This window comes from Pseudophryne corroboree, chromosome 5 (assembly GCF_028390025.1).
Source record: "Pseudophryne corroboree isolate aPseCor3 chromosome 5, aPseCor3.hap2, whole genome shotgun sequence".
Taxonomy (NCBI): domain Eukaryota; kingdom Metazoa; phylum Chordata; class Amphibia; order Anura; family Myobatrachidae; genus Pseudophryne; species Pseudophryne corroboree.
This window is the reverse complement of record NC_086448.1, coordinates 429918532-430062710: the sequence shown is the minus strand read 5'-3', so window position 1 is coordinate 430062710 and position 144179 is coordinate 429918532. Positions and strand designations below refer to the sequence as shown.

General features: G+C 42.4%; 1 long non-coding RNA gene across 2 annotated transcripts; it reads left to right on the top strand.

The window, feature by feature from the left end:
• The first annotated feature begins 60740 nt into the window (after positions 1 to 60740).
• On the top strand, positions 60741 to 136400 carry LOC134929100 (uncharacterized). Of its 2 annotated transcripts, none has more exons than XR_010178283.1 (2): positions 60741 to 61028; positions 136014 to 136400. It is a non-coding gene; the product is annotated as an uncharacterized LOC134929100 (long non-coding RNA). The 2 variants fall into 2 exon arrangements; XR_010178284.1 differs by lacking the exon at positions 60741 to 61028 and adding an exon at positions 61911 to 62116.
• Positions 136401 to 144179: the final 7779 nt, after the last annotated feature.

The window sequence follows — 144179 nt, the reverse complement described above, 5'->3', positions numbered from 1 at the left end:
TACCATCACTTCCCAGACCATCAATGACATTTCTCCAATCCTGCTACCCAACATTTTTGAGCAGTTTTGGAATACTTGCCCAGCACAGGGAACAAGGTTTTCCCCACTGCATGAGGGACCTGACCCTTACCTTAGGTATGTGGCGCAGACCTTGTGTGTGCAGTCGCATTAGTCTGCAATCTAAACTGTACTGATAGGGCTGTCCTACTTCCTATCAGCAATGATCATCACAGCTGTGTCCTGACTCTTATTCACAGACTGGTGTCAATTATTTCTGATTCACAGCTTACTGAGAATTAGAGGCAGCTAACGGCTAGTGTAACTGGCACTGTCAGGGTCTGTTGACCGTCGTACTGAATGCAAAACTGAGGAAACTGGGGCCCCTCTCACAGATAGAGCATAGGCCTCTGTGTTCCCACCCCCACAATGGTACATCCCACCTGCTCTTTATACGATGCATGGCTGTCTGCGGGATTGTGTGCTTGTGCCTCTGTCACGCACTGCCTCTCTCTGTTGCCCTCTAACATTCAATGTCCATCCTCCTCCTGTCACCACTTTCTCTCCCTGTCACTGTCTACTTCTCCTTGTCACCTTCTACTTCTCCCTTTCACACCCTGCCTCACCCTGTCACCCTCTACCTCTTCCTGTCACTTTCTCCCAATGTCCACTTCTACCTCTCTGTCACTCGCTAATATAAAATATTTGTCAGACCAGTCCTTGTGCTTCCACATAATGGCTTGAAGTGATTTTGTATCAGTCATAATTCACACACGTTCTCTTGGTTGGCGTTCAGGCTGAAATGCATAAGTTGCACAGGGTATGCTCCCCAGTTCTTGGTGGATCATGGACAGAACAATTTATGTGATTACTCAATGGGTTGTTTTCCTTCGATCTGAGCAATGTCATCATTGGCATCCCCTGCATTTTATACATTACATATGTCTGAAACAGTGATTACCATTTTGCCAAGTTATTGCGTTCTAATCAATGTTTAGCATATGCCTTGTTGCCTTGTTCATTGCATTCTTTAGCTTCTCTTTGACTACAATCTTGCCTTTATCTTCCATATCCACTACAGTGTGTCAGATCTCGGCTAGTCTTTTACTACAAACATACAAATTTAAGCTCCACTCATGAGTACTGTTCCAGTTATTATCCATCTCAGACAAAAGACTCCAGCCACTGGGATCTGTAACCTCAGGTATTGTCCTGTCATTGGTGTTGCCATTGCCTGTTTTGCGTACTTGTAATTGATCTTTATTTCTTACATTTAACAAAAGCGTATGTATATTATAGATGTGTATTCAATGTCAATAATAAATGTGTGTTATGATAACCATTGGCCTAATTCATGTTTGTGTGCAATGGCTGATGTTCATGCAATCGAGTGATTATCAGCAGACTACGTATGTGCTGAGATCACAATGTGGATGCGTCAAGCTGCCACTGCAGTCTCACTTGCAATGAGGATTTCATGAAGAAGTGATTGACAGTGAATGACTGTTTGGAGGCATTAACAGGGAGTGGTTGGAAAAACCTGCCCTACTTAAATCCAAGTGGAACATTGCCTGGCGAATATTTGGTGGGGATCCTGTGGGGACGCTTAATTTGTGTCTTTTTGTCTGGTGGTTGGAAAAATGCAGGTGTCTCATGCCCATTTTCTGGGCATGTATCTGCCATCAATACACATTTATTGGCAAGCTGTTCAATCAGATTGTGATGTCACTCAGGTGCTAAAAGGAGGGGTAATTCTGTGTAAGAAAAAAAACATTTTGCTATCACTAATGTAAACTGAGTGAAAAAGAATACTACATGATAATATCAGATAATACAGAGATCTTTGTTGCATACATCTGCAGATATAGGGATAAGCCCCCAGGTGAATGGCAAGGCACCTCTGTGTCACTAGGGGTCCCTAACACTAGGTATGGTTCCGGGGCATGGGACCCCATCATGCTGGCACACACTGGACACCACAGGGCAGCACAAAGGTGACAATTAATAAGGGTTAATTAAGATGCACATAGGTTCTATGTAAGTGATAGGTGTGATTAAAATAATACAAATATATAAAATGTGATTAGGAGAAACATAATATAGAAATCTTGGTTGCATACATCTGCAAATATAGGGTATCCTGCCAGCTTGTACATGCAAAAACATGCAAGTACGGTGACAGGGTCAGACAAGAGGACAGTAGTACCAGGCCCCAAGATTATGAGGGGCCCCACACCATCTTGAATCTCAGGAGTCCAGTTCCTGTGCCCCCTTGCATGTTTGCAGTGCGATTCATCAGAGAGGGAGCTCAGCCTCCAGTAAGTTGCACAATAAAGTTTGCTTTGTCTGATGGATCATGCATGACATCATGATGCCACAATGCTGGATAGCAGAGGAACAGAGTAACCTCACTTAGAAAAATAGAGTAGCAGATTTAACAATGCATACAGATGTAGGTAAGTGTCATCTTGGGAGACACGAGCTGGAGAAGGCTAAGAGACACAAAGAAAAGGCTAAGATACAGAAGTCTGAGAGGCACAAGGAGAAAGCTGAGAGATACAAGGCTGAGAGACATAATGAGAAGGTTAAGAGACAGAAGTCTAAGAGGCACAAGGAGAAGACTGAAGGCTGAGAGACACAAAGAGAAGGCTGAGAGACAGAAGATTGAGAGACATAAGGACATTGGTAAGTGACAGAATGGCTGAGAGATAGAGGTCTGAGAGGCACAAGGAGAAGGCTGAGGGACATAAGGGGAAGGTTGAGAGACAGAAGTATGAGAGGCACAATGAGAAGGCTTAGAGACAGAAGGCTGAGAGACACAAGCAGAAGTCTTAGAGACACAAGCAGAAGGCTTAGATGCAGAATTCTAAAAGACACAGTGGAAGCCTGAGAGACAGAAGTCTAAGAGGCATAAGGAGAAAGCTGAGAGACAGAAGGCTAAGAGACACAAGGATAAGGCTGAGAGACAGAAGACTGAGAGACAGAATGAGAAGGCTGAGGGACAGAATTCTAAAAGACACAGGGGAAGGCTGAGAGACAGAAGTCTAAGAGACACAGGAGAAGCCTGAGAGCCAGAAGGCTGAGGGACACAAGGGGAAGGCTGAGAGGCACAAGGAAAAGGCTAAGAAACACAAGGGGACACTGAGAAACACACAGGGAAGGCTGAGTGACACACAGGAAGGTTGAGACACAAGGGGAAGACTAAGACACAAGAGGATGGGTAGGCTAAGAGACACAGGGGGAGGGGGAGGCTGAGAGAGACTGGGGATGAGGAGACTGAGAGATGCAGGGTGGGGATTGAGGTTGAGAGACATGGTGGGTGAAGCTTAGAGACAAAGTTAATTAGTGGATAGCTGGAGATGGAGAGACACAGGGAGATAAGGCTGGAGACACAGGGATGGTGCTGGAGAGACACAGTCAAGGATGAGGCTGGAACAATACAGATATTTAGTGAGGTTGGGGAAAGACCGGGGTGGGGGGGTGAGTCAATGGCCAACCAGCCTGTACTTTAGGAGGCCCCAAAAAATATGAGTGTACCAAGCCCCAAGATTTCTGTTGCCAGCCCTGAAAGCTTGGGCCTACATTGCTATTGCCATGGTAAGTCTGTGTAGCTATAGGCCTACAGTTGACCTAGCTGTTTCTTGTCTATGCGTATAGGCTGCGAATGTGTATGCAATTGCGGATGAGTTTGCGATGGCTGCGGTTTGCTTCATTTTTCATTCATTCCTGGGTGGCAGCTTCACGTGCTAACATTAGCAGATCCATAGCTTAGAAATGTGCAATTGCATCTTCGTACAAACATGAATAAGGCCGATGTAAATTATGTAAAATCAGTTGTATAATAGAAAAAAAGTTGATCTGAATGAAAAATATTGATATAATTATTATTATTAATAATAATAATGATAACAAAGTCCAAGTTGTGGATGATTAATTAATTCAAGTCAGTGATTTGGACTGTGGGACTGATTTTGTTATATATATATATATATACAGTATACTGTAGATATATTGGCCCTCATTCCGAGTTGTTCGCTCGGTATTTTTCATCGCATCGCAGTGAAAATCCGCTTAGTACGCATGCGCAATGTTCGCACTGCGACTGCGCCAAGTAACTTTACTATGAAGAAAGTATTTTTACTCACGGCTTTTTCTTCGCTCCGGCGATCGTAATGTGATTGACAGGAAATGGGTGTTACTGGGCGGAAACACGGCGTTTCAGGGGCGTGTGGCTGAAAACGCTACAGTTTCCGGAAAAAACGCAGGAGTGGCCGGAGAAACGGTGGGAGTGCCTGGGCGAACGCTGGGTGTGTTTGTGACGTCAACCAGGAACGACAAGCACTGAAATGATCGCACAGGCAGAGTAAGTCTGGAGCTACTCTGAAACTGCTAAGTAGTTAGTAATCGCATTATTGCGAATACATCGGTCGCAATTTTAAGAAGCTAAGATTCACTCCCAGTAGGCGGCGGCTTAGCGTGTGTAACTCTGCTAAATTCGCCTTGCGACCGATCAACTCGGAATGAGGGCCATTGTCTTTTATGCTGAATTTGAAGCTTCTGGGCTACTTTAAGTGTGTGAATTGTAAAAGGATATTTTTTGCCATCTGTTCTTATTGGCAGTAACTTTTCTTTGTAAGTGGGATAAATCTTATATGAATCTCAGTAATCTTGTCATTGTTAATGACTTACTGGGGGTAACTGATTAGGAATGCAGGTCAATAGGGAAACAACATATATTAATTCTGCAAGCCTTGTTATCCGCCATTTTCTGTGGGTAACATTCTGAGGCACAAAATGTCAAAACACAAATCCATTTTTAATAAATTAAATGTGAAAGGAAATGAAACCAAAGAATTTCAATATTTCTTTTTCTAGAGAATTTCTACGAGTTTATGTATGTACTAAGTTTTACATTTTGTTTTATTTGCCAGTTTAAGGACGTATGATAGCTTATATGATAGCATATTAGTTTGTTTATAGGTTTATTTTATAAGTTTTTCATAGGTAAACAATGAGAGAAATGGGAAAAATACAATTCACCTAATTACTTTCTATTCCGTTCACAGTATTTTCACCAAAATGTAATAGCCTAGTTCTTCTGCTCTGAGTATAGCAGTATAACATTACTTTGCATAGCATCTGAAACACAGACATTATAGGCAACAGAAATAAGATATTTATCTTACTTAAAAATTTATTTTCCTGATGATACATTGTGCACATGTATTGGAAGAAATGTATTCTTTAATTAGATATTTATTTATTTATTTTTACTTTTGGGAAAGGGGGGGGGGTCTTAAGTATCTATGCAGCACATTAACATTAGATGGTGCTATCTGGACCTAGTTTGAGGAAATAGTCAATCTAATAATTATTTTGGATGCAAAGATGTGATCTAGATTTCTCTGTAGTTTACTTTGGGAAACAATCTCATAGTCTAACATTCCACAGAGACGGCGCTGACCAAAGTAGTAAACAATCTGGTCACTGCTAGATCTAAAGGCCATTACACACTTCTTATTCTTCTAGATCTCTCTGCTGCTTTTGGCACTGTTGACCACTCTCTTCTCATACAAACACTAAAATCTCTAGGTCTTCAGGACACAGCCCTTACTTGGTTCTCATCCTACCTCTCTATTCGCTCTTTCAGTGTTCACTTCTCTGATTCTACCTCTTCTCTACCTCTATCAGTTGGAGTACTGCAGGGCTCAGTCTTAGGTCCTCTGCTTTTCTCAATCTATACCTCATCTCTTAGTAAACTAATCAGCTCCTTTGGATTTCAATATCATTTGTACGCTGATAATACTCAAATCTACCTATCCTGCCCAGATTTATCACCATCTGTATTGGTCCGTGGTGCTGATTGCATGTCTGCTTTTTCATCTTGGATGTCATCTTGCCACCTCAAACTCAACATTTCCAAAACAGAAATAATTATTTTCCCGCCAGCCAAGAGTAGTTACCAACGTGATATCTCCATAACTGTTGACAATGTGACTATCCACCCTACCCTACAAGTTCGCTGCCTAGGTGTCATCCTTCACTCTGAAATGTCCTTTGTTCCACACATTCAATCTGTCTCCAAATCATGTTACATGCATCTAAAAAACATATCCAAAATACGTCCTTATCTTACACAAGACACTGCAAAAACTCTAATCCATGCACTCATCATCTCCCGCATTGATTATTGCAGTAGTCTCCTTACTGGTCTTCCCAAACATAGGCTCTCACCACTACAATCCATTTTGAATAGAGTTGCGAGGCTAATCTTCCTCACTAGACATTCATCATCTGCAGATCCGCTCGGTCAGTCCCTCCATTGGCTACCGGTATTCTACTGTATTCAATATAAAATACTTTTACTTACATACAAGGTTATTAACCAAACTGCACCAACATACATCTCTTCACCCATCTCAAAATATCTCCCTACCAGACCTCTCCACTCTGCACAAGAGCTCAAAATCGCGTCTCTCATCCACACGTATTACTTGTTCCCACTCAAAATTACAAGACTTTATCCGTGCTTCACCCACTCTGTGGAATGCCCTCCCACGCACAATAAGACTTACCTTTAGTCTCCAAACCTTTAAACGTTCCTTGAAAACTCACCTCTTCAGTCAAGCCTATCAAATTCCAGACCCACCCACATAACCTTCAGTGCTTCTCTTTCTAATCACATCCTCTCTGTAAAGTACACATAACCTCACATTTTGTCTTCCAACATTGCTGGGTGATCATACCATACAAACTATTAAGAACCTAGCAGTCTGGTGGATCATGATAATGTGTATCAATGCCTATTTCCCTATAGACAGTAAGCTTGTGAGCAGGGCCTTCCTACCACTATGTTTGTCTGTCTGTTTTTGCCATTTTGTTCTATTACTGTTGTTCTAATTGTAAATCGCAATGGAATATGCTGCGCTATATAAGAAACTGTTAAAAAATAATAAAAAATAATATTAGTCATTATAAGATTACCAGGTTACTCAAAATTCAATCAACACTAAGGGCATGACTCAGAGGTGTACTCACTACTGATGTCGGAGGCAATGGAGTCATTGTTTGCTACTGCACATGGATCTAATCACACTGTGCATGTGTCCCAATTATGTCCATGCAGATCTGCAATTCTAATTTCAGGCGCACACATGGAGAAGTATATTGAAAATGTAGTGAACAATCCTGGGCAGTGACAAGGAGGTATCTTAGCCCATGCACTGAGATGGTCTATCTTATGGGTGTATTATGTGATTGTTGTGGGTGTATCGGTGAAAGTGGTTATTTAAATGGTTGCTTGACCACTCACATAGGAGGCCAGAAACAGAGACACTGCACATTATCGTATTCAGTATGTTTTACCAGCAGGCGGGATGCCTTAGAGGCAGGCTATTGGAGTAGAGGATAGGGTTAGGCACTAGTGGCAGGGTTAGAGTTAGGTTATGGGAAGGGTAAGTTAGGGTTAGGCACTAAAGGTAGGGTTAGAGTTAAGTTATGGAAGTGGAAAGTTAGGGTTAGGCAGTATAGGGAGAGTTAGAGTTAGGCTATGGGAGTGGAAGTTAAGGTTAGGCACTACTGGGAGGGTTAGAGTTAGGGGTTAGAGGTTAGGATTAGTAACTCTCACCAATGGAATTCACACAGAATCCAAGGGAAATTATATTGATGACACTGCCAGACTTGAAAGACTTTCCTTTTGGCCTCTGGACCTGCCGTACCATGGTAAGCCACCACTAGACCATCAGGGATATTTTGATAACATTTAAATCATGTTGACATTTCTACATGAGTAATGTCAACTTGGTCAATGTCAGCATGTCAACATTGTGCATGTTGACATTACAACCATGTCAATATTAGGAATGTTGACATGATGAATGTCAACAAAATACGCCTTAATCTGTTATTATGTGCAACAAGTAAATTGTTAACGTTTTTTCAAAGCTATTAAAAAGAATAACTAATATCCTTTATAGGGGAAAATCACTTTAACAAAGTGCCTTGTCTTGTGGAAATATATCTGTCAGACACTTCACTAATTCATCTTCCAATATAATAATCTATGAATACATAACTTTATCCTCCACCTGTTTGTACCATTTTATGCTAAAACTAAAAACAATCCAAATCCTCTTTCACAATGACTTCTACTGTTCTAAAAGCCTATGAATTACATCCTTATATTGTTTAGAAGGATTATCTATTTATCTGTGCTACATCAAAGAAATAAGGATCTTCACTAACTTTTGATCACTGTTGATCAGATTAACTTTACTTCAAATGAAACAAAAGACATACTACAATGAAATATCTGTGACATTACTTCTTCTCTAACAATATTTAATTATTTATTTGCAACATAATCTTTATTAACAGTTCACATCCAGTTTTTAAAGTATGTATGCAGCAAAAAACCTAAGATGTAGATGGCCTGTTTATGCTCCAGAAGCTGCTAAACACGTGAGTGCATACTTGTAGAGAGACTCTACTCTCTCACCATAGCCCTTTAGGACATACTCAGATCAAGGCAAAGTTTTTCCCATAAATACTAAGGGTATCGTGGTCAGTTTTTCATTGTTGCAGCTTTGTGCAGTCTGATTGTTGAGCTAACAATTTAAAAAAAATAGGAGCTTAAATATTTCTTGGAAAAACCTGCGGAAAATGTAAAAATAAATTGGTAAATTAGTCTGTACCCCAAATAACTACAAAAATATTGGGTAACATTATAGATGTTTTTTACTGTTCCAAAGAAAAATATTTTGAGATTTTCAAATGTTTAAGATAGCTGATTATCGCATGTCAAAAAAAAAATAAGAAGGAATTTTTTGTTTAAATACATGCTTTAGTTACACTTGGAGTGCATAAAAATGGCAAAATGTTGATTTGGGGTAATTTGAAACCACTTTAATAAAAAAAAACACTTCTAACTCCCACCAGCAATTTGTAAAACACCTGTCTCATATATACAACAACCACATATACTTGCCCGACATCTTTTAACCAATTATTCTGCACTTTGCAGAATTTATCCCCAATAATGACATGTAATTATTGCCAATAAAACTCCCAATTGCCTCCTAAGTTATTATGGGGCCAAAAAATAAAAAAATATAGCCAAGCGCTCAGTCACTCCAAACCCATGTGCTGCCAGCAAGTTAAGGCTACTCAACCTTAGAAAATCAGATACAAAAAGCAAAAAATATTGCAGCTCTGTGCACTCTGTGAAATGCATCCCTATGCACAATAAGACTCTCCTCTAGTCCCCAAACCTTCAAGCGCTCCTTGAAAATGTCCCTCTTCAGGCAAGCTTATCTAATTTTGGAATCATCACCCACATAACATTCATAAACTTTTCATTCCAATTACATCCCCACTATACAATCCACACCTATCCTCACATATTTTTTCTTTCTTCACTTTCCCATCCACTAGACCTCAGGCCAACATTGCCATGTAACCATATCATACAGTCCAGCAAAAACTTTGCAATCAGGTAGACCTATATGTAATAGATAAAACCTATCCTTGTGTATTAATAAGGATTGTAAGCTTGCCAGCAGGATCTTCCTATCTCTATGACTGTTTCCAATTTTTAAAGCTCAACTGAATTTGCTGCACTATATAAAAAACTATAAATAAATAAATTAATAAGTCCCAATGGTTATATCTGTTGTGAAGCTGCAAGAAAAAAGGTGCCTTCGTTTCTATAGAAATTACCATAGCTAACATTTTTGCATCTGAAACTCAGCAGCTACCTGGGTTTTTGTGTGCCACAAGAGAAAAAATTAGTGCGTTCAATTAAATATGCTCCTTTGTGTCTGAATATACTTTTACATTTTAGTACTGAACTAGACTTACACGCAGAGCTGGCAGTACCCGCTCAACAAAGGGATGCAAAGCAGGGAGACGCCAACATGGAAAGGCGCTCTCCCTGCTCTGCATCCCTGCTGCTGTGCGCTGTTGCTGCCAGCTGCCACAGAGCCTCTCACACTGTACAAGCAGTGGCGTCGGCAGCATGATCACAGGTCTTCTAGCCCTGCCTCACCGCTGATGTGATCTCCTGTGGCGCTGGACGGAGGAAGAGTTGGGGGGAACGGACTGACTAGCAAAAGCTGGCTCTGGGAGAGAGGGAGAGCTGCCGTTACTGCTGACTGCAGTACTGCCAGGAGCCTCTAGATGCCCCCATCTCCATTGAGTCATCATCTCACCTGCCAGGGCCCTGATCATCAGAGAGACTGCCCGGGACCCTATAGAGGAACTAAGTGAGTTTTCTTTCTATGTGTGATTATCTATCTATCTATCTATCTATCTATCTATCTATCTATCTATATATCTATCTATCTATCTATCTATCTATCTATCTATCTTCCATCTGCATCTGTCTATAGACTCTAAACCAATCTATCTCTTTATATATATGAGGAAGTGGATTTCCATTATATATATATATATATATATATATATATATATATACATACATATACATATACAGTATATACAGATAGATAATGGTGAGTGGGCACCCAATGTTGTTGTAAATGAATGCCACGGTGCCCTCGTTATGGATAATGTAGTCATGCAATGGTCCCTAGGATGGGACTGGCATATCGCCTAGAGAGAAACGTCCTGCTTGGCATTGAAACATTGGCGCACTACGCCTTCTTTTGTATCATAATACGCAAAAAATGTATTTAATCAAGTCCGCTGAGTGCCGTCTGATTTCTTCTACAAGGATATGCTAGTCCCATCCTAGGGAACCATTGCATGCTCAAACTTCCACTTCAAGCACTGGCAGGCCACCTATAGCGGGAAGATTCTCTGTGGGGCCACTTGTCATCTGTGGCCCTATCCCCCTAAGCATGTTACCCATCACAGCATTCTTGCATTACAGGCAGCCCACTGGCACAGCTATTAGAGCGGTCCATCTATATTGTGAGAAGAGGCTCCAAACCCCTAAACAGCAGAAAGGTACCAGTGATGCCGCACACATCGGGGTACAAGACAAGACAACTGAGGAAGGTATTCTTTCCCCCGCAGTGCACACACACAGGACCCACTCTACACAGGTGGGGAGATGCGATCTCATCTCAGTTATGCGAATGCTTCTGCATGTTTGACAGGCTGAGGCATTTGCAGGTGGTACGAGGCAGCAATGTGGCGTTGCCGGGCATGTCATTGGTCTATTGTGGGAAAAGGAGGAAGGTTTGGGGCAACTCTGCACCTGCCTTCGCTGCCTAGCTGCAGAGGGCGTTCACAAATCTGCCCTGTGCTCGGCAGCACCCAGCATGCAATTTTATCATTAGCATTTTGCAATTGGTACTATTGTGCGGCATTGCCCCACCCATATGCAGTGTGCGACTTCGGCGCGAACTGTCCCTTTGTTGAGTATGGGAGTTAGGGCGCAAATTTATAGTTTGCAGGGTGGCGTTGAACACCCTTGCACCGGCCCTGCTTACACAGCTTTACAGTCATATTCAATTGTGTGCAGATTTTAGAAAACCCCATGGCGCAGGGTTGTTCCTTTTCAATTGAAGTAGAGAAAATGAGCTGCTGTGAGTTCTATAGAAATCACTGCATCTTCTTTCTCACAGCCCTAGAACAAGAACAATTTTTTCCTTAAATGTTTTAAGGAAAAATTGTTGGGACTTGCTTCGGAACCCCATGGACAACTCCCTTATGACTAATTAAGCAATTGGAAGTTCTTAATTACGCACCTTCTACCGTCTTCTTTTCTACATCCTGACAAGCTGGTCTACTTCAGCAGTAGTGTGTGTGTGAGTATGTTTGAGGGTGCATGAGACCCTTGATACCCCATGTCAAGTGAGTGTGTGTGACCGCCAGTGTGTGACACTGGGTGTGTTTGACCCCAGGTGTGCGTGTGAGACCCCCAGTGTGTGTTTGATCTCCTCCGCCGTTCAGTGGCACATGCAGGGGGAAGGGTTTATGAGCTCCCAGAAACCCCCCACACACACACACTCACACACACACACACACACACACACACCATAACTGACATTTTTTATTTTTTTTATTTTGCCTCGGCCTCTATGTAAAGCCCCGCGATTTGCAGGTCAATGGGGAGGGGGTGGGGTCAATAAGACATAATTCTAAAGGAATTCTGAAGGAATCATGTCTAATTGTCTCCTCCTCCTCCTGGAAGACCCACAAATCTCAGAATTTTTCAGTGTGCGTATATTATACACTTGAGTGTGTTTGTTTTATGGGATCGGCAGCATAGAGAACTACATCTCATAAATGCCACCCCCCTTACCAGCAGACTCCTCCCTCCCAGCGCCCTGAAAGGATTATTCAGCGTAAAAGGAAGCCAACAGGGAGCCTGAAGAAACCAGTGTTGCATCCAGAACACACAGGTAAGTACCAGGTGTTCTGTGGCTGCAATTTTTTTACCGTGCAGGATTCTGAATGCAAAAAAATCCACAGCCACCTTTTTTTATTGAATACCGCAGATTTCTGGAGGTTGTATATCCACAGTGATTCAAATGTGGCTGTGAGATTATTTTATTTTTTGCAAACAAAATCCCACAGTTTAATCCCTGTTAGTCTATGTCAGGGGTGGGGAACCTTTTTTCTACCAAGGGCCATTTGGATATTAATAAAATCCTTCGGGGGCCATACAAAAATTATCAACTTAAAAATCAGCCAGCCCCCAAGTAGTTATGCCCCTCAGTGGTACTGGATGCGCGCACTGAAAAATGGGTGTGGCCAATTAAAATGGGACGTGATACACATTTGCCCCCAATAGTGCAGTGCCAGATACACATATGCCAGTGCAGTGCCAGATACACATATGCCGTCACAGTGCCAGATACAGACATGCCCCACAGTGCCAGATACACATTGCCCCACAGTTCCAGATACATATTGCCCCCACAGTGCCAGATACACATTGCCCCACACATGCCCCTCCACCCCACTGTGCTGCTCACCCTGGCTGCTGTGTGTCAGGAAAGGAGAGCACAGCATGCGCCTCTCCTGCCCCTTAGTGCTCTGTCCGGCGGCGCTGTGTCTCAGCTGTCAGGGGTCAGGGCAGAGAGGAGAGCGCAGCTATGTCAAGCGGTGGCGTGTAGGACCTGAAACCAGCCGCCGGTTCGTGAGCCAATCAGAGCTTGCGGACCAGCAGCGGCAGCTCCTGATTCGCTGCCGGTCTGCGAACTCTGATTGGCTCACGATCCGGCAGCTGGTTTGAGATCATACCCGCCGCTGCCGCCGGACATAGATGCGCTCTCCTCCCTGCCCTGACAGCTAAGACATGCCACCGCTGGACTGAGGGGTGGCGTGTCTCACTGACACACAGCAGCAGGTGGGCCCACCCCTGGTCTATGTAGTCAGAAGGCTACCATACAAATTTGCACAAAAGAACAATACTATTGATCAAATTCAAGATAATAGAGATATACCATTATAAAAATGGGTAATTATAAAGGAATAAATAAGTGGTACAACAATGAAAACATGTGATTGCATAATACTGTAACTGTGATTATATAAGCAATATTAAGATATTTATTACCAAATCAAGTTATGAAATATGAGCCACTAATTTGTGAAATGAGTAATAAACCAATTATACAATAGACAGCCATTTGACAAGGAAGTTGCCACTAAATTATAGTAACCGTTAATACCTGTAGTCAGTGGTGTCGAGAGGGGGGGGGGGGGGGCGGTACAGGTTACCCGGGCCCAGACATGCCAGGGGGCCCAGGCCAGAGCACACCAGTAGCCATATTTAGAGTGGGATCATTTTTTTTCATTATTATTATTATTATTATTATTATTATTATTATATATATATATATATATATATATATATATATATATATATATACTTTACAAAAGCAAAAATGTGTCCTTCTGTCTTTCTATACAAATCCACAGTTTACAAGCGGAGATCATGAAATTTTACATACGAGCATATTAAAACACGGCGGAGGCAACTAAAACAATTTGAAATTCCTATCCCCCCTAGGGGGGAGACAGCAGCGCAGAGTATATCAGGAGACAGCATAACTCCAGAATTGCTGAAGCAATGTACTCAAAAATTGGTACACATATGCCTTACAATCTGGCAACAAACACTGTGGGGGGAAGACACCCCTAGCACCCCTAGGGGTGGGACAGCAGCACAGATTATTTCAGGAGACAGCATAACTCCTGAATGCCTGGACCAATTTACAACAAACTTGCTACACATATGACTTTCACTCTGGAAACAAACACTGTGGGGGTAAAACACCACTAGAACCCCTAGGGGTGGGCCAGCAACACACACTATATCAGGACATGCATGATATGTCAGTGATGACAGGGCTGCATGTGACAGGGCCAGTGACATGATGTGAGGAGGGAAATGCAGGTAGCACAAAGCCACACACTGAGAGTTATATAGTGGAAGTAGCACAGTCCCCCAGCAGCACAGAGTATGTCAGGAGATACATAATGTGCTGCGCTATATAAGAAATTGTAAAAAAATTGATAATTTCACAGAGGCACTGACATGATGTGAGGAGGGGAATGGAGGCAGCAGGAAGCCACAGACTGAGAGTTGTACAGTGGGGAGAGCAGGGTCCCTTGGGGGACCAAACAGGGGTCCGGCCACTACACAAAGTACGTCAGGGATGCAAGATATGCCTATATACTAGATCTCCAACCAACGTAAATTAACGAACAACTATCATTCTCATTTACCATCTTCATCCCATATTCAGCTATCTACAATGTTATTTATACTGTGTGTTTAATATTTACATTTATTTTTGTAAACAGACATTCTTAAAATTCTGGGCAACGCCGGGTACTCCAGCTAGTATATATATATATATATATATATATATATATACCTATACATTGAAATAGATAAATATACATACTGTGGCTACACCACTCCGGGGGGGGAGTTGTTGTACTGGGGCCCAGGATTCCTCTTGGCAGTCCTGCCTGTTGTAACGGAAAGTGAATGCCTGACCTTTGGATTTGCTGATCATTGCTGTGATTTTTTTCCACATTCTGTCTTTTATTATTTTTTGTTTTGGAACCCTTGTATTTCCTTGGCACACTCAGTATGTTGCTAGACATGTTTTCACTACAGCTCTGGGGATCAGTGCTGCAAATTGTTCTCAAAGGTCTAGTGCTGCCATAGTAAAGTGGGTTTATAAAATAATAAAGTTCAATACAGTTCTAGGGTTTACAAGAAAATATCATTTTTTTTCTGCAATCCCCAGAGCTACAGCTGCAGGATTTTTTTGTGAATTTGTAAGAAAACAATAGAAACATTTTTACTCACAAACAATAAAACAGACAAAAAGAAACATTTGTATATTTTTCACCATTTATGTAAGGATTATTAGAACATATTTCAGACGGTCTCTCTGTTGCCTCAGATGGAAAGTAATGCAGTTAAAATGCCTACACAAGGCCCTGGATATCAGCACTCCTCTGCTTGTCATCAAGAAATCTGTAGTTTACCCATATTTCCCCCTCCTAAATAGTTGCTGTTTTCCTAGTGCAATGCACCCAACAAACTTTTCAGTGTCCATCTCTGGGAATGGATACCCCTAGATATGTGTAGGAGATATCAGGACCAAGGGAATATATGGATTTTACAGCTCATCGTTGTTATGAATGACAGATATATTATTGTACTTATTGCATCTCAGTCCTTTTCATAAGCATTGAGAGCATTAGCTAACACATACCCCACCTCACCCATTTCTCATTTTTGCATTCTTTTAGAACTGCTATACCACATGATGCCAAGTCTCCTGAGTTTTCAGTAGAAGCTACATACAGTGGCACAGCATCGTACTGGAGCATGAAGGTCCTATCAGGGGAATGCAATTGTAGGAGCTCATTAAGTAGTTGGTGCATCACCTATTGTTGTACCAACTATACCAGACCAATTTTTACAGGTGTAAGAAATACAACTAAAGGAGAAATACACCAAAACATTGACAGAAACATAGATACATACATCATTTCACATGGTTTTCATGATTAGTGTTGAAATAATGCAAATACATAAAATACAGATTAAAGGGAAAACATAAAGGGGTATTTATTAAAGCTCGGAGAAAGATAAAATTGTACTAGCCAATCAGGTTCTGCCTTACTTTTTACAGGCTGTGTTTATAAAATCACAGGTAGGAGATGATTGTTTCTTACGTTAACTCTCACAATTTTATCTCTCTCCAAGCTTTGATAAATACCCCCCATAATAATTGAATTTGTCTGATTTTGTATTAGCTGACTGAAATAAACTTCCTTCCCTTGGAGTACATTAGATTAGAGTTTACGTTTCTTTTTGGTAACTATTACTCTGATCTTCTGTATATAAATAGGTTGTTAGGGTGTGTAGCCCGGGTACACAGCCATACCTATGCTGTCAGGGTAAGCCATTACCATCAGACTTTTCAGTGATTTGGATTATGGCACTTTGCTGCTTTGTGGAGAACCTAAAGAGGAAACTTCGAGGAATGTAAAGAGGAATCTGCCTGCACTACTTAAATTATGAGGCTTCACTGCATTTTCCCTTCATTATTTTATTGCCCTGGACATTTTAGGACCATTACCCAGCTATCCCTTATTCTTTGTATTGTTTACATGCTTACTAATTGCCTTAGCCAAGTCAGTATTTACTCCAATGGTTAAATATGTATTCCAAATAATGCCCTTATCCTGAGTGAATATGGACAAGCAGCACCTCTTAAACAGTTCCTTGTTAGCAAAAACCAGTGGGACAGATATAGCAATATAATGTACAGAGGGCACCCTCTGCACATTATATTGATATATATAATCCATCCAAGGTCCGGCACTCCCAGTGAAAGGGAATAACTGTGCTGGTGCCTTCACTGTCGAAAAAATTCACAAAGCGCTCCTGGTGTGGCACCCAAGCTAAATAATCACAATAAAACAGCAGCCTGCTATTTCAATGTTTCAATTTATCACATCAAATTGATGACAATTTGATGTGATAAATTGAAACATTGAAATAGCAGGCTGCTGTTTTATTGTGAGCATTTAGCTTGAGTGCCGCACCAGAGCACTTTGTAAATATATATATATATATATATATATATATGTGTGTGTGTAGAGGATAAGCCCGGCACTCCCAATGGGTACTGTAGGTTACTTGCTGTGGCGCCCTCCATAGGTCAAATGCATGGCCTCATTATAGTAGCAAAGAACAGGGGCACTCCACAGTCTGAAGTAGTTTAAAAAAAAATCCTTTATTCGTCCGAATTATAAAGATTCAACTACAACAATCCTTCTGGGGTTCTAGAATTCCAGAATAAATTAAACCATAGCCAAGGTGAATTCTTTTTGTGTGTAATCTAATATGTCACCATATTAATAGAAATAGATCGTAAAACAACAATGTTCAACAACACATCTGAGATTGTCTGTTGATTTTTTAGGTGTTCTGTAAACACCAATAAATGAATTCAACATGATCAAATTAGCTGTGTTCCATATTATATAAAATTTTTGTTAAATTCAATAGTCTCATAGACTGGACATAAAAAAAAATCCTTTCACTCTCACACTATTATACAATGCTGTACAATGTTTTTGGAACCCACATAGATGTGAAGTTGACATTGATTCACAACCTTTTACACTAAAGAGTATGAGTTCACAAACTATGTTTTTCTTTGCTGTTTACCGAACACGTTTCATCCCTCACCGAGATTTCATCAGGGGTGTATATACAAAAACAATAAATACCTTATTGGTGTAATACAATAAAATAAGAACCTCAGAACAGATGATTACAATTCTTTTGCAAAAAATAAAAAAGTAAAAAAGGAGAAAGCATAAGTGGCAGAAAATATCATGTATAAAACTTCAAATGTATATAGCCACTTGCAAACCATTTTTCTTAGATACCTTTATTGATGCATTAAAGTAAACCAAAAATAGTACAAGTGTGCCAGAAAAACATGATCCATTGAATGGATAGCACACGATAATGACCAATTAGAAACCTATCTGCTGCTGTTTTGTACACTTTGTTCATGATGTAACTTAAATAAATCTACTCTCTTTGCTGATAATCCTGAGTCCTGGTCCTGCATTCTTCTCTGAGGAGGGGGTGAATCAGTGGCGGACCTAGACTTTACTTTTGGGGGGGGGGGGCGGTTTAAGAATTAATATTGACTCCTTGACTCTCTAGACTTACTCCTCCCACTTACATTTCTGCCCCTCCCATTTTCTACAAATATTGATAAAAATAAACAAACAGAATAAATGTCCCTCCTCCACTGTTTCTAGCCCACCTTTGACCAATCAACCAGATTGGTATACTGATCAATAAGCAGCAATCCGTTATTACATCTGGGAAGTGTATTTAAAACTTTTACAGTATACTTGCATTATTTACTGTTTTATTCTTTATCAATTGTATTTACATGTATATATTTAAATAATAATGAAGACATATATAGAGACACACACACACACACACACACACACACACACACACACACACACACACCACTGTACATCCTTTACTGTCCCCCAAATCCACCTATTACCCCTCACTACCCTTTATGAAGCAGTGGTGGATCAAAACTTCACTGCTGAAACTGGCGCATGAATGTTTCTAGAACTCTCAGATTTAAGTGCCCTAGAACCTCTGACATCGCACCTCACATGCACATAAAGGAGGACAGGGCTCACGGAAGACACCAGAAACATAGACTTTTACGGCAGATAAGAACCAATGGTACATCCAGTCTGCCCCTTAGGGTTAGAGTATTAGGGTTGGTTTAGAGGTTTGGGTTAGGGTGTTAGGGTCAGTTTAGGGCCTGGAGTTAGGGTATTAGGGTTGGTTTAGTGGTATGGGTTTAGGGGATGGGGGTTAGGGTATTAGGGTTGGCTGGGGGTTTGTTTTAGGTGTTAGGTTATTAGAGATAGGATATTAGTGTTGGTTTAGCGGTTTGGGTTAAGATATTTGGGTTAGGGGTTATGGTAAGGGAGAGGTTTGGGATAAGTGTTGGGTTAGGGTTGTTAAGGTATTAGGACCAAGAATAGGCTGTTAGGGTTAATTTTTAGGGTAGTAGGGTATATAGTGACAGGAAAAAAGACTGACTAGAAACAGGTGGTAAGAACTATTCAGGCACTACTATGGGCGTCAATCCAATTAGCCACTATGATATCATAGATGCGAATCATCGTGACAGTGGCCACACTTTACGGCTGCCTGAACTCGCTCAAAAGTGCTCACTGCCCAATAGAGTAGTGGGCAATTTTGAGTGAATTCAGTCCAAATTCTGGCTGCGAATGGTACGAGCATGGGTGCCGTTTCCGTTGTTTAAATGCCGCAGCAATGGCACTTTGCACCCTTCACCGCTACCTGGATTGCCTCCCTATGTTTAAAGTTTTAACAGTGACCTGTAGGAGACAGCTACAGTTGGACACAGATACTGCTGTGTGCACAGGGATAATAGTGACATGTAGAGGGATAATAATGAGCTATAGAGGCAGCCAAACTGACATAGAGAGAATGTTGCAGACACTGCTATGTCAGTGTGGCTGCCTCTATAGCTCACTATTATCCCTCTACATGTCACTATTATCCCAGTACACACAGCAGTAACTGTGTCCAAGTGTAAAAGGTGCGGACACTGTGGTGTGTATAGGAATAACAGTGACATGTAGAGGGATAATAGTGAGCTATAGAGACTGACACAGAGAGCGGTGCAGGCGTATCTGTGTGCAGAGGGATAATGGTGACCTGAAGTGGCAGCCGCTCTAGGACAGGAGGGGTTCACAGAACTGTACCCATTACCCAGGCAGACCCAGGAGTCACACAGGGGTGGGGACTGGAGGTAACACCAAAGCCAGCTGCTGAGCACCAGGCCATGGCCTGTCAGAGGCCCCCCAACAATTTATGTCTCAGCAGCAGCAGTTTAGCGCGGCCTGTGATCTCAGCCCAGGACACAGATTCCCTCCCCCGGCCTCCGTAGTAAGCAGCCCCCTCCCATACAGCGGCTAGGCCGAGCACTAAGTAGGCGAGTACACGTCCACGATGGACAGATTACCTTGCAGGTGGGCTGTAACTTTCTCTATCCCAGAGAAGATAATCTGGACATGCAGATTGCAAAGAGAGGGGGAGCGGGAAAGGAGCTGATCCCCTCTCCTCCTCCACCCGGCCTGCCTGCTGAGATCCAGCAAAGAAATTTTGTTCAAGCTTCTTCGACCGAAAGAACCAGCCCTGTGCATCCGTCCATGCACTTCTGGAATGTTGAGCATCGGCTTCTCGTGCTGACGCATTAACACAGGCTGAGAAGGAAGGAGCTTTTGACTGTGGAGGAGTCCGGCTCTGCGCGTCGCTCCGGGCATCCTCCCACACAAAATTTTTGATTGCCAGGTCCCACCATGCAGGATCAGTGGTGGGTAGGGCGTGGAACTAAGATAGGGGGGGGCGTTTGGCCTTATCACCACCTGCTGTATCCGCCGCTGGGGTGAGTGTATATATATATAGAGAGTGCTTTTTCAATAGGTTATATAGAAAATAGTTGATGATGCTAGAGTGAGGGATATTTGTTTGGAGGAGATTCTATTCTCACTCCTACTTCAAACAAACACCTGGAATAGTCAACTTTATATATTCTAATACCAGCTTAATTGTGTAGAGCTGAGTTAGAGTTTAGAATTTATAAATGTGCCAGTTGCTGTGGGTGAGTCGACCAACAGGGCAGTCTTAACAACAGTGTAGGCCCATGGGCAGAGCAATGAACTGGGGGAGTGCTATCAGTGCAGCTTTGATGTCCCATGGGCAGTAGAGGGTGTTCTATCTTCTGCTCAGCATGTAAAGGAGAACACTGAACTGGGAAAAAGAACACTAAACTGCAGAAGGGGGCATTGGGCTGAATGAAAGTGTCCCAGTACATTACTTCCTGGGTGGTAGGGGGTGTTTAACATGCAGGGGAGGGGTGAATAGTGGAGTGGGCTTAATATTCAGCATTTTTTGGTTGGAGGGCAGCTTGCTTGACTGCAGATATCTACAGATCCTGTAAATAGATTTCTTAGCTTTTAATGTGACAAAAACTAATTTCAGGAGGTACTAGGGACTTGGGGATCAGAGTTCAGGAGCCAGAGCAATCTACCGGCAAAACTATAAAACTTCATACCAGTTGGAGCCAGGATCAGCTGCTGGAAAACTAATATCTATGGTTCTGGGCACAGTAGAGACAAGCTGCCAGTGTCCACTGAAATGTGAGCATCCCAGCTTTTGAAGTATATCCTCAGAAAAACTCTTAGTCAGACAGAACCCAGGAAGAGCAATTAACAGGCTTGAATGGGGACCACAGCTTTGAAGTCGGATGTCTTCGGTTCCCCAGGGTCAATTTTCAAAAATCTGGTACCTCTGGAAAAAGAGGATCCTCAGCTATCAGCCTAGGGCCCTTATACTCCTGGGGCCCTTGGGCAACTGCCCATTGAGCCCATATGGAAAGATGGCCCTGTGGATCAATGCTGACCAATATGACTAAATAGAGGAGAACTATGGGCCAAAGTCTCATTGGCAATAATGTAATAAAGTGAAAGTAACTGTGCACCTTGGGAAAACCATGTTTCCCTGCAGGGGGTGCAAATTGAAAGTGTATAGAGAGATTTTATATTGAGAGGAAAGTGTCCAAACTTTAATCTAAGTTGTAGTGTCAAAATAAAGCAAATGTAAACCAAATGGTGCTTGGTATATATCTATAGTTGGACTAAAAACTGCCTGTACCTGCAGCTGTGTGGAGGATTGTGTAACCTCCTGATTACACTCCTCTCCCCTTAGTAAGAACTATAGAAAACGGAAACAAATCAATTCTTGCAAGTGAAGCAGCCACCCAGAAAAGTATACAGAACCCCCTGGCTACGCAGACTGGCTGGGGCATTAGCGATGCTGGCGCCATGTTTCTCTGTGTACATGATCGCAGCTGAAAGCAGATACATGTCCAGAAATGGTGACACCTGCCTCTTTTACACCACTCCCCATTAACTCCACCCAATTGGTCACTTTCTGTCAATCACTCTGCATGAAAAATCTAACTGTGTGTGGTATCACAAAGGTACCTTTGCACATACGTAGTGCAGTTATGGCATATGCGCAGTCTGACAATAATTGCTCAGTAAACATTGACATTGCATTCAAACGTGTCTCACAGTTGTTTGTTCTTTCTTACTTTACTCCCAAATCAGAATCAGGCCCTACGTTAGACTAGATATAGGAATTGCCAAGAAACAATTATTTCTGTAGCTGGCCGCTTCCTGCTCCTTTGTGCATTGACTGTGTCGAAACATTATTAGCTTAAAACTTCAGTTAGACAGCTGCATTTTCTCTGCAGTAAGTGTCCCAGTTTCAACTGCCCAGGATAGGGAATGGAATTCTTGAGCAGCGGAGCCACCAGTCATTTCTCTGGTATCATAGTGGGCTGGTCTGTCCAGGCTCAGCATGGCTAATATCCTGGGGTAAATGTAAAGGGTGTTGATTGCTACATAACTTTGATATATTTAGAATTATTCCGAGAATGTGACTGCCGGTCACATAACCGACTGCTACATCCCGCCCCCCTCAAAAATTCTGACAGTCAGCATGCCAACTATCAGGGACTATTCCACGACACACGCAGAGAGGGAATAGAACCTGTGGCAAGCGCAGCGAGCATGCAAGGGGCTTGTTGCACTCGCCCCTCCCCCTCCGCTAGCATCCGGCACCGGGATCCCCAGCGGCGGTCATGCATACCACGCCCAAAATCTTGAAATAGCACTACAAAATGTTGTGTTCTCACATCTTCAATCTTTTGCATTATTACAGCATTACACGTTAATTGTTAAAGGCAATAGTTAAAGCAGATTACAATGAGGAGACTCAGAAAGGAATAGCATGCTTCAAGTTTAATTCATTCACAAGCAGGTTCTCAGAGTTATTAAGGAAGAGGTGTCTCATCATTCATATACTCAATGAGTAATTTGAATAAAAGGCTGAGGAAGAGCAGGATCTTATGAAAATACAAGAGTGGGAAATAGTAGAGAGGAGGTGGAGGTGGAAGACTATAGTTAGGGTAGTGACTAAAGTTCTGTACATCAACAAGGCACAATATTTATCTGCTGACATAATTTTTCTTACTATTAAGAGTTCTTGCTGGCCCCACTGGTTGTCCCCAGACTGTAGGGTATGACTTTTATACCAATGGTGATACATTTTACACTTCATGTAATACCATGGTAGTTCTTGACAAAAAAAAGTGTATTATGTGTCTAGAGAACATGCAACTAAATAAGTTTAATCTCGACAGGAGATATTTCTGAATATATATGGGTAACATTAAAGCCAGAGTCCATCATTATTTAATAAAAGGCTTGTACAGTGGGACGTACTCAATGACAGTGACAAAGAACATTAAAAAGTATATACTGGGAACTTTCCCACCTGAAGAATACCTATGTTAAATTTCTTCTACCTAACATATTGGGAAGTAAGAGAATTAGTGATCAGTCAGTCAGTCAGTCAGTCAGAGATACGGTAAAAAGTGACAGGACCATTTTTGTAGTTTATTAAAATCTACACACTGGAGGTACAATCCAAATTTTGATCCAATTGTCTGTTTGGGCGTTATTGTTTACACGATGCAATCCACACGTCGGCAATGATGTCATTATGTCAACCCCCTTTTCATCCCCTTAGGGGAGGTTTATTAAAATTCTAAGTAAAAATTTTTCCTATTCCCCACCTGAAGAATACCTATATTAAAATTTCAGCTTCCTAACATAATGGGAAGTAAGAGAGTGAGGGCTTTCGCACTTTTGCATAGATCTATGCAGTGCTTTCAGTTTGTATACAAAATACACAATTATGTAATTTTAAATTCTGCAATAAAACTCAGTTTAGTTAACCTAGCCAAAACAGTACTGCACTCTTAACACCTACAATTACTTATTTTATATTGCATCTGAACTCTTGGTATGCCAGGAGATATTCTTAGAATGTATTGAATATAGGCATTTATTATATCCACACCATATGTGCCTTTACTCAGTAACATCAAGATAGATACTGTAGATATTAACCAGTTGCACAAATACCTGTCAAGTTGCATTTGATAAGAAAGGCATTCCAAATACATTTCAGTCAGTACCAAGCATATGGAAATAATATACACCAATACAAATTTTTACGCAAATGTCCCATCAACTTGTGTAATCTATAATAAACATTGGCAAGACAGCAAGCTATAATTGAGCAGTGTACTTCAAAAAGTATAATGTTTCATTTTATTCTTAGTGCTATGTGATTTAGAAATATACGTAAATAAATGAGTGTTCAAATATAGCCAATAGTTAATTAATTCTGCCATAATCACATTAAACAGAACAAAACATGTTAAGAGATCAAACCAAATCATTAATTGTTAATACTGATGTTTTGCATTACAAATTAAATTAAAAAAATTATTTGCCCTCTAATGTAGGTAAATATAAATGTGCATGTAAGTATGAGTCCCACAAATATATCTTCTTTGTACCCTGGGCCTGATTCATGCTTGTATGTAAGGAAAAAACATCAAGTAACTTTGTGTATGGAACAAACCGTGTTGCCATGCAAGGAGGAGCAAATACATTTATATTTTTTCGGTGCATGACAAATACTGGCTGCTATTGCATGTAGCCCACAAATGTTAGACAGCTTTATTTTTACACTGCAATTTAGATTTCAGTTTAAACACACCCATCCCATATCTACTGTAAATCTCTCTGCACATTTTACATTTGCCCCACCTGCAGTGCAACATGGTTTTGCCCAGTTGCTAGCTTTTTTGCTTTGCTTACAAACATGAATCAGGCCCTCTCTGCCCTTCTTGTACGAAAAGGTTCCTAACATTTCTATTACTGCACGCTGCAAAAGATAAAATATATCTACACAAACCTATACAGTAAACATCTGCCTGAGGTTCAGGTTTGGCATTACAGAAGTATAAGCTCATGAGATTCAGATCATTAACAGAAACGATAACCTAATTTATCAGAAAACTTGTTATGCAGAAGGAATTTTGATCAGATGGTGTATAATCTTAATGGCTTGAAAGCATAAAGTGTGACCTCTTCAAACCAACAAAATATTCCATCCTAGGAATCATGAGTTATCCTTTTTCTTGCTTTCACAGAAAAAAACAGAGTTCACTGTGTAAAGAGAGTAAAATGAAAAATGGACTTCTTAATGAATGGTATTGCTTTTAATTTGTTCAGATTCAAAAGTAGGATGATGAGTGAGAGTGTAAGAAAAAGGTAAAAACAAATGAACTCTGCGAGAGGTGAATACCAAAAACATGTCAAAAACTGGACTTAACAAAACCACTCAAAACAAAATCCAACAAAAATCGAGAAATGGGCCTTATATAATGGCCATAACAAGCTGATTTCCATCAGCTCAAGGCTTTCATTTCAGAAACTGAAACACTGAAACACTAACCATGGTCACCGAAGTAGCAACACTAATTCAAAGTGTGTTCATACCTACAATCGCACAGTGAAAGGACAACTCAGGAAACACAGCGCTTCAACATGCAAATAAATTGCAATTTGGTTAAGGAAGTATGATTGGTGTGAATAAGCGAAGATCCTCACTAACATCATCATAAATATGAGCAGAAGTCTCTGGACATACTCAGATATCAAAACATGCCGCCAAAGAAACCCAGTGACCACTCCCTAACTGGTCAGTATTGGAGAACGAAATTCTACAAAGCACTGACCTCTAATGAGTACATCCGAATGAAGCATGGCCTCCAAAGCCAATTTAGACAAAGTAAACAGATCAAAAATTTGAAAGATCCCAGAAGAGTATACGGAAAAAGACAGTTGGAAAATGAAAGATTCAAAATGAAAAACTGCCATGTCCTGTTATAATACTGTGTTATTACCTGGAGTCTGATGGCCAGAGTAAATATACAAGTGACATATATAATGGTAGATGCTCAATCAGTTTAATGATATAATTCAGATGCTCAAAAGGGAGGGGTATTTCTAAGCAGGAAAGAAAGAGAGACATTGTTTCCCCCAGCACCCTGAATGATAACAGTAACCAGATATAAATCCCACATAATATTAGAATTCAGACATCTTGGTTACACATATTTGCACAAATGTGTGAATAAGCCCCAAAGCTGCATCAAGGCATCTCTGTATATTTGGGGTCCCTAGCGCTATATCTAGGTGCAGGGTGTGGCACCCCAAAATACCAGCATAAGCCAGAAAGCCAAGGGAAGGATACCAGTGAAAAAACAATATTGTTAATAAATTAGTATTTAGGAAGCCGAAGCTATAAAGGAGGTGATACAAAAATGAAATGTAATTAAAATAGAGAAATAGTGTTAAAAAATTAATAAGTGGAAAGTGTTAATAGAATGTAAAGGTATGCCACACTAAAGCCATCCAGCTCAGCCAGTCCAGAGGCACCACACCCCAAACCTCCATTACCCCAATCTGGGTCTATGATTAACCAGCAAGGAGCCACATGATAATGGATCCTTACTACAATATGTCTAAGCTAAGAGCTACCTACCTTGGAGCAACCCTATAATGCTCCATGTGGCATGTCAGGGCCTGCACCTCCTCCTAATGCAGGAACCTCTCTGCCTTTCACAACAGACATATGTAATGGTAGATGCTCAATCAGCTTAATGATATCATTCAGGTGCTCGAAAGGGAGGGGTATTTCTAAGCAAGAAAAAAAATAGAGAGATTGTTTCCCCCAGCACCCTGAATGATAACAGTAGCCAGATATAAATCCCACATAATATTAGAATTCAGAGAACTTGGTTACACATATTTGTGCAAATGTGTGAATAAGCCCCAAAGCCACATCAAGGCATCTCTGTATATTTGGGGTCCCTAGCGCTATATCTATGTGCAGGGTGTGGCACCCCAAAACACCAGCATAAGCCAGAAAGCCCATGGCAGCATACCAGTGAAAAAACTATAGTGTTAATAAATTAGTATTTAGGAAGCCGAAGCTATAAAGAAGGTGATACAAAAATTTAATGTAATTAAAATAGAGAAATGGTGTGAAAAAATTAATAAGTGAAAAGTGTTAATAGAATGTAAAGGTATGCCACACTAAAGCCATCCAGCTCAGCCAGTCCAGAGGCACCACACCTCCATTACCCCAATCTTGGTCTAATATTAACCAGCAAGGAGCCACATGATAATGGCTCCTTACTACAATATGTCTAATCTAAGAGCTACCTACCTTGGAGCAACCCCATAATGCCCCATGTGGCATGTCAGGGCCTGCACCTCCTCCTCACCCCAATATTGGTGCTATGTTTGTCATCTGTAAAAGAGGGGAACACTGGATCCACACAGAAACAGAGAAAGCACTAGCAGCTGTGGAATCTGCAGCCTGAACCCAAGAAGAGGGGATGACAGAAACTCTTCATCCATTACAGACTGTATAAATTGCTCCACCATAGGGGTAAATTTATGCACAGCCACAACTGGATTGGCCTCAGGGCTGATATGCCTTATTATGTACTAGGAGAGAAAGCGGCGATAAAAAGGGCAAACAGCTTGCAATAATGGACATGAAGCTCATAAATGGTCAAGGGTTGACAACAGGAAAGGCAGACATGGCAGGAGATGAACTTGAGCCCAATGCTGATATTCTCACTACTGCAGCTTGTAAACACCTTCTAACTGCCTTTACCCTCAAACCACCCCCACACTGCTGCAGGAGCTACTTCTGCCACAGGATGCACACTATGGACTGCATGCTTAAGTCTGTATGGCACTCCCACTAAGATGAATCCTCGTTCCATGAGAACCAGTGTGTAACATTGAGTATGGCTGTACTTGCTGTCTTTCAATAAACCTATATCACTGGTTAAGAAACTGGGCTGTTCACAGTTAGAGTCATCTGCTTATATAACTCTGCAATATCAACACTTGCTCATGCATAATTTCCAGCAGGTTGCCAGCAGGTTGTGGGCCCAGGCACCCAGACACACAAGCTACTAGGATGCCAAGAGTCAATACACAGAAATTGCATAGAATAAAGAGTAAGACAGTGCATGTTTCCAGCACAGTGTAGCAGTAAAGATGTTTCGTGTACAAAGGTTGCATAGTTATCTCTATAAGAAGCATTAATACAGGAACTGCACCCATAATTGGGGTTATCAAGCTAAAAGGTGCAGATAAATAAACAACCTGGCAGTTTGCTATGCAATTGAAGCATTAAATATGGTGAAAGGTTAAAATAAATCATGTTGCAGATACAAGCCCAGATGATGTAGAGAGGGTGGTGGGCACTGTTTGAGTGTGGAGCATCACGTCTACTCTATTATACATGCAAAGATGTCAGATAAAGGCATGTGGACAGCACTACAGGCAATATATCAAGATGGAGGTCTCATAAGGAGAAAAACTTTAATATGTATTGCATAACACAAAATTAAGTGAATGCAGCACTATGAAGGATTACACAGACAAATAATATCTGTTTCTCACCAATTAGCATCTGTTGAATTGCAAGTAGATGATGACAAGATTGCTACAGTAATGTTACAGAATGTCATGTCTGAGTTTGACTTCTTAGTTGAAAGCAAACACAGCAAAGTTAACCACAGACACAGTCAGAGTAAAGTTATCACTGTTCCAAGAATATGTACCATGTGGGTCCTATGCTGAAACTACTGCATTGCATGCAAAAAGTGAAATATTCAGAAAATTCAAGTTCAAGTGATACAATTGTCACAATATAAGTCACACAACAATTGAGTGCAGACAAAAAAGGGTGAGTCCTATGCAAAGCAAGAAATGCAACCACAAATATCAATTTACCCTGAGTGTTATAGATAGTCACTTAAAATATTGTTGGTACATTGATTCATGCACAACAAGGCTTTTCAGTTGCAATGAGAAGTGGCTCACCATGTTAATCCAATATGACCCCATCACAATAAAAAGAATTGGCAACCGAGTACTCACAGCTGCAAAAGTTGTAACAATTAAGACTGCTTGAGGGTTAAAATAAGGGCAAAGTCACAGAGATCCAAGATATGCTTTATGTATCAAACTTGGTGAAAAACCTATTAGTCATTCAGTATCCTGGAAAAGAAGGTCACAGAGTTCACTTAGACTAAGGAAAGTCTATTGCGTGAAACAGAAAAGGGAACTGCATTACTACAGGCACAAGATGTCAGCAAGTGTATGTCCTTGATACACAGCACTGTTATGCAATGATGACAACAGAACTCTGGCATAGATGATTTGGTCACCTTGGATAATAGAGTGTTCAGAGGCTACAGAATGGATGGTCTAAGGAATTTTAGTGACTAACACAGAGAAACCCATTTATGAGAGCTGTAGGAAAAACAAAGGCAAACAAAGTAATCAGCCATTTCCCAAGTCACCAAGCAGAGCTACAGCACCAATTGAGATAGTACATTAAGACACGTGGTTCGATGGAATTAAAGTCAGTGAGTGGATACAGACACTTTGTGAAGTTCATAGATGACATCACAAGAATTACAGACATGTACTTCATCAGAGAATAATCTGAAATGGCACAAAGGATTGCAGACTAGAAAAGATTTGTATAAAATCAAACAAGTCATATTCTCAAGACCCTGAGAACTGATAACAGTGAAAAAATATATCAACAGAGAGGTGGAACAGTTCTTAAGGAAATATGAAATAGAGCATAAATTGACCATTGCCTATACTCCTGAGCAAAACAGTGTCAGTGAATGAACAAACCATACACTATTGGAGAGAGCAAGATGCATGTTAAATGGTGCGGGCCCTGATAACAGTTTTGGGTGGAAGCTGCATATACTGTACAGCAGTCTATCTCAAAACCCATTCTCCTACAGTTGCCCTAAAGGACATAACACCTATTAAAACATGGGCAAAATGAAAACCAAGTGAAAGACTATTCAGACATTTTGGAAATACAGCCTACATGCATGTACCAAAAGTAAGAAGTTGAAAGCTGGATTCAGTATCAGTAAAGTGCATAATGTTTGACTATTTCGATGAAAGCAAAGGCTACAGGTTATAGAAGCCAAATATCAAAATTCTAGTCAAGTCTAGAGATGTCTTCAAATAAACAGTGCAAAACAATTATGTGTCACTGGACATGCTAGAAGCTGGAGATGTATCTGAACCAAAGACTGTCAGTATGGAAGTTCAACCACAGAGGACACATTCTGCAAGATCAAATATTGGCAAACCACCTAAGAGGTATCATGAAGAATTTGCAAACATTGCTTTCAGTGAGGCTGAAGATAAAGAAGTTAAAGATCCGATTGGTGTTAATGGAGTCCTAAAAGGAAGCAAGATTTAAAAGCCATAAGTGTGACAACCATCAAGAATCATGATATTGATAGCCATCCCAGGTGTCTGAGCTGAAAGACTGTTAATTTGGCTCATGCTGTCAGTAAAGGATCTTTTACTAATACAGGTTGAGTATCCCTTATCCAAAATGCTTGGGACCAGAGGTATTTTGGATATCGGATTTTTCCGTATTTTGGAATAATTGCATACCATAATGAGATATCATGGTGATGGGACCTAAATCTAAGCACAGAATGCATTTATGTTTCATATACACCTTATACACACAGCCTGAAGGTCATTTTAGCCAATATTTTTTATAACTTTGTACATTAAACAAAGTGTGTGTACATGCACACAATTCATTTATGTTTCATATACACCTTATACACACAACCTGAAGGTAATTCAATACAATATTTTTAATAACTTTGTGTATTAAACAAAGTTGGTGTACATTGAGTCATCAAAAAACAAAGGTTTCACTATCTCACTCACACTCAAAAAAGTCCGTATTTCGGAATATTCCGTTTTTCAGAATATTTGGATATGGGATACTCAACCTGTATATCTTCCAAGAAGGCCAAACTAAAGTCATTTGATATGTTGATACCTTTTTATATTTTTATCCCAATTTGTTTTACAGGTTCCTACAGAAAAGCTAAAAAAAAAATTATGTAACATGGAGAAGCTTATAGCTAGGAAAGTCTGAAAGAGTATATGCAGTGGCCGTCTTGTTCTTTTCTGTGTTAGAGCATGTTCTCCACTTAGCTTCAGAGAGACCTGAGATTTCTTCAATGGCACCTCCGGCTTCTCTCATTAATGCCACCCCCAATGCTGGCAGTTACTTTAATTTTGCAATACTGAATATTGATATTTGATTTATTATTTGGTAAAAATGAAGCCGAACTGTATACATGGCATTAGCAGTTGCATCATCAAAACGTTTATAAGAGAGCTCAGAGGAGATACAAGATGTTCTGGATTCCTAAATAGATTGTTTGGAGTAACAATGGCCCTCATTCCGAGTTGTTCGCTCGCTAGCTGCTTTTAGCAGCATTGCACACGCTAGGCCGCTGCCCTCTGGGAGTGTATCTTAGCTTAGCAGAATAGCGAACGAAAGATTAGCAGAATTGCTACTAAATAATTCTTTGCAGTTTCTGAGTAGCTCCAGACCTACTCACAGATTGCGATCCGCTCAGTCAGTTTAGTTCCTGGTTTGACGTCACAAACACGCCCTGCGTTCGGCCAGCCACTCCCCCGTTTCTTCAGACACTCCCGTGTTTTTACCTGACACGCCTGCGTTTTTTAGCACATTCCCGGAAAACGCTCAGTTACCACCCAGAAACGCCCCTTTCCTGTCAATCATTCACCGATCAGCAGTGCGACTGAAAAGTGCGGCAGAATCCACAGCAAATCTACTAAGTTTTTAGTTAAATAACTGCGTACATTGCGCATGAGCATTTAGCGAAAATCACCAACGAGCGAACAACTCAGAATGACCCCCAATGAGCGATAGACTCTTTCAACTGATGGGAAAGGTTCATAAAAAATGTAGGTAGGTCATTGGCTACTTTAGTAAACACAATTTTTTATCATCTTATTGGAAAAAGTTCTAGATTTATTAACGTATCAAAAAATTGGTGATGTAATTCTGTTACCTTTCAAGCTAGGACAACATGTGCTATTAATGTAGTTTTTATTTTTTTATTGAGGAAATTTCCATTGCTTGGTACACTATACATGTATTTGATCCCCAGAGATACTATATTTTGAAAGCTAGTATTCAAAAACGTATCTTTTGCTAGACTCTATATGTTCTTCATTTGTGTCCTCAGTGACTAATCTAAGCTCAGTGTTTCTGCAGGCACTAATGACTAGAAACTTTTCGATCCAATTTTAGCAATCTTCTATTTCAGCAGAACTAAAATATCAGCAGTAGAAATAAGAGGGATTCTTGTTATCTGAATGCATGAGTAAAATGTGAAATTGTTCTAAGCTGCAGTACAGTGAGTAGTCCCTAAATTACAGGAAATATAATGTAATTGTAGCTGTTTTACTATAATGTGACATTGGGTCAATAAAAGTGCTAAATAGCTTTGTCCCTATTTGTGTTTGCCCTGACTCACCTGATTTTAATGAACTAATGGGCTGATTCAGATGTCTCTGTAGAATGGTAATGCAGCAAGAGACATCTTTTGTAAATAGATAACTCCTGCATGCATTTGTGATCCAGTGCTGCATCCTAGTATGCAGCAACAGATCACTTGCGATTCCATCGGCTGTCTGCATGACCCATGGGTCACTCAAGCCAGCAGCCACAGCTTCTACAGGGATGTCAGGAAATCTCCATTGGGATATGGAGATCCTGGTCATAGCACTCCCCCAAAATTGAGGTAAGACAGCTATATTTTGGGAAAGAGCTGTCAATGCCACCACCTCCCTGACAGCCACAGCTACGACATAGAGGTCAGGAAATCTCCATCAGAATATGGAGATCCTGGCCATAGCATTCCCCCAAAATGGAGGTGAGACAGCTCTATTTTGGGAAAGAGCTGTCAATGCCACCCCCTCCCTGACCCTAAACGGCTGCAGACAGTCACTTAACTAACATCTCCAGCCGTTCTGCTTCCAAAATTGCAAAACCCATAATGTGCATGTGCAGTAAGGGTCCTGCACAAGTGCAAAGTATCAAACATCAGTACTTTGCATCATGTGAAACAGATCTTTTGGGATCTGAATAAGGCCCCATGCCACCTACAGTACTATGTTTACTGAGGGACCAAGTTAATACTGAAATATTCCTCTACCTCAGAAGAGGGTATTCCATTAAACATGGGGAACCATGTAGAGGCAGAATAATTCTTAAATAATTACCTTGCCTACCTTGAAGGGTGGGGCCCTGGGGAAATGTTAAATCTTCCTCATGCAGTGTGCTGAGTGGAAAAATATTCTCCAACCTAATGCTTGTAGTTTTAGTCACCCCCTTGATCTGTGTTTTGGTGGAACGTTAATGTGAAATACATAATCTGACCCTTATGTGCTAGAGGCAGATCGCAAAATTACCCTTAAACCTCCCCCACCTTTCTGCAAAGAAGACTTAACTGTAAATATACTCACAGTCTTGTTGAAAGGACCACACATAGCTAACGTGAACACCCGTAGGCTCTCCTCAGAGATTGTGAACACTTAGTTTGTTCTTCAGCCTTAGTGTTATTTTTTTTAGGGCGCTGATTTTTTATTTTTAATGTAACACCTGTACCACTTTTTTAACATTATGAATGTTTTTTATATCAGGTGCACTTTCCTAAACTTTCTGCCAACTTGACCACCGTTAGTAGATGTAGTACTATCATGAATGGAAGAAGTCACAGCACTAGTACTTATCTGCTGCTCCTGCTCTTCTATTTATTAATCCTGATACATATCGACTCAGTGCTTATATTTAGAAACACAGTGGGGCATGGTACCTCCTGGGGTTTACTTTATTGAACACACAAGTTGTAAAAAATAAAAAAATAACAGCCTTTTGTTTTTTATTATAATTTCACAATGTGGAATCACAGTGCGTATTTATTAACACGGTCTAACACTGAATAAACACAAGTTTTTTTATTGTATTTTTAAATTATTTTTGGGGGTTATCTAATAGATTGTTTTATGCGCTGCTGCAAATCACTGTGCTTATATTATTATATTATTATCCCAGAGGCATGACCTGGCCCTGAAGACACATATTTTACAAAAAAAAACTACTTTTTTCTGTTTTTTAACAAATGACAACAACCTCACACTGTGACTCACATTGCTTATATTACTAACAGTAGCCTGGCCTGGCTCTGTAAATACACTCTTTTAAAATTATTTTTTACACACTGCTGCAAATCGTTGCGCTTATTATAGTAATGGTGGCATGCACCAGTGTGCTCCAATAAAGGGTTAATGGGCAGCACTGTGGTCAGTGACAAATAAAAGAACACCACTGCGCACCAAGGTTTAATGCTGTTTCTATATTAGGAGCTCTGGACTACACTGCAGACAGTGTGACTGACTGTGCACCAATAAAGGGTTACTTAAATAATTGCATTAGGAAAATGATGCTACCATTAGGCGGAAATCTGGGCTGTCTGCAGTAAAACTCCTAATAATAAATATTACTATAATGCCCTGGCAGTCTAGTGGATGTGCTCTCTGTCTGGAGTACTGGGTGAAATGGTGCCAAAATCCCCACAGGAGGGATTTACCGTATATTAGAGATGAGCGGGATCAGTTCTCTGAGAACCCAACGGGTGTGGTATAGCTCATAGACAGTTAAAAGATAGACAGTCATTAGTTAGACACTATATGGTCGACAGTCAAAAGTCAGACAGGGTCATAAGTCAGACAGTCAAAAGTCAGACAGGGTCAAAAGTCAGACAGGGTCAAAAGTCAGACAGTCAAACGTCAGAGGGTCAAAAGTCAGACAGTCAAAAGTCAGACAGGGTCAAAAGTCAGACAGTCAAAAGTCAGACAGTCAAAAGTCAGACAGGGTCATAAGTCAGACACACAAAAAATATTTTTTTTTGTGTTTTTAAACATTTTTAACCCAAAATTGGTGAAATTTGTCCGCTCGCCACGCTTCGGGCTCGGTGTCTCATTCCGCTCCGCTTCGCTCACCACAACTTTACTAAAAGGTAATAGTTTGTGTGACATGGATAGTAAATGAGGCAAAAGTTGTAAAAAACAGAAAAATCAAACATTTTTTTTTGTGTCTGACTTTTGACTGTCTGACTTTTGATCCTGTCTGACTTTTGACTGTCTGACTTTTGACCCTGTTTGACTTTTGACTGTCTTACTTTTGACTGTCTGACTTTTGACCCTGTCTGACTTTTGACTGTCTGACTTTTGACCCTGTCTGACTTTTGACTGTCTGACTTTTGACCCTGTCTGACATTTGACTGTCGACCATATAGTGTCTAACTTATGACTGTCTATCTTTTAACTATCTGTCTATAGACAGGAACCCGAACCCAACACCCCTGAACTTCATGTCCCGAGCCCGGATCCGAGTCCGGCTCGGGACTTCCCGCCAGACTCAGAAATCAGAACGAGGCAGCAAAATGTCATCAACCCGTTGTCGGATTCTCGCAGGTTTTGGATTCCATAGAAGGAGACGCACGTCGCCGTCATTATCACTCCGGCATTGGAGAGTGTAGCGAGAGGACGTTTCTCTGTCCTCACTCAGTGTCTGTGCGGGAAAGTGGGGTTGCGATTCAAGTGCTGTCTTGTGCTGCTCAGTTCTGTGTACTGTCTTATGCTGCATCAGTCCAGTCATAGTGGTGGTGTCCTCTGCTGTCAAATGTCCAGTGCTGCTGTATAAGTCCAGTCCAGTGTTGCTGTGTTGTGATGCATCAGTCCAGTGGTGGTGTTTTGTGCTAAATCAGTACAGTCACAGAGGTGGTGTCCTCTGCTGCCATATGTCCAGTGATGCTGTATAAGTCCAGTTCATTGCAGTGGTGCTGTTTTGTCCTGCATCAGTCCAGTGGTGGTGTCCCTGTGCTGCTGTATAGAGTCGATTGTCATCCCAGAGGGGTAGTCGGAAGACCACTTGTACTACTTCAACTAAGCAAATGACTGTCCAACAGTCCTTTGTAAGGAAGATGAAATATGACAGCAGTCATCCTGTTGCAAAGTGGATAACTGAGGCCTTGACAGCTATGTTGGTGTTAGACATGTGTCCGGTATCCGTCATTAGTGCAGTGGGACTGCAGTGCCAACCCTAGATGGGCCAGGTGTTTGTGCCGCACACTTATGTCGCTTAGCTTAGTCATACAGCTACCTCATTACACCTCTTTAACTTCTTTGCATGATGTGCTGTTTGGGGACTAGTTTATGTTTAAGTGCCATCCTGTCTGCCACTGCAGTGCCACTCCTAGATGGGCCAGGTGTTTGTGCCGCGCACTTGTGTTGCCTAGCTTAGTCATACAGCTACCCCATTGAACCTCTTTTATTTATTAAATATTTGCATTAGAAAAATTATGCTATCCTAAGGCGGAAATCTGGGCTGACTGCAGTAAAACTCCTAATAATAAATATTACTATATTGCCCCGGCAGTCTAGTGGATGTGCTCTCTGTCTGGAGTCCTGGGTGGAATGGTGCCCAAATCCCCACAGGAGGGACTTATATTAGAGATGAGTGGGTTCAGTTCTCTGAGAACCCAACGCCCTGAACTTCACATCCTGAGTCCGGATTCGAGTCCGGCTCGGGACTTCCCTCCAAACTCAGAAATCAGAACGAGGCAAAACGTCATCAACCTGCTGTTGGATTCTCATGAGTTTTGGATTCAATAGAAGGAGCCGTGCGTCGCCGCCATTATCACTCCGGCATTGGAGAGTGTAGCGAGAGGACGTTTCTCCGTCCTCACTCAGTGTCTGTGCGGGAAAGTGGGGTTGCGATTCCAGTGCTGTCTTGTGCTGCTCAGTTCAGTGTAGTTTCTTATGCTGCATCAGTCCAGTCACAGTGGTGGTGTCCTCTGCTGTAAAATGTCCAGTGCTTCTGTATAAGTCCAGTCCAGTGTTGCTGTGTTGTGCTGCATCAGTCCAGTGTCTTGTGCTAAATCAGTACAGTCACAGTGGTGGTGTCCTCTGCTGCCATATGTCCAGTGCTGCTGTATAAGTCCAGTTCATTGCAGTGGTGCTGTGTTGTCCTGCATCAGTCCAGTGGTGGTGTCCCTGTGCTGCTGTATAAGTCCAGTGGTACTGCCATATAAGTCCAGTGATACTGCCGTATATGTCCAGTGATACTGCCGCATATACACAGTGATACTGTCATATATGTCCAGTGATACTGCTGTATAAATCCAGTCCAGTGGTACTATTGTATATGTCCAGTGAAACTGCCGTATATGTCCAGTGGTACTGCCGTATAAATCCAGTGATACTGCCGTATATGTCCAGTGGTACTGCCATATAAATCCAGTGATACTGCCGTATATGTCCAGTGGTACTGCCATATAAATCCAGTGATACTGCCTTATATGTCCAGTGGTACTGCCGTATAAATCCAGTGATACTGCCGTATATGTCCAGGGGTACTGTCGTATAAATCCAGTGATACTGTCGCATATGTCTAGTGGTACTGCCGTATAAATCCATTGGTTCTGCCGTATAAATCCAATCCAGTGATACTGCCGTATAAATCCAGTGATAATGCCGCATATGTCCAGTGGTACTGCGTATAAATTCAGGGATTCTGCCATATATGTCCAATTATACTTCAGTATAAGTCCAGTTATACTGCCATATAAATCCGGTCCAGTTGTACTGCTGTATATGTCCAGTGATACTGCCATATATGTGCAGTGGTACTGCCGTATAAATTCAGTGGTACTGCCGTACAAGTCCAGTGATACTACCATATATGTCCAGTGGTACTGCCGTATAAGTCTAGTGATTCTGCCGTATAATTCCAGTCCAGTAGTTCTGCCATATAAGTTCAGTGGTGCTGTCCTGTGCTGTATATTATTTACTCCAAATAAAAGGGTTATTAATATTTAACCCAAATAATTTTTACAGGGTTTGCCCTGTGTGGTGTAGAGGTATGCTCTCCTGTGCTGCATTTTGTTATATAACTCCAGAAAAAAAATGGAGACAAAAATTTGGAGGAAAAATTAGGGAAACATAAAGAACCACTTCCTCTTACTGCTGCTGCCGCTGCTGTTGTTGCTGCTTAAAGTCGATTGTCATCCGATAGGGGAATTTGGAAGACCACTTGTACTACTTCAACTAAGCAAATGTCTGTAAAATAGTCCTTTGTAAGGAAGATGAAATATGACAGCAGTCATCCTGTTTCAAAGCAGATAGCTGAGGCTTTGACAGCTATGTTGGTGTTAGACATGGGTCCGGTATTCGCCATTAGTGCAGTGGGACTGCATTGCCAACCCTAGATGGGCCAGGTGTTTGTGCCGCACACTTGTGTCGCTTAGCTTAATCATACAGCTACCTCAATGCACCTCTTTTACTTCTTTGCATGATGTGCTGTTTGGGGACTAGTTTTTTTTAAGTGCCATCCTGTCTGCCACTGCAGTGCCACTCTTAGATGGGCCAGGTGTTTGTGCCGCACACTTGTGTCGCCTAGCTTAGTCATACAGCTACCACATTGAACGTCTTTTATTTATTTGCTTGATGTGCTGTTTGGGGAATAGTTTTTTTTAAGTGCCATCCTCTCTGCCACTGCAGTGCCACTCCTAGATGGGACAGGTGTTTGTGCCGCACACTTGCGTCACTTAGCTTAGTCATACAACTAACTCAAAGAACCTCTTTTATTTATTTGCTTGATGTCCTGTTTGGGGAATAGTTTTTTTTTAAGTGCCATCCTCTCTGCCACTGCAGTGCCACTCCTAGATGGGCCAGGTGTTTGTGCCGCACACTTGTGTTACTTAGCTCAGTCATACAGTTACCTTATTGTACCTCTTTTACTTCTTTGCATGATGTGCTGCTTGGGGACTAATTTTTTTAAGTGTCATTCTGTCTACCACTGCAGTGCCACTTCTAGATGGGTTAGATGTTTGTGCCGCACACTTGTGTCGCTTAGCTTAGTCATACATCTACCTCATTGCACCTCTTTTACTTCTTTGCATGATGTGCTGTTTGGGGACTAGTTTTTCTTTTAAGTGCCATCCGGTCTGCCACTGCAGTGCCACACCTAGATGGGCCAGGTGTTTGTGCCACAAACTTGTGTTACTTAGCTTAGTCATACAGCTAGCTCGGTGCAACTTTTAGGCCTAAAAACAATATTGTGAGGTCAGTTCAGAATAGACTGGAAATGAGTGGAAATGAATGTTATTGAGGTTAATAATACTGTAGGATCAAAATTACCCCCAAATTCTGTGATTTTAGCTTTTTTATGTTTTTTTTCCCAAAAACTATCCAGATCCACAACTAAAACCCGAAAGGGTGGTTTTGGCAAAGCCAATTCAGATTCAAAACACGGGCGAGGATCAAGATCCGGATCCAAAACCAAAACACAAAACATGAAAAGTGCACGCCGCACATTTCTAATTTATATCAAATCCAAAACATGCAAGACCCAAAACTGGGAATATTCAATTTTGCCTCATTTTGGAATCTAAGCCTGGTGGAAGACCTGAGCCACGGCTCGGATTCCCTCAGATCCCGGAAGTTCAGGTGGGCACAACTTCTTAGAGAACCGAGCTCACTCATCTCTAATAATAAAATTTTAGAGCAGTTTGGACATAGGCCCTCATTCCGAGTCGTTCGCTCGGTATTTTTCATCGCATCGCAGTGAAATTCCGCTTAGTGCGCATGCGCAATATTCGCACTGCGACTGCGCCAAGTATCTTTGCTATGAAGATAGTATTTTTACTCACGGCTTTTTCATCGCTCCGGCGATCGTAATGTGATTGACAGGAAATGGGTGTTACTGGGCGGAAACAGGCCGTTTTATGGGAGTGTGGCTGAAAACGCTACCGTTTCCGGAAAAAACGCAGGAGTGGCCGGAGAAACGGGGGAGTGGTTGGGCGAATGCTGGGTGTGTTTGTGACGTCAAACCAGGAACGACAAGCACTGAACTGATCGCACAGGCAGAGTAAGTCTGGAGCTACTCTAAAACTGCTAAGTAGTTTGTGAGCGCAATATTGCGAATACATCGGTCGCAATTTTAAGATGCTAAGATACACTCCCAGTAGGCGGCGGCTTAGCGTGTGTAACTCTGCTAAATTCGCCTTGCGACCGATCAACTCGGAATGAGGGCCATAGTTATCTCTAGCCAGTGGCGTATCTCCCAGAGACAATATATGCCGCCGGGCTCCAGCTTTCAGAGGGGCACCAAGAAAGAAAGAAAGACTGAGGGGGCTTCTGAAGTAAAAAAGATCTATCTCCATTCATTTCATAGTGATTTGCTGCAGTCACTGCTGACTGTTGTCCAAGTTCAGGAAACGGAGGCAAAAAGATAGGAATAAACCGTGCGCAATATGAATAGCAGCTGGTAATGTCTCAAAGGCTCCTGGAGGTTTCCTTCACCCCTCACCCACAAAGTGCAAAACAAATAGAAAAATGGAGACTGAGACTTAACTAGCGCTTCTTATTCCTGGTGATGTTTGTCTTTCCACAAGCTTCCGTCACTCACGGGTATTATTTGTAAAAGATAAATATAAAGTGCATATAGTGAAATACCGTTTTAATTGAATGCACATATAACACACATTAAAAGAACAAAGGTCAGATATTGCACAATTTCCCTTCAAGCAGCACAAGAAAGACAGGCTAATTACCGGATCATTTAGAACTGGGGTTAAGCAGTTCTAAAAGCGCATGGGAGATGGTACAGAGATTTCCGGATAATCCCACCACATACGTATAGTTCTTACTGGATACCGGTCCTTATGTCAGTCCTTCAGCTTGTTGGGAAGATAACCAACGCGTTTCCAACCCGTGCTGGGGTCTTTTTCAAGGTTCACAAAAGGCTGAATGCATTCAGCCTTTTGTGAACCTTGAAAAAGACCCCAGCACGGGGTGGAAACGCGTTGGTTATCTTCCCAACAAGCTGAAGGACTGACATAAGGACCGGTATCCAGTAAGAACTATACGTATGTGGTGGGATTATCCGGAAATCTCTGTACCATCTTCCATGCGCTTTTAGAACTGCTTAACCCCAGTTCTAAATGATCCGGTAATTAGCCTGTCTTTCTTGTGCTGCTTGAAGGGAAATTGTGCAATATCTGACCTTTGTTCTTTTAATGTGTGTTATATGTGCATTCAATTAAAACGGTATTTCACTATATGCACTTTATATTTATCTTTTACAAATAATACCCGTGAGTGACGGAAGCTTGTGGAAAGACAAACATCACCAGGAATAAGAAGCGCTAGTTAAGTCTCAGTCTCCATTTTTCTATTTGTTTTGCAAGTTCAGGAAACACCTTTGAAGACCCTTTCAGCTGAAGAGTCTGGAGTGTGTCTGATTAAAAATAAAAGTGTGTACAATGAGCTACTGCTCGGCTGAAAGAAAAGAGAGCAGAAGTTGGTTTTGAAAAAGATGCAATAATTATGATAATAAAACTTTTAAACTGGGTGTTTATCAAAGTTGGAGAGAGATAAAATTATGAGAGCACGAACCAATCTGCTCCTGTCATTTTTCAAACACAGTCTGTAAAATGTAAGGTTGAAGCAGATTGGCTGGTACTTTATCTCTCACAATTTTGTCTCTCTCCGAGCTTTAATAAAACCGCTCCTCAGGGCTCATTTGCTGTCAGCACTCCAAAATAATGATTCCTTATCGCCCCAATTAGCTGCAATAAGGAATCTTTATTCCCCCGGATGTACCATTGGCAAGTCGCTGGGGGGGGCACCACCTTTTATTTCGCCTCCGGGCGCCAGGCATGAACTTATGCCCCTGAATCTGGCACACCCTAATTCTACAAATTATTAAAATGGAATTCAGACTTTTGCCAGAAACCGTAATTTACCTCCTTTTGCCCCATGTGAGAAAGGCTTATAAAATTACTCTCAAACTAGAGCTGAGCGCTACTAGTACATTCTACTTAGCATAAATAAATTGGCACTAGACTTAAACAATATGTGAAACCACCTTATGCATATTCCTCGCTGTGCCTCATTGCAGGCCCTATAGATAAAGTTAAACTCTGAACTGGTCTGCACTAAATTCAAAGTAAGAGTTTCCGGAGTATTAGTCCAATACAAAATTATATCAAGTGACCATTATGAAAACACAGGATTGAGATCTGTGTTTACTTTAGTTCTGCTTTCAAATATGCAACAACACATTGTATCTCTAAAAGCTTGGTTTTAGCTTTGCATTGCATTTGTCAGAAATGAATTGGTTCACCATGTAGATCAAAGAACCTGGTACACTGGACATGGCCATGTCAGTCAGCACAAAAGCTGTAATGTTTTAGCTGCAGCCGGGAAAGTTTGCTGAACTTGCACCTTTAGAAATACATTTCCATATATTTTTTCTGTAAAGCAGAATTTTGGTAAAAGATCCAAAAGTAAGTTTCTAAATGATCACAAACTTTTTAATGATGTGCAAATATAAGCTATATTAGGAATACTCTTTTCTCTCTGCAGTAGCAAGAAGTTTAACTCCCTAATACATTTGATAGCATTTTCAACCAGAATGTCTATATAGTCTACAAACAACTGCAACAGCTAAGTACATATTAAACATGATTCATATGGTAAATAATTTTGTGAATGTTGAAAGTACAATTACGCCACAATTATGCAATTATGACTTCATGTCAATTATGGTAACTATAAATAAAAAACTGTAGGTGAAAGAATGTTATTTTTAAAAAGAAATCTTTGAATTGTAGTTTTTTATATAGAAACAACAATTTAAAATGAGAGAGAGCAATTTAATTTCTGTTGGTAGGAATTGTTTAAATATCATTGTTGACAGTGATCTATCAGCATATGTAGTCATCAGTGTTCTACACTAGCCGTCCAGCACATCATCCAGTTGTTTAGTCAGGATTCAGTCATAAGGTCCACATTAACAATGTCACCAATGACAATGTTAACACCACAATGTTGACAGTTAAAATGTTGACATTGTTGAAATGTCGATAGGCAACATGTCAACATTCTCAGAACTCGGACATGTTCATAATGTCGACATCTAAAATATTGATATTAAGGGTAGGGATTAGGGTTAGGCACTAAGGGGATGCTTAGGGTTAGGGGTAGAGATTAGGGTTATGCACTGGGGGATTGGTTAGACTGTGGGACAGGAGGGTTAGGGGCTAAAAGGAGGGTTAGGGTTAGGCTAGAGGTGGAAGCTAGAGTTAGGCACTAGGGAGATGGTTAGGCTGAGAGATGGGAGGGTGATGGTTAATCAATAGGGGGAGGTTAGGGTTTGGATTGTTAGGATTACACTGGAGGATTAGGGTTATGTACTAAAGTGATGGTTAAGGTTAGACTGAGGGATGGGAGGGAGAAGGTTAATCATGAAGGGGAGTTTAGGGTTAGGCACTAGGGGGATTGTTAGGATTACACTGGAGGATTAGGGTTAGGTACTAAGGTGATGGATAGGGTTAGGCACTAGGGGATGGTTAGGGTTAGGCTGGGGGTTGAGAGGGTGATGGTTCAGTACAAAGGACAGGTTAGGTATGGGCTATGGGGGGCAGGTTAGGGATAGACACTAGGGAGATGGTTAGGGTTTGGGCTAGGAATTTGGGTTACTGAAAAGCTGACTATACTCACTGGAATGCTGGCACATCAGATTACTCCACTGAAACTGCCCCTTTCATGTCTGCCAGGACCAAAAAGCCGTGACTGAAGAATCCATTGTCGTCAGGGTCAGGTAAGACACTGCTATACCACAAGTCAGTGCAGTAACTAGATATTTTAGTGCTGTGTGCAAAAGACGGCATCGGCGCCCCCCCCCTCAACGTAAACTGGCGGAAAGCAAAAAATATAGGGGCGTGGCTTCACAGGAAAGGGGTGTGGCTACAAAATAATACCAATTCATAATGGTGCACAGTAGTCTCCATTATTCAAATTACGCCACACAGTAGCGCCACTACGCCAGGTAGAGCCCCTTTTTACACATTACGGCAGACAGCGTCCCCTTTTTACACATTACGGCAGGCAGAGTCCCCCTTACACACAACCCCCGCCCCCTACCCTTAGAGTGTAGTGTAGTGTAATATAGTGTAGTGTAATATAGTATAGTGCAGTGTAGTCACTTACGTGCTGTTGCCGGCTCCTGACTCCTCCTGTCCACTTCACAGGCAGCAGAGAACTCAGCCGCAGCAATGCCGGGACCTCAGGCAGCGGCGGCAGGCACTAAACGGCAATGCACAAATCAGCTTCGGGCACCCTGCTTCAGGGGAAGTGGCAGACCCGGCAGCGGCAGCAGGCACTACCACCAACACCCCCCCCCCCTACCCAACACACACAGCATACCACCTTTACACAGACCCCCTCCCCCACACTTGGCTCCCTCACAGAAATTAATTCCCACCTCCAAGTTGGCTCCCTCACACAAACACACAGCTCCTCTTCCTTCCTCAATTCCCCTCCCCTCAAACACAGACAGTATACCACCCTCACTCATATCCCCCTCACTGAGATCCCCAGAGACAGCTCTCCGCAAACAGTTATCTGCACCCCCCTCCGCACTGGTATGCTTACTGCTGCTTATCGCACTTCCGCTGCAGGGGAGATCAGTTCCACCTCAGGGGAGCCTGAAGCACACAGGAAACAGGATCAGCGTCTCTCCATACTAGCAGCATAGTGTGGGCGTAGTGGGAGCCGCGAGTGCCGCTCTGCCTACACCACGCCCACTGTTTGTGCCCACAGGTGTGCCGCCCGCTGCTTCCTCTCCCCGGACACTGACAGCCATGTGGGTATTGCGGCTGCGGGGGGGCTCGTCATGCTGCAAGACAAGACTGAGGGACTCCCTGCAGGTTTTTTATCCCTGACATCGTGACCAGAGCAATGAATACTCAGACACCCCCCCCCACACCCCCCGCGTGCAGGACAGCACTGCAGCGGCGGCCGGCAGGAGGCAATGAGAGTGGGCAGCGGCTGTGCGGGTGGTGCTGCCAGATGGTGCGCCCACAGTGCAGTTGCGCTGTGTGCAATGCCCATCTGGGACACACCGAGTTAGGGCTCTGCCACAAGTGATGGTTTGTTGACATTCTATTATGTCAACATTTCAGCAGTGTCGACACAATGAATGTCAACATTGTCAATGTTGACATTTCAGACATGCCAACTTTATGAATGTCGACAGGATGATTGTAGAAATTATGAATTTTGATCTAGTATACCACACTCATTTAGTCTGAATGCAACATAGTCGACCATCACATTGTGTGTACAATAGTTTCACACACCTTATATAAATAGCTAAAATTAACATTGTGGAAAAAAGTATATTACTTGGTGTCAAGGGCATAGCTACCGTAGTTGCAGGGAATGCAGCTGCAATGGTACTCACAGATGAAAGAGGCCCAGAGCTGAGAGGGGCCCAGCTCCCATGTCAAATGTATATATATATATATATATATACATATACTGCCGGCACTCACTAATAGAATACAGCCTGCTCCGGTGCCATATCCGATTCACTGTATATCCATGTAATGAAGGAATTCAGGAGACATCAATTATGCAAAAAGATTCCAGTTTATTAAGGGCAAGTACTTTCGGGGTCTGCGCCCCATCCTCAGGACCACACCAATACAGTTACCTTGCTGAATTGGTGTGGTCCCGAGAACGGAGTGCAGACCCCAAAAGTACTTGACCTTAATACACTGGAATCTTTTTGCATCATTGATGTCTCCTGAATGCCTTCATTACATGGATATATATATATATATATATATATATATATGCCAACAAATGTAAAACCACAGCACTCACCACCCCAGAAGCGGGGTGCAGTGTCTGCACTCACCACTCATAGGGTGGGGTGCATGTAGCCCATGGCCACCTACTTAAAACATACAAACAGAAAGTTCAGCACTCACCAAAGCAAGCTCACTTATTTTCACAACATCAATGAATAAATGATGGGGGTTTAGTTAGTGAATTGGCCAATGCACGGAAGCCTGCAAACCGCTCGCCTATTGTAGGGTTAATCTTTGGTTAACTCATATTAACTGTGGCCACAAGCTTTGTTCATGCACCCCTATGCAAGCCCAATTATCTTAAACCTGAGTCAGCTGTTCTTTAGTAATTTATCAGCCAGTGTCAGGTGACTAGTGTACCTTTAAAAGCCATGGAGTATTTGGCAGATACACAGTAAACCAAGTGGGCATATTTGCAGTTATATTATATGTGACACAGTTGCTAGGTTTTAATTTTGAGACTCTGTGATAGTGTAGGACCTGCATGAAGATGGGGTACCTTGGCGAGCGGTTTGCAGGCTTCCGTGCATTGGCCAATTCACTAACTAAACCCCCATCATTTATTCATTGATGTTGTGAAAATAAGTGAGCTTGCTTTGGTGAGTGCTGAACTTTCTGTTTGTATATATTTAAGTAGGTGGCCATGGGCTACATGCACCGCACCCTATGAGTGGTGAGTGCAGACACTGCACCCCGCTTCTGGGGTGGTGAGTGCTGTGGTTTTACATTTGTTGGTATATTGTAGGGTTAATCTTTGGTTAACTCATATTAACTGTGGCCACAAGCTTTGTTCATGCACCCCTATGCAAGCCCAATTATCTTAAACCTGAGTCAGCTGTTCTTTAGTAATTTATCAGCCAGTGTCAGCCGTCAGGTGACTAGTGTACCTTTAAAAGCCATGAAGTATTTGGCAGATACACAGTAAACCAAGTGGGCATATTTGCAGTTATATTATGTGTGACACAGTTGCTAGGTTTTAATTTTGAGACTCTGTGATAGTGTAGGACCTGCGTGAAGATGGGGTACCTTGGCGAGCAGTTTGCAGGCTTCCGTGCATTGGCCAATTCACTAACTAAACCCCCATCATGAATTCATTAATGTTGTGAAAATAAGTGAGCTTGCTTTGGTGAGTGCTGAACTTTCTGTATATATATATATATATATATATATATATATATATATATAAAGCAAATTGTATAGATCAGTGCACTTATCCTCAACTCGGTAGTCTTGTGTACCAATCAACGGGTATATAAACTCCAAAATCTCACTTTATATACCCTGGTATAGAATTCACAGGGAAATATTGAGAATCCAAACTATTTAGTCCTCTGTGAACACCCTCCACTCTTCTTGGCGGCTGCTCAGTTCTTCAGAAGTGCCATATGGTACATAAGGCCAAAAAATTCTGTGAAAGTAGAGGAGAAGAACAAGCGCCTTATGGTGTAGTAAGTTAATACAAGGTGTGTTATAGCCACGCCGATAAAGAATTGCGTACCAAATAGTAACTTGTGTCAAGGTCTATCAACCTTCTTTTCCATAGTTTCTCACCACCTGCTCGTTGTCAGGGTGTTCTGCTCATTGTCAATGGCTTTTGCTCGTTGTCAGGGGTTCTGCTCATTGTCAAGGGGTTTTGCTCATTGTCAGGGCCCGCTCAGGTAAACTTCAAGCTGCTGTATTCAAGATTTGTTGCATACGCACTGTAAGTGATCAAAGTCGGATCACTCTGCTGAATGCACAATCCGGTCCTGAATAGTGGAGACCTGTGCTTGTACTTGTATGTGTAAGACATTTGTATAATCTTGTTGTAACTGCTGATGAAAATTTCAGTAAAGAAATTGAAACATTGAGAAACTAAGGATCTCCGTTGTCTTGGTTAATTATGCTGTGAGTGCCACCATCTGAATTGAACTCTCTCACTCTTTATAAATACTGAATATATATATATATATATATATATATATATATAATGTTCTTACTTTTCCCACCATTGGTAGATGTATAGTGGCCCTTACAAACTTTTGCATTAGGACCTACAGTATATCTAGCTAAGCTCCTGGGCCTGCTCATTGTAATGTGGTTTAAAAAAAATGAATCGGAGGGCATTGAAATGTTACATAATATAAACTGACATATATATATATATATATTGGTAGATGCTCAATTAGCTCAGTAATATCATTCAGGTGCTCGAAAGGGAGGGGTATTTCTAAGCAAGAAAAAAAGCATTTGTTTCCCCCAGCACCCTGAATGATTGTGTTAATAGAATGTAAAGGTATGCCACACTAAGGCCATCCAGCTCAGCCAGTCCAGAGGCACCACACCTCACACCTCCATTACCCCAATCTGGGTCTAAGATTAACCAGAAAGGAGCCACATGATAATGGCTCCTTACTACAATATGTCTAAGCTAAGAGCTACCTACCTTGGAGCAACCCCATAATGCTCCATGTGGCATGTCAGGGTCTGCACCTCCTCCTAATGCAGGAACCTCTCTGCCTCTCACAACAAACATATATATATTGGTAGATGCTCAATTAGCTTAGTGATATCATTCAGGTGCTCGAAAGGGAGGGGTATTTCTAAGCAAGAAAAAAAGCATTTGTTTCCCCCAGCACCCTGAATGATAACCGTAACCGATAATATAAACTGAGGCACTGTAATGTGCACGTTATGAGAACTGTAATGTGGCATAATATGAGTTGGAGACACTGTATGTCATAATGTGAATTGGTTGGAATGGCACCTGTATTTAGTGACTGGTTAAATAATTCTGTTAATGGTGCCACCAGCACATCTTTTAGCTCTTTTAGTATCCTTGGGTGTATCCCATCTGGCCCCATTGATTTATCCACTTTTAGTTTTGAAAGTTCAGTTAGGACCGTCTCCTCTGTAAATGTACTTTCATCTACCTTATTTTTATGAATGTCCTTGCAACTTAACTCTGGTCCCTTCCCTTCTCCTTCTGCAGTAATTACTGAGCAAAAATAATTATTTAGGTGATCTGCTATTGCCTTGTCTCCCTCCACCAAATGCTCACTCTCTGTCTTAAGTCTTATTATTCCTCCATTTGATTTTCTCCTTTCATTTATATACTTAAAAAAAGTTTAGCCCCCTTTATCTACTGACTGGACCATTTTCTCCTCAGCTTCTGCCTTTGCACGTCTGATCACTTTCTTAGCATCCTTCCGTCTGTCAAGATACACCTCTTTGTCATTATTATTTTGATTCTGTTTGTATTTACTAAAAGCCATCTTTTTTTGCCTTCACACTAGTTGATACTTCTTTTGTGAACCACACTGGCTTCCTTTTCCTGGTGCTTTTCTTAACCCTTTTGATACAAAGGTCTGTTGCCCTTAGTATTACACTTTTCAGTTTTTCCCACCTCTCCTGCACTCCTTCCAAGTTCCTCCAGTCTGCCAATGAATCACTTAAACATCTCCCCATTTTTGCAAAGTCAGCATTTCTAAAATCCAACACCTTTGTTTTTGTGTGACAGGAGTTGGATCCTGTCTTTATACTAAACCATACTGCTTGATGATCACTGGATCACAGGTGCTCACCCACATATATGTCTGATATCCTGTCACCATTTATAAGAATTAAATCTAATATTGAGTCTTTGCGAGTGGGCTCCCTCACCAATTGCTTGAGAGATGCTCCCTGTAAGGAATTTAAAAATTTGCCACTTGTAGCTGAACTTGCAAAGGACCCCTCCCAATTTACATCAGGTATATTAAAGTCTCCAACAATAGGTTCCTGTCCAAACCCTTCCCCTGGCCTGGTGGTCTATAGATCACCCCAAGGCAAATAATGTCCTTCTCACCGGTTTCTGTGGTGACCCAAAGGGTCTCAGTTTTGTCCTCAACATTTTGTATTGAAGTAGCATTTATGCTTTTTTTCACATACATTGCTACCCCTCCTCCTATTCTTCCCATTCTATCCTTCCTAAATAAATTGTATCCTGGTATAGCTATGTCCCAGTCATGATTCTCATTGCACCATGACTGACTAATTGTGACAATATCCAGGTCATCCCTTGTCATTATCACAATTAGCTCTGGAATTTTGTCTCCTAAGCTCCTAGCATTTGCACACATAGCTTTAAGAATTTTGTCTGTGCATCTATTATTAGTAGCCATGTCCAGACAGTACAAAATAAATGTCAAGTTTAAAGTTGAAATTACCTGTTTGGTGATGTTGTTCAGTGTTTGTTTTTGTTTTTTGTTTTTTTTTCACTAATCAGGAATCACACTCTGTCCTTTACACCACGACTACACCTCACTAAATGTAAATATATAGTACACCTGTCCAAAATGGCCAAATGGTCAAAGGAGGTAAACACCAGACAGCATGCAGTAATAAACTGTTTAACTGAACAACTTCCCCACACATGCAATGCCAATTACGAGAAAATCATTACATCAAAAACATACATGAATTTGCATAAGAGAGAACTGTAGTGAGCAGATTGGGGCTGTCTTTTCTTGGTTTTAAAGACAGATAATATGCATAAGATAAATTACATACTTTTGAGGCATTAAGGCAGTCCATATGGCATAGTTTTGGTGTGTTGTTGTTTTCCCTCTGTTTTCCTTCGGTTTAACACAGGTATAACGCTAATATTATAATAACACTTTTATGTCAGCACATCTATGGAAGCACTACCAGCCAATGGCTACCAGCCATATACTAGACTTTAAATAGGAAAAATTGTCATGTGAATGCAATGATTGCTAACTCCACCCAATACAATCCCCCTTTAAAGCTAAGGCCATAAATTAGATAAGACAGACAGGCATTACATTCCAATAAGGCAGCCAACTAAATCTTTACAAATAACAAAAAAACAAAACCTTTTTCAATGTACCTATGTAATACAACACTGCTATGCCACACAATCCTATTTCATGGTAGTAATGACAGTTCAATGTACCTATGTAATACAACACTGCTATGCCACACGATCCTATTTCATTTGCATTCGATGGTAGTAATGATAGTTCAAGGTACCTATGTAATACAACACTGCTATGCCACACAATCCTATTTCATTTGCATTCAGTGGTAGTAATGATAGTTCAATGTACCTGTTAATGAGAAGGAGTGATGAGAAGTCAGTTCACAATCTATAACAGCTGACGATATAACTTAATGCAGGTATAACGCTAATAATATAATAACACTTTTATGTCAGCACTTCTATGGAAGCACTACCAGCCGACGGCTGCCAGCGTTGTCACCTCTGCGAAGACTTCTTGGTGGAGGCCCCACTCTCCTGGATGGAGATCGTGTCTGCTGAGGAAGTCTGCTTCCCAGTTGTCTACTCCCGGAATGAATATTGTCAACAGAGCTTGTAGATGTTTTTCTGCCCAGCGGAGGATTTTTGTCACCTCTGCCATTGCCATTCTGCTTTTCGTTCCGCCCTGCCTGTTTATGTATGTGACTGCTTTTACATTGTCCGCCTGGATCTGCACAAGACGGTCTTGAAGAAGATGTCCCGCTTGTTGAAGGCCATTGTAAATGGCTCTTAGCTCCAGAACATTAATGTGAAGGCAGGCTTCCTGTTGTGACCAACGTCCCTGGAAGTTTTCTCCCTGAGAGACTGCTCCCCAGCCTTGGAGACTTGCATCCGTGGTTACTAGGACCCAGTCCTGAATCCCGAACCTGCATCCCTCTAGCAGGTGAGAGCTGTGCAACCACCACAGGAGCGAAATCCTGGTTTATCTTTCTGTGCATGTGTAGGTGTGACCCCGACCACTTGTCCAACAGGTCCCACTGGAATACTCTGGCATGGAACCTGCCAAACTGTATGGCCTCGTAGGCTGCCACCATCATCCCCAACAACCGAATGCACTGATGGATCAACACACTTGATAATTTCAATATCTGTTTTACTATTTTCTGGATTTCCAAAGCCTTTTCCCGTGGAAGAAATACTCTCTGAACTTCTGTGTCCAGAATCATCCCGAGGAAAGACAACCTTTCTGACAAAGGAGGACCATCATCTCCGCCATCACTTTGGGGAATACCCTCGACGCCATGGAGAGACCAAAAGGTAACATCTGGAATTGGTAATGGCAATCCTGAATCGCAAATCTCAGGTAAGCCTGGTGAGGAGAATAAATGGGAACATGCAGGTAAGCATCCTTTATGTCCACCGACACTAAGTAATCCCCCTCCTCCAGACTGGCAATCACCGCCCGAAGTGATTCCATCTTGAACTTGATCCTTTTCAGGAAGAAATTCAGATCTTTTAGATTTAGGATCGGTCTGACCGAGCCGTTCGGCTTCGGAACAACAAAGAGGCTTGAATAAAAACCCCCGCCCTTGTTGTGACAACGGTACCAGGACTATAACCTGGTCTTGACATAATTTTTGGATTGCCGCTGTTACTGCTTCTCTCTCTGGGGGAGAAGCTGGCAAGGTTGATTTGAAAAATTGGCATGGGGGAACGTCTTGAAACTCTAGTTTGTATCCCTGGGATACTATTTGCAACACCCAGGCAAGACAGAATCCAATCCTGGCTGAAGAGCTTGAGACGTACCCCCAACCGAGCGGCCTCCCGCAAGGGAGTTCCAGCGTCATGCTGGGGATTTGGCACAATTAGGGGTAGACTTCTGCTCTTGGGAACCTGGAGCCGGTGTGGGCTTCTTTCCCCTTCCCCTACCTGCAAAGAAGGGTGAACCTCTCGCCTTTTTGTATTTATTGGGCCGAAAGGACTGCATTTGTGGGTGATAGGTCTTTTTGCCGGTGCAGGCACAGAGGGCAAAAATGTTGACTTACCTGCGGTAGCCGCAGAGACTAACGCATCCAGGCCATCGCCAAATAAGGCCTCACCTTTATATGGGAGAGCCTCCATGTTTCTTTTGGAATCTGCATCCGCTTGCCATTGGCGAATCCATAACGCCCACCTAGTCGATACTGCCATGGTAGCGGTTTGTGAACTCAAGAGTCCAATATCCTTCATTGCTTCCAGCATGTAGGTGGCAGCGTCCTTGATATTCCCTAACTAAAGGAGTATCTCATCTTTATCAATCATGTCAATTTCTGATGACACGTTTTCTGACCATTTTTCAATAGCGCAACTCACCCATGCGCAGGCAACAGTGGGCCTGAGCAGTGTACCATTGGTAACATAAATGGATTTCAATGTCGTTTCCATTTTGTGGTCTGCCTGCTCTTTAAGAGAAGCCGTGCCAGGAGCAGGGAGAATTACCTTCTTTGTCAACCTGGAAAGTGCACTGTCTAACACAGGGGGTGACTCCCATTTTTTCCTGTCTTCAACCGGGAAAGGATAAGCTATGTGAATCCTTTTGGGAATACGAAATTTTTTATCAGGATTCACCCACATCCCTTCAAACAGAGCATTTAGTTCGTGTGAAGGAGGGAACGTGACTTTGGATTTCTTTTCCTTACATAAATAAACTATCTCCTGAGGTACAGGAGTGCTTTCTGTAACCTCCAACATGTCCCTTATAGCCACAATCATATATTGTATACTTTTTGCCAATTTATGATCTATCTCTCTGGATTCACTATTGTCGACACAAGAATCAGAATCCGTGTTGGTATCAGTGTTTACAACATTTGCAAATGGTCTCTTATGTGACCCAGAGGGGCCGCCCGCATAAGGAATAACAGCATCCTGAAAAATCACATCTTCCACAGATTTTCTCCAGCATGCAGCCTTGGATTCAGATTTATCTAATCTATGGTTAATCAGATGCATACTGTCACGTAGCTCTTTCACCCATGCAGGCTCTTGGTGTGCCGGTAGTGCCACCACATTACAACTCTGTGTCCTTAAAATGGCTCCCTCCAAGGAGGAACTCCCTGCCTCAAACATGCCTCACACGTGTACACCACACTTACAGACACACTGGGACTTATTTTGGGGACAGACCCACAGTAAAATCTGTCAGAGGGACACAGGATAGGAGCAGCCAGTTCACAAACCCAGCGCCAGTATTGCCTGTGAACACAGTATGTCCACAGCCCAAAAGCGCTTTTAAATAGTAATATACACTATCAAATGCACCACAATTGCTTTGTGCCCCCCCCTTTATAGCACCCTGTACTTGTCAGAAGTGGAGGAGAGGACCAGCGTGTTCTCTGCAGCCTGAGTAGAGAGAGAAAATGGTGCTGAGTAGTGTGCTGGCTGCCTGAGGATGAAGCTCCGCCCCTCAGAATCCATGACAATATTTATACTGGCGGGGGTAGGGCTGTGCCAGTGGCATCTTATGCCCCCTTTTAGCCAGTTTGAGGTATTTTTCTTGCTGCCCAGGGTGCCCCCCCTCCGTGCCCTGCACCCTGCAGTGCCTTTGTGTGTGGGCAGCAATGGCGCGCTGCGCTCCTGCCATCACTTACTCACCTCAGCCATCACTTACTTGATTGAAGATCATTCTTCTCATACTCGCCTGTCTTCTGACTTCTGGCTCTGTGAGGGGGTGATGGCGTGCTGTGGGAGTGAGCATCTAGACACGGCTAGCATTCAGTTCACTTCAGGAGCTAATGGTGTCCTGTCAGCCAGAAACAGAGCCATGAAACTCTGAGGAAGTTGGTTCTGCTTCTGCCCCCTCAATCCCACGAAGCAGGGAGTCTGATGCCAGCAGATCTCGCTGAAAATAAAAAACCTAACATAAGTCTTTTCAGAGAAACTCAGTAGAGCTCCTCAGAGTGCATCCAGTCGACCTGGGCACATTTCTAAAACTGAGGTCTGGAGGAGGGGTATAGAGGGAGGAGCCAGTTCACACCCAATCAAAAGTCTTTAGAGTGCCCATGTCTCCTGCGGATCCCGTCTATACCCCATGGTCTTGATGTCATCCCCAGCATCCTCTAGGACGTATGAGAAAAGTGAACCAACTTGGTTATTATCAATAAATCGATTAAAATTAGCATTGCACCTGCTTTTGTGACCATTAAGCAACAAAGCTTTTGCTTGAATATGCACTTTTGTTGGTACTGCTCTCAAGACAGACAGACACTCATGCACATACACACAAACAGGCAGGGCCAGATTAAGTGGGGGGGCCCAGGGGGTAGGTACCCTGGGCCCCACTCTCTAATGGGGCCCCCCAGCTGGAGCTGCTGTACAGTGATGGTTCAACTTCTCTTCATGCTTCAACATCAGCAGCAGCCTCCCAGCAGCAGTGTAAGAGGTGCGGCTACGTGTGGTGGTACCTGCTGCCGTGCAGGTGTAGATTCGGTACTCACCAGGCGCCGCTCTCTCTCACCTTCAGGTACCGGAACCTTCAACGGACCTGGCAATCTTCAATCGGATCCGGACACGGCGATTCCCTCTCGGAGCTGACCGACGACCGAGCTGAGGAGAGAATAGGTTACCTCAAGGGGGGTATCAACCCTTATTCCACCGGAAAAGGGGATACCCCAGGGGTGACGGCGACCTTCACTGGTTGGGTGAAAGGTCATCACAGGCACAAAGCCTCAGCCACCCAGATATCACACACTCGCGCTCTCGCACGTAATGTGATGAAAAGGATTCTCACGTCCGTGAGCAATCCCGACTCCGGCGCTCGGGGACAGACAAGGGACAAACGTACATGGATGCTACTCACCGTCACAAGTCTTGCACTCCGATCTTCTCCACTTACAGGTCCCTGTAAGGAGGCAAAGAGAAACAGCCGTGCAGAGCCAAGAACTACCCTAGTGTGCGTCCGCTACACTAGCTACATAAACAGAGCCCTCAAACTAGCTTGTGTGAGTGGTGCAACACAACTATGCACAACTTAAACAAACAGACACTTTGCCCTGCACGGTAACAACATACACAATATCGGAATACAAGATCACACGGTGCTGTCCCTTTACACCCCTACCTCTGGAAAGGGGGTGGGCGCCGCACGGCCTGCCCACCTCCTGTAAACGACCTTCTATGAGGCTCAGGTCCCGTGGACCTGCCTACCTAAACACCTCAGGGTGGCCTGGGCCTAGTGCCCAGTGCCACCTTTACTCACCTCGGGGGCACTTATTCCCTGGGCCTAGCGCCCCCTAACTGCACACAGGCCGGAGGCCTGATTCCGCCCACGGGCCTAGCGCCCGCCTAACTTGTTGCCCGTTGGGTGACTTGGGCCTTTTATGTACCTACTGCCCAAAATACACTAGGGCCTAATGCCCTCTAATGTTCCCACAGGCCTATTGCCTGAATTGCCCCCGGGCCTAGTGCCCGCCTACTGCGCCACTTTCTGGTAGCTTGGGCCTAATGCCCAAACCACCTAATCCAATGATGACCCCCAACCTCCTATCTGCGCTCAGGCCTAGTGCCCGAATTGTGCCCTTGGGCCTAATGCCCGTCCCTGGTGGTCGAGGAAGGAAAAGGGGAGGGGGAAGGTTAGCCTCACTGAGGCCTCACCTAATCTGGGGGTCTCCGGCACCCTCTTCTGCCGCTGGCCCGTCCTGGCCAGTGGCGCCTCCGTCTCTTCTACGCGTCCAGCCGCCGCTGGAAATCTTCTTCAAGGGGCCTGGCATCTCCTGGCCTCTTCCGCGGCCTCAGGACCTCTTCACCGCTCTTCGGCGCGGCCCTGGTGTTTTCTCCCGGCGTCTTCTCTCCTCGCGCTCCCGCGTGCGGTCCTCCCTTCAGGCTCCCGCCCGGCGTCTGACATCAGATGCCGGGGGCGGGGCCTATGACGCGGCGAGCGCCGATTGGCTCGCCGTGCCCCTCTCCGATTGGCTGCCGCTCCGGGAGCCGCGATTGGCTCCCGGAGGGTGCCAACATTCAAATGCCCTCGCAGCCTCTGGTCCGGTGCAGGGAAAAGGGTAATCCCTGCACCGGACACCCGCCGCCACACACTGACAGGCGCTGGGGACAGACAAGCTGTCCCAGCACTGTCAGCGACGTTGTCCCGCAGGGGACACAGGCACCCTGGCTGCTGCTGGAATGTGTCCTGTAAAACAGGACAAATTCCCACAGCAGCACAGCAGCAGAAGCTGCTACTGACGGCGGAGCTTGGAGAAAAGTTGAATCATCTGCCTGCCCACCCTGCTGCACCCAGTGGCAGAACTGTGGGAGGCAATGGAGTCAGCTGCAGCCGGGCTCATGACCTGCAGGGGGCACTTGTCCATTGCCTCCCACCCGACAACCCATCGCCGCATCTGACTGGAGTGGATGGAGGAGCTGCCTCCTCGTATCCACAGAGAAAGCTCAGCTGACAGCTGGCTGCAGCTAGGGGGAGCTCCAGCGCACAGCTGCTCACAGGACTTCCAATAGAGCTGGCCGGCTGAAGCTCTCTCTTCCTCCGTCATGAGGATAGCAACAGGTAGGTACTGGCACCACCTGCCTCAAGCTGCTGCATTGTGTGTGTGTGTGTGTGTGTGTGTGTGTGTGTGTGTGTGTGTGTGTGTGTGTGTGTGTGTGTGTGTGTGTGTGTGTGTGTGTGTGTGTGTGTGTGTGTGATTACCGGGGGTAACGTTAAGTGTGTAATTGTTGTAAGTAGAAGTGGCAAGTGTGTGTTTTTGTAATTGAGTGTGTGTAAGTGAAAGTGACGTGTGTGTGTAATTGTGTGTAAGTGAAAGTGGTGTGTGTGTAAGTGAAAGTGGTGTGTGTGTGTAAGTGAAAGAGGCATGTGTGTGTAATTGTGTGTGTGTGAAAGTGACATGTGTGTGTAATTGTGTGAAAGTGGTGTGTGTGTGTGTGTGTGTGTGTGTGTGTGTAAGTGAAAGTGGCGTGTGTGTAAGTAAAAGTGGCATGTGTGTGTGTAATTGTGTGTAAGTAAAAGGGGCATGTGTGTGTGTGTGTGTGTGTTATTGTGTGTGTGTGTGTGTGTGTGTGTGTGTAAGTGAAAGAGGCATGTGTGTGTTTGTGTAATTGTGTGTGTGTGTGAAATTGGCGTGTGTGTAATTGTGTGTAAGTGAAAGTGGCGTGTGTGTAATTGTGTGTAAGTGAAAGTGGCGTGTGTGTAAGTGAAAATGGTGTGTGTGTGTGTAATTGTGTGTGTGTATAAGTGAAAGTGACGTGTGTGTAATTGTGTGAAAGTGGCATAAGTGTGTAAGTGAAAGTGGCGTGTGTGTGTAATTGTGTGTAAGTGAAAGTGGCGTGTGTGTACTGTAAGTGAAAAAGGCACCTGTAAGTGAAAAAGGTGTGTGTGTAAGTGAAAAAGGCATGTGTGTGTAAGTGAAAGAGGCGTGTGAGTTAGTGAAAGAGGTGTGTGTGTGTGTGTGTGTGTGTGTAAGTGAAAAAGGTGTGTGTGTAAGTGAAAGAGGCGTGAGTTAGTGAAAAGATGTGTGTGTGTGTGTGTGTGTGTGTGTGTGTGTGCGTGTGTGTGTGTGTGTGTGTAAGTGAAAGAGGTGTGTGTGTTTGCAAGGAAAAGAGGCATGTGTGTGTAAGTGAAAGAGGTGTGTGTATCCATACTATTGTGAAAGGCACCTGAGTACGCTGCTACTGTTCACCCTGTGTACCAGATATCTACATATGGCGTATATATATATATATATATATATATATATATATATATATCCCTATATGTATATGGGTGGGGGGGCACCAACATTTTACTGGGGAGAACTTACGCCACTGGCTGCACCTACAGTATATATGTATCCTGCAGCGCCGGTGACTACCAGAAGATGCCGGCGCTGTGCATCTGTTTGGGGGAGCAGGAGGTTTGTTTGCTGGACGCTGCCTGAGTGGAGGTCAGTATAAAAATTTATGTGTGTGTGTGTGTTTGGTGGTTGGGGGAAGGTGGGGCGGGCCGTTAAATATATTTTCTAAAGTGGAATTGAGCGCAGTTAACTAGTATTTACAAGATGGGGATAAGGTGTGATCATTAAATATTGAAGAGGTGGGATCATATACAATAAATGGGGGTCATTAAATAAATAAGGGGTGGATGTGATGAGTTGCTGGGAGGGGGAAAAAGAGAGAGACACACACATACACTATATATATATATATATATATATACATATATATATATACATACATACATACATACATACATAGAGATGACAGGTTGCAGTCTATTGGCTTGTTAATAGTTTCAAAAACATCCTATATTCCTATGTTTCAGACTTGCACCCATTGTCAGGCATAATATTGTGCCTAGCAATGAACGCAAGCCCCAAATCATTTTTGTAAACTGGTAACAAGTCTGCTGAGTGCAACGTGTCATTTCTTTGCATCTATTGGGTCTACCAACCCTGTCATCATTTGCGAGTGCCAGACACATGGAACTGTTTATATATATATATATAATCTCCTGCAAATGGGGAGGTGGTACAGTGGACACAGCCAGGGGTGCGGCGGTAACGTGAGGGGAAGCCCTACCCCCCCAATTTTAAGTGCCCCGGTCTCCCAAAAGACTTAATCTGGCACTGCTCACAGGCATTACTATAATCACCACTGCTGCAGACGATACGGCTCATGACAATGCTTCGGAAGGTGAGTAGTTACAGACTAATTAAGCTAGTTTGAAACTTCCAATTGCTTAGTCGTTGGGGTCCCAGAGCAAGTCCCATGATTTTCCTAAAATTAACGATTTTATGAAAAATCAGACTTTCTCTGGAGATGTGAGAAAAAGACACGTCATTTCTACAGAAATCATCATTTCCCATTTTCAATACCGCATTTGAATAGCAAAACCCTGAAGCTGCTGGAAAAACCCAGTGCCGCAAAGTTTTTTACTTTCCTGTCCTCAGTTGAATTCCCCCTATTATGTTACCATTTTCTAGCTAGTGACTGTGTGTGTGGAAAACCCTATAAGATACATAGTATCTGTGAAACATTTGAGCCAAATATTGCACTGCATATTTTCAAATATGCTGAACTACATGTTTTGAAGACACTAAATTTCTGAAATGAAGATTGAAACTTGAACTCACAATGCTACATATCACCTAACACTTCACATTGCTTAAAACTGATTAAAAACACATGCTTAATTTGACTTGCTTTGTATTATTCATATCTGCAAATCAGAATACATTTTAATGCCAGACAACCTGCAGTTAAAGCAAGTGTACAATTCATGTATCTGGCACAGCACATTCCGCATTTCAAACTTTTGAAAGAAAACACATGGTTCAGCTACAGAGTAGTCAGATCAGGGAGGTGTAATTACATGGGAGCTACTGTGCATACCTTGGTTTCCTGAGTTTGATGTTAATCTCCTGAATTCTTCTACATTTTTTTTATTTGTAAACGTTAATAATCTTACAATTATATTTGAAACTAACATTTTAATTCTAATCTGAGTAGTGGGATATAGTTTTGTAGTACTAATAAGTGTTCTATTGGAAAACATTCACAGACTCATGCTGAGTTGCACGCCATTTGTGTTTAAATTGCAAGGTTTCAGATCTGACCATAAAAGCAATATGCTCCCAACTCAGGCAGGGCAACATATGCTCCTTCTTTCTTCACTTGGCATCAAGTATATGCACCTGGTTTGTGCCAGGAGATGTGGCTTCGCAGTTGTAGTAGTTAATGCTAAAAATACAGTACACACTTAATTCATAATATAGTACATGCCCAGACTGCATTATTAGTCACCAATAACGTTGTGTCACCATGTGAAAAGAACTTGCAAAGTTAAAATGAAAGCTTTTATTAAGTGCAAATCAATATATGCATTTTACAATAAAAGAGTAAATAGAAGTATGCTTTATTGTTGATTCTGAGTTGGACACATGCCATTTTGTGTACTGTGCATGCTCAGAGAATTGCCAACCTCATGGCCACCTATATAAACTTAAAGATGTGCGCAAAACCCAGTGTTTTGGTTATAAATCATTGTCATATTTTGTCATATATTTGCTTTGATTTTGGAAAAATTATCCTCAAGTGTTCTGGATCTGGAACTCTTTTAGAAAGAGTGCTAAAAGCACCTAAAATCATGTATTGGCTTTGGTTTTGGAAAAATTATCATCAAGTGTTCTGGATCTGGAATTCTTTTTGAAAGAGTGCTAAAAGCACCTAAAATCATGTAACTTGGATGCTAGTAGGTAGCATTGCAGTATGAAATACATACCACACTCTCTAATACACTCTCTTGTGTGAAATGTCGCCTGGTAAAGGCCACGGTAAAGTCAAGGGCATGGCCTAATCACAGAGGTTTGGTCACTCTCCCATCACTGAGCCCCTCAGCCAGGGAAAGAACCGGGGGGCACAATCAGTGCCATCGCTAACCCCCTTACAGGCAGAGGAGACTGCTGCACTCACACTCAGTAGTAGCATCCTCACTGCATCCACCACAATCCAGCACACGGGACAGAGGCTGCAACTGCCAGCTGGCTGACAGTTAAGAGGGGAGATGGACCCAGGCCCCTAGTGGACCCTTCCAGTAAGTCCAGGTAATTAGTGCTCATCCAGCACCCACCCCCTCTTGGCACCACTGGATGTATACCTGTGGAAAACTGGGCTTATTGCCCACTTGTGCAGAACAGCACATATATTACTTTGTAAGAGCTGTTTAAAAACTTTACTTCAAAGTCATACCTGATCTCACTTTAGATGTGGTGCGGTGGCCATTTTCCCAAAAAATGTCTTACTCTGCATGCGCATTACACCGGATAAATGTCAACTGCACCATTTACCTGGTGATTTCTGCCGATGCGGGACTGCAGAGGGTAAGTATTCAAAAAAATGGGTGCAGTATGTGCAGTGTGGGCCCCCCTGTACCCTGGGGTACAACATACAAAGAATTTTTCCCAGCGCAAAGAACCAGAATATAAAGATATTTTGGAAAATAAATCAAGAAAAAAACACTTTATTTCAAAAGTCTTGCTGTTTTATTTACAGGATATTAATTTGATGATGGTTTCAAAGTCAGGAACAGTAAAAATATAGTGTGACTACCTATTACCGGTAAACAAAGACATAACACACACAAACAAACATAACATATAGGGATGGAGTGAAGAAATTCTTATACCCCACTGTGATGTGGTGGTCTCCAGTACATAAAAGTCGCTGTGGGTAATAAAAATAGAAAGGGCGCGCTGGTCTGCGACTTACTTCCTCTATCTTGGTAAAAATCAGTTGCAAATGATACCTTCCTCAGAGATTACGTAGGCACACTTAGGGTTATGTGGAATAAACCAACACTATTGACAGTGGGACCTCCACATAAACTACTCGGTGCACCTGCACAGCCGTTGATGTTATAGATTGACAGTCCCTTTACGGTGCAAAAGTACCTTTATAGCCTTTGATATTTTCCAAAAGGCGTCTCCAATAGAGTCACTTCACTTGCTGTGAGGTCGTTGCACTCGAGTGCAGATAACATCGATCCCGAGCAACGTTGTGTAGCGCTACGAGCAGCGGGCACGGGATTTCCGCCGGCGGAATCCGGATCTCTTCTCAGCGGCCTTGGGGACCTCACAGCAAGTGAAGTGACTCTATTGGAGACGCCTTTTGGAAAATATCAAAGGCTATAAAGGTACTTTTGCACCGTAAAGGGACTGTCAATCTATAACATCAACGGCTGTGCAGGTGCACCGGGTAGTTTATGTGGAGGTCCCACTGTCAATAGTGTTGGTTTATTCCACATAACCCTAAGTGTGCCCACGTAATCTCTGAGGAAGGTATCATTTGCAACTGATTTTACCAAGATAGAGGGAGTAAGTCGCAGACCAGCGCGCCCTTTCTATTTTTATTACCCACAGCGACTTGTATGTACTGGAGACCACCACATCACAGTGGGGTATAAGAATTTCTTCACTCCATCCCTATATGTTATGTTTGTTTGTGTGTGTTATGTCTTTGTTTACCGGTAATAGGTAGTCACACTATATTTTTACTGTTCCTGACTTTGAAACCATCATCAAATTAATATCCTGTAAATAAAACAGGAAGACTTTTGAAATCAAGTGTTTTTTTCTTAATTTATTTTCCAAAATATCTTTATATTCTGGTTCTTTGCGCTGGGAAAAATTATTTGTATGTTGTATCCTTTATAGCGGAGCAAGGTAGTGGCCCCGCCTCCTTCAGCTGCATTGTCCAGGATTATCCTATCCTTTCACTATAGCGCAGTACCCAAACCCTTTTTTTGTTTTCTTAAGAATCCTGTACCCTGGGGGCCTATGTGCACCACACACACTGAACCCATTATAAATATAATAAGAAATACATGTTATCCATGCTGTATGTATTGAAAGCAGCTCATTTGGTTAAGTAAAACAGTGAACTATAAAAAGGAGCACTATATGTTCTAAGCATGGCACCTGTAAAGAAATTTGATTGGTTAAAATCAATTCTGTTTACAGCTCCTTTTGGAGCAATTATGGCAGCCAGGGGTTAATATAGTCTCTCGGTTGTGACTGTCCCTTACTTGCCCTACCTGTTAGTGAGTAGCGGTATTCCTTAGACTTTAGGCTATCTGTGGCTCCGGATGTATTGCCGCCTCTCTGCTGCTGTGGGGGGTGGAGAGCAGGATGCTGACGTGGTCCGGCAGACGTTGACTGTTCATGGCTCCGGATGTTTTACCGCCTCTCTACCACTGCATCCAGCAGGGGGGAGAGAGCGGGATGATGACGTGATCCGGCAGGTGCTAACAGTCTCCGATAGTGGCGGTATGGATCTCCTGGCTGTCTGTATAAGTCTCCAATGCATTTCGTGCATATGCTGCACTTTTTCAAGGATCACTAAAATTCCTAATGGATCCAGTATTTATAAGAAAAAAAACTTTATTGTTCAAAAGAATAAAAATGGAATTCCCGGTCCGGAAATGGCCAAATTTGGCGGGAATCACATGTTAATGTCCACAGTGTGATTGAGAATAGATTTTAAAAAAAGTGCCATGCTAGAATAAAATTAATGTGTAATTGTAAAAATGATTATAAATATGATTATAAAAATACGTTTAATTCAATGTCTATATTTAGACCTCATGGTTGAAGAGTTTTAAGTTCAATAATCCATCTACTTTCAGCCTTTTTCATTTCTGTGACGGTATCTCCACCTCTCCAATTCCTTTTAACTTTCTGTATTACAGTATATGTTAGTCCAACCGGAGCTTTATTGTGTGTCTCCAAGAAGTGATTCGATAAACTATGTGTAGTCAAACCTCTCTTTATGTTATATATATGTTCAGCGAATCTTATTTTTGTTTTCCTTTTCGTTTGTCCCACATATTGGAGGCTACAAGAACATTCTGCTAAATAGATCACCTCCTCTGTATCATTTTTAATGGAAATTTCTAAGTCAAGGAACACTATCTCTGTTTTGCTGAAAGTGGTGGTTACCAGAGATAGTGTTCCTTGACTTAGAAATGTACTTAAAAATCCTACCATTCAAACAAGGACTCACATCAAACCGGCAAATGGAAACACCATACTTCCCACCATAAGTAACCATCATAGGAATTGGATTTCTAACATCCCAAAAGGACAATTTCAAAGAATAAAAAGAAACTACACAGACCAGGATACCTATATTTTGCAAAATAACAAAAATTATGGAGAACTTCATCAAAAAAGGCTACAAGAAAGAGAAACTACAAAGAACTGAAATGCTTAAATATAAGGTAAAAACAACAGAACAAGTTCCCAATATTCCTTTCATAACACAATTTAATAGCCCTACAAAAAATATAGAGAACATGGTCAGAAAACACTGGCACGTGCTGCAATTAGATGAAGTTTTGAAGCCACTGATCACAGAACAACCACAAATCATTTATCATCGAGCGAAAAATGTTAAGCAAGAGCTAGTATCACGTTTTCTGCAACCAAATGATTATTTTACAGCATCATCATCAGCAAAAAAGGGATACTATAAATATCTAAATTGCAAATCATGTAAAAACAACAAAGAACAATTAACCATAGCCATCACAAATTATAAATCGAACATCACTGGGGAAACTTACACAATTAAAGACAACTTAGCGTGTGATACTGAGGAGGTGATCTATTTAGCAGAATGTTCTTGTGGCCTCAATATATGGGGCAAATGAAAAGGAAAACTAAAATAAGAATCACCGAACATATATATAACATAAAGAGAGGTTTGACTACACATAGTTTATCGAATCACTTCTTGGAGACACACTAAAGCTCCGGTTGGACTAACATTTACTGTAATACAGAAAGTTAAAAGGAATTGGAGAGGTGGAGATACCGTCACAGAAATTAAAAAGGCTGAAAGTAGATGGATTTTCAAACTTAAAACTCTTCAACCACGAGGTCTAAATATAGACATTGAATTGAACTCATTTTTATAATCATTATTATAATAATTTTTACAATTACACATTCATTTTATTCTAGCATGGCACTTTGGAATTTTTTGAAAATAATTTTTAAATCTATTCTCAATCACACTGTGGACATTAACATGTGATTCCCACCAAATTTGGGCATTTCCAGACCGGAACTTCCATTTTTGTTCTTTTGAACAATAAAGTTTTTTTCTTATAAGTACTGGACCCATTAGGAATTTTAGTGATCCTTGAAAAAGTGCAGCATATGCACGAAACGTGTTGGAGACTTACACAGAGAGCCAGGAGATCCCTACTGCCACTATCGGAGACTGTAAGCGTCTGCCGGATCACGTCATCATCCCGCTCTCTGCCACCACTGGACGCAGCGGTAGAGAGGCGGTAAAACATCCGGAGCTATGAACAGTCAGCGTCTGACAGAACACGAAAGCATCCTACTCTCCACCTCCCACAGCAGCAGAGAGGCGGCAATACATCCGTAGCTGTGGACAGACTAAAGGCTGAGGAATTCCGCTACTCACTACCAGGTAGGGCAAGTAATGGACAGTCACAACCGAGAGTCTATATTCACCCCTGGCTGCTATATTTCTCCAAAAGGAGCTGTAAATATAATTGTTTTTAACCAATCAAATTTCTTTACAGGTGCCATACTTAGAACATATAGCAGTCTTTTTTATATTTAACCCATTATTAATATGCCAGTGGCCAGCCCAATGATCATGGAAATCCACTTACCATATTCTCTATCTGGTGTGATGATTGAGCACTGAGTTCATAGACACAAACAAACAGCAGACTTGGTATTAAAATCTGCTGCCACTGGCATGTTCAGCAGCTCCATTCTGTCCTTTATACGGCATGTAGTGGCTGCTGGCCAGGTTGTGGGGAAAGGGGGTTTCTGGGCAACTGGATCGCCCCTTGGTTTGCCTTTGACACCTAAGAATCTGCTTGTGAGAGCAGCAGTCATCTGTATCAATTAAATTTGTAGAAGACCACATTTCCAATGACATCACTGCTGTGATGGAGAGTCGAGGAAGCTTGAAACCGTAAGTGATGGAGTAGCGGCGGCTGTGAGGCTGTGCGGCTATTGCGGGACGTGTGCCATGAGCCAGTGCAGGGGGTGAGTGAGCCGGTGTGGGGGGTGAGTGGGTCAGGAGCCATGGGGGCACAGAAGGAGCAGGGGGGAGCTCAGTGGTATGGTGCACAGAGACCAGGTGCAGGAGCACAAGAGGAGTGTGTGTGTGTGAGAGCTGTGAGAGCAGAGTGTGTGTCTGTGAGTACAGAGGGAAGAGCAAGGAGAGAGAGAATGCTGGTGCTGATCAAAGTGTGAGTGTGTGTGCAAGTGTCTCAGCCGAACACTGAGCCACTGACTGAGCCACAGCATCTGGGCACTGATCGGAAGAGCAGCGGGCAGATAAGTATTAACCTTTCCTTTTTTTGTATAATCGATTGTCTTACTTTGTCCATTAGGTTATTGTATTGTATTTAATTTGTACTTAATTAATCCTTTATCTGTCCTTTATTTATTTATTGCACTTTATTGTTCTTTATATATTGTCCTTACTTAATTTGTACTTAATTTATCCCTTATTTGTCCTTATTTATTTATTTATTTATTATTGTCCTTTATTGTCTCTTTTATATTATCCCTATATTTTGTCCCTCTCTTTTGCCTTTTTCTGAAGGTAACAGGGAGTTATCGCTTATTAAAAATGGGTGGGGCCGCAATTGGGGATCTCACTCAGTGCGTGTCGTGCATGATGTATGCACACCTGGAACAACAGTCCGAGTGCGGGTACATCTGTGCGAGATGTGAGTGAACAGCTGCCCTGGAAGCCCAGGTAACAAATTTAGAGCGGACCGTTATGTGACTGAGGGATATTCACAATCTTGAGCAAAGTTTAGAACGGTGGAGGAGTTGCAGGGGGGAACACTGGTAGATGAGGAGGATCGGGTAGACAGCTGGGTCACAGTTAGAAGGAAGAAGAAGAGGGAGAGAGGGAGACAGGACATCTCCAATCTGTCAAACCCCAACAAATTCACCCGATTGGATGAAGATTTTGGGGAGGACAGGGAGGAAATGACAGAACCAGAGGAGACTGTTCCCTCTAGCAACCAGAGGAGCGGTCCCTCCGGTGCAGATGGGAAAAAAAGTAGTGAGGCACCTAGTCAGATTTTGGTGGTAGGGGATTCTATTATCAGGAGGACAGATAGGGCAATCTGGTACCGGGACTGTGATCGTCGTACAGTCTGTTGTCTTCTGGGTGCTCAGGTATGGCACATCGCGGACCAGATAGATAGATTGTTGGGAGGGGCTGGTAAAGACCTGGCGGTCTTGGTACATGTTGGCACCAATGACAAAGTTAGTGGTAGGTGGGATGTCCTTAAGAAAGACTATAGGGAATTAGGCAAGAAACTTAATGCAAGGACATCTATGGTAATATTCTCTGAAATATTATCAGTGCCACGCACTAGCCCAGAGAGGAGAGGGAGATTTTGGAGGATAAATGTGTAGCTTAGAGACTGGTGTAGGAAAGAGGGGTTTGTGTTCTTGGAATACTGGGTGGACTTCTCAGTCAGGCGCGTATCTTTTTTGTCACGATGGAATACACCTGAATGAGGAGGGGGCTGCAGTGCTGGGGGGCAGGATGGTTAGAGGGTTGGAGGAGCTTTTAAACTAGGAGCCTAGGGGGAGGGTTTAGCTAGAAGCTATGGGTCAAACAGTGAGAACAGTAAAGATGGGGGTAGTGATCAAATTGGGGGAGGAGTAGGGGGGAGCGTAAGGTCAGCCGACAAGGGCTATTTGCATGGGTATTGGCACAGGATATACTGACACAGGTATTGCCCACAATATTCCCAATTTATTACTTAATGATGATTATGGCTCAACAATATGTTTTATAGAAATTATGTTAGGTCAAATAGAGACAGTAATTAGGAAAATTGTATTAATTATGATGGGGTAGAAAGGGAGGGAGGAGAATAACAGTCGGTAAGGGTAATGCTAGAAAGACACTCATATACATAGATACCATTAAAACAAATGGGCAGGGGAAATACTAAGCTAAAACGTATGCTTGCGAACGCAAGAAGTCTATCAGGTAAAATGGGGGAATTGGAATGGCTTGCATTAAAGTATCACTATGATATTATAGGTATTACGGAAACATGGTGGGATGACTCTCACGACTGGGCTGCGTATTTGGAGGGATATTCTCTTTTCAGGAGGGATAGGGCTACCAAAAGGGGAGGAGGGGTATGTCTCTTTGTTAAACCATCTCTAAAACCAAACTTAATAGATGTAATTTACAAGGGGACTGGGGATAACGTGGAGTCGCTATGTGTTGAGATCACTAGTGGGAGCACTGATGCAAAGAAACTAGTCATTGGCACGTGCTATAAGGAATCAGATATTAGCATACATGAGGAAGAACAACTCTTACAGCAAATTGAAAAAGCTGCGGAAATGGGGGACATTCTAGTGTTAGGGGATTTTAACTATCCTATGATATAAATTGGAGTAACGATTCATGTGTAAAAACTAGGAGCAGCAGATTCTTAATACATTAAAGGATCAATACTTGACTCAATTAGAAGAGGACCCAACTAGAGGTAAAACTATTCTGGACCTAGTGATTACCAATAATGTGGACATTATATCAAACATTAGTGTTGGGTAGACCTTGGGAAACAAGGATTACTACATGATCACATTCGACTTCAGTTTCAAGAAACATACCTATAAGGAATCAACCAAAATATTTAACTTTAATACAGATAACTTCAATATGCTAAGACGGGCACTAAAAGACATTGACTGGGAAGTTTTGTTTCAAAGAAAAGACACAACGGAAATGTGGGATGCTTTAAAAGGGTTGCTTTATAGCAATATTCACAAATTCATTCCCATGAGCAGTAAACGCAGGAGTACTAAACACAAATCAATGTGGCTTAACAAGGAGGTCAAAGTAGCAATGGATAAAAAGAGGCGTGCTTTCAAAACATTTAAATCCAATGGTGGGGATGGGTCATTCCTGTATTATAAAGAATACAACAAAAGATGCAAAAAAGTAATAAGAGTAGCTAAAACTGTAAACGAAAAGCAAATCCCTATAGAGAGTAAAACCAACCCTAACATTTTTTATAAGTACATAAACCATAAAAGGTTAAAGAAGGAGAGTGTAGGCCCATTAAAAAATGAACTGGGAGCTTTGATAAACGATGACAAAATAAAAGCGGAAATACTGAACAACTTCTTTTCCTCAGTATTCACCAGGGAGGATCAGACGGTGAGAGTAGTGCATAACGAAAGTGAAGATAATGACTCTTGGCTTGATACTCTTTTAAGTGAGTAAGTAGTACTGGAGAGACTAAGCAAAATGAAGATTAATAATGGAGCTTAGGTCACAGCTAGCAAAACCCTTATACTTGATATTCTATAGTTCTATTAGAACAGGCATGGTACCAAAGGATTGGCACATAGCTGAGGTAGTGCCCTTATTTAAAAAGGGAACTAAAGATAATCCTGGTAACTATAGACTAGTTAGCTTAACCTCTATAGTGGGTAAAATATTGGAAGGAATTTTGATGGATAGCATAGAGAATTATCTGCATACTACTAAAATTATTAGCAAAAGTCAGCATGGATTTGTAAGGGGCAGATCATGTCAAACTAACTTAATTAGCTTCTATGAGGAAGTGAGCAAGAAGCTTGACCAGGGAAAAGCAGTGGATGTGGTCTATTTAGATTTTGCAAAAGCCTTCGATATAGTGTCTCACTTGAGACTGATTATCAAATAAAGGGAAGTTTGGCCTAGGATATATTATTTGTACATGGATAAGTAATTGGCTGGATAACAGAGTACAATGTGTAGTGGCCAATGGGATGTTCTCTAGCTGGGCACCAGCAGTCAGCGGAATACCGCAAGGGTCCGTACTTGGCCCGCTACTGTTCAATATATTTATCAATGATCTAGGAATAGGCCTGGAAAGCACAGTGTCAATCTTTGTAGATGATACTAAACTGTGTAAGGTAAATAATCCAGAAAGTGATGTGGATTCTCTACAAAATGACTTATTTAAACTTGAAACCTGGGCATCTAAATGGAGAATGAAGTTCAATATAGAGAAATGCAAAGTTATGCATTTTGGGTTAAAAAATACATTTTGCATCCTACACTCTAAATGGGGAAAATATAGGGGTAACTGTGGTGGAAAAAGATTCAGGGGTGCTCATAGATAGTAGGCTTAACAACAGTGAGCAATGTAAAAATGCAGCAAAGAAGGCAACTAAAGTGCTTGCGTGCATAAAACAGGGCATTGAGATGAGGGAAAAGGATGCAATCCCGCCGCTGTACAAATCTTTGGTGCATCCCCACCTGCAATATTGTGTTCAATTTTGGGCACCATATTATAAAAAAGATATAGGGAAGCTAGAAAGAGTTCAATGATGAGCTACTAAATTGATTAAGGGTTAGAAACTCTAAAGTACATGGAGAGGCTTACTAGGTTAAATATGTATATACTAGAAAAGAGGTGTCTAAGAGGAGACATTATTAATATCTTCAAATATGTAAAGGGTCACTATAAGGAGTTAGCAGGGGATTTGTTTATTAAAAGTACTCTGAATAGGACACATGGGCACTCGCTGAGGCTAGAAGAGAGAAAATTCCATGCACAACGTAGGAAAGGGTTTTTCACTGTAAGGGCAATAAAGATTTGGAACTCCCTACCGGAACAGGTAATAATCGCGGACTCTGTAAATAAATGTAAAAACGAATTGGACAAATTTCTAACTGGAAAAAGTATCCAGGGCTATAGCTCTTAACATAGTAACATTATATATCTGGGATTGATAAGAACCATAGTTGTCAATTGATACTAAACCGTTACGTCAGCATGTGCATTATAATATGCACAGCTTAACACAGAATACAGGTTGAACCCGATGGGCATTCTGCCTCTTTTCAACCTCACTAACTATGTAACTATGTAACTATGTGCTTGGTGTAAAAGATCTGTATGGACCCATTTTCAAACACACAACATGCCCAACCCAAACATATCCTACATGTGAATGCTCCATTGCCTCCCAGTTACAACCTTTTAGCCAAACATGGAGATCGAAATAATTACAGCATGTCTCTGAATAGCCTACATATCCTCACGGGTCTAATCTTCAGACACCTTTGTCACTGTGCAGATATGGCGCTTTGTGTGCCACTATGTTTCAGGCACATTCTTCATAATAAGCCACCAACTTAGCTCAAGAGAACATCTGCATGTTAATTGCCCTTCCATGCTCCCAGGGCCAAAACTAGAACTATCACCTGGGGCAAGGCAGTAATTTGTTGCCTCCCTCCAGGAGAAGTAGAGAGAGAGAGGGGGGATAGAGGTGAGGCAGAGAAAAGATAAAGGCGTTTCCTTCCCTGGGATGCAGACAGTTGTGTGAGGAGTGTGGGTGATCGCTAACCTTGGAGCCAGGGTCTAGAAACTACAGCTGGTCAGGTCCAGTGGGAGATCCCAGCAGGCAGTAGAGGAGAGGAGCCACCCGGATAACCGGATAAGATGGTGGCGGGTCAAGTGTCCTGCAGGAGACAAGGAGGAACGGGACCAGAGAGCAGAATTTGTTTGGAGGGCAGTGGAAGGAGAATGAGAGCAGCATTCACTACAACCATGGCTGGAAGCAACAAGCAGCATGGAGCGATGGCTAAAGATGAGCAGTTGTGCAGGCAGGGAACCGGAGCCAATCGTGCAGCTATGGTGAGTGGTGGGCCAGTGCAGGGGGCTCTCTATCTGAACTATGTGGAGCCCAGATGATGGAAGGCTGGACTCCAAGGAGAGCCCCCCCAGAAACATCTGGGATGGGAGCACCTACGAGTCAAGGGAGAGGCAAGTGGAGGGACCCGAGCAGAGGTCTTGGCACCTCCACAAATCTGGTGCCTGGGTCAAGTGCCCCCTAGCCCTCCCCTAGTTGCAGCCATGAATGTTTCAGTCAACAGATTTTGAGGAGGCTAGCAGGAATTCCCTCTCCAATGGGCAGATTTAACAAGATCTACATTTTTTCTATGATAAAGTTTCCTTGAAATTGTACCAGCACATATTTTAGCATCAAAAGGTCTTTTCATGGAAATTTACCAAAATTATCTTACAATTCATCATGCATACCATCAAAGGCTAAAAAGTTAAGGAGTTGCTTAGGAGACCTCTTTACTTTCAGGTTTGGGCCTAGCTCAGCTATTATGCTTTACTGTACTTATTCTGTAATTACCATACAGATTAATTGAAGCCTAAAGATGGTATAAGTTAACAAGGCCAAGCTCCATAAAGCTGAACTTTTTATGCTTGGTAAAAGGGGAATTTTCATAATTCCTATGGGGACTGCATTTATGATTGTAAGGAGTGGGACTGCAACAGATATCTGTTATTTGGTCATCAGCCATGATTTTAAAAAAATTAATCAGTTCACCAGTAACAGCAATTTTCTTAGGATTGGCCTTATTTGTGGGCTTAATAAATAAGATTTTCCTACCACGTATATTATTTTTATGCCAGTAGGAAAGACTACAAAAATGCCAATTCAGGAGACATAGGGCATGACTCAGAGATAGGTGCTAATACAAAAAGAGAAAAAAAATAACAATTTGCAGATTGGGACAGATTTAAATTGTGCAGAGAGGTTTAGACATCAAAAAGGGTGTGTCCTAGCCTAGGTCTCAATTTCAATGTAAAAACTAAGCTGTACAGTATTTACCTTGCATGGAAGAAATTAAATGCATTTGCACCACTGGCATTGCAGCATAGTTTGTTCTAGGAGTAAATTGCTCCTTGTTTGGTCTCCAAATTTGCCCCTAATGCTAAATCAGGCTTAATTATTAATAGGTGATTAGTTAAGTAGGTTTTGATTCGATTAAACAAAAAGCATTTCATTTTTGGACATTTCTAGAGAAATTATGCAGATCACCTTCAAAGATAAAATATTTTGGACACGTATGCATACTTGGTAGACTTACTATGTCCCCTATGCACTGATTGCAATCATCTATTTCATACCAGCTGGAAAAGACTAAAGAGAGTAAGAGAAGCTTTATAAACAGAGTTGCCGATAGTTCACACAGAAAAAAAAGAAAAAGTCAGATGCATACTCTATATTACTAAACACTGCTAATCAGAATAAGTCTAAAAAAGTCTGCAATCTAACAAATAGGAAAACTGAGGTGCTGTTAGTGTTACACAAGTAAGAATCAGAAGCTATATGTTAGCAGTGTAATACTTAATCTAGCATTTTTTTAGCACCTAATATTTTTTTTTACCTGTGTAACACCTGTGAACATTCTAATTATCACTTCTCACCAAAGTAACACTCCTAACACATAGCTTCCGCTTCTTCCTTAGCACTTACTAACACTTTAATCTCTCACTAGTGGGGTCGTTGGCCTGTGCTGACATGGGGGGGGGGGGGGGGGGGTGTAACCCGTGCCCTGAAATTGAACCTTAGTGTTAGGGACCACCAGATGAGGTCCTCTGGTTATAGTTGACGGGCCCATGTTTCTAGCCAAAAACTGTGTAAAGCACCTCAATTTTGCTCTATGTTAGATTGCAGAGTTTATTACAATTAATCTGATTAGCAGTGCTTCATACTTGAGAGTGTATATCTGCATTTTCTTTTTTTCTGTGCTCAACTACAAGTCTCAGTATGATAGCACATCACCATATTGCCAATAGTACAAATAGGCCTCATTGTGGCCAAGTAGGGACATGGACATGCCTCATTGGGTTCTCTGTGAACAGTAGCATGCACTAATGGTCATGCCATTTTGCACTGCAAAATTTGAGTGCATGGTTATGCCTCCTTGGCAATCCCAGGCCTCTCCCATTTACTGGCTTGTATCCCCTCTCTGAATTTATCTATAGGTGGAAGAGGAAAAATAGATCGGTTATTGAACCATTGCATTATTGATTGTTTTCAATATATTTCTTTATACTTGGTGGCATTTCTGCAAGTTTAGTGATGTTAATATTCCTTAAATGTAATTGAATGACATACTGGCCCTCATTCCGAGTTGTTCGCTCGTTAGTGGTTTTCGCAACGGAGCGATTTGTCGCAAACTGCGCATGCGCAATGTTCACAGTGCGTCTGCGCCAAGTAAATTTGCCAAAAAGTTAGGTATTTTACTCACGGCTTAACGAAGAAATTTCATCGTTCTGGTGATAAGAGTGTGATTGACAGGACGTGGGTGTTTCTGGGCGGAAACTGGCTGTTTTATGGGTGTGTGCGGAAAAACGCGGGAGTGGCTGGAGAAACGGGGGAGTGTCTGGGCGAACGCTGGGTGTGTTTGTGACGTCAAACCAGGAACGAAACTGACTGAACTGATCGCAGTGGCAGAGTAAGTCCCGAGCTACTCAGAAACTGCAAAGAAATTTGTATTCGCAATAATGCGAATCTTTCGTTCGCAATTCTGCAAAGCTAAGATTCACTCCCAGTAGGCGGCGGCTTAGCGTGTGCAAAGCTGCTAAAATCAGCTAGCGAGCGAACAACTCGGAATGAGGGCCATTGTTGCATGTATTTTGTTACCAAATAGTGGATCAGGTTATAAATAGATTAATTTCATCTCTAAATTATTGGAAATTGGATTGTTTTGTCGAACAATTTTACAAATGTTTTGAATTTACATTAATGATGAATATTTTTCATTTATTAAACAGTGCATTATTAGAAGATCAGTTTTCATAACATCGTGCATGAATTAATATTTCAGTCTATCCACAAATAACCTAAAGAATATTTACTGCAGTGAAGATTTTCCTAGTTATCTTCTTGCAAAACTAGCTCTACAAATCACCTACAAGATTTTGTACAGCTGTAGTCTTATTAATTGACAATCAAAGGTTCATAGGATGACTTTTCTAAGATTTAAGATAGAGTTCAATTGCAGTGCTTTTAAAATGACTGATGACCTCACCAATGAAGGGCAACAGAGGGATGATTGCTTGTTATGTGATTCCTGTTATACAAACTGTATTTATCATGCAAGAAGATCACAAATGTCACGCTTTCTCAAACATATTCTTTAAAGAGTTTTTTTTTTTCAAAAAGCCAGTTCTGCATTTTATTTATGTGCAAATGATTTTTGTCAATAAGAAGTAGGTTTAAAGATCCTCTAAACCGAAAATGCAAGTTGACCTGCATAGAATAGTTACTAATAACATTCACAAATATGTAAACAATACTAGACCATGGAAAACAAAATGCTTCATTTGCAATAGCAACTGAGATTAAGTTATCAGCTATGTCAGACTGAAAGAGGTTTATAGTTTGCTAGGGTTGGGGTTACGTGGCCGTCAGCATACCGATGCCGAGATCCCGGCCGCCAGAATGCCGTCTGCGGGGCGGGCCCCTTGCAGGCTCACTGCACTCGCCACACTGTGGTCTCTGTGACTCACTGCACTCGCCACAGGTTCTATTCCCACTCTATGGGTGTAGTGGACACCCATGAGTGGGAATAGCCCCTGTTAGCCAGTATTGTGGCTGGTGGCATTGTGAGCCTCTGGGATCCCGGCATTGGTATGCTAACCGCTGAGATCCTGTGCACCGGCCACTTCCTGTTTGCTTTAAATGTCAAATTCCTGCTGGTCCCCAAAGCCTGAAGGCTCAGTCTCCTACCCAAAGATGTCTCAAGGCCATTGTACCTTGGTTTTTTTCCTCATAATTTCCGATTTCCCTGTTGGTGTGTTGTAGCTGGTGCTTTTCATCTGGAAGATGTCAGAGGTCAGCCTGTGCCATATCACTTGCTGCTTGTCTCCTGACTCCACCTTTAGTCCTCCTCCAATGAGCCTGAGGAGGTTCTATTTCTCTGCATATGAATCATGGACTTTAACGCAAACACAGACAGCTTGATTCAGAGAGAGTTTCATGCCAATTAGTTTTGTGGATGGCTCTTGCAGTTTTTTGCACTTTGAGTGCTCTATAGCTGCATACACAGACATGTCCTCAAGCACTGTGGCTTAATCATGCCAAACAGGTCCTTTTGGCATGCTCTGTCTTGAGTGCTTCTGCCTCACCAAACATCTTTTTTGCTCAAAATGTGCATCTTATTATCATAAATAAAACAGCTAAAAGCAACAAAACTAATTTGCTAGATTGCACTGATCTATTTGATGTACAACATTTGTACATCTGTGAACGAATGAGTCTGAATTAGCATATGAATATCTACAATGCAGTGGCTGTGACTTTTTCTCACACAGTTCCATTGTGCTTTATTTGCGACTTTGTATGTGGTCAAGATATATTACTGTGCATCTGAAGTTACAGCCCAGCATCTGTAGTACACTGTGAGTGGTGCTTTGCTCTATTTACAATGCTCATAAGATGCAAAATTTTAAGAAAAAAAAGATGGTGCTCTATACGTCTTGGAGCTGCTCAGTCATGCCAGGTGCCTCATGCTGTATAACAAATTGTGGCTAGGTGAATGATGACACATCTGTATGCAACTTCGAGCTACTGGTGATTCACAGTTGTAAGCATCTTAGCCACAGTTGATTGTGTGTTATGGGGTAACTGGGTGTTCACACATAAAACAAGTGCACAGAGTGAGTGGTATGGGTGTGTACACCAAATTACACATTATTTAGAGGGTAGCACACACAGAGATCCATCTGATTTCAGATAAATCTTTTGCACCAAATTCCATGCAACTCTGACTCCGGTTTGCATGTTCTCCAGTCCCTTTTTTTCACTCCCTTCTGTTGTCCTTACCTTCTCTTTTGTCTGTGGTAATTTCTCCCTCTTTTTTCTGTCTGTGTAAGCCTAACTTCCCATCCCTTGTCTGCACCAGTCTTGCTGGGTTAGTCTGCTTTTGCCTGCTCTCTGTCCATCCCGTCTGTAGTCTGTAACAGACTCTCTTCTTTCCTTGTCTGTGCCAGCCTCTCTTTCTCCATTGTCTGTGCAGACATAGTGAGAGAAAAGAAAGAAAAGAGGGGTACAGAGAGAGATAGAAAAGAGGGGGAGGGAGAGACAACCAGGATGGAGAGAGGGAAGGAAGAAAGGGTGTTGAGGCGGGGGGTTATAGAGAAGAGAAAGAAAATATGAGAGACATTGGATATGAATATTAAGGAGAGTTGGGGGAGAGAGACAGGGAAAGAGGAGTAGAGACTAGAGATGTGCACCGGACATTTTTAGGGTTTTGTGTTTTGGTTTTGTATTCGTTTTCATTCAAAAACCCCTCAAAAACAGCTTAAATCATAGAATTTGGGGGTCATTTTGATCCCATAGTATTATTAACCTCAATAACCATAATTTCTACTCATTTCCAGTCTATTCTGAACACCTCACACCTCACAATATTATTTGTAGTCCTAAAATTTGCACCGAGGTCGCTGGATGACTAAGCTAAGCGACCCAAGTGGCCGGCACAAACACCTGGCCCATCTAGGAGTGGCACTGCAGTGTCAGACAGGATCACACTTAAAAAATTGGCCCCAAACATCACATGATGCAAAGATAAATAAATAAAAAAGAGGTGCAAGATGGAATTGTCCTTGGGTCCTCTCACCCACCCTTATGTTGTATAAACAGGAAACTGTTAAACACTTTAACAAACCCATCATTTCAGCGATAGGGTCTGCCACACGACTGTGGCTGAAATGACTGGTTGGTTTGGGACCCCACCAAAAAAGAAGCAATCAATCTCTCCTTGCACAAACTGGCTCTACAGAGACAAGATGTCCACCTCCTCCTCATTGTCCGATTCCTCACCCCTTTCACTATGTACATCCCCCTCCTCGCAGAGTAATATTTCGTCCCCACTGGAATCCACCATCACAGGTCCCTGTGTACTTTTTGGAGGCAATTGCTGGTAGATGTCTCCACGGAGGAATTGATTATAATTCATTTTAATTAACATCTTCTTCTCCACATTTTCTGGAAGTAACCTCCTACGCCAATCGCTGACAAGGTTACGAGCTGCACTAAACACTCTTTCGGAGTACACACTGGAGGGGGGGTAACTTAGGTCAAATAAAGCCAGTTTGTGCAAGGGCCTCCAAATTGCCTCTTTTTCCTGCCAGTATACGTACGGACTGTCTGACATGCCTACTTGGATGTTGTCACTCATATAATCCTCCACCATTCTTTCAATGGTGACAGAATCATATGCAGTGACAGTAGACGACATGTCAGTAATCGTTGGCAGGTCCTTCAGTCCGGACCAGATGTCAGCTATCGCTCATGACTGCCCTGCATCACTGCCAGTGGGTGGTTTTGGAAATTTGATTCTTTTACTGGCAGCTCCAGTGGCGGGAGAAAATGAAGGAGGAGCTGTTGGCGGGTCACGTTCCGCTTGACTTAACAATTGTCTCACCAGCAGGTCTTTGAACCTCTGCAGACTTGTGTCTGCCGGAAAGAGAGATACAACGTAGGCTTTAAACCTAGGATTGAGCACGGTGGCCAAAATGTAGTGCTCTGATTTCAACAGATTGACCACCTGTGAATCCTGGTTAAGCGAATGAAGGGCTCCATCCACAAGTCCCACATGCCTAGTGGAATCTCTCCATTTTAGCTCCTCCTTCAATCTCTCCAGCTGATTCTGCAAAAGCCTGATGAGGGGAATGACCTGACTCAGGCTGGCAGTGTCTGAACTGACTTCACGTGTGGCAAGTTCAATGGGTTGCAGAACCTTGCACAATGTTGAAATCATTCTCCACTGCGCTTAAGTCAGGTGCATTCCCCCTCCTTTGCCTATATCGTAAGCAGATGTGTAGGCTTGAATGGCCTTTTGCTGCTCCTCCATCCTCTGAAGCATATAGAGGGTTGAATTCCACTTCGTTACCACCTCTTGCTTCAGCTGATGGCAGGGCATGTTCAGGAGTGTTTGCTGGTGCTCCAGTCTTCGGCACGTGGTGGCTGAATGCCGAAAGTGGCTCACAATTCTTCGGGCCACCATCAGCATCTCTTGCACGCCCCTATAGTTTTTAAAAAAATTCTGCACCACCAAATTCATTGTATGTGCAAAACATGGGACGTGCTGGAATTTGTCCACATGTAATGCATGCACAATATTGGTGGCATTGTCCGATGTCACAAATCCCCAGGAGAGTCCAATTGGGGTAAGCCAATCTGCGATGATGTTCCTCAGTTTCCGTAAGAGATTGTCAGCTGTGTGCCTCTTATGGAAAGCGGTGATACAAAGCGTAGCCTGCCTAGGAATGAGTTGGCGTTTGCAAGATGCTGCTACTGGTGCCGCCGCTGCTGTTGTTGCTGCAGGAGGCAATACATCTACCCAGTGGGCTGCCACAGTCATATAGTCCTTAGTCTGCCCTGCTCCACTTGTCCACATGTCCATGGTTAAGTGGACATTGGGTACAACTGCATTTTTTAGGACACTGGTGACTCTTTTTCTGATGTCTGGTACATTCTCGGTATCGCCTGCCTAGAGAAGTGGAACCTAGATGGTATTTGGCACCGGGGACATACTACCTCAAGAAATTCTCTAAGTCCCTGTGAACTAATAGCGGATACCGGACGCACGTCTAACACCAACATAGTTGTCAAGGCCTGAGTTATCCGCTTTGCTACAGGATGACTGCTGTGATATTTCATCTTCCTCGCAAAGGACTATTGGACAGTAAATTGCTTACTGGAAGTAGTAAAAGTGGTCTTCGACTTCCCCTCTGGGATAACGATCGACTCCCAGCAGCAACAACAGCAGCGTCAGCTGCAGTAGGCGTTACACTCAAGGATCCTTTGGAGGAATCCCAGTTAGGAGAGGACTTTTTAGACCTGCCAGTGACATGGCCTGCAGGACTATTGGCGTTCCTGTATAAGGAGGAAATTGACACTGAGGGAGTTGGTGGTGTGGTTTGCAGGAGCTTGGGTACAAGAGGAAGAAGGGATTTAGTGTCACTGTCAGTGGACTGCTTCCACTGTCACCCAAAGTTTTTGAACTTGTCAATGACTTCTGATGAATGCGCTCCAGGTGACGTATAAGGGAGGATGTTCCTAGGTGGTTAACGTCCTTACCCCTACTTATTACTGCTTGACAAAGGCAACACACGGCTTGACACTAGTTGTCCGCATTTCTGTTGAAATAATTCCACACCGAAGAGGTGATTTTTTTGGTATTTTGACCAGGCATGTCAATGGCCTTATTCATCCCACGGACAACAGGTGTCTCCCCGGGTGCCTGACTTAAACAAACCACATCACCATCAGAATCCTCCTGGTCAATTTCATCCTCAGCGCCAGCAACACCCATATCCTCATCCTGGTGTACTTCAACAGTGACATCTTCAATTTGAATATCAGGAACTGGACTGTGGGTGCTCCTTCCAGCACTTGCAGGGGGCGTGCAAATGGTGGAAGGAGCCACCTCTTCCCGTCCAGTGTTAGGAAGGTCAGGCATCGCAACCGACACAATTGGACTCTCCTTGGGGATTTGTGATTTAGAAGAACGCACAGTTCTTTGCTGTGCTTTTGCCAGCTTAACGCTTTTCATTTTTCTAGCGGGAGGATGAGGGCTTCCATCCTCATGTGAAGCTGACCCACTAGTCATGAGGAACATAGGAGAGAGCCTTAGCCGTTCCTTGCCACTCCGTGTTGTAAATGGCATATTGGCAAATTTACGCTTCTCCTCAGACGCTTTTAATTTAGATTTTTGGGTCATTTAACTGAACCTTTGTTTTTTGGATTTTACATGCTTTCTACTATGACATTGGGCATTGGCCTTGGCAGATGACATTGATGGCATTTCATCGTCTCTGCCATGACTAGTGGTAGCAGCTTCAGCACTAGGTGGAAGTGGATCTTGATCTCTCCCTATTTTACCCTCCACATTTTTGTTCTCCATTTTTTAATGTGTGGAATTATATGCCAGTAATATATCTGGAATTAGACGGCAGTAATGTCTGGAATTAGATACCACTAGATAGATGCCAGATACCACTGTGACTGGAATGATGATGACCTATGCACAGTGACAGGACACTACCACAGCACCCTACAGCAGCAAGATGCAGCACAAGACACTGGACTTTTAGTCAACACAATGCAGCACTGATAATAATGAGCACAGATACTGAGAACTATTCAGGATAATAGAACTGACACTAAGCAGCAAAATACAGCAATGGACTACTGTACTGTACTACTATATACTGGTCAGTGGTCACCACAATGCAGCACTGATAATAATGAGCACAGATACTGAGCACTATTCAGGATAATAGAACTGACACTAGGCAGCAAAATACAGCAATGGACTACTGTACTGTACTACTTTATACTGGTCAGTGGTCACCACAATGCCGCACTGATAATAATGAGCACAGATACTGAGCACTATTCAGAATAATAGAACTGACACTAGGCAGCAAAATACAGCAATGGACTACTGTACAGTACTACTATATAGTGGTCAGTGGTCACCACAATGCCGCACTGATAATAATGAGCACAGATACGGAGCACTATTCAGGATAATAGAACTGATACTAGGCAGCAAAATACAGCAATGGACTACTTTTCTGTACTACTATATACTGGTCAGTGGTCACCACAATGCAGCACTGATAATGTAATGAGCACAGATACACTGCACTGTTCAGGATAATAGAATTGAGTGACACTGGGCAGCGAGAACAGCACTGGACTACTGTACTGTAATACCATATACTGGTCTCCACAATGCAGCACTGATACTGAGCACAGATATTGAGCTAAGATTTGCTGATATTGGGCTATTCGGGCAGAGAACGTAGCCACGTCCTCTCTCTATCTCGACAATGCACGAGTTAAAATGGCGGCTCTTTATATGTAATCCGAATCTCGCGAGAATCCGACAGCGGGATGATGACGTTTTACCCCATTCGGGTTTTGGGTGTAAGGCGGGAAGAACCAAGGCTGCCTCGGACCCGTGTAAACCACGTGAAGTTCGGGGGGGTTCGGATCTCGACGAACCGAACCTGCTCATCTCTAGTAGAAACATTGGGGTAAATTTACTAAGATGGGAGTTCTATTTAAGATGGGATGTTGCCCATAGCAACCAATCAGATTCTACTCCTCATTTATCTAGCATTTTCTAGAAGATAATATATGGAATCTGATTGGTTGCTCTGGGCAACAGCCCATCTTAAATAGAACTCCCATCTTAGTAAATTTACCGCACTGAGAGAGTGGGGAGAGAGATAGAGAAGGGGGAACAGAGATAGGATGTTGGGGAAGATACATACAGTACAATAATAAATGCAGTGATATGTATTACTTGAAAGGTGGGGAGCATTACATTTAAATGTTTTAAAGATCAATATTGATGGAACAAGGTTTATTTTAAAAACTAACGAGTTTATTTGGAGAAGTGGAATTGTCATTATATCCCACCATAGATAAATTAATAATATAAGTAAATAATATAGTTACTAATTTGCATAGACTTGCATACATTTCAAAAAATCTAACCTTTTCCAAAGTACATAAAAATGATATAGGAGCATGAATGTATCTGACTAAGAGGATCCTAAACAAGTATAATGTTTAGGGACCCATTTTGTCTTTTCCATGTTTGGCAGTAAGAGACAGATTTATCAAAACACAAAAAAAAACTGTTTTCACTGGCAAACAAGCTGGGCTTGCATCGACAGTGTATATATGTAACTGTGAATTTCTAGTATGACATTAATTGCAAGGTTTGCTTTTTTTGTAAGTATTACATAACTACATTACCACTGCTATCCTATTGCTGACCATCCCTGATCCAAGGACTGACCTGCCCCTCTGATGGCCATACCCCTTCTAGCAGCATGTTGTGCCTTCTAGCTGCAAGGTGTACCACTAAAGAAGCCCTTTATAACCCCAATCCAGCACTGATTGCATTCGTCAATAGAATTAAAAAAGAAAAAAAATATACATAAATGAAAATTCCTACTTCATGATTACAACTTCAAGTAAAATATTTTTAATGGCAGTTATCTTAAAAGCTTAAATTCATACATATCTGTGTGACTGTATACCTGACAAAGTCAAATTTTTTGTAAAAGGACTAGCTTTTTTTTACTTACAAGAGCGATTAAATGCTTAGTTTCTGGTGGATCCGGGCATGGCTTCTGTGAAACAAGATTGGGGACTATTGTGTACAATTTTCATTTGGTAATGTTATAATTTATATGATTGTTATTAGATGATATATATGTATATATATTTTTTTACTTGAAGTATAGTGGTAAGTTACCATAAGTAATGTCACCGTATATGTATAGGTGTGTAGCTTTTTATACATATTCTGTTATTCACTAAAATAAATTATTTTATATCTCTGGCAAAGGTAAAGTGATTATGCTAATATAATTATATAATTAATATTTATTGACAGCACATCTGTTTGTGCAAGATGCATATAATATACAGTAGCTCTCCTGATTCAAATAAAATATTCATATCAATAAAATATAGACTCCAACATCAATAGCTATGTGAAAATGAAATAAATTTATATCAATTGATAGAACATCTAATTGTGCTAGATGCATATAATATACTTGAGCTCTTCACTGCATATATAACAGTAAGAACAGTTTCAAAAGAAATGTTTACTTTTTTAGGTTGAATTTAGTTGATGTGTTATTTGTGCCTAAAATAAAGCTTAGAATTTAGGTTTTCATTTGATTTACACATACATCCTCAGGGAAGAGTTATTACAGAAAAAGCAGCAGAAAAATCACAAAATAATGTCATTTCCCAACCTTAAATGCTACAAATCAATCACCAGCCTCATTTTTACATTGTGGTTGTGATAAACAATAAAGTTCAATCAGCAGGTAGATTGTGGTTTGGAAGTTACGTAAGCATCAAAACTTCTTATACTTTCATAGCCATACCAAGTGAGACGCATTTGGTGTCTCCTATGGCATGGCTAAGGCGTGCAGGAAGGGGTTTGTGGGGAGCATTGTAGCTAAAGCAGCGCTTGTATATGTGTTTTATTATCTCAATGATAGATATAGTCTATACTTTAAAAATTACACATGACACTTAATGCATTAAACATCAATAGTACATGATAAAATTCCCATTAGAGCAATTTCTCACCCACTGATACTATTCAATAGCTGAATTAGTCCTTCTTTAGATGCCTGTTCCTTTATCACTCCAAATTCCAAGAAGGTATGTTATTATTGGTATTGTATTCCAACATAAAAGAACTTGCCTTTTTGCGGTATGTCCCTTTGTATTACTGCCGGAGGAACGCTCTCCTGGACCAAATACAAATATAGGCTGGAGTCCTCAGTTCAGTCGCGGTTTGGGTTCTTATCACCGTTTGATGTATAGTAGGCAGGTCTCTGTTCAATTGAAGTGCACTCCCTTTGGATTGATGAGGAGCTGGCTCAGACAGAAGGAATAGGTAGATGTCCTGTGGGTAGGTTCCAATGCATTTCGCTGCTCCAACTAGCAGATTTTTTTTGTTGGGAGCATGTAAGTATGTTGTTAGGGGGTTATTAAGGTTTGTTAGCAAACCAAAAAAGTTAGCAATTGGGCAAAACTATGTGCACTGCAGGGGGTGGAGATATAACATGTGCAGAGAGAGTTAGATTTGGGTGGGTTATATTGTTTCTGTACATGGTAAATACTGGCTGCTTTATTTTTACACTGCAATTTAGATTTCAGTTTGAACACACCCCACACACATCCAATTCTCTCTGCACATTACAGCTGCCCCACCTGCAGCGCAATATGGTTTTGCCCAATAGTTAACTTTTTTGGTTTGCTATCCAACCTGAATAACCCCGTCAGTACAATATGGGCATGGTCAGCATAAGCACCCCTTGATGACCATAAGGCAGATGCCATATTAGCCTGATTGGAGGTGGATCATAAGTGGGTACACAAACCCTGGTGCATACTATAACTGATAATGTGGACATTTGGCAGGCCGCATCTGAATGCATCTGAATCTCTTCCATTTTTCCTGATACTATAATAATGTTGGTGCTTTGATCTATTTGCTTTGTTACAGTGATATTAGCAATCAGCCTGAAGCAATAACCAAAGTTACTGTACTACATGTGCAATACTTTATAATACACACAAAGTTTATTGAGAAATATTTTAAACTGAGTTTATTTAATAATTTTCCAAACAGAATTGGGTGCAGTGTGCAAACAAAAATCACATTGTTTGGTGTTCTGTATTTTGCATAAAATAATATTGCCTTTACCTCAAACTAGAATCTAGATTAGAAAAAATCATGAGGTTCTTAAAAAACCTCTTATTTGCAAATTAAACATCATGTGAAAATGCAAAAGATTAAGCTCTTTGAGATGTATCACCAGGGACGTGTGGTGAGGTAAATCATTGAACAGGCACTGGCTTTTACCAGAGCCAGATTTACACACATCATTCTTAAAATGTATGTGATTTCGCCAATCTTGCCAATGAACACTTCCATTGGGAGGTTTTTTGGGCAGTTTGAAACATTGCACCATTTTTAAGTAGATTGAGGTTTATGTTTCTTGAAATTCCCTGGTGCAGTTTTTACTTTAGAAAATTGCCTGGTTTAAAACTGCACAAAAAATAAATGTAAACCACTTTACAACATTTTCCTCTAGTTCGGTAGTTTGTCTAAAATGGTGGTAGAATCAGCTAATGATTATGACATGCAGGGACAGAAGGGGAGTGAGCAGGCTTGGGCTGTTGTTTAACATTGTGCAATGCATAATTATTTTTATTGATTATTATTATTTATTATTATCCTTTATTTATATGGCGCCACAAGGGTTCCGCAGCGCCCAATTACAGAGTACATGAATAATCAAACAGGAAAACAGCAACTTACAGTTGATGACAGTATAGGACAAGTACAGGGTAAATAAACATAGTTACATCAGCAGATGACACTGGAATAAGTATCAGGTGGCAGAAGACTGCTGGAGTTGATGCAGTTGAAGATTATTAAAGTAAGAAAGGATAAGCACATGAAGGAAGAGGGCCCTGCTCATGAGAGCTTACAATCTAAAGGGGAGGGGTAGACAGACAGGGGTGATTAATAATATATTTTGATCCTTCATTTCAGTAGAAGATACCAACCATTTGCTGATATTATATGATACGTTGAGTTATACTCAACATAGTTTTTGCTTTCTAATTACAGTGGAACAATAAACAATGTTTTATTATTTTTTAATTACATGATAGATTCACTTCAAATGTGGCTCATCAGTACTCCTCAGCGTATTGCACTGTAAAACTCCTTAGAGTACTGCAGTGTAATGCTTTACAATATACTGTTTTTGTTTACTTTTATCTCCGGTATTGTTGTAAGTCTGTTTTATTTATCTTCATTGAAATGACAAAAGACTCATCATACAACATTTCATTTACATAAAGTATGAACAAAAATGTAAAATAAGAGAAAATCTTGCTGCTTTACTATTAACATTCAAAGGGGGGAATTAAAATTTTGAAAAGTCAGTTGGGTGTCTGTTTTGTCCTATCTAATAGACAGGAAAAAACAGACACCCAACCAACTTTTCAAACATTTGAATTCCCCCCTAAATGTACTGTTTTTACATTATTACTAAGCTTAAGGGGGAGATATATCGATGAGCTATTTTGTTGAGAAGTTACAATCACTCAACATTGTTATAAATTAATCATACATTAATTTCTCTGATTCTTCAATCCATTAATTCATTTATGTTCAATTCAAGTAATGTTGGGCACTTTTGCTTTGCCAAGCAACATTACTGCATTTTCCCATTCTTTTAAACAGGCGATGCAGTTTTAGTAGTCACAGAAAAATTAAATACTAGTGTGGAACTGCTAGTCACAGCAAGGTCTGACACCTAATGACTTTCTATGCTGGCACCCAAGGGCTGATTAAGAGAGGGGAGTCTGTAGGCTCCTTGCAGGCCCCTGCCTCCCTGTCAGCAGACACGGTGCTGCAGACTCTGGATTTGTGCCAGAGTCTACTGTACATGCTCAGGTCTCCAGGAAAGTGGTGTCTGTACCTTATTCCCAGGGACATTTTTACTGTGCATGCACTAATCACTGGGAAAATGGCAGCTGCAGGACTTCATAGGGGTAAAAAACTATAAGGGGTCTGGGTATGTAGTGTGAGCCCCCATGGACTCAGAGGCTTGCGAGCTCCGCACAGCCTACACCCATTATAGATACACCAATTATGGGTCCTGTGGAATTACCAGGTCAAGAAATTTATGGACTTTGTGAAGCTACAAGCAAACATGCCTCTTGGCTAATTCAACAATAGTATTTAACTGATTAATGTGGGATGAAAAAGAATCAATTTTTGAACCGCAATACATCATGTTATTAATATTGTTGACTGTGTTTCTGAACCATGCTGTGTCTTAATATGAGGCAGTGGACCATCTTCATTATGGATACAGATAGATAGATAGATAGATAGATAGATAGATAGATAGATAGATACCTCAATACACTAGTTTAGGTAATGTATTCAACCTAATAGAAATAGTATATATTTTTATTTTTATTTCAGAAAATTATGATTATACTTTACTGTCCTTCAATGACAGCTACCCCAAAATGGCCCCTTCCTAGTATGGGCCAAAATATTGAAAGAATAGATAAATAGTTATTTTTGGTGAACGCTCTATTACTACCTTGTGAAACTAAGTTCTCACTGATTGTTTTTACACAAGGTACTGTAACTTCCTTATATGCGATATGAGTATGATGCTTGTTTCATTTGACCTGTTTTTTTAGTACACTCAAAAGATTCTTATGTATTAGAATAATTTAATATCAATAAAATTAGAACAATTCACAAATATTATATATGTGACTTTCCTTTATAGACAATAAAAAACACCCTTTGGTGTTGACATATGAAAAAAAACAGACAATTCCCATATACTTCTGTTTAAGTGAATGATAAAAAGATTTCAAACAATGCATTTCGTCTGTGGCGACTTCTTCAGGGGTGTCTTAGATGTGGAAAAAGAACAAAGAAAAGGGGTGTCTCACTATACAGAAAAAATATACAGATTATGCAAATGATTATACATGTTTCCAATTATAAATAAAAAAATAAGTAAATATATAGCTGGTATGATGTGCCCTTTAGGTTTTTAAATGTTTTTTTCATGTGTCTATTAAACGGTTTTCCCGATAGAACACATTGATGTATGTTTGTGTAGTGGTTCTTTTTAGCTGCTATATTATCATTTTAAACCTACAATTCTGTTCCTTTTATGTTTATGTTTTAAAAAAAAAAAATTGCAATAAACCCCGTATTGTTTGAAGGAAAATTGCGCAGTCCCTAGAATTCTATGCCACCAGTGGTCGCTTTGATCTTTGATCTTATAATTATAATTAGAGGTTTAATCCGAATATAGCATATACATCAGGGTGTACTCACTAGTTTTGACTTATCGGATTTTCACATCATAGAGATAGTTTAGTTAAGGAATCCTGGTAGAAAATATTTAATATTTAATATTAGTATTTTTGCAGTTTAAAAAAACAGACTTATGAACTATAGTATATTGTTTAGTACTCACTAGTGATAATATTATTATTATTTTTTTACAGCAAATTCCAAATCATACACTTCATGTAGCCAGGTTGATAACATTTATACCCAGACTAATGCATAGTCACCAGGACTCCTGCATCTGGAATGTATTGATAAATTCATCTGGGGGTCGAGCTTTTAGTCATGCGGCTCCAACTCTATGAAACTCACTTCCCCGCACAGTGCGAGAGGCCCCAACTATAGAATCCTTCAAAAGTAGACTCAAGACTTTTCTGTTTACTCAAGCATTTCCTTAATGTCCTTTTTAGTATCTTCATGCTTCTGTATTTTCTGAAAATGTACTTCATTATTTTCTGTACTATATTATGCTATGTATCTGTTAAGCGCCTTGAGTCCTATTGGAGAAAGAGCGCTATATAAATAAAATTATTATTATTATTATTAATATTAATTCATTTAACATTTGACCTTTATATGTTATTAATCAAATATATAGAAAGTTTACATATTATTAAAGTCCACCTGTTTTGTAACACTTTGTTTATAGATGATACTTTAAGAATTTTCAAGATATACCAAGTTCTGGTTTCAATCTCCAAGGCTCCTAGTTGGATAACAATGATAATTTTAAATAGTGTGTAGTAACAATTAAGAAATGAAAGCACAGCATTATTGTTTGTGATGCGGTCAATATCCCGCTGGACGGGATCCCGGCGGTAGAAATACCGACGCCGCAATCCCGACCGCCGCAATCCCGACATATTCTCCCTCCGTGGGTGTCAACGACACCCATAGAGGGAGAATAAAATAGTGTGCCGAGCGTAGCGAGGCACCATGCCCGCAGCGTGGTGAGCAAAGCGAGAACGCAAGGGGCTCCGCTCCGCTCGCCACCCCTGTCGGGATTCCGGCATCAGTATTTTGACCGCCGGAATCCCGTCCAGTGGGATTTAGTACTGATCCCTATTGTTTACTTACTGAAAGCTGCCCTACAGTAATGTTCAATAATCTAATTTGGGTGCTTCTAAGACAGGCATGTCAAAACTGCGGCCCTCCAGCTGTTGAGAAACTACACCTCCCAGCATGCCCTGACACAGCTTTAGCATTCTCTGACAGCAAAACTGTGTCAGGGCATGCTGGGATACAGAGCCGGCCCTAGCCAATTTGATGCCCTAGGCAAAATTTTGTCTGGTGCCCCCTAGCTCCGCCGCTAGTTCTGCATCTGTACCTGCAACGCTCAGGTAGTGGGGCCCACCGGGGGGTTACCCTGTGGGCCAGTTCAACTCTGCACAATGCCACACAGAAATGACCATAATACATATAATTCCACACAGTAAAGGAACCTTACACATATGCCCCACATTAGTAATGCCCATAATACACATAATGCCACACAGTAATGCACCTTACACATATGCCCCACATTAGTAATGCCCATAATACACATATACTGCCACAGATACTGCCACACTTGCTGGTTATACAAAAAGATCAGTATCAAACATGTAGAAACTGTCCATTCTCTTCACTATTCAGTGTGTTTGCTGGTGTCTGTTACTCCTGTTAACTGCATGCACTTTACTTTATACTGTGGGAGCTAAATGCTCTGCCCTCCAGTCTGATATGTCCAAAAGTCACGCTGCACTGATGTTTCATATAGAAATAGCACAACGCAACTTACTGACCACGTTACAGTGCTAGATGGCAGGGAAATTTTACGGTATGGACTGACTAGGAAATAAAGTGTGGGGAGAACACTGCCCATGTTATGTCCCTGCAGACACCTGGGGTTTGCACAGGGATAAGGGACACACGCAGGATGGCAGGGTCCCCCTCCCCCATGTGCACAAGCAGTATAGGTGATGTCAGGTTTCTGTGAAGCAGTCTTTCAAAATACACATGTGGTATCATAAGAAGCCATCCAGTAATGACCTTATATAGTCAGTAAAAATGTCACAGGTCCAGGAATTGCATTTACTGGGCTTCTGCTGTCTGTCTGAGGTCTCACAAGTCAGGGGCATTCAAGCATGTCAGAGGAAGTTTAAGGCACAGTGTGCATTTTTTTTGACAAATGTAAACAGCAGTGTATACAAGTACTGATTGAATACATTTGGAAAGTAACAGTTAGTTTGCGGACTGTCCCTCTCAGCATGAGATGCTGCAGGGACATGCTTGGATGCCCCTAGACATGCTTGGATGCCCTAGGCAAATGCCTAGCCTGCCTATAGCTAAGGCCGGCTCTGCTGGGATATGTAGTTTCACAACAGCTGGAGGGCCGCAGTTTGGACATGCCTGTTCTAAGACATAAAAATTGTAAGAATTATTTTTAGTGAAATAATGTATCCTGTGTGCAGTCAGGATTCCAAGTGAAAACAATTCACTGCTCTCCTAGGGGGTAATTCAGAGTTGATTGCAGCAGCAAATTTGTTAGCAGTTGGGCAAAACCATGTGCACTGCAGGTGTGGCAGATATAACATGTGCAGAGAGCATTATGGTAGCCATACATCAGGACGATATCTTTCCAACCAGCCAACTAGTTAGCTGGTTGGAAAGATAATCTGGCAGTGTGTGGGAGGAAATGATTATCAGCCGTTTGCTCCCACACTCTAAAAAACAGCCAAAAACGGTCTGTCCAACTAGTTCGGAAAATCAAACCTGTTTGATTTTTCCAACTAATCGTTCAGGTGCAGGGGAAACTTCCCCCCCAACTGAACGATAAGTAGGTGGACACTGGCTGCTAGTGTCTGCCTACTTTCAACTCTCTGGGACAGAGGACGACCCTCCTTCCATCCCGCTCCGGCTGCCGCACATCTCACGGCATCCATCCTGCTCCAGCTGCAGGAACCTCACCGCCGGCAGCCAGCCTGCATCCTCCGCAAGCCGCAGGGAGTGCACACCTCACCGCCGGCAGCCTCCATCCTCCACTGGCGCAGGGAGTGGACTCCTCACCGCCAGCAGCCTCCATCCTCCACTAGCCGCAGGGAGTGGGACCTCACCGCCGGCAGCCAGCCTCCATCCTCCGTAAGCCGCAGGGAGCACACACCTCACCACCGGCAGCCTCCATCCTCCACTGGCGCAGGGAGCGCACACCTCAACACTGGCAACCTCCATCCTCCACTGGCCGCAGGCAGTACACACCTCACCACCGGCAGCCTCCATCCTACACCGGCCACCTCACCGCTAGCAGCCTGCTTCCCGCACCAGTTACAGGAGTCAGTTGAGGAATGTTTTTTGGCATCACAGTTTATTAGAAATTGTAGTTTTTGGTCTGTTATTTGAATAGTTGTTTTGTAAATTATTGTTCTTATACGTTTATTTATTTAAAAGCCACAAGATTTTCTACGGTACAGTGACAAAACAAATATATGCATTTATAAGAATTGAACCTAAATATTTATAAACAAAAAAAGGCAAACATATTAAAAAGTAAATGAAATGCACCATTTTGTTTTATTTTTTCCACATAATTCCTCCCATAAACTATATGTGTAGTTTTAGATGGCATTAACATTAAATCTACTCCATAATACCAACACTGTATGTAAAATGACATCTAAATGTTCTTAAGTAATTTAAATACAATTTATATGACAACATGGCAAAAGTGTGCTCTAATAGCTGTTTTTTTTTCCTTTTAATAGTATATGATTATTTATACCAGAGAGCACAAAGCAATTCATTAGTAGGTCACAGCAGAACATAACTCTAGGAAAAATATTGGTTGCGATGTCCTCTTTAGAATGCTTGATAAATCTGCCCCTAAGGCACATATACTGTCACACACACATGTATACACTGTGACACACACATATACTGTATACACTGTGACAAACACATACTGTCACACACACATATACACACTGATACACACATATACACTGACACACACATATACTGTCACATATGTGCACTCCTGACACACATATATACACTATGACACACATATATTGTCACACATATATACACTGTGATACATACATACATATACTGTCACACACACATATTTACATTGATACACACACATATACTGTCACACACGCATATATAAACTGTGACACACACACACACATGTATACTATGACACACATATATTGTCACACAGACATACACTGTGACAAACACATAAACTGCCACCAGCGGCATTCCTGAACATGCAGCTTGACGGGTTGAGCTGCATGTCAGCTCAATATTGGTGAGCGCTGAATGACATGCGGGAGCAAGCATCATTCATCGTTCCCCAATATCACCCCCATACACACTGGACGATTTCAGGCTAAAAATAAATGATAACATAAATGTCGTTATTGTTTCTTTTTTAGCCAGGAAAATGCCTAGTGTGTATCCCCCTAAAGCTGCATCTGATGTTGGGCGCTCTGATCCTGCTTTGGTGAGATTCACCACAGCAGCTGTAGCTCGCCACAGATCCCGCTTCCGGCGGGATCCTGGCTCTCCCGGCACAACAACTGGTCACACAGTCGCCCCTTCCTTTCTTTCATGTGAGCGATCCTCCGTTCGGCAGAGCATATCATGTGTATCTGACACTGCTGGGGGGGCATATCGTGTGTATCTGGCACAAAAACAAAAATTTAAGTACTGTAGGTAGGCACTGTCCGCCTACTTTGGTGACATCACAAGTTGGACAGAAGTTGGCTGGTTGGTTGGTCTGATGAAAAGTTTGTTAGATGTGTGGAGCACTGATGAAGAGTTGGTTAGATGTGTGAAGCACTGTTTTGGTTGAACAGACAAGTTGGATGGTTGGAAGTTTGGAGTGTTGGAGAACAGTTGGTCTGATGTATGGCTAGCATTAGATTTGGGTGGGTTATATTGTTTCTGTGCAGGGTAAATATCGGCTGCTTTATTTTTACACTGCAATTTAGATTTCAGTTGGAACACAACCCACACACATCTAACTCTCTCTGCATATATCTGCCCCCCTGCACTGTACATGGTTTTGACCAACTGCTAACAAATTTGCTGCTGCGATCAACTCTAAATTAGGCCCATAGACTGTCTATTTAAACCTTAAGGGAAGTGACATCACTTTCTGTTAGATGGATTTTTATTACCTTTTAAATACCTATTTACCTTATGTTTTAAGTGTCCACATTTCAAGAAACCTTCTCCCCTTCATTATTTTAATGAATACAGTATGTCATTGGTGGTCAGTGTATGGGCTATGGGTTTCTCAAACAGACTTTGTCCGTTTGTCTTCCAGCAGCGAGAGTTTCCCTCTTCCTGGTCATGTTTCAGGCCTCGTTCTGGTTACAGGACGTCATCATACTCCTGACACGATCGCACCCACCGCAATGACGTACTATGGGGCTAACTTGGGGAGTGACCAGAGCGGACTTGTGGCGCGGTCGTGCCCAGAGTGATGATGCAGCCAGGGACAGATTGGGAAGCAAAAGTGCCCTGGAAAAATTTCTAGAAGTGGCCTCATGTGGGCAGCACCAAACCAACTGTAGGCGGGGTCAATGCCAAAGTAGGTGGTGTTACTACTTCAAAATGTAATGTACGTGGAGTTACACCAACAAAATGCAAAGCATCTCATATTAGCTGAACCTAACACATTAAAAAGTTTAGAAAGTATTGTGTTGTAGCAGAAATAGTTGCGCCCCTGCCGGCACTCTCGCGGCTGGGATGCCGCTGTCGGTATAGTGATAGCCACCATTCCGTGTGCTGAGATCCCATACCGATCCCCTTGAGTCCATTACTTACAGGTTTTCTTTTTTATTGAGTAGAAAACTCAGGCAACATTTTTCCTCACAATGCAACAAGTTAAAGCAGTTGTTCCCAAACTGGGTGCCTCAGGGGGCACAAGCAGGTGTGCCACAGGATGTGGTCCAGGACCATATCAGTGATAGACAAAACCAGTGATATTGGCTGGCAATCATAAAACATGCAGACAATCAGAAGCACAACTCTGTACACCAGCACATCACTGAAGTAAGGATAACATGTAAGCCCAATTAACCTAACTTAATATTTGTCAAAATTTATCAATACATTTTTTTTTGTGCATGGGTGCCGTGAAAAAAAGCCTGATACTCTAATGCACTGTCATTCACGAAAGTTTGGGAACCACTGCTAATTGCATCACACCAGTCCAGATTCGCTACAGCTCCTGGATTTTCGAATCTATGATCCATGAGTCCGTCTGCACATGATCAGACAGGTAACAGCCATGGGGGACACTGGGAGAGTTCTGTGACAGAACCCTCCCACATTGCATTGTGGAAGAAGGCCCATAGGCTTCTACAGGATAATGCACTGCATAGCGGAGACCCAGTGAACGGAGGTAAGCACATATGAAAATGAGGTAAAATTCCCCAAAACAGTGTTTTTCTGCATTTTCATTAGTACATCCTGCCCACAGCATGTGCATAGCAGATATATTAACAACTAAACATAGCATACACATACTATATACATAACTCACAGAATGAACATAGTATATAAATAACCATGTATACATAAAATGTACATAGAGTATACATAATTAACAATGCATAGCAAGCTGCATAGCATATACATAACTAAATAGCTATATAACCAACTATACAGAGCATATACATACCATCAGTGGCGGTTCTTGCCACGGGCAAGCAGGACTTTTGCCCGGGGCGCCGCCTTCCGGAGGGCGCCGCACCGTGGCAAGATCCGCCACTGCTGCCCGCTGTGTCCCCCGTCCGCCTCCGCTGCCCGCTGCCGTCCCCGTCCTCGGCGCCTCCTGTGAAGGGAACTAGACGCTATGCGTCTAGTTTCCCTTCGTGGAGAGTAACTGCTGAGCGGTGCGCGATGACGTCATCACGCACCGCACAGCAAAGGTCCTCTCCACGAAGGGAACTAGACGCATAGCGTCTAGTTTCTCTTCGTGGAGAGGACCTTTTGCTGTGCGGTGCGCGATGACGTCATCGCGCACCGCTCAGCATTCAAGCGGCGCTTTCAATGTACAGGGGGCGTGACTCACCACGCCCCCTGTATTAGGCCACGCCCCTTTCCTGCCCGGGGCGCTCTGCGCCCTTGAACCGGCCCTGCATACCATATACATAACCTTATAGCCCCCCGTCTCTTTAAAGTTAGAATCAGAATCAGATTTATTGGCCAGGTATACTTGCGTATACTAGGAATTTGTCTTCGGATTGCTATGCAACAGCCAAGTAGGTAACAGATAAGCAGGTGTGTGTGTGTGTGTGTGTGTGTGTGTGTGTGTGGGGGGGGTAGGGAGGCAATTAAAGTCATGCAATTAAAGTCATACCATAGGGACACAAGTGAATTACATGTACGTCTAGTCAGTCAATGTTCAGGAGTTCAGCAGGCAGACCGCTTGGGGAAAGACATTTTTGAGGCTTCTGGTGGACCCAGTGGAGACGGCCCTCTAACGCCTGCCTGAAGGAAGCAAGTTAAACATGCTGTGGCCGGGGTGTAGCTGGTCCTTTACTATCGTCGTTGCCCTCTTTTTAGCTCTGGACAGGTACAGGTCCAGGACTGAGGGAAGGTCGGCCCCAATGATCTTCTCTGTGGTTTCTTAAACACCTTTTGGAGCCTGAATCTGTCCCTCGTGCTGGCGGAGCCGTACCATACCAGTATCAAGGAGCACAGTACCGACTCCAAAATCGTGGAGTAGAAGAGGAGCAGGAGCTTCTGTGGGATGTTGAACTTCCTTTGTTGCCTGAGGAAGAACAACCTCTGCTGTGCTTTCCCAACCGTGGTGTCAGCGTTGGCCCCCATTTATGATCTCGGGAGAATGTGGTCCCTAGGAACTTTAAGAAGTCCACTAGCGATACCTCACTGTCAGCAGTCGTTAGTGGAGGTGCACTAGCTGACTTCTTCCTGAAGTCCACTATCATCTCAACGGTTTTGAGGGGGTTGAGCTCAAGGTTGTTGTGGCTGCACCACTGGGCCAACAAGTCTACTTCCCAACTACAGGCTGATTCATCCCCGTCCTTAATGAGGCCGATGACGGTGGTGTTGTTGGCGAATTGATGATCTTTACTGATTGTGCCTCTGAGATGCAGTCATTTGTGTACAGGGAGAAGAGCACGTGTGAGAGGACACAGCCCTGAGGGGCCCCTGTAGTAATAGGCCATGCTTGAGAGGTGAATTCCCCCACTTTCACCACCTGTGTCCTATCTGTCAGGAAGTCTACTTTCCAGGTCCAGGTATCTTCTGGGACCCCTAGATGAAGTAATTTGGGGTGGAGGATGAGGGGGATGATTGAATTGAAGGCCAAGCTGAAATCAACAAACAGGACCCTCGCGTAGGTACCAGGAATGTCTAGGTGCTGTACAATGTAGTGCAGGCACAGGTTGACTGCATCCTCGACACACTGATTCGAGCGATACTGTAGGGGGTCCAGTTGGGGGCCAGTCACAGTTTTCAAGTGATTCAAAACCAGATGCTTGAACGTTTTCATGACCACAGATGTCAGTGCTATCGATCTGTAGTCGTTCAGGTTCGTGATAGAAGGTTTCTTGGGGATTGGGATGATAGTGGACCTTTTAAGGCAGGAAGAGACTTTCTGTAACTCCAGCAATTTGTTGAAGATCTTGGTGAATATGGGGGCGAACTGACCCACACATGCTCTCAGGGCAGATGGTGACGCTTCGTCAGGACCTGGAGCTTTCCTGGGTTTGGCTCTTTTGAACAGTGCCTTCACCTCTTCTTGGGTGACTTGCAGTGCCTGGAGTTGGCCATTGGTGTTCGGGGCATCGTAGAGGTGATTGTTTGGGTCACAGGGGACTTCTTTTGCAAACCTGCAATAAAAGTGGTTCAACTCGTCTGCTAGGTCTTGAAGCCTGGTGGTGAACTGCAATGTTTTTTTGTAGTTGATTATGGATTGCATTCCATTAGTGGAGAGATCATTTGTCAGCTTGTATGAGAATACATTTTTTGCTAGCCTGATTTCTTTAATCAGAGAGTTCCTAGTTCGATTGTATAGTGCTCTGTCACCGCTGTTATAGGCCTCCTCTTTTGCCTGACAAAGTTGCCTGAGCTGGGCGTTGAACCAGGGCTTGTTGCTGTTGTAAATGCGGAAAGTCTTGGTAGGTACACACATGTCCTCACAGTAACTGATGTAGGATGTGACAGTGTCTGTCAGGTCGTTTAGGTCGGTTGCCGACCCCCCATTCCATGCAGTCGAAGAGCTTAATCTTAGCCTTGTTGTTACATTTCTCAACAGTCTTGACGACAGGCTTAACCGTTCTCAGCTTCTGTGTATAGATATGGAGTAGGTGGACAAGGCAGTGGTCATAAAGGCTGAGTGCAGCATGCGGGAAAGAATGGAAGGCAGGCTTGAGGGTAGTGTAGCAATGGTCAAGGGTGCACCCTTCCCTATTGGGACACATGACTTGTTGTTTGTACTTAGGTAGCTCCTTGCTCAGGTTAGTTCTATTGAAGTCGCCCAGCACTATAAGCAGAGAGTCTGGGGGATTTTGTACTATGTTGGATATGCATATGGCCAGGTGGTGCAGGGCTTCATTCGCGCAGGTGAGGGGGGGCTGTACACTCCCACAAAGACAATTGAGGCAAATTCCCAGGGGGAATAGAAGGGGTTGCAGTTGATACATAGCATCTTCAGGTGAGGGCTACATGATTTGCCTAAGATCATGACATTGGTGCACCCTCGTTGATGTAAAAGCAGATGCCACCACCCTTCGTTTTTACTGAGAGAACCTTGGAGCGATTGGCCCTGAAGATACCAAAGCCCAGCAGAGACATTGGGTTGTCTGTAATATGATCGTCCAGCCATGTCTCTGTAAAGAAGAGGATGGATGACCCTGCAATGCCTGACCCAGTGCTGCCCAGGAGAAGGGACAGTTTGTCAAACTTGTTTGCCAGTGAGCGCACATTTGAGAGCAGGATCGCGGGAAGTGCAGACTGGTGACTTCGCTGCCGCCACCACCTCACTAGAGCACCTGTGTGACAGCCTCTCCTCTGAGCCCAGGACCTTTTACTAGGGCCTACATGAGGGCCGCCATCATTCTCTTTCTGGGGCCGCCAATCCACCCGCCAGTTGCCACCCAAGCTGCGGGGAGCCGTGGCCACTCGGTCATCCACTTTGGCGTCCACAACGTCTGCATCCCTGTCACACAGAGCAGCAAGGGCAGCGAGAGCTGCAAGGGCTGCTGATCCACCCACCAACGGGCCCAAATGTGCGGTAAGCATGGCGGGATCGCTCCAACTTAGGAGGGCTTCCCTGCTGTATTTGGTCACCGGTGGGGTAGACAAGAGCAGGGGAAAATAGGGGGAAACAGGTATTTTGGCTGAGATGCATAGCTCTGAGGCAGCCATCTGCAGTGCTATCTTGGATTGTAATTGCTATAACAGATCTACATTAACCCTCCATGTACCCAGACAAGAAGACTTAGTCCAGGGACCTGCAGTAATGGATCAGCTTTGTTAGAAACTTGAAAAATAGTTTTTTCAGTTTCATGCAAATATCTGCTTTTTACCAATGGTTATTTCCATGTTTTCCTCAGGCATATTTCTTGCAGTTTCTTTCACCCTCGAACGCTGGCATATCATACCCAACCCCTTAATAGGACACCACAATAATGTGTACTATTTTAGAAATGAATAAAAGTTGCTTACTACCTGGACTAACTTTAAATTACTACATTTCATGGTACAGTTCACAATAAAAATTATACTCTAGGATGAATTAAAAAGAAATGTTAGATGAAGCTAATTACTCTTACACTTTCTGGAATAGAAGTATTCATTTCATATAACAAAAAATAAGTTTCCAAAATGCAGTTGGCCATGGTTGTAACCTGCTCAGGAATATGCCTGGTGCAACCAGGGCCAGATTATACCCCTTTTAGACCCCCTGAGGTGGGTCGCACCCTGGAGCCTGACACGGGAGCTCCCAGGGTGTGACCCGCCTCAGGCGCCCCGCCACCACTGTAAGCAACCCGGCATGTTGCTGGGTTGGTGACATCAGTGGTGACATGTTGGGGGCAGCAAACGGGGAATGGGTGGCATCGACCTGGCTCCCGTTCACACTGCACAGCAAGCCAGGTTGAACACATGTTCAACCCTGCTCGCTACCCGAGTTTGAATACCCGGTATTTCAACTCTGGCACCTTTCAGACCGCACATGAACACGGGTTATGCCGCTCATGTGCCAATAACCCGTGTTCATAGCTGTTGGTCTGAAAGGGGTATAACAGACATGCTGTATATCTCCCAGCCTCCAAGTCCATTTCATGAAAGCATCTCCTCTTTCTCTGTCCATCTCCTGCATTTGCCTCTCTGCCTCTTAGTCTCCCCCCCAAGTACCTCTTCTGCATGTTTCCCCAAACAAGCATTTTGACACATATATTATTCTTCCTTCCACATGTTTCATGCCTATATTCACCTGCCTTTCTCCCTCTTATCTGCTTCCTTTGTCTTTGAAACTGTTCCTTCTTTGTACTATATGTTGTCTGTCCCTATAGCCCCGTACACACATGGGGAGAGCAAGACGAGAGTTGTGTGCTGAGCAATCTAGCACAGACCGCTCAGCACACATATCTCCCCCACTCAGCACATAGTGCGATGTGTGCTGAGCGAGGGGGGGCGGGTGGGCCGCTGATTTCACCCAGCGGTGAAATGAGCGATCTCACTAGAGCTGGTGATAGTGACATGAGGGACAGCGCATCGCTGTCACCGGCACCCTACACACGTAGAGATCCATGCTTAATTTCTAAGCAATCTAATCAGATTAATTAGAATTTAAGCACAGATCTCTCCGTGTGTACCCCCTTAACATTCACTTGCCCCCCCAAACAGATGTCCATTTACACAGACAGATCTCCATGTACCACTGGCACTGCAGATCTGCAGGCAGCGTGTCAGTTAAAAAAAAAGTCCTGCAAGCTGCAGTGCAGTGTGTATATGGAGCTCTCTCTGAATTGAGCAATCAGGACAGACTCAATGGCCCCATTTCCTGAGTCCCGGCTGCTTTCTCCATCCCTGCAGACAGGCCGGTATCACTTGCTGCTGGTGGCCAGGAGGGCAGTGCAGGTAGAGGACAGAGTAGAGTCATCCTGCTGGACATGCACCACAGCGACTGCACAGTGTCTTCTCCTGAAATCCGCACCAAACACCCTTGACATCACTGTCAGATCGGTGTGCTGGGGGCGGAGCCTGTTCTTCCAGAAGCGCACGTACACTGTCTTCCGGGTGCTGTGGGGTGGAGCCTGTTCTTTCAGCAGCCGCTGGTCGTGGCACACATACACTGCCGAGTGTGATGGGGCAGAGCCTGTTTGGCCGTGGCACACATTCACTGCTGGGTGTGATAAGGGTGGAGCCTAATTGGCCTCTGCACACATAAACTGCTGGGTATGATAGGGGTGGAGCCTATTTTCCCAGCGGCCTATGACATAGACTTTCTGCTATTTTTCTGAGAACAGTTAGTGATGCACAGGGGCGGGGCCACATAAGACAGACGGCCCCACACACTGATCAGCCCACTGGGGTCCTCCACGCTGAAGGTAATGGCCAATCTGGGACTGGGTGCAGCTGCTGGAGATTCCTTATTGTTACCCAGGTAACCTATCGCATTACGTTAAACATAGCATGGTCTTGGTTAGCCGGGTAGTGCGCGCGCATCCTAACTGTTAGTGATAATGTGGATACTTGTCCATTTTTATTCTTGCTGCATCAAATCCAGTATTGGTGTACAGACTTTGTGATTAATACCTAGTATATTAACAATGGTGTTTACGTGCTTCGGGTTTAGTTAAGTGCAATTCTCAATTAATTAAAGTGTATTTCAAATGTTTGCATTTATTGTTTTTATAATAATCATATATATAGTTTATTGTAGTGGGTTATAAATGATCTTCCCATTTGGGTTTTATTTCTTATTTTGGGTTTAGGACTTATTAACTCATTTCTGTTTTTGTCAAATACTCTAGCTTCTTCTATTTTTCCAAAGTTTTAGCCCTTTTCGATAAACCTCTTAATTGAAAGTTTGGATTTGTCCCAATATTGGGCATCATTACTACAGTTTCTTCTGATTCTCAAATATTGCCCATATGGGACATTGAACTTCCAGCTTAGGAGGTGGCATCTATCTGCTGGAATTTAACTGTTTGCATCTGTCTCTTTGAAATAAGTTGAAGTGGCTATTTGACCAGATGGTAAAACTTCTAATTTCATGTCCAAATAATCTACACTATTTTTGTCACCTTTATAATTAAATTTCAAATTGTAGGTGTTATTAATATATCCAATAAAGTTTTCAATGCTCATCTGGTCCCCTATTCAAATTAGGATCAGGTTGAAAAATTCTATATGTTTCAATTCGAAGTCTGTATTGTAGATAAACTCATTTTCTCACTCCCCCATCAGTATATTCGCATATGCAGGTGCACATTTGGTACCCATTGCTGTACCGTGATGTTGGAGAAAGGACTCTCCTTCAAATTTGAAATTATTATGGTTCAAGATAAATTTTATACTGTTTATGATAAAAGTCCTCACTAGTTACATCTTTATGTTGTTGGAGTTTCTTTTACACTGCTTTTAGTCCTAAATCATGAGGAATTGATGAATAAAGGGCTTGAACGTCAGTTGTTATCCATTTTGATCATGGACTCCATTCCAGATCTTTCAATTCTTTTAGTACACTGGTGGAGTCTCTTAAGTATGATTTAATATTTTTTTACATATTTTTAAAGTTTTAAATGTGACAGATTCGCTGTAAGGGAGTCAATACCTGAAATGATAGATATCGACTCCCTTATGATAGATATGAAATGAGAGATATGATAGATAGATAGATAGATAGATAGATAGATAGATAGATAGATAGACCAGCAAAGGGACCTGGCTTATGCAGTGTCACCTTAGTATGCCCAAACCCCCACACCCTCTGCCCCATCTCACCAAACGTTTGCTGCAGCTTTGTCCCACTCCACCTTCTTCATCGTCATCATCATCATCATCATCATCATTATCACTGTACAAATTAAACTATTCTGATCACATATGCAACTTTCTGAGATCCATTTTAGTTGCAATTCATGACAACAAGCCCACATCAAATCCCTATTATACTTTGGCTGCTTCTGCACACATTTTGCAAGTGTCTGCACATTCATGTAAGCCTCAGTCACAGCTACTTAGTCTTACACAGCTGTAGAGCCAGTATGTCTGAACAAAAAATGCACATATTGCAACAGAAACATGTATAAAAAAGCTGTAACTTGCAATTATGTCTAACTCTGAATAAAGCCCTTTGTTTTGACTAACCATATCCGATCATGTCCTATCAGCTACAGAATAAAGGGGTATTATATCTAAGAAATTAGCTGTATGTTACATCTTAACTCTTGCATCATTGAATGTAAAAAGTTTAAATACTGAGCTTAGTCACAGTTATTTTTAGCATTCTGTAGCAGCTGCTCATCAAAGAGAAATGTGTTAGGGCAGTGCTTAGCCAACTTTCTTGAATTATCGCTCCCTAGAGTATTAACATTTTTTTGGCATGGCACCCCTAGGCCAAACATTTCTTATTAACAAATTCATCAAAAATTATTAAGTAAATGGTGCTTAACTGTCATGCTTAGGTTCAGTTATGTGGTGGTGGACAGGGTTGAGTTTCTCTTTATCCTCATAGTTTATTATTTGCAGCCACCAGCACTGGTTTTGCACACATTGACAATATATAATTGAATTTGATCTTTGAACATTAACCAATGCATCACTGCAATTGATTCAAAATCAATTTAATGGCATACAAAATATATAAGATCAGGGCTATTTTTCAGGTGGAATGGTCCAGAACACTATTCCTGAAGCTCTTTTGAAAAATGATGTCATCAGAAATAACATTCTGGAACTGTTCACCACCAGAGATTACCACACATAGGATCCACAGCTCCATCACTGCCAACTTAGCCACACACTGCCATTGGCCATGGTTGTTTGCACAAACCAAATTCCTCTGGGTCCCCAGCTATGCAGCCAAGGTGGCAGGAAGGAGAGAGCAGCAGTGGGCTTGCAGGGCAGGGGGGAAGACAAATTCCAGGGACCAAAGGACACAGGGAGCTCCCACCGGACACCAACAGTCCACAGCTCCAACATGCTGTGCAGTAAGGTGGTAGGGTTGGGTCGGGTTCTGCAGCCCATAGTGGCACTTCAAATTTGTCTGTGAGCCAATAAGAGCTCATGAAACAGCAGCCAATAAGGAGTGGCCAGCAGCCGGTCCTGATTGGCTCCCGGTCTGCAAGCTGTTGGTGCCAGTTTTGAAATGTCATTATTTTCTCTCCACATGTAGGTCCATGCACTGCAGCCAGCCCATGAAGCCACCCATAGGCGGGCCACCATGCAGAGTCCTGCAGGTGATACCTCCTGGGCTAGGGTCACATACATAGTAAGTTACAACTATGTGGCTGCACATGAAGGGCTGCTGTGGGAGCATAAAATGGTGTAAGGGGTATTACTGTGTTGGGCTTAATATGCTGTTAAGGGCTTTACTGTGTGGAGCATAATATGGCCTTTACTTGTGAGACCACTCTTTTTTGAAGTGCATGCCTTCTGCATGCATTGTCACTTTAAAACATTTTTCCCATCAATTAATTAAAAAAGTTTATACACCAAATGATGCCCCACCTCTTTGGTAGCTCCACCAATATCACTGCACATCTCTGCCCAACCGCCAGTTCCTGAACCTATTTTCCTAGAAAAAAAGCACTGTATAAGATACATTTTGGCTAAAAAAAAATCAGTTTAATAAAGGGGAAGATAATTATGTGTTATTAACTTCTTGGGCCTCATTTTCATATTAAGTACATAGTCAAACCAACAGTCATGATTTGATCATTACTTGGCCTGAAGAACATGATTTTCACTCTCATCTGATGAAAAGTATTGGAAATCTCAACTGATTTGCTCCTGAAGACTTAATAAATCTTCATTGTATGATACTGTCCATTGTTTGCTTTCCATATTATCAATCGTAAAGTCAATAAATTAAATATTTAATGTTTAGTGAAAGATATAACATACTGTAGTAATTTGCATTTGTAATTTGTCAGATTTTTTGTAAGTATTGGCACTATCACCATCTTAAATTACATCACTCTTTTATATATTCAAACTTAATTTCTGTAATGCTTGTTGATATGCCAGAATTCAAATAGTTGAATAAATAAAGCAATCGGCAACTTTTGAACATGTGTGCTCACCCTCAGCTGTTGGCAAGTGGAACTGCTCAACGCCAGTGCTCAAACTTTGGAAAATAAATTAAACTAACAAGTGTTTAAAACTATCCTAAGCAACAGTATCTCTTCATATTGCAGAATGGAGACTGATGATTTAGCAATCAAAGACAACCAGTGTTAAAATCGATTGAAGGCATTTTGTACTCAGCAATTTTAGAAATTATTTTATATTTGGTTCAATTATTTTTTCCACTTTCACTGAAATTGGCAGGAAGTTTCAATATTTTGCCTGTTCATATGAACTTCTATAAATTAAACAGTATATTTACATTTTTCTTTGTAGTGTGTTATAACAATGCACAGTTGATTTGTTGATGATGGCATATCTATTACAGTTAAATATTGCTTGTTAATACTTTTCTAAAAAGTAAACAATCATATTTCTTTAAACTTTAAAAACTTAAATGTGTAATAAATATTTTAAGATTTCTAGCTCCTACGTATTGAGTCAGTCAATTTGTTTACAAACTTTATTGCATAGACTTTTAATGAGATACAAATGATAGATTATTTTACTTTTCAGGCACACCTTTCTCTGTGTTGTCTTTTAAACAAAAGGTTGTACAAAAATGTATTTCACTGGAACTGATTTGTATATGCATACCTGGGGAAGAGATGTCACCAGGATGCACTATGGGAAGAAGGTAAGCCAGCTTAGACAAAACAAACTACCAATGGGCAGCTGACAGTGCTGGCATGGCAATGCTCTATCCAGATGTTCTACAGAAGCAAGATGTCATCACCATTATCATCCTCACCCCCACCATCATCATCTTCACACAATATTAGTTCATCCCAGCTGGAATCCACTATTACAGGTGCTTCTGAACAGTGATATAATTGCTGGTAAAGGTCTTCCTCGTGGAATTTGTAGTTCGTTTTTATAAAATCATCTTTTCCACATTTTGAGGAAATAGCTTCTCACACTGATCAATGATAAGGTTCCCGGCTGTGCTGAAAACTATTTCAGAGAACACACTGGTTGGTGGGCAGCTAAGTAATACAAAGCCAGTTTGAGTAAGGGCCTCCAACTCACTATTTTTTCTTCTAGTACTCAAAGGGACTGTCTGACATGCCTACCTGTAAGATCCTCCACCATTCTTTGGATGTTGACAGTGTCAGATGCAGTCTTGGTAGAGATGTCACTAATTTTGGGCAATTCTTTTAGGCCTACCAGATGTCAAAATGTTGCATTGCTGACTCTACGGCATCACTAGTGGGTCTCTTGTTTCTCTTGTTGGAAAAACTAAACGAGGAGACAATGTCTTCATGTCACATGCCACTTGTCTCTACTCCATAATGTGTCTTTGTGTCTAGTAATTTAATTTATTACCGTTATTGGAGGTCACGTATGAGTTTATTTTTTGCTTTAGTTTATTGGTTATTAGTGCCAATGTCTGTATTTGCAATTTTAAACAGTACTCAATAAAATGTATGATATTTTTATTTCTAGTTTGCAAAAAATATTGACTGAGAGTGCCTATCGTGTGTTTAGGCATTTAAAAAGATTTTTCTGGACTGCTTGTTTTGTCACTTAATTCATATACACACAACTTCCCCATTCTGTAATAAAATATGTCAGAATTTATTTTATTAATTAACATGTAATTTATCTCCTTTGTTACTATACTTGACAGTGTACTGTAATATTTGCATAAATAACTTTTAATACTATACAAGGCAAACAGAGACAGCCATCTCCAGAAGTGTTAAGTGCGGCATTCAGGATACCAGCAAGCATCTTAACTCATACCTCCCAACTTTAGAAAGTTGGGAGGAGGGACACAGATGCATGGCCTTGTGGGTAGGAGGAATGCTGTGATACCATGCCATGTCCCCATTTTTGCCACAGTGGGGACATGGCATGCTGAGCAGCTGGCATGCCCCCTGTCCCTTTCTCCCAGTGAACAGACGCTATTCACTGCTGCTCTGCTAACCTGCTATTCACTGCTTCTCTGCTACTTCTAGATACATGTGCAATTCCAGAGGACTGGAAAAGAACAGATGTAGTTCCCCTGCACAAAATTGGAAGCAAAGAAAAAGCAAGTAACTACAGACCAGTTAGCCTTACATCAGTAGTAGGGAAAGTAATGGAAACATTATTAAAAGAAAAAGTGGTGGAATATCTTAAATCAAACAACTTTCAAGATCCAAAGCAGCATGGATTTACTATGGGGAGATCATGCCAAAAAATCTTACTGACTTTTTTGACTCTGTAACCAAAATAATAGATGGGGGGGGGGGGTGTAAATGTAGTATATCCAGACTTTAGTAAAGCATTTGACACTGTTCCACAATGCAGACTGCTAAAAACAACTTGAGAGTGTGAGATTGGATTATGAAACAGTTAAATGGATAAGAGCCTGGTTGCAGGATAGGAAACAGACAGTTGTAGTTAATGGAGTGCATTCTATAAGGGGAAATGTTACCAGTGTAGTACCCCAGGGATCTATACTTGGACCAGTGCTCTTTAATATTTTTGTTGGTGACATTGCAAATGGTATTGAAGGGAAAGTATGCCTTTTTACAGATAACACAAAAATATGCAATAGTATAGACACACCAGGATGGGTAAAACAAATGATTGATGATCTAGGTAGACTTAAGAAATGGTCAAGAGCATGGCAACTACAGCTTGATGCTACAAAATGCAAGCTCATGCACTTGGGTCTCAAAAAATCAAAGGCGTAATATAGTATCAAGGGTACTATAATGGAAACCACTGAGGAGGAAAGGGATTTAGGAGTCACTATTTCAAGTGACTTAAACGCATGAAAGCAATGTAACAGAGCAATGAGGAAGGCAAGTTCGATGCTTGGTTGTATAGGGAGAGGAATCAGTAGCAGAAAAAATGAAGTAATAATGCCACTGTATAGGTCATTGGTACAACCTCATATGGAATACTGTGTCCAGTTCTGGAGACCATATCTTCAGAAGGATATTTAAACATCAGAGAGTGTACAGAGAAGGGCAACTAAAATGGTGCATGGCCTACTTACCTGGAAAGACTAAAAGATCTTAACATGTACAGTAGAGTTTGGAGCAGAGAAGGGAAAGGGGGGACATGAGAGAAACTTTCAAATATGGCTGGGGCATGGCCATGGATGTGAGGATGTAGGACGCGGGTTTATGAGCTCCCCGGTCCCACATCCTGATTTTATCTCCTGTACCCCCTTCCAGAGCTGCCTTTCTGCTGCCTGGCTGTACCTGAAACCCTCGGCTTTTAGTGATCCTGCTGGCATGTCTGACCGCTTCATATGAGCCGCAGGCAGGCTGCAGAGACACGCGGTGGCTTTTATCTGAAAATGCTGCTCCAGTGTTGCCCCTGCATCCACTCTCCTTGTATGATATGCCTGGCTTGGAATGACTGCATTTGCTATACAGTCCCTGGGGGCACTGCAGCTGTCTGACTGGTGCCATAAACCCTGCTGGACTCCTTGGATCTATTTGTTGTGGTGGTGGGGTGTAAATTCAACCCCTGGGATGCTTTGTGTGCGGCCTACACAGTCACCCCGCATCTAACTGGGAGCATTCTCTCCTGTTCCCTGTGTTTGGCGGACTTCATTGCAGTGGTATAACCTGCTTTTTGCTGGATTGGCATATAGTATGGGATGCAGTCAATTACCGACGATCAAAATACTGACAACAATCGACCGATGGTCAAAATCCCGACAAGGTCCAAATCCCGACATGGTCAAAATACCGACATTTATAACGTCAACAGGTCAAAAAGTCGACATAAGTTTTTCATGATTTTTTCATTGAAACCGACTTGTTCATACTTTACTATCCCAGTGGACCTGGAGGGGGAATATAATATGTGAGGCGAAGCGGTACACTTATATGGTGTACATGTCGACCTATGTCGACATACACCAAAACCAATGAAAAATTTGTGTAGGCATTTTGACCTGTCAACATTTTACATGTCAGTATTTTGACCTTGTCCGTATTTTAAGTGTCGGTATTTTGTCCATGTCGGGATTTTGACCTTGTCAGGATTTTGACCGTCAGTCAATTGCTGTCGGGATTTTGAACATCGGGATTTTGATTGTAGCTATTTCATACCGATCCCTATAGTATTCGTGCCCTGCAGGGTTGCAGGGTATCCCTTCCCTTCGTTGGTGGTGGTGAGCCTTATTCTATTTGGTGAAGGAGCAGCTATTTGTTCCCTACTGGCATCCCTGGCTCATCTGCTTTATAACAGGGAAGACACAGAATGCTGCTGCGGCTGCAGCTAAACTTGTGATGTTCTCCCGTGGGTCCACAGCCCAGAATCCGGTACCAAACTCTGACCCCCGGACGCCTTCTATAAGGACTTCTACATCCTTTGTTGCCTCTGAGGAAAACGATTGGAAAGGATTGCTGGAAGTGAGACACAGCTTTCGGATAAAATAGGTCAGGTGCAATGTGATTTATCTTTACTGCACCATGATGTCCAGCACATCCGCGAGAGAGTTGAGGAGGTGTATCAACTATTGAGGATTAGTTTGACCCGCTTTAAGATAATGTGTCTACGCTGAATTCTCAGGTTGCAACCATACAGAATAAGCTTTTGGATTTGGAAGGTCGCTTGTGTAGGAACAATATTCGCTTTGTCAGTTTGCCAGAGAAGGAGGAGGGCCTGTCCCCAGAATCTTTGTTGGAATCCTGGCTTGTTGAGACATATGGCAGAGATTCCTTCACACCGCACTTTGCAGCGGAACGGGCCCACCATGTTCCCACTCGCCCATTTCCCCCGAGTGCCACACACCGCACTTTCATCACCAAGTTGTTACATTATAAGGATCATGATGCTGTACTACGGCTGGGGCGCACTAAAGGCCCTTTAACTCGGAATGGGGTGCGGGTATCAGCTTTCCCTGACATTCCTGCTGAGATCCAGAAGGACCGCAAACAGTTTGTTCCTATTAAGCGCCGGCTTCGTGCCTTGAGTTTGCCATATGCTATGTTGTTTCCCTTTAGACCACGTGTGGTGGCAAATGGGGAGTCAAAATTCTTCAGCACCCCGCAGGAGGCAGCTGCGTGGTTGGACCGCTTTGCTCCTGGGGACAGGCAAATGGCTCCAGAGTGATGATTTCAGGCCCTTTCATATCTCTGTTTACATGCTATGTTTGTGATTTGTGCCTTATGTGAATTTCTTACTATGCAGGGCTACTTGTCTTATGTAATGTAAGTGTAATGTCTGCAACCAGTTCATATTGTTTGATACAGCAATGTTAAACCATTAAGCCATACTTGCCTACTTTTGATAAAGCCTGTCAGGGAGATTGTGACAGTACACCTATCAGCGCGGATGTGCACTGTACATCTGAGAGGCGCATCGTAAAAATGACTTACATCCACATGTAAATGAGCTCCAAAGTTAGTAATCTACTTGTTGAAGAAAAGACACTGATATTTTTCAGGATTTGTCTGTGCATTGTGTTTTACAGGAGGTTCCACCAGATACCTTAGTAAAATACATATAGCGATAGGGATCATTGTGCCTTACAACCAATGCAGGGAAATAGCACTGTTGATCCTATTTGACTGTACGTATTTCTGATTTTTCTTTTTCCAAGAGAATGTAACATCTATGTAATGGGGGAATGGTGCAGTCAGGGAGATTGCTGAACTATTCAGGGAGTCAGGGAGATCACTGCTATTTCAGGGAGTCTCCTGCAGAATGAGGGAGGGTAGGCAACTATGCATTAAACGCTGTGCTAGGATCTTAAACTTGGTGGTTTGGGATTGGGGGTCTTCCTCGTTTTGGTGGCTGACATATAGATTGCTCTCTGGTTTTACTAATAAATGTGTTTTTTGTTTAAGTTAGGGTATTAGTGTACCAAGGTTTGGGATAGTATGCGGGGTGGAGGGGATGGTGTATGTTTTTGTGCTGTTGGGATTTTATTTTCTTGCTTGTTCATTTTATTTTGTATATACTGGTTACTGTGAGCTTGCTATGCTTACCTAATTCAATTGCATGCTGGTCTCTTCAGTATTCTGTGTTTCTGTCCTTCACCTCGTGACATGTCTGAGCTAACCTTTTTGACATGGAATGTCTGTTGCATGAACGACAGAATTAAGTGCTCTTTGGTGTTTAAAATGCTCCGGCAATATAAAGCTAAGGGGTGACACCAAATGCAGGCTCCTGCTCAGTGACTGGAGCCGAGTGCTGCACTGTTACATTATGTGCAGCACTCGGCTCCTGTCACTATGTAGGAGCTAGCACTGCAGGCACAGCACTCCCTGCGAGTCAGCCCGCACCTCCCAAACCCCCCCAATTGACTAAAAAAAGGGTGTCGGCACATGAAGCCCCGTCCCTACATTAAAGCCACACCCAATTCCTGCAAAGCCTGCCCCATTTTCAGACCTTCAATAGTCGAAAAATGGGTTGTTGGGCCACTAAGCCCCGCCCCTCCAATGAAGCTCCGCTCCATTCCAGTGAAGCCCCGTCACTTTTCCAGGTGTCCAGGAGGTGAGTGATGCCTCTGGTGATGCCGCTAGTTTTATCAACTTTTAAAGACTTTAGTATTTATTCTGGCCTAAGCCCTCTGACGAAGTCCGCAGTGACAAAATGCATATGGGCGTGGCCTAGCACAACAATGGTGTAGAGTGGAGACATACTCCTTTAATGTGGTGAAGTTCCATAGCCATTATTTTAACGTGTGATGTACTTACGGTGTTCAAATACTGGGGGTCATTTCGACCCGATTGCTTGCTGCAGTTTCTCGCAGCGCAGCGATTGGGTCGGTACTGCACATGCGCCAACACTGCAGTGCGCTGGCGCATGCCAGCCATCGTTGCCTAGTGATCGCCTCTGAGGAAGAGGTGGTCTCTGGGAGGGAGGGGGCTGGACGGCGGCGTTAAGTCGCCGTTTAGGGGGAGCGGTCCGGCGAACGCAGGCATGGCCAGACCATAGGGGGGGGCGGTCCGCGGTGGCTGCGTGACATCACACGCAGCCGCTGTGGGCCGGGGAGCAACGAGTAGCTCCCAGCATGTACGCTAAAGCTGCGCTCGTCGGGAGCTACTCTTGAAGTGCAAAGGAATCACCGCTGTGCGATGCCTTTGCACTTCTGCGGGGGGGAGGGGGGCTGGCACTAACATGCAGGGCGGACTAGCCCTGTGCTGGGTGTCCCCCCGCATGTCAGTGTGAATGATCGTAGCTGTACGATCAACTCGGAATGACCCCCACTGTCTGTTGTGGTACGTTATTTTAAACCGATTGTGACAGCTGCTGCAATAAATTTGACTTTTTAAACAGTTTCATGCACTATGGAGCGTCTTTTCTTTCATTTATTTTATATATATATATATATATCGAAACAGGATTTTGTGTAGTTAAATCTTGTTTTGTGTAGAAGACATTGCTTTAGGCACAGGTTAGAGAAACAAAGAGGCAATAGGCAAAATCATTATTCTAATACCTTAACAAGTGTAGTGGAGAAAAGCAACAGAATCTTACATCACCCTGCCAACTTGATCACTCAACCTCTGCATTTAAGTCTATTGTGTGTACTCAAACGGACACTTTATCCTTGCCAGTCATAAACCTTTGGTGTATTTGAGAATTGAGGATAGCCTTACACAACAAATACCTCATCAGCTCACTAAATATTGATTCAGAGAAGTGAGTCAACAGTTCTCAGTTTGGAACTTATGCAGCTACGCTAAACAACATTAACATTAACTTTTAACACAATAATAACTGTAAAATATAATATATTTTATGCCTATGCATGATAGCTATCTATATAATTTATTGTTTATATTGCAGCATTCTGTGAGTATGAAAAATAAATGTATTCAAATAAAGTATGTTTTGGGCTCAACCACTGGACTTTATATAAATTTACCATTTATTTCCTGTCATTTAGTATTAGTATCCAGTTCGCTTGGGATTAGAATGTAATATGCAGTATGATATAAAAAAAAAATAAAAAAAATAGCAAAATAGCATACTGTGTAAGCAAATAGTTTTATACGCATAATATAATTGAACATTGTGTTGTGCTTGTTAATAGAATGCACTGCATCCAGAAAGTATTCACAGCACTTCACTTTTTCCACTTTTTGTTATGTTACAGCCTTATTCCAAAATGGAATAAATTAAAAAAATTTCCCTCAAAATTCTACACACAATGGGGGTCATTCCGAGTTGTTCGCTCGCTAGCAGATTTTAGCCGCATTGCACACGCTAGTCTGCCGCCCTCTGGGAGTGTATCTTAGCTTAGCAGAATAGCGAACGAAAGATTAGCAGAATTGCAAATAGAAAATTCTTAGCAGTTTCTGAGTAGCTCGAGACTTACTCCTACACTGCGATCAGCTCAGCCAGTTTCGTTCCTGGTTTGACATCAGAAACACGCCCTGCGTTTGGCCAGCCACTCCCCTGTTTCTCCAGACACTCCCGCGTTTTATCCTGGCACGCCTGCGTTTTTCCGCACAATCCCAGAAAACGGTCAGTTTCCGCCCAGAAACACCCACTTCCTGTCAATCACACTCCGATCACTTCAACTATGAAAATTCTTCGTTCGGACGTGAGTAAATCTACTAAGTTTTGTGCTAAAATACTTAGCGCATGCGCACTGCGTACCATGTGCATGCGCATTTTTGCCTTAATCGCTCCGTTGCAAAAATCATCAATGAGCGAACAACTCGGAATGACCCCCTATACCCCATAATAATAATAATAATAATAATAATAATAATAATTTTATTTATATAGCGCTCTTTCTCCAATAGGACTCAAGGCGCTTAACAGATACATAGCATAATATAGTACAGAAAATAATAAAGTACATTTTCATAAAATACAGAAGCATGAAGATACTAAAAGGGACATTATGGAAATGCTTGAGTAAACAGAAAAGTCTTGAGTCTACTTTTGAAGGATTCTATAGTTGGGGCCTCTCGCACTGTGCGGGGAAGTGAGTTCCATAGAGTCGGAGCCGCATGACTAAAAGCTCGACCCCCAGATGAATTACGGTCGATTCTAATTACTGCTAAAAGTCCTTCATCTACAGATCGCAGTAATCGAGTGGGGCAGTATGGGGTCAGAAGTTGTTTCAGGTACCTTGGGCCTTGGTCATGTAATGCTTTGAAACTCAGTAAGCCAATCTTGAAGATGATTCGCCATCGTACAGGCAGCCAGTGAAGGGAGTAGAGGATGGGTGTTATGTGGCTAGAACGGGGCTGGTTGGTTAATAGCCTGGCAGCTGTGTTTTGCACCAGCTGTAAGCGCTGCAATTCTTTTGCTGGTAGACCAAGGTAGAGGGCATTACAGTAGTCTAAACGAGATGATACAAATGCATGTATGACTTTTGGCATATCATCTGAGGGAATTAAGTGCTTGATTCTGGCTATGTTCCTCAGGTGAAAGAATGAGGATTTGATTGTGGCTGATATCTGATGTTTAAGTGTCAAGCCACCATCCAGGACAACGCCAAGATTCCACACACGATCACTGTTCTGTAATTCTGAATCCCCGAGTGTAAGTCCAGTTGGTTGGCTATGCTGCAGTCTTGTCCTTTGATGTTGCGGTCGTATCATAAGGACCTCTGTTTTATCCGGGTTCAGTCGCAGCCAACTGGCGCTCATCCATTCCTGTAGTTCAGCTAGACAGCCATTTAGGGTTGCTATTGGGTTATCAGTGCCCGGAGCAAAGGACAAGTACAGTTGTGTATCATCTGCATAGCAGTGGTAGACCAGGCCATGGCGCCTGATTATTTCGCCCAATGGGAGCATGTATACTGCAAAAAGCATGGGGGATAGTATAGAACCTTGTGGGACACCACATGGCAATGGCACTGGTGGTGATGAGTATAATCCAGATGATACTCTCTGTGACCTGCCTGTGAGAAATGATTTGAACCAGCTTAGGACTGTGCCATCCAGACCACAGAAATGTATCAGTCGCTCAATCAGAAGCCCATGGTCCACGGTATCAAATGCTGCCGAGAGATCCAGAAGGATTAATATTGAACAGTCACCTCTGTCTTTTGCCATCAGAAGATCATTTAACACACACACCAGGGCTGTTTCAGTGCTATGTCTTCTCCTGAATCCTGATTGAAATGGATCATAAATATCATGGGTTGTCAGGCGGGTTTCCAGTTGATTTGCAACGACTTTCTCAATAACCTTTCCTAGGAAAGGAAGGTTTGATACCGGTCTGTAGTTGGTCATGCAGTCGGGATCTAAATTAGGTTTTTTAAGAAGCGGTCTAACAATTGCTTCCTTTAGGGGTCCAGGAAAAATGCCTGTCTGCAAAGAGCATTGAACAATTTTTGTAAAGACAGGACCAATTATATCCATACAACCTATTAGAAGCTTGGTTGAGGCTGGGTCCAGATCACAGGTGGTGGGACGCAAAATCCGAGCAATTTCAGCAGTGTCCTTTACATCCACTGGATCAAAGTTGGTCCATGAAGGCAGGTAGCTTATATTGGCAGGCTTTGTAGTTTGACACTCCTTTGATGGCACTGTGGAGATTCCAGCCTAGATGGTGGATATTTTATCTGCAAAGAAGTTTGCAAACTCGTTGCATCTTGCCTGGGAGAGGGTCTCATCAGTCTGCAGGCATGCTGGCTTGCAAAGCATCTCCACTGTGCGGAAAAGTTGAGCTGGCCTATTGTTTGCTGCTGTGATCTCATTTGACAGGAACTGTGCTTTCTTACGAGTGATTGTCGGTTGATATTCTTCGTTATGCTTTATTAGTTTTATTTTGTCATCCACTAGGTTAGTCTTCCTCCATCGTCTTTCCAGTCTACGCCCCCTTTTCTTGAGCTCACTAACACTGTTGTCGAACCATGGAGCTTGACGTTGTGGTTTACGAGGTCTTAAACGCACAGGGGCGATAATATCAATTGCAGCCATAACATCCCTATTATAATAACGGACTAGGGAACAGGGATCTTCACAGGCATCCAGTATAGCAGAGAGATCCAGATTTGCTGCAAGAGCCTGAAGAGTCATACCCCTCCTTGGACGATACCTGGTCAACTCCACGGGCAGAGATCTTAATTGAGGGGTTCCAACTGAGAACCAGAGGGAGTAGTGGTCTGACCAGATGACTGGGTTTATTTTTAGGTCAGTGACTTCTAATCCAATCTGAAAGACAAGGTCGAGAGTGTGACCAATTTTATGTGTGGCAGAGGGAATGACCTGTGTGAAGCCCAGACCATTCATTGTGCACAGGAGGTCTTGGCCAAGGCGTGAGAGCTCATCATCCACCCATGCATTGAAATCCCCGAGGATGAGCCATCTTTGATGTTTCAGAACCAGGCCAGCAACAGTGTCTGCAATTTCTTGTAGAAATATCTTTCCATCTCCAGGTGGCCGGTAAATGAGAACTACTCTGAAACCTAATCCTGTCGAACTCCGGGCAGCAATGCACTCAAATGAGTGAGTAGTTTCAATAGGGTGGACCCTAAGTTTAAGTTCTTTTTTGAAGCAGATAGCCACCCCGCCACCCCTGCGGTCCAGTCTTGGGTTGTGGATGACAGAGTAGTTTGTTGGTACTGCAGCCTCCAATATAGGTGCTGCATTTTCATCTAGCCAGGTCTCTGTAATACAGGCTAGATCTGCAGATTCAATAAGGTCAGCAATTGTTGCAGTCTTGTTTCTTATAGATCTGGCATTACAAAGGACTGACCTGATTGGGCATACCAGAGGGCCTTCAGTTTTCTTTATGTTAAGTGCAGGAGCTCTGTGTATGGGGGTCACAAAGTGAGAGTTGACAGTTCTGTCCTTCCAAACACAGGGCCGTCTTTTGGGTATCACTTCTATTTGATTGTTCTTTGAGTATGGGGGTGAGCAGGTGGGCAATGGACTTAGATGGTTACCGGGGGAAATACATTTCTGGCCTGCTCGCTCCCCACGAATGCGCCTGTGTTTTCTTTTTAAAATGCCATGGGATTGGAGAATAGAAGCCTGTGATGGTGTGATAGGAACTGCAGAACGTGGTGGGCGGAGTGAAAGACAACTTGAAAAAAAATTGCGATTTTTGCAAATTTATTAAAAATAAAAAACTAAGAAATCACATGTACATAAATATTCACAGCCTTTTCTCAATACTTTGTTGATGCACCTTTGGCAGCAACTGCAGCTTCAAGACGTTTTGAATATGATGCCACAAGCTTGGCACACCTATCTTTGGGCAGTTACGCCCATTCCTCTTTACAGCACCTCTCAAGCTCCATCAGGTTGGATGGGAAGCGTCGTTGCACAGCCGTTTTCAGATCTCACTAGAGATGTTCAATCGGATTCAAGTCTGGGTTCTGGCTGGGCCACTCAAGGAAATTTACAGAGTTTTCCTGAAACCGCTCCTTTGATATCTTGGCTGTGTGCTTAGGGTCGTTGACCTGCTGAAAGATGAACCGTCGCCCCAGTCTGAGTTCAAGAGCGCTCTGGAGCAGGTTTTCATCCAGGATGTATCTATACATTTTTTGCATTCATCTTTCCCTCTATCCTGACTAGTCTCCCAGTTTCTGCTGCTGAAAAACATCCACACTGCATGATGCTGCAACTACCATGCTTCACTGTAAGGATGGTATTGGCCTGGTGATGAGCGGTGCCTGGTTTCCTCCAAACACAACGCCTGGCATTCACGCCAAAGAGTTCAATCTTTGTCTTCTCAGACCAGAGAATTTTGTTTCTCATGGTCCAAGAGTCCTTCAGGTGCATTTTGGCAAACTCCAGGCGGGTTGCCATGTGCTTTTTACTAAGGAGTGTCTTCCGTCTGGCCACTCTACCATACAGGATTGATTGGTGAATTGCTGCAGAGATGGTTGTCCTTCTGGAAGGTTCTTCTCTCTCCACAGAGGAATGCTGTAGCTCTGACAGAGTGATCATCAGGTTCTTGGCCACTTTCTTGACTGGGGCCCTTCTCCCCCGATTGCTCAGTTTAGACGTCCGGCCAGCTATAGGAAGAGTTCCAGCTTTTTCCATTTATGGATGATGGAGGCCACTGCTCACTGGGACCTTCAAAGCATCAGATATTTCTCTAACGTCCTAGTGGATGCTGGGGACTCCGTAAGGACCATGGGGAATAGATGGGCTCCGCAGGAGACTGGGCACTCTAAGAAAGAATTAGTACTACTGGTGTGCACTGGCTCCTCCCTCTATGCCCCTCCTCCAGACCTCAGTTAGAATCTGTGCCCAGACAGAGCTGGGTGCTTTTAGTGAGCTCTCCTGAACTTGCTGATAAGAAAGTATTTTAGTTAGGTTTTTTATTTTCAGAGAGCTTCTGCTGGCAACTCTGCTATGTGGGACTGAGGGGAGAGAAGCAAACCTACTAACTGCGGCTAGGTTGCGCTTCTTAGGCTACTGGACACCATTAGCTCCAGAGGGTTCGAACACAGGATCTTAACCTTGGTCGTCCGTTCCCGGAGCCGCGCCGCCGTCCCCCTTGCAGAGCCAAAAGACAGAAGCCGGCAGAAGCAAGAAGACATCAAAATCGGCGGCAGAAGATTCCTGTCTTCACATGAGGTAGCGCACAGCACTGCAGCTGTGCGCCATTGCTCCCACACTACCCACACACTCCGTTCACTGTAGGGTGCAGGGCGCAGGGGGGGGGGGGGCGCCCTGGGCAGCAATTATGATACCTCTTGGCAAAAGGCACATATATACAGCTGGGCACTGTATATATGTATGAGCCCCCGCCATTATTTTTACACAGAAAGCGGGACAGAAGCCCGCCGCTGAGGGGGCGGGGCTTCTTCCTCAGCACTCACCAGCACCATTTTCTCTCCACAGCTCCGCTGAGAGGAAGCTCCCCAGGCTCTCCCCTGCAGTCTCAAGGTAGAAAGAGGGTAAAAAAGAGAGGGGGGGCACATAAATTTAGGCGCATTGATCATTTATACAGCAGCTACTGGGTAAACACTAAGTTACTGTGTAATCCCTGGGTTATATAGCGCTGGGGTGTGTGCTGGCATACTCTCTCTCTGTCTCCCCAAAAGGCCTTGTGGGGGTCCTGTCCTCAATTAGAGCATCCCCTGTATGTGTGCGGTGTGTCGGTACGTTTGTGTCGACATGTTTGACGAGGAAGGCTACGTGGAGGCAGAACAGGTGAAGTTGAATGTGGTGTCTCCGCCGACGGCGCCGACACCTGATTAGATGGATATGTGGAAGGTGTTAAATGATAATGTAAGCTCCTTGCATAAAAGGTTGGATAAAGCTGAAGCCTTGGGACAGTTGGGGTCTCAGCCCATGCCTGATCCTACAGCGCAGAGGCCGTCAGGGTCTCAGAAGCGCCCACTATCCCAGATTGTTGACACAGATATCGACACGGATTCTGACTCCAGTGTCGATGGCGATGAGGCAAAATTACAGCCTAAAATGGCTAAAGCCATCCGCTACATGATTATAGCAATGAAAGATGTGTTACACATCACAGAGGAAACCCCGGTCCCTGACAAGAGGGTTTATATGCATGGGGAGAAAAGGCAAGAGGTGACCTTTCCCCCTTCACATGAATTAAATGAATTATGTGAAAAAGCGTGGGATTCCCCTGATAGGAAAGTGCTGATTTCCAAAAGATTACTTATGGCGTACCCTTTCCCGCCAACGGACAGGTTACGCTGGGAATCCTCCCCTAGGGTAGGCAAAGCTTTGACATGCTTATCTAAGAAGGTGGCCCTGCCGTCACAGGATACGGCCGCCCTAAAGGATCCTGCGGATAGGAAGCAGGAAGGTATCCTGAAGTCTGTTTATACACATTCCGGTACTCTACTGAGGCCTGCAATTGCTTCAGCCTGGATGTGTAGTACTGTAGCAGCATGGACAGATACTCTGTCTGAGGAACTAGATACCCTGGACAAGGATACTATTTTACTGACCCTGGGGCATATCAAAGACGCTGTCTTATATATGAGGGATGCCCAGAGGGACATTTGCCTACTGGGCTCTAGAATAAACGCAATGTCGATTTCTGCGAGAAGGGTCCTGTGGACTCGGCAATGGACAGGTGATGCCGACTCTAAAAACACATGGAGGTGTTACCTTATAAGGGTGAGGAATTGTTTAGGGACAGTCTCTCGGACCTAGTTTCCACAGCTACGGCTGGAAAGTCGAATTTTTTGCCATATATTCCCTCACAGCCTAAGAAAGCACCCTATTATCAAATGCAGTCCTTTCGTTCACAAAAAAGCAAGAAAGTCAGAGGTGCATATTTTCTTGCCAGAGGCAGGGGTAGAGGAAAAAAGCTGCACCATACAGCTAGTTCCCAGGAACAGAAGTCCTCCCCGGCTTCCACTAAATCCACCGCATGACGCTGGGGCTCCACAGGTGGAGCCAGGAGCAGTGGGGGCGCGTCTCCGACATTTCAGCCACCAGTGGGTTTGTTCACAGGTGGATCCCTGGGTTATACAAATTGTGTCTCAGGGATACAAACTGGAATTCGACGTGATGCCCCCTCACCGTTACCTAAAGTCGGCCCTGCCAGCTAGCCAGCTTCCCCCATAGAAAGGGAAGTTGTGTTAGCGGCAATTCACAAGTTATATCTCCAGCAGGTGGTGGTAAAGGTTCCCCTCCTTCAACAAGGAAGGGGTTACTATTCCACAATGTTTGTGGTACCGAAACCGGACGGTTCGGTCAGACCCATTTTGAATTTAAAATCCCTGAACATTTATCTGAAAAAATTCAAGTTCAAAATGGAATCGCTCAGGGCGGTCATTGCAAGCCTGGAAGAGGGGGATTTTATGGTGTCTCTGGACATCAAGGATGCTTACTTGCATGTCCCCATTTATCCACCTCATCAGGAGTACCTCAGGTTTGTGGTACAGGACTGTCATTACCAATTCCAGACGTTGCCGTTTGGTCTGTCCACGGCACAGAAAATATTTACCAAGGTAATGGCGGAAATGATGGTGCTCCTTCGAAAGCAAGGAGTTACAATTATCCCATACTTGGACGATCTCCTCATAAAGGCGAGGTCCAGGGAGCAGTTGCTGATCATCGTAGCACACTCTCAGGAAGTGTTGCAACAGCACGGCTGGATTCTGAATATTCCAAAGTCGCAGCTGATTCCTACGACGCGTCTGCCCTTCCTGGGCATGATTCTGGACACAGATCAGAAGAAGGTGTTTCTCCCGGAGGAGAAGGCTCAGGAGCTCGTGACTCTGGTCAGAGACCTCCTAAAACCAAAACAGGTGTCGGTGCATCACTGCACGCGAGTCCTGGGAAAGATGGTGGCGTCATACGAAGCCATTCCCTTCGGCTGGTTCCATGCGAGGACCTTTCAGTGGGATCTGTTGGACAAGTGGTCCGGATCGCATCTTCAGATGCATCGGCTGATCACCCTATCCCCCAGGGCCAGGGTGTCTCTTCTGTGGTGGCTGCAGAGTGCTCACCTTCTCGAGGGCCGCAGGTTCGGCATACAGGACTGGGTCCTGGTGACCACGGATGCGAGCCTCCGAGGATGGGGGGCAGTCACTCAGGGAAGAAACTTCCAGGGGCTGTGGTCAAGTCAGGAGACTTGTCTGCACATCAATATCCTGGAACTAAGGGCCATATTCAACGCCCTGAGTCAAGCGGAACCTCTGCTTCGAAACCAACTGGTGCTGATTCAGTCAGACAACATCACTGCAGTGGCTCATGTAAACCGCCAGGGCGGCACAAGAAGCAGGGTGGCAATGGTGGAAGCCACCAGGATTCTTCGTTGGGTGGAGAATCACGTGCAAGCACTGTCAGCAGTGTTCATTCAGGGAGTGGACAACTGGGAAGCAGACTTCCTCAGCAGGCACGACCTCCACCCGGGAGAGTGGGGACTTCATCAAGAAGTCTTCATGCAGATTGCAAATCGATGGGAACTGCCACAGGTGGACATGATGGCGTCCTGCCTCAACAAAAAGCTAAAAAGGTATTGCGCCAGGTCAAGGGACCCTCAGGCGATAGCTGTGAACGCACTAGTAACACCGTGGGTGTTCCAGTCGGTCTATGTGTTTCCTCCTCTCCTCTCATACCCAAGGTGCTGAGAGTCGTAAGAAAAAGAGGAGTGAGAACAATACTCATTGTTCCGGATTGGCCAAGAAGGACTTGGTACCCGGAACTGCCAGAAATGCTCACCGAGTACCCATGGCCTTTGCCTCTCAGTCAGGACCTGCTGCAACAGGGGCCCTGTCTGTTCCAAGACTTACCGCGGCTGCGTTTGATGGCATGGCGGTTGAACGCCGGATCCTAGCGGAAAAAGGAATTCCGGATGAAGTTATTCCTACGCTAATAAAGGCTAGGAAGGACGTGACAGCAAAGCACTATCACCGTATATGGCGTAAATATGTTGCTTGGTGTGAGGCCAGGAAGGCCCCTACAGAGGAATTCCAGCTGGGCCGGTTCCTGCACTTCCTACAGTCAGGAGTGACTATGGGCTTAAAATTGGGGTCCATAAAGGTCCAGATTTCAGCCCTATCCATTTTCTTTCAGAAAGAACTGGCTTCTCTTCCTGAGGTTCAGACGTTTGTTAAGGGAGTGCTGCATATTCAGCCCCCTTTTGTGCCCCCAGTGGCACCTTGGGATCTCAACGTGGTGCTGGGTTTCATGAAATCCCACTGGTTTGAACCACTTAAGACCGTGGAGCTAAAGTTTCTCACGTGGAAAGTGGTCATGCTGTTGGCCTTAGCTTCGGCTAGGCGTGTATCAGAATTGGCGGCTTTGTCGTGTAAAAGCCCCTATCTGGTTTTCCATATGGACAGGGCAGAATTGCGGACTCGTCCCCAATTTCTCCCAAAGGTGGTATCATCGTTTCATTTGAACCAACCTATTGTGGTCCCTGCGGCTACTCGGGACTTGGAGGACTCCAAGTTGCTGGATGTAGTCCGGGCTTTGAAAATATATGTTTCCAGAACGGCTGGAGTCAGGAAGACTGACTCGCTGTTTATTCTGTATGCACCCAATAAGCTGGGTGCTCCTGCTTCAAAGCAAACTATTGCGCGCTGGATCTGTAACACGATTCAGCAGGCTCATTCTGCGGCTGGATTGCCGCATCCAAAATCAGTAAAAGCCCATTCCACAAGGAAAGTGGGCTCTTCTTGGGCGGCTGCCCGAGGGGTCTCGGCATTACAGCTTTGCCGAGCTGCTACTTGGTCGGGTTCAAACACCTTTGCAAAATTCTACAAGTTTAAAACCCTGGCTGAGGAGGACCTTGTGTTTGCCCATTCGGTGCTGCAGAGTCACCTGCACTCTCCCGCCCGTTTGGGAGCTTTGGTATAATCCCCATGGTCCTTACGGAGTCCCCAGCATCCACTAGGACGTTAGAGAAAATAAGATTTTACTCACCGGTAAATCTATTTCTCGTAGTCCGTAGTGGATGCTGGGCGCCCGTCCCAAGTGCGGACTTTCTGCAATACGTGTATATAGTTATTGCTTAATAAAGGGTTATGTTATGTTGGCATCCGTTGGTGATGCTCTGTTGTTGTTCATACTGTTAACTGGGTATGTTATCACAAGTTATACGGTGTGATTGGTGTGGCTGGTATGAGTCTTACCCTGGATTCCAAAATCCTTTCCTTGTAATGTCAGCTCTTCCGGGCACAGTTTCCTTAACTGAGGTCTGGAGGAGGGGCATAGAGGGAGGAGCCAGTGCACACCAGTAGTACTAATTCTTTCTTAGAGTGCCCAGTCTCCTGCGGAGCCCGTCTATTCCCCATGGTCCTTACGGAGTCCCCAGCATCCACTACGGACTACGAGAAATAGATTTACCGGTGAGTAAAATCTTATTTTTTCTGTACCCTTCCCCAGATTTGTGCCTCGAGACAATCCTGTCTCAGAGGTCTACAGACAATTCCTCTGACTTCATTGGTTTGTACTCAGACATGCACTGTCAAGTGTGGGACCTTATATAGACAGGTGTGTGCATTTCCAAATCATGTCCAATCAACTGAATTTACCACAGGTGGACTCCAGTTAAGCTGTAGGAACACCTCAAGGATTATCAGTGGAAACAGGATGCACCTGAGCTAAATTTTGAACTTCATGGCAAAGGCTGTGAATACTTATGTTCATGTGATTTCTTCATTTTTTATTTTTCAAAAATTTGCAAAAATCTCGATAAAAAAACTTTTTTCACATTGTCATTATGTGTTTCGAATTTTGAGAGATAAAATGAATGTATTCAATTTTGGAATAAGGCTGTAACATAACAAAATGTGGAAAAAGTAAAGTGCTGTGAATACTTTCCAGATACGCTGTATATACTATATAGACTGTATGTGTTTTGTACTGGATCATTGATTCCAATTGTCAGTTTATTCAATTATATTCATAGAATATGGTAGGCAGCACAACATGAGCATGAATGATGCCAAATTGCTAAGTCATTTATTTATAGAAAAATAAATAGGGAAGCACAATTTGTATTTAAAACATAAAGATGGGCTGTTGTAAAAATAATAATACTTTACTATGTGTATTATTCATAATTGTGCTAAATCCTAGTCATTTTTTGTACAGGCTCATTTTTTACGTAAGTACTTTGGAACTGTATGACTGGGATTAAGACCAGGGACATGTGGTGAGGTAAATGGCTCAGGAGGCACTGGCTAGCACCAGAACCAGATTTACACGCAATATACAGTATGAGCCAAAGGGAACATGTGTGCATTATACACAGGTGCAGCAGTATAAACTCCTGGATATTTGGTGAGTTTTGATTAGGGATATGCAATGAAAAATAGAAAGGTGAGACACTGCCTCACCTGCCATAGACTTTATACTCCAGAGTTTTGGCTATAAAAATGATTAGAATAATACAAAGAAGATATTTCAAACAGATTATTTGTATTTTTCATTTACTTTATACAGTCAAAACTCTGGCACAAACATTAGTATGACAGGAAAGGCTCTGCCTCACCTGCCTCACCCCACCGCACGTCACTGAGTAGAACCCACCCAACACCTAGCTTTCCTTGTTTTTCATGAGTGGAAATCTTGCAGTAGCTTTGTCTGTAGGGCATGCATCCAGCCTATTTCTGTCATTGTAATTTCAAAATAAAATTGACTGCAAAGCATTAAACTCAGTGGGGGAAACTTAGTAACCAGCAATTTTGTAAAACTGTTTATTTTTATTTATTTTTTAAGCATATTTTCTGGTAGTTTGAAAACACTTAAAGCAAAACCTCTGGAAAACCACAGAGAAAACGCAATCCCAATTTACTTACTCTAAACACGAAACATAAAATTTGTCAATCAACAGTTGGACAAAATACACAGAAAAAAGGTGGTTGGGACTGGCAAGAGAGCTCTAATTGCATTCAGTTTGAAATCTAACCTGTGAGTAAAAAAAATAAAAAAATAAAAGAAAACAATCCTATCACTGCTTTTCTCCAATAAAGTATTACAATATAGTGTCCCTAGATATAATTAATAAATACTGTGCTAATTATATACAGTATTATTAGCAAATGTAGTGTCCCCTAATATTTGATTATTAATATTCTGGCTTTCTAATAAATTATTATTACATTTCTGTCTATTGCCCCTTAATATTACTATTATTATTGTTGTTATTATTATTATTATTATTATTATTATTATTATAAAACACACCCTCATGTATCATTGTAAATAAATATTGTGCCCTCTAAGTTAGTATTATTAAAGACAGTGCCTCCTAATTTAATATTATTAAATATTGTGGCTCCTAATTTAATATTATTAAATATTGTGCCCCTTAATTTAATATGAATACATTTTATAATCTCTCATTTTGTGCACCTCAAACCCCACATACTTTTTAAATAAATAATAATAATCCTCCTTTGCCTAAATTATTAATACTGTTGACCCTATTATTTTTTAATAATTGCTGCCCTGACTGCCCTTAAATGTTTCTGGTAGTGTTCTCTTCTTCATGTCATGAGCCAATGTAAATCATTGGTTAGAAAAAACAACAACACAATGATCTTTGATATACTACCCAACAGACCTCTGCAAAGTAAAATTAGTTAATGACAATGGGGGTCATTCCGAGTTGATAGTAGCTGTGCTAAATTTAGCACAGCTACAATCATCTTCCCTGACATGCGGGGGACACCCAGCACAGGGCTAGTCCGCCCCGCATGTCAGTCTGCCCCCCCCCCACCCCGCACAAGTACAAAAGCATTGCACAGTGGCGATGCTTTTGTACTTATGGAGTAAATCCCGGTCAGCGCAGCTCCTGCAGCTGGCCGGGAGTTAATCGTCGCTGCCTCTGGTCACAGCGGCTGCGTGTGACATCATGCAGTGGCTGCAGCCTGCCCCTCACACGGTCCGGCCACACCTGCGTTGGCCGGACTGCACCCCCATAACTGCGGCCAAACGCCACCGTACCACCCCCTCCCACCCAGCGTACACCTCTGCCTGTCAATCAGGCAGAGGTGCTCGCTAGAAAATGATGGCCTTCGGCCATCCGGCATGCGCCAGCGCATGCGCAGTTCTGACCCGATCGCTGCGCTGCGATAAACTGCAGCGAACGATAGGGTCGGAATGACCCCCAATGTGTAGTGAATGGCATGCCAACCTTAAGCAATCTCTCATCCTTCAGAGGTGAGAGACTGCTCCTGATTGGCTGTTTGATTACTACATAAGCAAGCATATAATAAAATCAGAAGATACTATGCCATGATTTGTTTATGTTTTATACTTAGGAACATGATATCAAAGATTTGTACCTCTTTGGATTGTTGGACATTTGTAGCATCAGAGTCTTGCCTGCATTTTGTTACTATTGTCTGTATTAAGAGACTGGTGGACTCTTTCCCTGGTTGGCCAGCCTGCATTTATTTGATGCAGCTGAGGGCTACACACAATTGTTTTTGTCTATGAGAAAAATAAAATTGAAATTACTGCATAGAATGTATGTATAAACGACATATAATGTGGCCTCACTACTCCAAATTCAGTGTGTCTACGAAAAAAAATTGGTCCAGTTTTTCGAGTTTTTTTGAGTATTTCCATATTGTGGCTAGAAGTCTTTAAACTAATTTCTTCTGTGATTTGTGTGATGGTGGATTCAGATCCAGGGATGGTTCTCCTGCTTTTCTTTTCCCTGCAATTTCCAGGTCTGACTGGTGTCCTGGGCTACAAGAGCGGCAATTACTCAAAACTGGAAGTCAGCCTTCATTCCTGCAGTTGTCTCCAAGGTTTAGTTTAATTTCGAGATTGAGACCTTTGAAGTCCCAAATTCCTTTTCTGCTTGCTCCCCTCTCATGCAATGGTTTTCATGCCATGTATTCACCAATAATGAACATATAAAAACAGGATGAAGGCATGAAACCAGTATTTTCTGCCTAGACCCGGCCATTCATGCCTACTGCAGTGGTGCCGAGCCGCTGTGCCCAGAATCTTTCTGCTTTGATAGCACTAGTCTACTGCATCACCATTGAAGGGTAAGAGACTAAGGGACTTTCTTGGTACTTCACGAGCTCATTTTCATTGGCTTGTTCTTGATCTATACATGTTTTCATATGTTCATTATTTGCCCTGATTGTAATAAAAACTGTGACTTTTGATTCCTGTTCTACTTGTTCATTATATACTGTTTAATCAGATCATAAGTTTAGAACACAGTAATTTTATACAACAAATTATCTTCCTGGGATTTTAGTGCCCTCCGCACCAACTATGCTTTTTGTGCTGTATTTTGCTTGCATTGAGATTGTGTTAATTCTCATTGTGGGTGTGGGGCTGCTCCTTCTCTGGTTTATTGTGCAAAATTTGATACCCCTCAGTCAGATTCATTATTGCCAGAATGTCGATATTTCCAGAAGACTTAGGGTTAGGGATAGAAGGTAAATAAACCTACAAATCGACATTGACATAACATCCATGTAGACATCATGACATTGTAACTGTTTTACTACTATATCCTGAACCCCTGAATAAGAAATCCCATTCCATTTCAAAAAGACAACATAGAACCATAATGCTGTATCTCTTCTATAGTTATGGCAGTGACAAGCTAAACTTCATTGTTGTACTTAATAGTTCCTGTCCATCTCTATGCTACAGATATGGAGGATGCAGAGCAACAGAAGCCACATGAGCAGCTTTAGCTATTATCACACAGATGGAGAGAAATATTTCTTCCTCTTAACAGAGCTTATTCTTACACAGTGAAAAGAATAAGATTACTGGTGCTTTACTCCCTTGCTACCATACAAGTCAAATCAAACATCCATTACTTTTGCAGACCCAGAGATACAATATCTTTAGATTTGACACTGCATGTCTTCATAATCATTATCTGGATATTGTCATCTTTAGCCATATCTTATTTTGAACTATTCATAGTATCTAGATAAACGTAACAGTTCAAATAGACTTCCAAATGCCATAGCAAATAAAAGTGAGATTTCTCTGAAAAATCTTCTGATGTTAAAGGGGAGGGATCATTTTGGTACAATTCAAATATCCCACAAGTCTACTAATAATTGGCAGTTCAACTCAAGTTTGTTGACATTGCAGGGTTAAGTGATTTGGTCTGTTTGAAATGCAGCCCTTTCAATGCTGACTCTTGCACAGCTGTACTCTAATGTAATAGAGTACAATGCAAGCTGTTCAGTAATTGACACAAGATTCTAGCTGCTAGCAGATACTTAGGAGGCTGCCATACTTTATAACAAATGAGATAACATTAATGTACTATATTCCGCTAGTACTTAACCTTCACAATAAACAACGTCCTGTGCTTCAGGCAGGTACATTATGTACCTTAACTTTTATTCATTACTATTAGTGGCAAGTAACATGTAATTTTCAGTGTGCTTTGCACTTTGCTATGTTTTAATGTCATTTGTATATCCAATATTAAAGGACATTTTACTTAATTATAATGACCCTTGAGGGAGACTTACCCATTGGTTTCTTAGCTGTCTGAGTAATATACTATGCAAAAAAAAAATCTGTGTAACATTGCTTAGATAAACAAAATTATTAATAATGTACTAAGTGAAATAATTATTAAATGAAAAGTCCAAATGTAAGCAGCTGTACAAATGAAGAATGCAATTCATTACTTCCACAATTGTTTACTCTGAGCAAGTCATTGTGACGTGCTTTTCTTAACTATAAAAAATACAAGAGACAATTTATCAGGAATTCACTATTTTATTTTTCAGATGATAATGAGGGAAATAAAATTTTTTACATGTAAAGGAGAGGCAATAGCAGCACAAAGCAGAAGTATAAATATAAAAATGCAGCTAGCGTTCTAATTGAAACATTCCACAGACTTTAGTAGAAACTTCCTGAGTAGAATACTGTACATGTAAAGTACCTAAGTGAGTGCAATCTATATTGCTCATTATATCCTAGCCAAGGCAGAGAAGGCTGGGTCATATGACCAAGTGAGCCCCCTGGTGGAAATGATTATTTTCTGTACACTAGAGGGCTATGTAAATAGCAGCGTTTTTACTCCTTTTGTACATGAGAGGTTGTGGTCCTCCAAGTAATTATTGCATGCTAAAAGACCTCTAGCTATTAGCTCAGCATAAAACTGACTTCTTTCAAGTAGTTTTTTTTTGCAGTAACATTCTGATGTAATATATTCTTGGATATTCATTTGCTTTGCTATCTAAAATAAAAGTAAATGAGCAAACAGGTAGTGTGAAAAGGGAAAGGGTGTAAGACAAATATATCTCATTGTGCTAGAGCAGTGGTTCTCAAACATGGCCATCAGCACCCCACACAGTTCATGTTTTCCAAGTCACCCGGAAGGTGCACTGTGTATCACCAACTGTCACATTTTAAAAATCCACAGGGGACCTGGAAAATATCAACTGTGTTGGGTCCTCAAATCGAGTTTGAGAACCTGTGTGCTAAAGTAAAGGTAATTTACTAATGTGCACAACATACTATTGCACAGGACCAGAGGCATAACTGTGGGAAGTAACGGAAACCGGGCTCTTGCTCTGTAGGGGGGCACCTCTCCTCCTGTTCCGTGTGTTAAGTGACACCATTTATTTAATTGATTTAATTTAATTGACTTAATTTAATTGACAGCCATTGCTATCTCTTACTCTTTAATATAGATCCGCATTTTACAAGTTTCATACCCAGGATTAGAATCCATTACCTATTACACTAGAAACATGCACCTTACTGATGGGTATGACACTTGTAAAATAATTGTCAGAGAAATAATCAGCATTGTGAGAGACTGTGCAGATCTATGTAGTGTGCGGCTGTACACTACATAGATCTGCCTAGTTGCAATGGTTTTGAACTGACAATCTGCAATCTTGCATTGCAGTAACAAATAGCTCTATCAGTAAGCTGATTGCCTTCAGTGTAACAGGTCATGGGTTCTAATCCTGGGTATGAATGCTAAGAAATGTGTGATTTAAGATATGCATACCTGAGATTTAAGATATGCATACATACATTTATATATATATAGGGGGGTTAGCAATATTTATCTTGAAACTGGGACAAAGTTACGCCACTGCACAGGGCGTTACTATTTGCAGAAGTGTTTCCAGTGTCGGACTGGGGCAAGAAGGGCCCACCGGGGAAATGCAGTGGTAGGGTCCCATACTTAGAAGCTTAGCTAACCATTAGTGCATGGTCTGGGCCCCTTGATAAATAATATATATAGTAAATACTGCTAGTGCGTGCATGATAATGTACCAATTAATAACAGCAATACATTGTAGAAAATACACCATAGTCCTGTGCAGTATAATGTAACATATTCATAATATATAATTGAGAGGGTGGGACCCCAGGCAGTGGGGCCCACCGGTGGTTTCCCCTGTACCCCTATGGGCCAGTCCGAGCCTGAGTGTTTCTATTTGTTTACTTAGCATATTCATACAATCATGGGAACACAATTTCACTTTGGTGCTGTTGCCTTTACCTTTTTTATTTTTCTGTTCAGCATATTTAACTACATCGGTAAAATGGGTTTTCCTGCAAGGTAAATCCCATTGGAACAAGTCTGGCAGTATTCATACAGCCCACCAGGAAGCTCTGCAATCAAGTTCTTCAGTATGTGTTGTCAACAATCCTCATGTCGACATTCATCATTTTAATATGTCGACATGCTTAGCATGTTGACATTCCACAGGTTCTCACTTATGTCAACACAACAGTGTGTCCTGGCAGTGCAGCTAACCATTACCTCCGTTCAGATGTGGCAGTACAGCTGTATCTTCTAGGTCTGCTGTAGTCAGTTGATGCAGAGTTCCAGTACGATAAACCCTATCCCTAACTCTAACCCTATTCCTGAACCTAAACCCTAACCCCTCCCTTACATCCTAACCTTCTCCCCACATCTTATTATGTAGGCATTCTACAAAAAGTCATAATTTCACATGTTGATATTTTGGACATTTCAACATATCAACAATTCCAACATAATAATAATAATAATAATAATAATTATTATTATTATTATTATTATTATTATTATTATTAAGCACTTTTCTCCTAATAGGACTGCAAGTGCTTTACAGCACAAAAAATACAAAACAAGCGTAACAGTAGATATTAATGGAATGCTTGAGTAAATAGGTAAGTCTTGAGTCAATTTTTGGAGGCTTCTTGAACTGTGCAGGTAATAGAGTTCCATACAGTCTGTGCCACAAAGCTGAAAGCTCGAACCTCTGATGAATTCAGGTAGATTCTAGGTACTGTTAATAGTCCTTCATCTACAGATCACAGTAATCGAGTGGGGCAGTAAGGAATCAGAAGCTGCTTCATGTACCTAAAGCCCTTGTCATGTAGGAATTTGAAAGTCAGTAAGACAATTTTTAAAACGATTTGCAATCCTACAGGTAGCCAGTAAAGGGAGTAGAGAATGAGTGTTATGTGGCTGGAACAGGGCTGGATGGTTAATATGTCTGGCAGCTGCATTTTGTACCATCTGCAAGTGGTGCAAGTATTTTGCTGGGAGACCAAGGTAGAGGGCATTGCAGTAGTCTAGTTGTGATGATATGAATGCATGTATGACTTTAGGTAGATATTCTCAGAGAATGAAGTGTTTGATTCTGGCTATGTTCCTCAGAATGAGGATTTGATTGTGGCTGATACCTGATGTTTAAGTGTCAAGCCACAATCCCGAACAACACCAAGATTTATTACATGTTCAGTGTTCTGCAAATGTCCTGTTGGTTGGCTATGCTGCAGTCTTGTCCCTGTGACTTATCATAAGAACCTCTTTTGTATTAGAGTTCAGTTGCAGTCAACTGGTAAAGGGGGTACACATGGAGAGATCTGTGCTTAAAGTCTAAGCAATCTGACCAGATTGCTTAGAAATTAAGAACACTTCACTCCATATGCAGGGGCGTCGGCGACAGTGATGCACGGTCCCGCGTGTCGCTAGCCCCGGTGCTAGATTGACCTACATGCAGGCACAATCTAGCAGATTGCTCATTTCACCGCTGGGTGAAATGAGCGCCCCCCTGTGTCCACCCCCCTTTGTTAAGCGCACATCACGCTGTGCTGAGCAGGGGGGAGAGATGTGTGCTGAGCAGTTGCTAAGCACACATCTCCCTCCCCATCTCCCCATCTGTACGGCCCTGTACTCATCTACTCATGGAGCTCAGCTATACAGCCATTTAGGGTTGTTATTGGATTCTCCATACCTGGAGCAAAGGATAGGAACAGTTATGTATTAGCTGCGTAGCAGTGGTAGGACCAGCCCATGCAATCTGATTATTTCCCCAACTGGTAGCATGTGTACTGCAAAACGCATTGGAGACGGTATAGAATCCTGTGAGAAATAACTCAATAGTCTGGTGTCGACATTATTGCAGACATTTTGAATGTCAACATGGTGACTGCATCCCCTTCAATGTGGATGGATCAATATGCAAAATGTGCTGAAATTTTTTTCTGTATCAAATTCCTACTCCCTATAGATTGTAAGATCGTGAGTAGGACCCTCTTACCTTTTTGTCATCCAACCCTCTTTTTTTCTCAGTTGTAAAGTGCAATGTAATAACTTAAAGCTAATATATATATATATATATATATATATATATATATATATATAGGCAGTATGGATAGTGTAATGGTTAGCATTACTGCTTCACAGCACTGAGGTCATGGGTTCGATTACCACCATGACTCTAGCTGTGTTTGTATATTCACCCCGTACTTGCGTGGGTTTCCTCCGGGTACTCCGGTTTCCGCCCTGGTAGGTTAATTGGATCCCAGCAAAAATTAACCCTAGTGTGAATGTGTGTGCGTGTACATGTGATAGGGAATATAGATTGTAAGCTCCATTGGGACAGGGAATGATGTGAATGGCCAAATATTCTTTCTGTAAAGCGCTGCGGAATATGTGTGCGCTATATAAATAACTGGTAGTAATAATGAATATATGTTACTTAATACAAAATGAATGGATTACCACTGCATACTGGCACTTCATAATTAACTTTATAACTAAAGTCCCTTTACTGGCAGACAAATACTTTGTGGCCCCTTTCTAAATGGAGACCAGCTTCATTATTATACCTACTCCTTCACTGGATATTACTTACATATTCTTGTCCCATGAAACTCTTTTTATGCAAGTGGTTGCATGAGACACACCAAACATAACTCCACATAAGAAAATATTCTAAATTTTAAATCCCAACCAAGATTTTGGCCCCCCAATTTTTTTTCTTTTCAGACCATAATAAGTTGGTTACCATGGTTGCAGCTGGAAAACTGCAAAATTGTTAAAAAATTACATACATCTGTGACATGATATAAAATATTGCATGTAATTTGTATTACCAGGGTAAGAACAAAATGTTAGTGTCACTTTTTCAACAAGTAATTTCAAAAGCATGTCTACAAAATGCAGTGGGGTCTATGAACTAAGGGGAAATTAAAGGGCAAAATAAAAAAAGACAGAGGATAGAATATTAGTGCTGCCATAGGCCCAGAAGAGTTACTAAGGAAAGAGGTCACTTACTGCCAGATGTGTCCCTAGTGCCAGCTACGTCGCTTCAGGTTGCCCTTATCTGCCCCTCCCCATGTGAAGAAGCAGAAAGTGAGCTCTCTGTCACTTGGCCGGTTGTCAGTAAAGTTTTGTGCAGCTGAACAGAACAGAAAAGAGGTGGGAGTCCACAATGAAATCAGACTGCAGAATTTGTCTATGCTGTTTATCCCGAGGAGGTCACTCTCCTTGGAGGGGAAATTTATTGTAAAAATTGCATTTGCCACATCCTGCTTTGCAACAATAACAGATGAAGCAAGAGTGTCTTTTTCTCCATGGTAAGTGGAGTACTATTAGATGGGCAGCTATGTTATGATGCATTAAGAAGTTGCACGATGATGCTACACGTGGAATTTTCCCCTTTAGTACAAAATGTGCATGTAATTATTTACATTCTTCACGTCATATCACAATGCAGATTGGCAGAATCTATGAATTTGGGATTTTTATTTACTGTAGGCCTCATATTACATAGTTGCTGAAATCACTTACAGGTATTGTAACAAGACCGGTAAATGGGGGTAATTCAGACCTGATTGCAGCAGCAAATTTGCTAGCAGATGGGCAAAACCATGGGTGTAATTCCAAGTTGATCGCAGCAGGAATTTTTTTAGCAGGTGGGCAAAACCATGTGCACTGCAGGGGAGGCAGATTTAACATGTGCAGAGACAGTTAGATTTGGGTGTGGTGTGTTCAATCTGCAATCTAATTTGCAGTGTAAAAAAATAAAACAGCCAGTATTTACCCTGCACAGAAACAAAATAACCAACCAAAATCTTACTCTCTCTGCACGTTATATCTGCCTCCCCTGCAGTGCACATGGTTTTGCCCAACTGCTAACAAAATTCCTGCTGCGATCAACTTGGAATTACCCCCTATGTGCACTGCAGGAGGGAAGATATAACGTGCAGAGAGAGTAAGATTTGGGTGGGGTGTATTCAAACTGAAATCTAAATTGCAGTGTAAAAATAAAGCAGTCAGTATTTACCCTGCACAGAAACAAAATAACCCTTCCAAATCTAACTCTCTCTGCACATGTTATATCTGCCACACCTGCAGTGCACATGGTTTTACCCAGCTGCTACGATCAAGACTGAATTAGTCCCAATTTTCAAAGGGTAATGTATATCTACTAGCATTACTTACTTGAAAAACAAGGGGGGGGGGGGGGGGGGATGGTGACTCAATGAATGATCCAAATCCACACAATGCATATTTTTGCAGAGACCTATTCAGTTGGCAAACATTTTACTACAGGCAAGTATGGTGTAATTTGAAAAAAATCATGCCACATTGTAACTATGGTATTCAAGTAGCAGACTGGAGCATGAAGGATCCAACAAGAGTGATGCAATGATGGGGGGGGCTCATAAAATAATGTGAATGTGTGTGCTCCCACTGAAGGGGTGCTGATAGCGCAGGAGCAGGTGTGGCTATGGAATAAAGTGTATATTTTGATTTTTATACTTTTTAATTGTATTGACACCACTGTAGTTCTCCTGCACTGACCCACTTATTCCACTTGAACTGTTTTGTTTTTGTTTTTCAAAATCCCCCATTATCAGTCTGAGTACATCATCACATCAGTCAGGCAGCAGAAGATTTAAAAACAGCAGCTCAAGTGAAAGTAGAGGTGGCAGGTGCAGGGCCGGTGCAAGGTCTTGCGGCACCCTAGGCAAATCTTTAGCCTAGCGCCCCCTAACTTGCAAATCCCCCACCACCACCACAACTTCACAGACGGGAGATGCAGGTGCCCACTAGTTGGGCTGGGGTGAATTGCATCATTATACATATACAGAGAAATGGGACAACTCTCAAGGACTTTTAAAGTTTTTGTGACTTTTTTCACATTATACTGTACTTTCACTTTAAAAGTCCTTCAGTGCAATCTATTCTTTATCTACTCTATAATACTGTATGTGGGATCTGGGGAGGGGGGGGGGGGATATTCAGTTGGTGTTAGGTACAGGATGCACTGGCCAGAATATCCCGCAGCATCCGGACCACCATAATTCCAAAATTTGAATGAAATTAATTAACCTTACCCTAGCCCTCCCTCCCCCCAGCCTGACCCTAACCGTCATACTAACATTCAGGATGCTGGCTGTCGGGTTTCTGAATGCAACATCCCATCCGCCGGGATGCCACCTACATCCCTTTAATTGTATGTGTATACATACATATATACACACAGAAATACATATATTTCTATGCTCCTTATTGTGTTTCATCCCTCCCATCTGTAAGTTCATTACTAGCCTGCATACAGAAACATGCTTCATTTAGTTTTTCACTAGATGAATTCAGTGGTGCCCTCCAGTGGCTGGCGCCCCTAGGCAGCCGCCTAAAGCTGCCTAATGGTAGAGCCGGCCCTGGGCAGGTGCAATGCTGTCATGCTACAATTACACGTGTATAAATAAGGACCAGGCAGAGAAAGTCATTTTAGTAAATATGTTTAACATTGTCCTTTCCCTCTCTCTCTCTCTCTCTCTCTCATGCATCTATATCAGTGGCGAGGAAGACCAACTTAGAGTCTAAAAAGGGAAAATTATGGCAGAAGTGGTGCAGCTGTAGGGGCAACAGCAGGGACAGCAGCAGAGACAAGAAATGGCAAAATGGAGGAGAAATGTATTATTGACAACTGGCACCAGGGAACAGTGTGGCATCAAGGGATGGGTGCGTAAAATAATGGAGGAGCACCTGCTGAATTTCAAAATATCAAGCGCCTCCACAGTGGACAAGTGGCTGGGGTGGAACATACCTGTAATGTACGGCTGTTACGGTATTCTGTCAGCCTTGAATGGACAAATTTGAATACAATTAGTAATGATGTCCATTTTGTAAAAGAAGACTGTTCACAAGAACTACAATACCTATAATACATTGACCACTGGAAATATTCTCCTGCTATTTTTACTTGCAATAGATTATGATGATTAATGAGAAGAGACACCAATAACTAGAGTACAGGTCTCTCTGCTGAATAGGAAGTAAGCTGTGATTTTCACTGGCTAAGCGGGCCATGCCACATGAATGACGTTCAGTTCAAAAATGATGGGAACTATACCATATTGTTATTATTATTATTATTATTATTATTATTATTACAATTTCTGAAAAGTTTTATATTTTTAAATATGGTAAATAGATTATATCTTTATCTGTCACTTGTAGCACGAAGGAAGGATCAGCTCTCTTTAAAAAAAATATAAAGGTGAAAAAAACGCACATTTATTTAATACATGTGCATAGGAGCAGCAAGCCCAATGGCTATTTTACTCTTACAGATTTTCCTCAGGGGCATATAAACAAATGTATACATAGGGTTAATACAGAAGAAAAAAATGGCAAAAGCAGTTAGTAAAACATGCAAAAAAAGCTTTTCATTTATTGGCTTGTGACGAGCAGCGCTCACCACAGGTTATATTCCCACTCTATGGGTGTCGTGGACCCCCACGGGTGGGAATAGTCCCTGTTAGTTGGCATGCCGACTGTTTGGACTGTAAGGGGGCGGGATTCCGGTATCAGTATTGTGATTGGCGGTCTCCTGAACGTTGGTCACGTAACTACCTCCCGGGTAAATATTAGTGATGTGCACCGGACATTTTTCGGGTTTTGTGTTTTGGTTTTGGATTCGGTTCTGCGGCCGTGTATTGGATTCGGACGCGTTTTGGCAAAACCTCACCGAAATTTTTTTGTCGGATTCGGGTGTGTTTTGGATTCGGGTGTTTTTTTAAAAAAAAACTAAAAAACAGCTAAAATCATAGAATTTGGGGGTCATTTTGATCCCATAGTATTATTAACCTCAATTACCATAATTTCCACTCATTTCCAGTCTATTCTGAACACCTCACACCTCACAATATTATTTTTAGTCCTACAATTTGCACCAAGGTCGCTGGATGGCTAAGCTAAGCGACACAAGTGGCCGACACAAACACCTGGCCCATCTAGGAGTGGCACTCCAGTGTCAATCAAGACAGGATGGCACTTCAAAAATTTTTTCCCGAAACAGCACATGATGCAAAGAAAAAAAGAGGCGCACCAAGGTCGCTGTGTGACTAAGCTAAGCGACACAAGTGGCCGACACAAACAACTGGCACATCTATGAGTGGCACTGCAGTGTCAATCAAGACAGGATGGCACTTCAAAAAAATTGTCCCGAAACAGCACATGATGCAAAGAAAAAAAGAGGCGCACCAAGGTCGCTGTGTGACTAAGCTAAGCGACACAAGTGGCCGACACAAACAACTGGCACATCTATGAGTGGCACTGCAGTGTCAATCAAGAAAGGATGGCACTTCAAAAAAATTGTCCCCAAACAGCACATGATGCAAAGAAAAAAAGAGGCGCACCACAGGTATAGACTGTAGATGGATAGTATACTTAATGAATGACGACACAGAGGTAGGTACAGCAGTGGCCTACCGTACTGCTATATATAGTATACTGGTGGTCACTGTGTCAGCAAACTGCAAAACTAAAATGCACCACAGGTATAGAATGTAGATGGATAGTATACTTAATGAATGACGACACAGAGGTAGGTACAGCAGTGGCCTACCGTACTGCTATATATAGTATACTGGTGGTCACTGTGTCAGCAAACTGCAAAACTAAAATGCACCACAGGTATAGAATGTAGAGGGATAGTATACTTAATGAATGACGACACAGAGGTAGGTACAGCAGTGGCCTACCGTACTGCTATATATAGTATACTGGTGGTCACTGTGTCAGCAAACTGCAAAACTAAAATGCACCACAGGTATAGAATGTAGATGGATAGTATACTTAATGAATGACGACACAGAAGTAGGTACAGCAGTGGCCTACCGTACTGCTATATATAGTATACTGGTGGTTACTGTGTCAACAAACTGCAAAACTAAAATGCACCACAGGTTTAGAATGTAGATGGATAGTATACTTAATGAATGACGACACAGAGGTAGGTACAGCAGTGGCCTACCGTACTGCTATATATAGTATACTGGTGGTCACTGTGTCAGCAAACTGCAAAACTAAAATGCACCACAGGTATAGAATGTAGATGGATAGTATACTTAATGAATGACGACACAGAGGTAGGTACAGCAGTGGCCTACCGTACTGCTATATATAGTATACTGGTGGTCACTGTGTCAGCAAACTGCAAAACTAAAATGCACCACAGGTATAGAATGTAGATGGATAGTATACTTAATGAATGACGACACAGAGGTAGGTACAGCAGTGGCCTACCTTTCTGCTATATATAGTAGTGATGAGCGAGGTTCGGTTTTACTCGGTTTTACTCGGTTTTACTCGGTTCTCAAAACGGCATCTTATTGGCTATCCAAAACACGTGACATCCGTGAGCCAATAAGATGCCGTTTTGAGAACCGAGTAAAACCGAGTAAAACCGAGTAAAACCGAATCCGCTCATCACTAATATATAGTAAACTGGTGGTCACTGTGTCAGCAAACTGCAAAACTAAAATGCACCACAGGTATAGAATGTAGATGGATAGTATACTTAATGACGACACAGAGGTAGGTACAGCAGTGGCCTACCGTACTGCTATATATAGTATACTGGTGGTCACTGTGTCAGCAAACTGCAAAACTAAAATGCACCACAGGTATAGAATGTAGATGGATAGTATACTTAATGAATGACGACACAGAGGTAGGTACAGCAGTGGCCTACTGTACTGCTATATATAGTATACTGGTGGTTACTGTGTCAGCAAACTGCAAAACTAAAATGCACCACAGGTATAGAATGTAGATGGATAGTATACTTAATGAATGACGACACAGAGGTAGGTACAGCAGTGGCCTACCTTACTGCTATATATAGTATACTGGTGGTCACTGTGTCAGCAAAATGCAAAACTAAAATGCACCACAGGTATAGAATGTAGATGGATAGTATACTTAATGAATGACGACACAGAGGTAGGTACAGCAGTGGCCTACCGTACTGCTATATATAGTATACTGGTGGTCACTGTGTCAGCAAACTGCAAAACTAAAATGCACCACAGGTATAGAATGTAGATGGATAGTATACTTAATGAATGACGACACAGAGGTAGGTACAGCAGTGGCCTACCGTACTGCTATATATAGTATACTGGTGGTAACTGTGTCAGCAAACTGCAAAACTAAAATGCACCACAGGTATAGAATGTAGATGGATAGTATACTTAATGACGGCACAGAGGTAGGTACAGCAGTGGCCTACCGTACTGCTATATATAGTATACTGGTGGTCACTGTGTCAGCAAACTGCAAAACTAAAATGCACCACAGGTATAGAATGTAGATGGATAGTATACTTAATGAATGACGACACAGAGGTAGGTACAGCAGTGGCCTACCGTACTGCTATATATAGTATACTGGTGGTTACTGTGTCAGCAAACTGCAAAACTAAAATGCACCACAGGTATAGAATGTAGATGGATAGTATACTTAATGAATGACGACACAGAGGTAGGTACAGCAGTGGCCTACCGTACTGCTATATATAGTATACTGGTGGTCACTATGTCAGCAAACTGCAAAACTAAAACGCACCACAGGTATAGAATGTAGATGGATAGTATACTTAATGAATGACGACACACAGGTAGGTACAGCAGTGGCTTACCGTACTGCTATATATAGTATACTGGTGGTCACTGTGTCAGCAAACTGCAAAACTAAAATGCACCACAGGTATAGAATGTAGATGGATAGTATAATTAATGAATGACGACACAGAGGTAAGTACAGCAGTGGCCTACCGTACTGCTATATATAGTATACTGGTGGTCACTGTGTCAGCAAACTGCAAAACTAAAATGCACCACAGGTATAGAATGTAGATGGATAGTATACTTAATGAATGACGACACAGAGGTAGGTACAGCAGTGGCCTACCTTACTGCTATATATAGTATACTGGTGGTCACTGTGTCAGCAAACTGCAAAACTAAAATGCACCACAGGTATAGAATGTAGATGGATAGTATACTTAATGAATGACGACACAGAGGTAGGTACAGCAGTGGCCTTCCGTACTGCTATATATAGTATACTGGTGGTCACTGTGTCAGCAAACTGCAAAACTAAAATGCACCACAGGTATAGAATGTAGATGGATAGTATACTTAATGAATGACGACACAGAGGTAGGTACAGCAGTGGCCTACCGTACTGCTATATATAGTATACTGGTGGTCACTGTGTCAGCAAACTGCAAAACTAAAATGCACCACAGGTATAGAATGTAGATGGATAGTATACTTAATGACGACACAGAGGTAGGTACAGCAGTGGCCTACCGTACTGCTATATATAGTATACTGTGGTCACTGTGTCAGCAAACTGCAAAACTAAAATGCACCACAGGTATAGAATGTAGATGGATAGTATACTTAATGAATGACGATACAGAGGTAGGTACAGCAGTGGCCTACCGTACTGCTATATATAGTATACTGGTGGTTACTGTGTCAGCAAACTGCAAAACTAAAATGCACCACAGGTATAGAATGTAGATGGATAGTATACTTAATGAATGACGACACAGAGGTAGGTACAGCAGTGGCCTACCGTACTGCTATATATAGTATACTGGTGGTCACTATGTCAGCAAACTGCAAAACTAAAATGCACCACAGGTATAGAATGTAGATGGATAGTATACTTAATGAATGACGACACACAGGTAGGTACAGCAGTGGCCTACCGTACTGCTATATATAGTATACTGGTGGTCACTGTGTCAGCAAACTGCAAAACTAAAATGCACCACAGGTATAGAATGTAGATGGATAGTATAATTAATGAATGACGACACAGAGGTAAGTACAGCAGTGGCCTACCGTACTGCTATATATAGTATACTGGTGGTCACTGTGTCAGCAAACTGCAAAACTAAAATGCACCACAGGTATAGAATGTAGATGGATAGTATACTTAATGAATGACGACACAGAGGTAGGTACAGCAGTGGCCTACCGTACTGCTATATATAGTCTACTGGTGGTCACTGTGTCAGCAAACTGCAAAACTAAAATGCACCACAGGTATAGAATGTAGATGGATAGTATACTTAATGAATGATGATACAGAGGTAGGTACAGCAGTGGCCTACCGTACTGCTATATATAGTATACTGGTGGTCACTGTGTCAGCAAACTGCAAAACTAAAATGCACCACAGGTATAGAATGTAGATGGATAGTATACTTAATGAATGACGACACAGAGGTAGGTACAGCAGTGGCCTACCGTACTGCTATATATAGTATACTGGTGGTCACTGTGTCAGCAAACTGCAAAACTAAAATGCACCACAGGTATAGAATGTAGATGGATAGTATTCTTAATGAATGACGACACAGAGGTAGGTACAGCAGTGGCCTACCGTACTGCTATATATAGTCTACTGGTGGTCACTGTGTCAGCAAACTGCAAAACTAAAATGCACCACAGGTATAGAATGTAGATGGATAGTATACTTAATGAATGATGACACAGAGGTAGGTACAGCAGTAGCCTACCGTACTGCTATATATAGTATACTGGTGGTCACTGTGTCAGCAAACTGCAAAACTAAAATGCACCACAGGTATAGAATGTAGATGGATAGTATACTTAATGACGACACAGAGGTAGGCACAGCAGTGGCCTTCCGTATCGTACTGCTATATATAGTATACTTGTGGTCACTGTGTCAGCAAAACTCTGCACTGTACTCCTCCTATATAATATTAATTATACTGGTGGTCCCCAGTCCCCACAATAAAGCAGCACACTGAGCACAGATATGGAGTGTTTTTCAGGCAGACAACGTATACTGGTGGTCACTGTCAGCAAAACTCTGCACTGTACTCCTGCTATATAATACAGCTGCTCCCCAGTCCCCACAATTAAGCAGTGTGAGCACAGATATATTATGCAGCACACTGAGCACAGATATGGTATGGAGCGTTTTTTTCAGGCAGAGAACGGATAAAAACTGGTGGTCACTTATCAGCAAAACTCTGCACTGTAGTCCTCCTTACAGCTGCTCCCCAGTCCTCCCCACAATTAAGCAATGAAGCAATCAAGTTCAACAATAAACGGAGAGGACGGCAGCCACGTCCTCTCCCTATCATCTCCAATGCACGAGTGAGAAAATGGCAGCGACGCGCGGCTGCTTATATAGAATCCGAATCTCGCGAGAATCCGACAGCGGGATGATGACGTTCGGACACGCTCGGGTTAGCCGAGCAAGGCGGGAAGGTTCGAACCTGCCTCGGACCCGTGTAAAAAGGGTGAAGTTCGGGGGGGTTCGGTTTCCGAGAAACCGAACCCGCTCATCTCTAGTAAATATACAGTTTTATAAGAAATTACTAAATACTGCACAGGTAAGTACTGTGTCAAGTATAGTAATAAAGGGGATAAACTACATGTTAATTACAACAAAGGTTTCGGATACATTTTGGTACAGAATGTGGAGGGTATGTATATGTGAATCAAGTGTATATACCAAAATGTTGTTTATACGTAAATCAAAATCATTTTATGTCTAAAAACATGATTGATAGATAGATAGATAGATAGATAGATAGATAGATAGATAGATAGATAGATACATCAATAGATTTCCACATCAATTATTCCCCCCACCCCACCCCCAGTATGTATGAACAGGGTACTGCAGTAGATATTTTTGTATGTATAGCAGAGGAACCCCCAAAGGTTTCTATATGGAGTGAGATCTGGCTGATTGTGTCAAACTCCAAAAAGCTAAGTTTGGTTCCTGATAGCTAATGCCATATCTTGATGGCATTAGCTATTATATCCTGTTGGCAACAATATTGCATGGAAATTGTGAAGACATCCCTACTGGCCTCTGTGTACCATGATAATGATCTAAATGAATTGTGTTCATTGATACACTCTCCCCAGAATTTGTGTTGCCTGTCTTTTTTTCTCTGAGTTATGTCATTGTTGCTGTTATCCATCTCCTAATATCCACATCTACAACCAACCAAGGTTTATGTGTCCCTGCCCATTATGTCCAGGAACTTTCACCCATGCTCTACAGTACTAGCCTGACCCCCAGCCTTCCCAGATGGACTCATCTGAGTAATGACAATAATATCAGTTTACTAACACCATTAGAGCTTAATTAGGTTGTATGCAAATTAGATTGAGAAGCACTGATAGAACAGCATCTGTCCTCTGGTAAGGCGTTAAAAAAAGCCTTCAGATCCAATGGGCTAATCATTATTCCCATTGACATGAACACCTCATCCTCACACCTTCATTCCAATGTTCATTTGAAACTTACAAGCTCTACTTTAAATGGAGCTAAGACAAGGCATTACAAGAAAGATCTAATTACCATTAAAAAGACCCTTTACATGTTTTTTCCAATACACTACAAATCTTCAATGAATATGAGTGGAGGCCTATTTACTGCAAATCCCTTTATGTTACTTTCACAGATACTAGCTGCTACATCAAGTACTAAAGCTTCTTTTACTTTTAAAATGTGTGTAGTTCTCTAATTAAACAGTAAATAAATGTATAGGTCAACATAGAAATGTATATTGGGTTGTAATTGATGGGAGACTGAAGGCCTGAAACAGCTTTCAAACTAACTTTAGAAATGTTAATATCTTTAGAACCACATGCAGTGTTTGCTGT